Source organism: Ambystoma mexicanum, chromosome 12 (genome assembly GCF_040938575.1).
Source record: "Ambystoma mexicanum isolate Mex_15411 chromosome 12, UKY_AmexF1_1, whole genome shotgun sequence".
Taxonomy (NCBI): Eukaryota; Metazoa; Chordata; class Amphibia; order Caudata; family Ambystomatidae; genus Ambystoma; species Ambystoma mexicanum.
In genome coordinates, this window is record NC_090936.1 from 1,180,064,198 (window position 1) to 1,180,208,376 (window position 144,179).

Here is a 144,179-nt window from a genome sequence, read left to right on the forward strand (position 1 = left end):
CCACCCGCTTTGAGCCACCCGAGCCAACCCCCCTCTCCCTTATTCCCAACATCACAACCCGCAACGACAGATTAGGCTCCAGGCTCCCCACCACAAATTCTAAACCTAACTCCAGACCTTACACCAAAACGAATACAAAGCACATTGCACCAAGCAAGCCCACTCCTCCCACACTAAAAGGTGCCCTACTCAACGTTAGATCCCTGGCTGCCCACCCCACAGAAATTGCAGACATCATCCTTACCAATGACCTTGACTTCTTAGCCCTAACAGAAACTTGGCTTCATGAGGCGTCCGGACCCTATTTATCGCTAGCCATCCCAGACAAATACACTATCCACAGAGCGGACAGACCAAACGCCAGAGGTGGAGGCGTAGCAATCATCTCCAAATGCGCCCTAGGCCTTAGACCAACCGACACAGTCGCATGCACATCCTGCGAGTTACTCACAACCAAACTACAAACCTCCCCCACAACCACGATAACCATCCACCTCATATATAGACCCCCAGGTCCCCCTGGGACCTTCGAAGAAGACATCACATCCCTCATCACCAAAACTTCCAAACCAACAGCACAAATCATGATCCTTGGAGATTTCAACCTCGGCTACCAAGACCCAAACGATGCACCTGCTGCATCCCTAGCCAATATCCTAACCGATCATGGTCTCACTCAACTCATTGTACTCCCTACCCACCAAAAAGGCAGAACCCTTGACTGGGTAGCAACCCACAACTGCAACACAACCTGCAAAGACCCCCAACCTCTGGCATGGACCGATCACCACAGGATCCCCCTTGAGGTTAACACCAATCAGGTACTGCCCAATAAGCACCCCATGGCACCAGCATGCCCCACCAGGAACAAACGCAACATCACTGCTGAAGCCCTACTACCATTGGTCTTACCTACCCTCAATGCTCTCCCAGCTAACGCTGACTTAAACCTGCTGATTGACACCTTCAATGATTCCATGGCCAAAGCAATGGACACCGTTGCCCCCTTGAAAATACGCAAAGCCAAACCCAAAGCTCATCTGAACTCGTGGTACACCCCTGAGCTCAAACTACTTAGAAAAGAGAAAGCTAAGGCTCACCACACCTGGAAGACTAACCCCACGGCGGAAAACAAATCCAACCTCACTAACCTATCCTCACTTTATAAAAGCGAGATAATCCGGACCAAAAAAGATTCATACAACACCAGGATCACTCAGGCAGGATCCTCCACTAAAGAATTATTCAAAATTTTGAAGGAACTAGAAAACCCTATTTCGCCCCCGGAAACCTGCCTGAAAGACAAATCCTGGTGCACCAACATCCAGAACGCCCTTAACAATAAAATTTTAGGACTCCAAACTAAAATCGAAAACAAACGGCTACAACTCTTCAACAACAATGTCACCAATCTTAGCCTACCCACACCTAACGACACTAGCGCAGGCTTCTCGTTCAAAAAAGTCACCATCCCGGAAGTTCAAAAAATCATCACCTCCTTGAAACCCTCTAACTGTAAAGAAGACAGCTGCCCGGCTCAAATCATAAAAGATGCAGCCAGAGAGCTCTCCCCCTTCATCACCAAACTCATCAACCTATCCTTCCCCAATAGCTCCATCCCCAGCAACTTAAAACAATCATGGGTTCTCCCTCTCCTGAAAAAACAATCCCTCGATCCGGCCACACCCACAAACTACAGGCCCATCACCACAGTCCCCTTCCTACTGAAAATCCTGGACAGAGTCGCCTACATCCAAATTCAGGAATACCTAGAATCCAACCAACTGCTAGGAATACGTCAATCTGGCTTCAGACCTCAACATGGAACTGAAACCGCCCTTGTTGATCTCAAAAGCCAGATTGATGAAATAAAAGACAAAGGCAATGCCGCAATCCTACTCCTCCTAGACCTCTCAGCGGCCTTTGACCTGGTCAGCCATGAGGTCCTCTGTAATCACCTTGCCACCGCAGCCCACTTCTCCTCCCCTGCCATCACATGGATACAATCCTTCCTGGCAAACAGAACCATACGAGTCTTCTCCACCACAGATGCAGCAGACCCCATCCCCATCACATGCGGGGTCCCACAAGGTTCCTGTGTATCCCCCACTTTGTACAACATTTTTACAAAGCCTCTATTTGACCAACTGGACCATCTGGGTGTCACCTACACAAACTACGCAGATGACACCCAGATACTCCTCACTATCTCTGGTAATTACCAAGAAGACTCCGCCCGGATCAACAAAATATTCTCCATCATTCAGGCATGGATGGCCTTCCATGGCCTCTGCCTGAATGATGAGAACACAGAGCTCCTAATCGTCGGCTCCCCCAACACTCTAACTAAACTTGACCCTAGCTATAATAACATCACCATCGATGGTCACGCCATTCCCATAGCCAAAAGCGTAAAAACCCTTGGCTTCTATCTAGATTCCAACACCAACCTTAGCAAACATACCAATATGACCGCCTCAGCTGCTGCCTATACCGGCAAGCTCATTAGGGCCAGCAGACCCTTCCTATCACCCAACAGCTGCCTCACCCTTGCCAGGGCCCTAATACAATCCAAACTGGATTACTGCAACAGCCTGTTCCTTGGCGCTAATCAATCCATACTCAATAAATTGCAGGTAATACAAAACGCCTTGCGCGCAGCCCTCAACATTCCAAGACAAGAGCAGATCTCTGCCACTAGGAAAGCCTGCAAATGGCTCTCCATACGCCAAAAAATTGATCTAAAAATCATCTGCCTCACGTACAAAGCCCTCAACCACCTAGCACCACCCTATCTAACTAATAAACTCACCCTGAAACCTGCCACTAGACTCACCAGATCCTCCAACACTCTTTGCCTACTAGTGCCCAGGTTCCACCTAAAAAGAGCTGGAGGGGCAAGCTTCACAGTGCTTGCCCCCCAACTCTGGAACTCCCTACCCCTTAACATCAAAACTGTCGAATCCTTCCAGATCTTTAGGAAGCAGGTCATCAGCTGGCTGCTAAACAAAGAACAACACCACTAACTCTAGACTCGCGCGATTACTGGCTTAGACACTGTATTTATTCTGAAAATTGTATATTGTACGTACTACACATGTTCTATTTATCGACCTCTGTATATATATGTATATATTATAAACCTGTACGAAGTATGCAACACACAGATACTTCTCAACTATGTAACCAAATTCTTAAGCGCCCTTCTACCTCTGGGTTTGGAGCGCCATACAAATAAAACAAACAAACAAACAAAACAAACAAGGTAGCCTGTATTTTTATGCTGGTGGAGGCCTGATTTATCTGCCCGCTCTTGGCTGGAAGTAAATCAGTGTCCCCCACCAGCAAACATGTGGTTTTTCGGTACAGTAAAGTGCCAGTAATGAATTTACCGGCATTTTCACTGCACCACCAAACCTATAATGTCTTTCAATAGGTCTTCCTTACTTTGGTACCAACGCTTAACCTTAGCTTCACCAGGACCTCCAAGTGTTAGTGTGGCATAGCATCCCAGGCCTAACTCTTAAAATTTAAGCAGGGTTGTTAAACAGGTACAGTATACACTTCATAAAAATCAAAGAAAGCAAACTATTAAAAAAAAAATAAACTTAATATAAGAAAAGGCAAGAGATGAAATGCTAATTTAAACATTTAGTAAACATATTTTCAGTGAGTTATTGTGAAGAAAATGGGGCTTCGCAGAGCCCGCCATGGCTGTTTTCGGGCCACGGGATCCAGTAGACTTCAGTTCCCATGATGACATGGGGTTTGGAGTGCGTGCATGCGCACGTGGTGTTGCTCTATGTAAATTCCTCCCCGGCCCGTGCAGCTTGTTGGTGATTTTGGTGTTTGCCGGCATGGGCCGGAGGCGAGCAGGACGGCATACTGGAGGACCCGGGCACAGGCGGTGAACTGGGGTGAGCGGCAGAGCGGAAGGTGTGGAGGAGGAGTCGGTGCTCTCTCCCTCGTGGCAGGCACGACAGACATCACAGAGATTGCGGGTTCGCCGGCTCAACGCAGGAGCTTCATTGCCTGGGAAGGTGCCATCCGGCCGCCCCAGGCCTCAGTTAAGTACATACTGGGCTTGTCTGTCAAAGGGAGTTGAATGGGAAATAAGATCACAGTACTTGAGCGCTGTGTGTGTGAGGAACGCTACTTCTATACAATGAACGCTAATCAGTGAAAGCTGTGTGGGAAGCGTTGGATGTTTTCCAGGAAACCTCTGGGTTTGAACTTGAAAGGTCAGGGAACGCTATGTTTGTTTGTTGCTGCTTGCTCATGATGGCTCATGGAAAGGCCGGCAGACCTTCTGCTTAGTCTGTGTATAACAAACTGTGGAAGCAACCCTTTGTGGAAAGCATTTGGAGTCTAAGGAAAGGACGGGGGTATGTTGTCAATCTACGTTAACGGCTATTGTCATGACGTGTTTTTCCCTATCTCATGTTCTGTGCTGCTGCTTGTTCAGAAGTCTCCTGGACGCTATGTGCTTATGTTAGTTGCTCTTACCAGGGAATTAATGGTTTGAAGGTATAGGTACTATGAGGACATATTCCTAATCTAGAAGGCTGACGTTCTGTTGAGGAGGAGGGAGGTCAGGGGGCAAATAACCTAATGTTAAGAGGGTTACTATTGTTGCTCATGTTTCATGTTGTTCCCTTTTCAACCCCCGCACCCATCCATTTCACAAAACCTAACCCTCCCTCCGGTTCCCCTAAACACCCTCTTAACTATCCACAACTTCTCCCTAACCCTCTTCCCCCATTGGCTGTCTCGAGGTTTCCTCTTAGCAGGGGCGTTGCTAGGGGGGGGGGCTAAGAGGGCTTTAGCCCCTGATCTTTTGGTTGTAGCCCCAGATAAAATCTCAGGAGCTACAGCCAAAAGGCTAGCTAGCCCGGAGTCACAACAGTTCCAACATCAGCGTAGCCCCGGGTCTTTTCCAGACCTAGCAACTCCCCTGCCTCTTAGTACAAATCAGGAGCCCATGCCAACCAAGGTGGGAGGGTTCAACTACATTTGGCCTCCGTGGTTAGGAAGGAGTTGCGAAATACTTCAGGGGTGTGAAAGTTATTAAAAGCCAACTAGGTTTTTCTTAGGCTGGAATATGCAATTATAGGTGACTAAAACCTTTCTGGCTTAGTCAGGACAGGTTTCAGCCAGACCAAGTCGTGTTTGTGCAACCCTCTTAAAACAAAATTCCTATTTTTGGGGATTCTATGACCCCTCAACTTTTTGCATCCGCCCCTGCCTTATATTTTTGGGTCCTGATTATTTTTGGCCGGCAGCATGACGTTTCCTGAAGTCCTTCCTACCATGAACGTTTTGTGTCTTGCTTAAGGTGCTTGGTGTAGGGTTTCCCGTGAGGCTCATTGGGCCTCATCACGAGTTGGGTGGTAGCCCTTAAATCTGGCTGTAACGGAATTAGCGCCACCAATACTGTGCCGCTGGATCACGAGTCGGCGCAAATACCACCGGCGACAAAATTAACTGGCACTATTACAGACAGCACTATTACAGCTGGCGCTAATAGAGCTGAAAACACAAAGCGCAATTATAGCTGTAGCCCAAGTCCATGTACGGCGGTATTAGTGCTGGAAACCGGCGATTATGCACCTGAGATTTATTTGCAGCCGGAGGTACCAGAAAAGAAGCCACAGGTGCACACAGTGCACACCTGAGGGCTACATAAGGCACACCCCTTCCCCAAACACTGTTTCCATAACCATGCTGCCATTATTTGCTGTCAGGTGGAACAGGCATCTTGTCATGCTGCACCAGGATATTGAGATGCTGGAAAACCAGGCCAGGGCACAGGGAGCACGGAGGGAGTGTGGGGGTACATGGAGGAGCAAGAGGAGGAGACCTGGACAAGTAAGGCGAGCACCCATCTCCATGATCAGACCATCACCCTGGGCCCTCACCGACACCCAGTTGGTCACCCTGTACCAGATCAACAGGGAGACCATCACTGAGCTGCTGGCCACAATCCAGGAAGACATAGGGAGCAGGATAAACATCCGGACAGCTGTGCCCCCACTGGTCAACCTGGTGGAAGTTCTCCAGTTCCTGTGAACAGGCACCTCCCAGCACTCTGTGGCCATGATGCATGGAATGGCACAGCCCACATTCTGTGCAGTCCTGGCCTAGGTGCTGCTTGCCCTCCTGCAGCATATTACCCACCATATTGCACTGCCCACCACCCCGCCCCAGGTCAATGACATGAAGACAAGGTTCTATGCCACCACCCAACTGCCTAATGTCATTGCAGGCATTGACTGCACCCATGTGGCGTTGGTGGCACCCCAGGCCCATGAGGCCGTATACAGGAACTAGAAGCACTTCCACTGCCACAATGTGAAGGTGACCTGCAACCCTGCCCTCATCCTCACCCACTGCTGTGCCCGTTACCCAGGTTCCACCCACCACTTCATTGCCCTCTGCAGCAGCACACTGTCAGGATACATGGAGAGGCACAGAGTACAATGGAAGTGGTTAGTGGGTGAGTACAATTGCTGCCACATATGCACAGTGAAGCACCACACCAAAATGGGGGGGGCTTGTGTTAACACTCACATTCACTTGTCATGCCATGCTTCGTGCCAGTGTTAACACTGGCACGAAGCATGGCATGACAAGTGAATGAACTAAAAGCACCCAGCCAGCACCCGCTCCAATTTCAGGGGATATCCAAGGGAGCATGCACCTGTTGGACACACCTGGACACCCACGCTCACGTACACATACAGCACCAATTACAACAACACATGACCACAATGCATAAGGAATGAGGCACAGCGAAGAACCACACTGCAGCACCTAACAGCAGGCCAGCCAGTGTCACAGGCATGTGCCCACATGCAGCCACATGGGAATGTTGACCCACTGTCCCCAGGAGAGTAGGGTAGAACACCAGGCAACCCAGCATGCCCCATGCTCGAGCGCAGCACACAGCCGCTAGACAGCCACCAGGGACACACCACTGAACAACCGCCACAACACCACAGGGTGCATATGCAGGCAAAGGAATGCATGACACTATTGATAAAGGCTGTACAGATATCACACATACACATGTCATGGGTGGGGGGAACACATGCACGTACACCATTGCCACCAATTGCCATTGCCACCATCGATGACCAATACCCCTATATTGTGTGAGACCATCCCCAAGTATGACACAAGTGACTAATGTATCTGCATCACCCCATGCAGGTGACTCCAGATATCAACAGCTGGTGTGTCTGATGACCCCTGTGCGTGACCCACATACACTGCATGTGACCGTCTACAACCATGCCCACAGCCAGACCCGTGTGTGCATTGAGCGTACCTTCGGACTCCTCAAGGCACGATTCTGGTGTCTAGATCATACTAGCGGAGCACTAATGTATACCCCTGACAACTTTGCGAAAATCATTCTAGTGTGTGCAATACTACATATCCTTTGCTGTGGAGGAATGTGCCACTACCCCCAGACGCAGACATGCCACACCCAGAGGTGACGCAGATGAACTGCATGCCTCAGGAGCCAGAGCAGCCACGGTCACGGATAACATGCAGGATGGGAGACTGGGCCGGCAGGCACTAATAGACAATTATTCATAGTGCAGTACCCTGGCGCAAGCCACTTCCACCACTGTGAATAAACTGCACATGAAAACAATATCAGGAATGTCCTCGCATTGATGAAGTTCAACAGTTTTAATGAAATATTGTGCACTAACTACCCCCCTACAACCACCAACTCCCCAGCACTCTATCCCCCCCACATCTGCCACCAACTCCCCAGCACTATATCTCCCCTCCCACCACCAACTCCCCACCACTCTATCTGCCCTCCCACCTGCCACCACCAACTCCCCAGCACTCTATCCCCTCTCCCACCATCAACTCCACAGAACTCTATTTCCCTTCCCACCAACTCCCCAGCACTCTACCCCCCTCCCACCTCCAACTCCCCAGCACTCTATCCCCCCACCTCTGCTGCCAACTCCCCAGCACTCTATCCCCCTCCCACCACCAACTCCCCACCACTCTATCTGCCCTCCCACCTACCACCACCAACTCCCCAGCACTCTATCCCCTCTCCCACCATCAACTCCCCAGCACTCTTTCCCCCCTCCCACCACCAACTCCCCACAACTCTATCCCCCTCCCACCTCCCATCACCAACTCCACGGCATGGCCACTCTGGGCAATTGTTGTCACGTCATTGACTATGTCTGTGGCCTCTTCCCTCCACTCCCAGAACCCAGTGATCTGGAGCGCAGATGGCGCAGCCACTGACACCTTGGTGTGCTCTCCTGCAAGTCCCCTGTTGGTGTTGAGGAACTTAAAGGGATGGAGATAGGCCCCAGAAGCTGTTGGCGTACTAACTCATTGCTTTGGCGGATGGCCTCTGCAAGAGCAGAGACTCCTTCCGTCATCTCCCTGACTCTTCGGCCAAATGCCGTCAGTGCGGCCATACTGGCAGTTGTCAATCTCTGGGTTCTTGCATTGTCCCATGCAATCCTGCATGTGGCCCCTTGGATACTGTCACATATTGTCTGCAAGTGTCCTGAGTGGGTGTGTCCAATGGCCTCCATCTCTGATCCATGTCCCCCAGCCTCTGCAGCAGCATGCTGAGTGTTGCTGAAGGCTGCGGTGGAGAGGGGGTGTGCTCTCAGCGCGGGCTGTTGACAGGGGAGCCAAGTGATGGTGTGTCAGCGTCCGGGTCAGCTGTATGCATGCGCCAGCAGCAGGGTGGACTCCCAGGGGTCTGTGCAGGCTGTTGCCTGTGGGGTGGGCTCTCATGGGCCTGTCCATGCTGTTCCCAGCAGGATGGGCTCTCAGGAGTCAGTCCACGCTGTTTGCTGCGGGTGGGCTCTCAGGTGCAGCGGAGGGCTGCTGGCAGACTCTGCACCCAGGGGTTGGTGGCACTTCGACATCTGCTGTGTCAGGGCTGCTTTGTCCCTGTATTTCCATGTTCACTGCGGTAGGTGACGTGACATCTGTAGTGGAGCAAACAGCTGCGTGTGTGGGTGCTGCTAGCATTGCCCTGCTCTGGTGGGCTGTTGGGGGGGGGGGGGCAGGTCCTGCTGTGATGCGGTATGTCACAGCGTGACATCCGGCTTTGCGTGGCCTGTCTGCACCTTTGCAGAGTGGTGGTGGTACTGGCAGTTTCTGAGTGCTGGGACGTCCCACTCACAGATGGGCCTGCCACCTCGTCATCCTCGGATGCCTCTGGCGTTGCTTGTGTGCCTGTAGGGCACATGGGAGATGTTGTCAGGTTTCATTCCCCCATGTTTTTTGGCGTGCAAGACATTTATTACATGGTGCTGAGTTTGACCCTGGACATTTGGGTGATGGGCATGGTTGGTCAGGGGTGTTTGGAAGTGGTTTGTCAATGATGGGGACGGATGCGGATATGGCTGTGTGTCACATGGCCAATTGGTATTTGGCCTGTGTGTGGGGATTGCAAGGGGTTTGTGCTGGGCAGCTGTTGTCTAGCATGCATGCCTCTGGTCCCCATGCACCCACATCACCTCCACGGGTGACACTCTAATTGGAGGGTGGGTGGCATGCTACATGGCACTTGCAGGTCCCTTTGGGGCACTGCTGTGCTGGCAGCATGGGTTCGTAGTGCATGGCACTTGGATGGGTCCCTTGGCTCCCCTCCCCACTACTCTGACACAATGGGGTGGCCTTGGTTCACTGGCACATGGCTGCTTTGGTAGGTGGCTGATGTGGCACCCAATCACTGAACCCTGTCGCCATGCCCGGCTCCTGGGCCTGTTCACTGGGGCATCTTGTGCTAGGCTGCTATTGATGCATGCACATGTGCTGGGCAGGGGGGAAGCGGGATTCACTCACCGCCTGCCTCCTGGCACCCACCTCTGACCCTCCATCTCTCTCGATGCCCTTCATGCCCAACACCGTGCTGCACTTCTCCTCCCATGCAGTGAGGGCCAGTGGCTCCAAAGTTCCTTCTCTGGTAGCCACGCTCTCCTGCCGGTGTTGGAACAGCAGTCTACGCACCCTGACCCTCAGGTCGTTCCAGCACTTACAGCAGTTTTCCCCATCACAGGGTACACTAGCCACTGCTGTCACCTTCTGGCTGATGGAATGCCAGGTGGCTGTCGTGCGCTGGGCTGACGTTTTGCATTGCCTGGGCCCATGCAGTTCCTCATGATGTGCAACCACCTCACTAGCAAGTACCACCAGCTCCCACTCTCTGAATGTGGGTCTTCGTAGGCAATCTTGGGCACCCTTGCCTCTGACCCTCTTATGGGGCATTCTGTCTTGTTTGCAGGTCTGGATGGCTACAGGAAGCTGAGATATTTGATGGGTTGTGATTTTCAAAATGGCCACCGCAGTGCTTCCCGTTCCAGTGGTGACGCAATTTCTAATAGCGCTGGCCATGCGCAATAGCGCTATTTGCGCCAGGGTTTTCGGTGGTAGCCCTTGTTTCGACGCTATTTTCACTGGGTGCAAATAGCGGAATCGCCGGAGACTGGTGCATGTGCTCATAATGCGCCACAGGTTCCGGCGGTAACGCTATTTCCGTGGCGGAAATAGCACCCGCTTACCGCCAAACTCGTGATGAGGCCCATTGTCTTGTGTGCCTGAGGCACCACATTTTGATGTGTGGTGATTTTTGCCAGGTACATCGGTTTTAGGGACTGGGTTGGTGGCAGCAGCAAGTTTAGTTTTGGCTTTACAGGTTTAGACTACTCGAAGTACCTGAGTTCTCGCTCTCCCTTCCTGTTGCGGTTGTCCGGGGAGCATGGCCACCCAGTTGGCCAAACAGACTGGTTGGCTACCTGATTACTTCCTCCTTAGCCACCCCTCTTGCCCCCCTTAGTGAATAGTGAGCTGGCTTTGGCCGGCCCTTAAGGGCAGTGCTCTTAAAGTCCCCTCCCGCCCACTGCTCGCTTACTTGTCGCTGTCCTTCTGGAGCAGGTTCCTGCCATTCCTCCATTTGTAAGTCCTTATCTGGCTATACTAACAGGATATAGTGACTTGGGTGCATCCTGGTTGGGGGAAAAGGGCGGTTCTGCTCCTGGAAGAGGCCTTCCTGCGTCATCCTGACTCAGAATCAGGGTAGATTGTGTTGGGTAGCGCCTTCTGTGCTGGCATCATTGTTAGGTGGTTTTACTGCTGCTTCCTGCAGTTTTCCATCAGGGTCCCCACTGCTGTGGGTCGCTAGTTGTCTGGAAAGTGGTGGGATACTAAGCGCCCCCCATAATGTACACCCTGGGCTCCAACGGGTTGCCTCCATCTCTGTCCTCGTGATGAGCACAGTCTTTCCTCCTTCTGTCCAGTACAGGTGGGAAAATAGCTTCTTTGCTCTTCCTAGAGTCTTTCTCAATGGGATTCTCACTACTGGCTTCAGGGGCGGGCTCATGGGAAGGCTGCCTGCTCATTGGCTGAGTGTTCATGTCCCTGGCCACCAGTCCAATGTAAACCATCTACTTGCCTTGATTGTTTTGCTGTGCTGGAGTGGTTTTCGTCCAAACTACAGACATGAGTACTTACCTCTTGGCCCTGGCCTTAGTTGGGCAATTTGAGAGATTATCCCTGGGGGGTCCCGCTTGGTCTGGGTAGAATTTCTTTGGAAGCGAGTCTCTACAGCATTTCCACTGACTAACATTGGGGCTCTTCCTGCATCTTCTGGGGATTCTGGTTCTTCAACCAACCTCTGATCTTTGGTGGGGTCTCCTCTGGTCCTCCCGGGAGTTGGCATGAAATCCTCAACTTTGGGGTAAAACAGGCGTAACTTCATTTTCCCCATACAGACGGATGGTCTGCGGACTTCATCCAACTTACTTGGAACTAGCTTAAGGTGGCTTTGGGGCTGGTTACCTCCCCTGGACATGTCTCCTGTGCCTAAGAAATTGATTTTTTGTAATATCAGATTTTTAAATGTGTTTTTAAAGTTCTGCTCTCCTCTCTGTAAAAGTAAATACTTGTTGCACTGTCATTTTGCTAGCGGTGCAACCATTTTTCCTGAGCATGAATTGTACTAGTTATTTTTGCTAAAATGTATCCTGATTTCCAGAAGGCCTTTGGCTGTGTGTAAGAATTGTTTTCACCCTCGAGCACTGTTAATTATACTGCAGGCATTTATAGAATTCGAATGCTCGGCCCTACAGGGCCAGACTTAAGGTGGAGCATCAGTGTTGTCCTTCGGGCCTGACTGTTTTTCTCATGTGAATTGCTAGGCTCCCCTTTCTTCGCACCTTGTCTATGGACTGTGCTTTCAGCCAGGTATAGGGCGTGCAATGAATGAGCGTGTTGTGTCTTTCAGACACTGTACTACCTTGTGCTGGCAATAGGTGATTTGTACTGTTTTTATTCGGCAGTGATGGGGGGGGGCCGAAGGGGAGGGGGGAATTCAGTAATTCGGGGATGATGCACCCACATTAAGGTATTTGGGTCCAGGGTCTTCAAAGGCACTACTGTTTTATACACATACTGGGTATTTTTTAATACTGTGTATTATGTCTACTAAAAGAGATCTATTTCTTTTATGTTTTTATGTATTGGGTGTTTACAATGCACCTATGCACAAGTTCACGCTGTGTAGCATAAATGTGTATATTTTTCACTATGTGGTGTATGTTTCTGGAGATGGGTGTGCACTTATAGTACCTTCGTGGCACCCTGCTGGCCCTACCCGAGAGGAGAGCCTTGCCACTCTGTCCACGTTTACATACCTTTGAGTTTTGCTTTCCCTTTCTTGTCCGGTGTGTTCAATGCCCCCTTCCCTCCCTTAAGGACACTGGTTATACAAGGACTGCTTCAGGACTGCTTCAAGACAATGGAGAAGAAAGGGGGGGTTCTGGCTTCCTTAAGGCTCTCCACGGCTGGCTCAGGATGGTGGTGTGCAGGCCAGTGCTTCTGTTAGTCACACATTTGAACCTGGCTGCTGATAGCTGCCCCTCTTTTTAAATGTTTCATTTTCCCTGCACTAAGCGCAGTAATTTACCTGCAATAGCCGAGGTGGCTCTCCTGGACTACTCCACTCTTCCCCGAGGAACCCTTTTGGAAACCTATAATACTGATGTGTTATTTATATAACCCAAAGAACATATTTACATACAAAATCACCCAACCGAAATTGGTACTCATTTATCGACCACGGAAGGATGAAAGGCTGAGTTGGCCTTGCTGGGATTCGAACCTGCGACCTGCAGATCACGCTCAGATCGCAGCAGTGAGCGCTCAACCTGCTGAGCTATCTTACCAGCTAGGGCTGGACTTCAGAGGTTTTAGTATATGCTGCTGCGTGCCCTATAATCGTCAGGCTTAGTTCTTGATATGTGTTTAACATCTGTTCTCCCTACTTGCATTTATTGTTTGAATAACTGCTTGTGATTCCAAAGGAGTCTGTAACCCTGTGTTGTAGGAGTATTTTTTACTTACAATCCATCAATAAATGAATCAATCAAAAATAGCTTTATTACGGCATAGAGACTTGAATGCATTTCCATACAGTTCCATAAAACATCATAGGATAGATAAAACATACAGAATTATACAAACCATACATACGGTAAAACCATTTTAAATCATTTAAAGCATCACACAGCTGCCAATTATTAAAGTGCAGTGCTACACAGTGCAATCGTTCAGCTATTTTACTCTTCTTCCATTCTCTCTCGCCAAGCGCCATCCACGCTCTCCCTGCCTAAAGCCCTCCCTGAACTGACCCCTTGCCACCCTCCCCACCCAGGATTGAACAGACTAGGGTCACGGGACCCGAAAAAGGAAAACCAAATCGACAAGCACCAGGGCAGCCTTGCCCGGGCAGCCGGGTAAGGGTCTAGGCAAAGGGCACCCCCTGGGCACATCTTTCACCTGTTTGCCTGTTCGCCCTGAGTGCCCCAGTCACTGCCACACCTCAACCCTTGTCTGCTGCGACTTTCAGGTAAAGAACGACAATTATTGTACGTCCAGTACTGCTCTAGGGCCATACTTCAAATCTAGCTACTGTTTTATGCCACCTCCCTGCATCTTTTTCCACAGGGATGGTGAAGTAGCTCTCACTTGGGAGCCTATGATTGGGCCCCTGTCCCTTCTTTAGACATTCATCCAGGGCAGCCTCTGCCCAGGCAGCCACCAGCATAGTGCCACAAAGCAAAGGGCAGCACCCGAAGAAGCAGCTGCCCTCTGTGTTTTCCCATGTTCGCTTGGGAAGCCTGACTTTCTCAACCAGCAGTGACTGATAGGTAAGTGTGGCATGGGAAGGTAGTAGAGCCATTACTGTACTCCACTAAAAGCCCCACCACCCTTATTGTATTACCTACTACAATACAGCCCACGAGTGTTAAGCTGCCTACCTCACATTTACTAGTGCAGTGTTCTCCAATTCTAGGTGTTTCTCCCATTAGTAATGTGTTCCAATTCTAGGTGTTTCTGCCATTGGTACTGTGTTCCAATTATAGGTGTTTCTCCCATTACTACTGTGTTCGAATTGTAGGTGTGCCTCACATTAGTACTGTGTTCCAATTCTATGTGGTTTTCCAGCTAGTTATGTGTTCCAATTCTAGGCATTTCTCCCATTAGTAAATCTTCCAAATCAAGGTGTTATCTAACTTTAATGTGGAACAGGTGTTGGGGGAGGCAGGACTAGCTGACGGACCACAAACAAGAACCTTAGAAGGCACCACATTGAGTGGCAACCAGAGGCACACTCCAGAGGCACTCTCAAAATAACTGATCTACTAACCAACCCCCCCTCTGGTAATAACCTTCAAGGGAACATACCCATACACTTAGTCCATAAATCCATCGACATTATACAAAAGCACAACAACACAATTCAATCGAACACCTAACAGTTATCCGTGACTCTGGACCCCCTTTTGGATACAACTAACCAGTGCGCACAACCCCAACCCCACACTAACCTCACACGACCCAACAAATACACTAACAAAGATCTGAAGCACTGAGTCCTACCCTTATGGTTACAACATGTCCTAGGGCCTCATTACAACCCAGGCGTTAAGGGTTTAACGGCACCGTCAGCGCCGTTAACCCTTAACGCCTGATTACCATTTTAACGCCTGCTTTTAGCAGGCGTTAAAATGCAAGGCGCTAACCCGCCTTGGTGCTAATTACAGCACCGTAATTTACGGTGCCGTAATTAGCGCCTTCCCCACTCCCATTATGCCCTATGGGGCAAAAATGGGAATGGGGAAGGGTAAATGGGGAATGGGGATTTACCGCCCCACTCACCTTGGAATGGGGCGGTAAATCCGCCATCCACCATGGTGTACACAGAGTTTACACCATGGTGATAAAGTAGGGAACTTACCGCCTGGGTTGTAATGAGGCCCCTAGACATGTTCTTCCGTCTCAACCTTCATTTCCTATGTCTAACTGAAATCTGTATCCCCCCCCCAGAACACCTCTGTACCCGCTTCTCTAACCACCTCCTCATCTTCCTTCTCTCACATCCCTCGTGCTACTGGCCGTGGTGGAGGTATCGGCCTCCTCTACCACCCTAAATACCTTTCCACCTCCTCTTCACCATCTCTTCCTCCTTTTCCTTCCTTCGAATTTCTCTACAAATATTTCTCCTCTCCTCACCCCATTTCCTTTCTTATCATCTATCGACCTCCTGGTCCTCTTTCTTCCTTCTATGAAGACCCTGACCACCTCCTTTCGCTTATCTCTCCCTCCCCCTCTCCTCTAACTGTACTCAATGACTTCAACATTCACTAATCTTCTTCCCCTCATTCCTCACCCCTCTTCTCCATCCTTGACTCTTACCTCCTTTGCCCTCTTCCTTCTTCTCCTACTCACTCCTCTGGCTCCACTCTAGACCTCATTTTCAATTCTTCCTACCCTTCTTCTCCTGTCTCTACTCTTCCTATCTGCCTCTCTGAACATACCTTACTCTCCTTCTCCCTTACTCCCCTCCCACTCCCACCTGACACTAGGCCCTCTCCCCCCATCTTCGCACGGCGGGACCTCAGCAACTTTGATCCCTCCCTCTTCATTGACACCTGCTCTTCTTCTCTTCCCTCTCTCCACGATTTCTCTTTACTATCTGCCAATGATGATCTATCCTCTCTCTCCTCTTCTATTTCCTCTTCCCTTGATCAACTCTATCCCCTTTCTTTCTTCCGTCCAACCCGGAAACCCTCTCAACCATGGCTCACCCCTCAACTTCTCTCTATGCGACGTCTCCTCAGATGCCTTGAGAGACTCAGGGCCTCATTCCGAGGTTGGTGCTAGTCATGGCGCTATTAGCGCCATGACTAGCACCATTACCGGGACCGTGTCCACCCTGGTTCAATGGGGACTTACCGGTCTAGTCCGACCTTTGCGGGACTGGTAAGTCCCCATTGAAAATGTCAATCCCCATTCCCATTTGAGCCCCCATAGGGCTCAATAGGAATGGGGAGGGTGCTAATAACGGTACCGTAAATTACGGTACCGTTATTTGCTCTGTAGTCCCTTTGCGGGTCCCGTCCTTAACACCTGCTAAAACCAGGAGTTAAGGAAGGACCTGCAAAGGGACCTCGGAATAGGGCGCAAATGGATTACCGGCACCGGTGTCATTACCGGTGCTCGGTATCCCTATGCGCCTGGGTCGTAATGACCCTCTCTGGCTCAAATCCCCTTCACTTTCCAACAAAACCTCTTATTTTTCGTACCACTCTCTTTATGACTCTTGTCTGGCCTCAGCTAAACGATCCTACTATTCTAGCCTTCTTCACTCCCAAGCCTCTCACCCTCGCCGCATCTTTCAAACTCTCTCACAACTTCTCTCCCCTCCTACCCCTGATCCATCATCCTCCTCCACCCTTTCTCCTTCTGACTTTGCTAACTTCTTCTCCTCCAAGATTCTTGCCTTTCGGCAAAAAATCTGCTGTTCCTCTTTTCCCCCCTCCTCTCCTCTGCCTCTCCCATCCACCTTCATGTCTGTCTTCTCACCTGTTTCCCCCTCTGAAGTCTTGACCCTCCTCTCCAAAGCCCACCCTACATCCGCCCCTACTGACCCTCGTCCATCCCTCCTTATCCCCAAGATCTACCCTCTTCTCATCCCCTACCTTACTTACTTCTTCAACACCTGCCTCTCATCGGCCATCTTCCCCTCTGCTTTCAAACATGCCACTATCATCCCTATTTTGACGAAACCTTTGGCTGATCCCCTTCTTACCTCTAACTTCCGTCCTATTTCTCTTCTTCCATTCCTCTCTAAGCTGTTAGAGCGCATTGCCTACTCCCAGCTCTCAACCTTTGTCACCAATCTCTCCCTCCTACCCCATCCCAATCTGGCTTCCGTCCTAAACACTCTTCTGAAACTGCTCTTACCTATATCCTGAACTCCCTTCTCTCTGCTCGACACTCTAAGCAATCCTCAGTCCTCATTCTTCTTGACCTCTCTGCTGCGTTCGACACTGTCGATCACCCCCTCCTTCTTAACACTCTCTCCTCCTTTGGATTCACAGGCTCTGTCCTAAACTGGCTAGCCCCGTACCTCTCCTCCCGCTCTTTCACTGTCTCCTGTGTTGGCCGGTCCTGTCCATCCCAACCTCTTGAGTACGGCGTACCTCAGGGCTCTGTGCTTGGTCCTTTCCTTTTCTCACTCTATACCTCCCTCCTTGCCCCTGTTATCTCCTCGTTTGGCATTTCCCACCATTTCTATGCTGACGACACTCAACTCTTCCTTTCTTTCTCTGTCTTCTCATCCGACCTCCACCTGAAACTCTCTTCCTGCCTCACTACCATAAAAAACTGGATGTCTTCCCGCTTTCTCTCCCTCAACACTGACAAGACTGAAGTCGTCTTTTTCCCCTCCAACTCTCTTCCCCCTCCTTCACCTCCCCCTTTCATTCATTTCCCTCCCACTAATCTCCCTATCTCTCTCCACGCCCGTAACTTAGGCGTCCACTTTGACTCCTCTCTCTCTTTCTTGCACCATATCTCTCTCACTTCTCGTGCCTGTCGCTACCACCTCTTCAATATTCACAAAATCCGCTGTTCTCTCACCTTTCATGCAACTAAACTTCTAATCTCCTCTCTTATCCTCTCTCGCCTCTTCTACTGCTCCTCTTTACTCTTTAGCCTACCTACTTCTCATCTTGATCCTCTCAAGTCCATCTACCACTCTGCTGTCGTTACTCTCTGTCTCCTTACCTCCTGTGACTCTATCTCAGCTTCCCTCTCCTCCCTTGGATGGCTTCCATTTATCTCTCAACTTACATTTCACTTCCTCTGCCTTGTCTTCAAATCTCTCCATGAACTCGCTCCCCCCTACCTCTCCTCCCTCCTCTCTTTCTACACTCCCTCCCGCCCCCTTCGTTCAGTTGATCAGTTCCTTCTGACTGTTCCTACGTCCCCTTGAGCCCCCTCCCGTTCCCGCTCCTTCCAACTCCTAGCTCCCTTGCACTGGAACTCCCTACCTCTCTCAATTCGTTCTATTCCTACTTTCTCCTCATTTTGCACCTCCCTTAAATCTCTCCTTCTCCCCCCGCCTTGAAACTCCCTCCCCTTCCTGCTCCCCCTCATTTCTTTCTCCTTTCCCTTGATTCCCTCCTTCCACTCCCTACAACCCCTCTCTCACCCTCCCCCACTCTCCTCCTTCTCCTCACCTCCTCTCCCCCATATTCCCACTGCTTTCTCTCCCTATTCCCTCCAGTCTTATTGCTCTTCTTAATGGTTTGTTAATTTATTGATTCATATTGCAATCTGCTTCTACCGTTATGTTGTTATGTTATGTTCTTTGTATCAAGTTGTTGAATTGTGCAGCGCTTTGGCGTAAAACGCTATACAAATTAATAAATACAAATACAAATACAAACATGCAGGGCTCAACCAACTCCTACGTGCAAAACAAATGCTCACAGACGCCAGTTCCTCCTGGCTCTGAGCCTATCCTATCATCCTATCCTCACTAACACACCTCCCCCTCTTCTCTTGCAGAGCCACATGAGCGCCTGGAGGCTGCCCTGGGGTGGTAGCGCTGCACGGTATAAATCAACATAACATAACATTTCATAGTCAGCTGTAATTTGAAACTAGCTTCTGTTTGGTTTCACCACCCGGCATCATCGCTTATGCAGGAATTAGTCACTGCTACTCTCAACACTCATGACACAACCAATCCTGAACAACCTAGAAGAACTCCACCTGACTCAACTGGTATCAGGCCCACTCACTCCGCAGGCCCCACTCTAGACACAATCTTCAGTTCCCCTGAACTGATCTCCACCCCAACCACTAATCTGAACATACCACATTGCCATCTTCTTCAGGCTCTCAACAGCAGACCCCCCTCCTCCCAAGACTAGCCCAGGACAGGCCACACACCTCCCACTATGGAAGAAGTTCAAGGTAACAACAGACTTGACTGACTCCCTGCTTGCCTCTCTACCATTGATATGATATGATATGGCATTTGTAACGCGCCTATACACAAGTGTTTCAAGGCGCGACAAATCCATCGCTCACAATCCAGGCGGGTCACTGCTCCATCAGCCCTTCGAATAAAGGCTCTCCAATGCTCTCACACCTCTCACCGCCAACTGATCATCCTCCAACAGACCAGGCCCCTCCCCAATATGGTTCAATGAATCCCTCAAATCCCCCAGAACTGAGAACCATATCCTGGAATGCAAATGACAGACCGACCCTTCACCTCAGAATAGAACTGCCTGTGCCCAACAGATCAAATCTGCAGGGCAGAAGTTCAGAAGGCCAAACAATTCTTCTACTGGAACAGAATCTCAAACGCTCTAACACCAACAGGGAATTCCACAAGATCATCTCAGAATTCAAGTACCTGCATTGCACATCGACCATCCTACCCCACACCCAAGCACTCTAGAACACGCTCTCTGACCACTTCCACAACATAGCTTTGTAAAGTAACTGCTCCATCAGCTCTAAATTAGCAACACTCCCGTTCTGCTCCCTGGCACCCATGACCGGATTCCCAGACCCATCCTCCACCCGCCAACTTTTTCTACCTTCACTCCCATATCTCAGCTTGAACTCCTTAAGCTACTAGCCAGCACCCGCCCCCCAGGATCCCCTGGACATCCCTGCCCGCCTTTGCTGATAAAAGATATCCTTTCCTCAACATGTGTCGGCAGCCTTGCAAGATTTATCATTAACATATACCAGCAGTTTTCAAGATATCCCACGTCAAAACCGTGCTAAAAAAACCCTCCCATGAACCCCTTCTACCTGCCAACTACAGACCTATCTCTATCACCCGCTTCATATTCAAACTGATTGACCCAACAGCTTACTCCGAGCTATGCGTTTTCACTGAATCCAACCACGTCCTCGACCCAGCCCGCCAGCTTCAAGCCCCTATGAGGAACTGAATCATCCCAAGTCTCCATCTGGGATTGTCTCAAAAGAGCCTCTGACTCGGAAGATTGCGCTGCACGTATCCGTTTCGACGTCTCGGTTGCCTGCAACACCATTGATCACGGCATCCTCATGGACCAACTTCTCTCACTCTGCATCAGGGACGCATCATTGAAGTGGATATCCTTCTCCAACACATCCTAAATCACATACATGCCCCGCTTCTCTTCCACTACGCGCCCTGTCATCACAGAGTACCATCGGACATCTCTCTTTCACCCCTGCTCTTTAACCTATACCTGAGCCTCCAACACCGCTCTAATACACTCACACTGCCTGCCTTGCTACAACTACGCTGATGACACCCAAATCATTTTCAAGATGCCAAAGGATACCTCTCACCCCACCCCTGACCTCCCCTCATGCCTCACAGAAATCGACCACTGGGTTTTCTCAACTGCAGGAAAACTGAAATCATGATCTTCCCCCAACCCAACCCTTGGCTGACCTCCTTATGCCCTCCTCCCTACCTCCAACACAGTGAAGAACCTTGGTTGCGCCATGGATGCAGATCTGACACTATCACATCACATCAACTCAGGGCCAAAATCCTGCTATCTACACCCACGCATTCTCTGACGCATCTTCCTCTACTCCACCTACAGAGTTGCCGCAATCACAACCATCGTCCTCTCTCATCTAGACTATGCCAACTCCCTATACATGGGCACCCCTGGTCTCAACTCAGAAAACTCTGAGTCCAAAACACTGCAGCAAGGCTCCTCCTGGCCCTAGAGAGAACATCACACCCACTGTGTCCTGCACTGGCTCCCTATCTGGTGACGATCCACCTTCAAAGCTATGTGTATCACCCACCCCGCGCTGCACAATACAGGCCCTGATTTCGTACAACACAAGCTCACCCCTACAGACCCAACAGAAACTTGAGGTCAGGCGCCGCTCTCCTCTTTGTCATCCGTTCTGCTAAATCGACCAGAATAGGCAGGACATCCTTCTCGGTGCAGGTACGCACAATATGGAACTCTATCCCTCTTAGCATCCGCCGCATAGAGGACCACCACACCTTCTGGAAAGGCACTCAAGACCTGGCTCTTGCAACCTGCGTCTTGATTGACCTAAACTGCCTCCCCACATCCCAGGAAGATAGGCAGGGTATTGATGAGTCACACAAGGAGACTTGATGAAAGGGCTGAGCTCGCACAGAAAGGACTCTTATGGAAACCAACGACAGGACTGGAACTCCTTCAACGAAACAAGTAGTAGCCTTGACTCCCAGGTACGTTTCGCACTCCATCTCGATGGAAGATAGCTGCATCCCTCACAAGGAACGGCCACCCAACTGCAAACATCAGCGAGCATCCGCCACTCAATCTCATATCGCACATCACCTCTGCCGCTAGAGTACAGCTAAATCCCACAATAAAAATGTGGTCAAGCTGGACACATAATCAGTCTCCCTGACTCGCACACTCTCCCGATAGCCTCCACAGAACCCAGCCACAAGCCAATTCGATATGGGTGGCTAGCAGGGACTTGGCCACCTCTACCTTCCTTCGCAACAGCTAAAATGCACACACTCATTTCCTCGAACCAAATTCCCATAGCTCGGACTTTGGTCTTCCACAGGCATTCATCCAACAATGCTTTGAGGCTTTACATATGGCAATAGGCGCTTTACAAATGCCATATTACAATACATTACAAATAGGTTAACAAGTATGAACAATTGGAAAGAAAGGAACAAAGTCAATTGAAAAAACGTTGACAAAAGACTTTCTGATTTTCTGCACCCTCCTTATCCCTGTTTCCTTTTGTTTCTATCTCCCATGCACTGGACCCCCAAAATGTATTTTCTTTTTACTCCATTTGGTCTTCATATACTTGCTGTTCACCAGAGATCCAGTAGGCGCGCTAGTGAAAATGAAAGGCTGGTGGCTAGGCTGCATTGGGGGCCCTCTTGCAAGCCTATGCAGTATGTCATCACACACAAGCAGCACACTATCAGTGCTGGCCTACATGAGGATGGCCAAGGACTGCAGTTTATCGGGATCTAAAAACATATGACCATTCTAACTACTACGTGGTGCATTCTGGTATTCGTAGTTAGTCTTCTCACGCCTGTAGTATACTGGAAGTCCCATCCAAGTGAAAGCCAGAATCAGAGAATCAGGAATGGGAGCTATTCTCCAGTGTTAGGTCTCACAGTCACCTTACACCACTTGTGTCAGGGATGTCAGCATTGTTGTGGGCAAGCAAAGCGAGGGCCATTAACGTGGGCCCAGGGCCGTTAGTCTCCCCCCCCCCTGTGTTCCCTGTGGAACGGGTCCATAACACCATTAGCACCCCGGGTTGCCGCTTTGGTAACACAGAGTGCGAGAAAAAAATGGATTTTCCTTCGTTGCATGGGACGCTGCGGGCATCACGTACAACGAAGGAAAATCCTTTACAAAGATGGCTGCCATGGTAAGGGGGGAAGGCGGAGCTCTGTACGGAGCCCCTCTTCCCTTTCCATTGCTGCCGTGGGACGCTGATAGGAAAGTGCGGCTGAGGCGGTGAGGGCCGCCGTAGCCGGAATAAGGTAAATGTGGGGGGAAGTGGAGATGGAAGCAAAAAAATAAATAAATGGGACGGGGTGGGGGGAAGTTGGTGGTGGGGAAACCGGCCATCAGACGCCTTGGAACGGGGGCTTGTTCTGGCAGTTTAAGCCTGCGGTCCTAGCCACCTGATTGGCTGGCTCACCCCACCCGGGTGCTAGTGAACATTAAAGCAGTGTCCAAAGGCCAACACGTGGAAATTGGCTGTTGGAATGTATCGAGTCAGAAGAGGCTTGCCTGCTGTGCCAATGGGCACGCTTTGTGAAACGTGGGATTCCGCATGTTGTGTTTCCGCCCTGCGTCCCGCTACGCGGTGACGCAGGGCAAGTGAATAAATGCTCCGCCCCTTTTGTGAAGGAGGCAGTTCCGGGGCACAAAGCCATCTGCGTGTGTGCGTGTTTCTTGTCAGCTCCTGCTGGAGCGACGCCAGAGCGGCCTACACATATGGCCACTCACGTTCGGGCCCAAGCCTGCACTACGCGAGGCCCGAACGCAACATTGGCGACGAGGAACGGGATCCGAACACGTGTGCCACACATCGTCGGACGTACGCTTTGAAGCGACGCACATAATTTTTGAACACCCGGTGGGGGTGGGCCGCACGACAAACCCCCCCCCCGACCCAAAAAAAAAAAAAACATTTTTTTTTTCTTTCATATGCAGCCATCACGCGCGCACGCTGTGATTTGTCAAATGGTGATCAAGTCACCTCTGTAAACCTAGCAAACCCGGGACATTGATGGGCCAACACACAGGTACAAGGAAAGCAGTGAACAGGTCCACATAAACTGATGGTGTCAAGATCAGCTGGAAATTATCGCCCGCAGGAGGAGCCACAGTCGATGCTCTGAGGTGAGGAGAAATTCCCTGGTAGGGGAGAGGGAGGCCACGCCATGGCCACTGGAAAGTCCACCCCCAGGCCAAGCACACCATCTAGACTTGCAGCCAACCTATCTGTGTCAACGCCACAAACTCGATCACAGGGCAGCTCATCCATAATGATACAGCCATTTGACCCTTTCACAGATCCTTCATCGGTTGGCCCCCGATGGCAGTTATGGATTCAGAAATTTGAAATGGCTATGGATTGTAAAGATATTACTACTGCCAGGAAGATGAGATCACATTTGTTGTTAAATGTCGGGGATGAAGTACTGCGAATCTTCAACTCACTAACCATTGACGATGGCCAGGACATTTACCAACAGGCCAAGGATGCCCTAAAGGCCCATTTTCTCCCACAGCTCAACCCGGATTATGAGACTTTCATATTCTGTACAACAATTCAAGCAGAGGAGGAGACCCTTGATGCATACCACACCCGGCTCAGAAAATTAGCCATTTCATGTGAATTCACAGACACTGAGAAAGAAATCAGGAGACAAATAATTAATGGCCTCCAATCGGAGAAGTTGAGAAGATTGGTATTAAGTGAAAGAGGTATCACGCTAACACGCATTTTGGAATTGGGTCGCCAGAGAGAATTAGCACATGCCAGAGCAGCCCACATGGGCACAATGCTTCAAAAACTACAACCTGCCCTCACAACAACCATGGTGGCTCATGTCGCCAATCGTCACTCAACAAAAGAAGAGGTTGGGGGAAACACTATACATACCCGATGGCAACCGCGAATTCCAGGGCCAATGGAGTGTGGATGGTGTGGTGGTCCTCGACATGGACGGCAAAACTGCCCGGCACAAGGGACCACGTGTGGTGCCTGTGGTAGGTTGGACCACTATGCAAAAGTATGCCGGTCATCAGGAGCTCAACCATCAACAAGCAAACCACGCCACGTCAATGAGAAAAGTGGGGACAAGAAAAAGAAACAAGCTGGAGCCCGACAAATAGAGGCCACAAACTCATCCATTGACGATGAAGGAGATGACATGAATGCAGCACCTCAAGAGGCGATCAAGGAAAATTGGAGAAAAGGGAGAAAAGTATATATGGTCTCAGCCCTTAATCACCGACAAGCCACGTCAAGAAAAGGCCGCAGGAGACAAAAATGCCAAGTTATGATCCAGGACCAGCATGTGTGGATGACCATCGACACGGGGGCATCAGTCAATGTTATGCACATAAGCACTTTCCGGTTACTACAGCCTCAGCCAGACCTCAAAAACACGGACACGCTACTATTTGCATATGGATGTAAGAAACCCTTACCTGTGGTGGGCAGATTTCGCACCACTCTTAAGCACGGCGAAAACAGTTTAACATCCAAAATATATGTAGTAAATGCTGGCATCGAGTGCCTTTTGAGTGGTGACGCAGCAGAAGATCTGGGGTTGGTGAGATTCATTTGCAAAGTGAATGAAGCTCAAGAGGTTGAAAAACTCCTGGGAACGTACCCTAACCTGTTGAAAGGAATCGGGTGTTTAAAAGGAAAATCCATTAAATTCCACATAGATGAATCCGTACAACCAAAGGCTGTCAGACACCGAAGAACACCATTCCATATGCGTGAGCAAGTAGAAAAAGAACTAAGAACACTTGAGAAGGCCGGGATAATCGAAGAAGTAACAGGACCTACACCTTGGGTTTCTCCAATGGTTGTCACAAAAAAACCAAAACAGCCAGGGAAGGTCCGCATCTGCATAGACATAAGGTTACCCAACGCTGCAATCAAGAGGGAGCGACACATAACGCCAACACTGGATGAGATCGTGGCTGATCTCACGGGATCAAAAGTATTCTCCAAAATAGATTTGAAGGCTGGATATCACCAACTACGATTACATAAGGAATCCCGGTACATAACAACGTTTTCAACACATATTGGTCTGCGACGATACAAACGTTTAAGTTTTGGGATCTCCTCAGCAGCGGAGGTTTTTCAGCAGACTATTCAAGAGCTCATAAGGGACATACCGGGTGTGTTAAATGTGAGCGATGATATTTTAATCCATGCAGCTGACAGAGACGAACATTTGAAAAGACTGCATATGCTCCTCGGCAGATTGGAAAGTGTTGGACTAACAATCCAACGTGAAAAATGTGAATTTTTCAAAACAGAGTTGTCTTTTTTCGGCTATACATTCAGTAGTACGGGCATCTCGCCGGACCCACAGAAGGTTGCTGACATTCAAACAGCCAGTCCCCCTACATCGCCGACGGAAGTGCGCAGTTTCCTAGGGATGGCCACATACTGTGGAAGATTTATTAAGAATCTAGCTACACTGTCGGAACCATTGCGTGAGCTAACTAAAACCAACACAAAGTGGGAATGGGGGCTAGCGTGTCAAGACGCATTTGAAAACATTAAAGAATCCTTATCAACGGACACCAAAATGGCCTATTATGACACCACACTTCCTACAGAGCTGTATGTTGATGCCAGTCCCGTGGGTCTGGGAGCCATACTGACTCAGGTGACAAGAGAAGGGGTACAAAGGCCGATAGCTTATGCATCACGAGCTCTCACTATGACTGAACAACGATACTCTCATATTGAGAAGGAGGCCATTGCTGTTTTATGGGCATGTAGACATTTTCACATATATTTGTATGGCAGGAAATTCACAACATATACCGATCATAAGCCTTTATTACCCATATTCATGGGCACCTCCTCCCATCCTCCGGCCAGGATTGCAAAATGGCTTTTGCATCTGCAACAATATGACTTTGAACTAAAATATCAACCAGGAACTGGAAATCCAGCAGATTTTCTGTCAAGGCATCCCAGAGAAGCAACCACACAGGAGGTCCAAGTAGCAGCAGAAACAGAAGAACACATATGCCAAGTGGTGTGTGAAATGAGACCAAAAGCGGTCAGCAGCGAGGAAATTGCAGAGGAAACACGCAAAGACCAATGTTGTGACTTGGTGAAAAACACAATTTTATCAGGTGAATGGAATTCTTTCCTGAAGAACATTCATAACAAGACACAAGAAGCCAAAACATTTCTTGAAGGGATGTTCACAGTACGGCAAGACTTATCTATCACAGAACAAGGCCTGATCCTTAGAGGAGACCGCATTATCATCCCCATGAGTCTTCAAGAAAGAATAGTAGCGTTGGCACATGAAGGCCACCAAGGAATGGCACGAACAAAAGCTTGCATCAGATACCGAGTGTGGTTTCCACAAATCGATGCCATGGTTGAAAAACTCATCAACACTTGCTTACCTTAGCAAATCACTGGTGCCCCACCACACCCGACGCCGATTCAGTCACCAGTGCGAGGATGTGGAAGATGGGACGCTATCAGCCTTGATTTTTGCAAAATACAGGAAAACTTATATCTCCTAGTGGCTATTGATGACTATTCGCGCTACCCTGAAGTAGAGATAGTGAACTCAACAGCTGCGGAAGTGGTAATTCCAATGATTGAAAAAATGTTCGCGACACACGGTTTACCTACAAGAATAAAAAGTGACAATGGCCCTCCATTCCAAGGGGAAGAATTCAAACGTTACTTACAGGATCTAAACATACGATATCACCACATAATGCCAAGATGGCCCCAAGCCAATGGAGATGTGGAACGTTTTATGCGGACACTAAATAAAGTGCTGAGGATATCGAAGGAAAATGCCAGCTCTTGGAAACTCGATCTGTATCGGTTTCTACGAAACTATAGAGTGACTCCACACAGCACGACTGGAATTCCCCCAGCAGACTTAATGTTTGGTGTGTTGGTCAACTCTTCCATACCACACCTCCGTAACAGAAGTCCGGATAATTTTGACACTGAACGAACAGAAAGAAGAAGAACAGAAGCCAACGAGCACATGAGCACCATGAGAAGGGCCAAGCAGTCAAATCTTCAAGTGGGTGACCATGTGATAATGTTGCGTAATCCTACTAGATCCAAGTTGAACTCTCTGTATGAGCCATCCCCATGGATCATCAAGGAAAGAAAAGGCACCTTGCTTACAGCACAAAAAGGACACCAAAGTGTAACACGTAATGCCGCATGGTTTAAAGCTGTGCCCTGCAATCTGTGGACTGATGGTGAACAGCCCCAAGAAGCTGACACCTCTACGCCGGATGGCGGAGGGACAGTATATCCACATGAAGAGGAAAGAGCTGATGATGGAGCATGGGAGCTGTGGAGTGAGCCTGAGATGGGTGAGCAGGACGCTGAAGGTGAGGCACCCTGTGAGACAGTGGGACCCCGGTCACAAGGGGGGGCTATAGCCTGAGAGGAGCCACCCGGCCTCCAGCTCATTTAAAAGACTATGTATGTCCAGTGTGGGCCCCCAAGGACTAGAAATGTGGGAGGCATTTTTCTGCTGTAAATGTTATTCAGACATATCTAATGTTGATCCACTAATGCAATGTTGGGCTGTTATTTGAACAGATCTATGGTTGATGCATGTTTGTGTTTGGTTTTATTCATTTTGGAATAAAGGAGGAATGTTGTGTTTCCGCCCTGCGTCCCGCTACGCGGTGACGCAGGGCAAGTGAATAAATGCTCCGCCCCTTTTGTGAAGGAGGCAGTTCCGGGGCACAAAGCCATCTGCGTGTGTGCGTTTCTCTTGTCAGCTCCTGCTGGAGCGACGCCAGAGCGGCCTACACATACGGCCACTCACGTTCGGGCCCAAGCCTGCACTATGCGAGGCCCGAACGCAACACTGCACTCTTCAAAGGTCTGAGCCAAGGCTAATTCAATAGGATCAGAGGGAGGGAAGTACGTAGGAGTCACAACTAGTACATACTTGATGGAACAAGCCTTTGCACAGCTGTGGGCATCTCTGCGAGTCCAATGAGGCAGCTTGGCAAGATTACAGAGCGATACCAAAGACCCAGAGCTGCAAAATTCCAAACACACACGGTGTGCCCTCCGGTGGAATATGTTCTGCTTTGCAAAGGACATGCCAGGCGTCAGTAAAACACCCACGGCCATGTGCCAGCTGGTGCTTTGCCAACCCAGCCACCGCAGCTGTTTCCGAGTTGCGTTCAGTACTTTTCAAAGCCGGGCAAGTGGATTGTTATCCCAGCTTTGGCTCTTGATCTAAAGAATTATGTAATTATGGGCTTATCATTTAATTTACGTAGTCTTAAATTGAAAATGTTACCTTATATAAGTATGTGAACAACAACTGTGCAGTGTAAGGCACCAATCACGAGTTAATGCCGCCTGCACAACATCTCTTGGTCCCTTAATCGAGCTCCACTGGACCCTGCCACCCAGACAGTTCTTTGCTTCCCACCACCCTGCGTGAAAAGCTTCCATGACAAGACAAGTCTTCTGAGTTGCTGCTTATTGGAGACAAAACTGCTCTGTATTAAATATATGAAATAATATTGTGTTTGGTTAATGAATGCCAAGTAACAGTTCACTACATGTTTAATGTAGGGGCCAGATGCCGCTGGCGTACAGGTCGCTGGAGAGCAGAAGACGATGCAGAACAAATCCAAGAATTGCTTAGCAGGTGGGCCGGGTGATAGAAGGAGATTACATTTTAGTGAGAGTTTGCTCAAAAAGCAATGCATTTTTTTTTCTTTCAGAAGGGGGGCCATTAGGAGAGTGGTCCTTGGGGCTCAGGCGAATCATTCTACTTTTGGTAGGTGTGATGGGCGAGTGTATTTGCGACTGTGCATTTCTCTCCCAAAGCAACCCTCCAGAGGCATTGCTAACAGGGGCCTGGGGGCTGTAGCACCGGTTTTTTGGTTGTAGCCCCAGATAGAGGCTCAGGGACTATAACCAAAAGGCTAGCTCACCCGAGTCCCAACAATCCCGACATTAGCGTAGCCCCGGATCTTTACCAGATCTGGCAGCACCCCTCTGGACCCTCCTCAATGAATGAGACTTGACAAAGCGCAACCCAACTCAGACAGGCCGCTTTTGGGTCAGTCTCACCAGCACATGCCCTCCACCTGCACACAGGACCTCAGCCACTTCAGGAGGGCCTTGCCTCCTGCTACTGCCTCAAAACGAAACCAGGAAGGAGAACCACACAACTAAAAACCCCGCTCGCGGACTAACAACTGAGAGGAACTGTGGCGGTTCAGTCTAGACTCCACAACAGGAGTCCTCACTAACCCCCAACCCTCTGCTTTCCACCAATTTCCCCGACTCACTAGACCAACAACTGGTCTCAATCTGTTTTTATTATAGCGTTTTATAGTTTATTCAGTTTATGGTCTTTGCATTGAATATTTTCCATTGAGGGTCTTTTCCATCGAAAATTTTCCATCGAAAAAAATGCGCATCGAAAAAAATGTCATCGAACGCATTTTTTTTATGGGGTTCCCCCCAAAACCCCTCGTTTTTTACACTTTAACCCCCCCAAAAATGAACCCTTTATCCTTTAAAAACATGCATTCGATGCATATTTTTTAGATGCAAACCCCTCGATGGAATGTAATTTGATAGAAAGTCCATCAATGGATTCACCAGATACCGTTTAGTCAAACTTTTTACTTTGTTGAATTCCAAAAACAATCTAAAACATAGAATATTTTCAGTAGATTTCATCCAGACACATAATCCGCATTTGGAAGTTTACCAATATTGCAGTACCGTAGCTATTAAAGCGTTCTCATAGCCTTCCATCAAATGCTTCCCTGTTAAAATCCTAATTTCAAACTTGATGGCTGTTATTTTTGGCATTGTCATCCAAGAGATGATATCATGTTCCACATTAATCAATTCAACTGGCATCAATTGTGTCAATCCTAAAAGCTTCCTGTAGATTTTGGTGCATCGCCATATCTCTACAGACCCAAACCTCTGTTCTTTATAGGACCGTGGGAATCAATTTGGCATTGAACCATTTTTAGCAAAGGGAACAGAGAGTAAGCCTGCATTTCTTGTCCAAAATCCACATAACATTCAGTAATTTAAGTGCCTTAAGTCTAATTTCCTTCTGCTGAGGGTTTCGCTTCCTATTTCCAATTAGAGCCATTCCTAAATAGTAACTCCGAAACGATGTAGATATTCTTTGCATTTAGATTCCATTCAAATGTTGTCTTCCTGCTTTTATGCTGGAATCTTATGATTTTTGTGTTAGCCGTATTAATTTCTAATTGATTTTGAAGAGCAAAGAATTCCAGAGTTTACACAGATTTTCCTGTAGTACCCAGGAATATGAAGTAATCTGCGCAAGGTGGCCACTTAATCGGGAGTCCGACTTACGGAAGAAAGCTTCTGTCACAATTCAGGTTTGATAGAAAATTGGACAGCTAGAGATTGAACAAGGTCGGTCCAAGAGGCACCCGTTTCAATCCATGAAAAGCATCAAGCTCTTTAGATAAGGGGCCTCATTACGACTTTGGCGGTAGCCATGCCCTTAATAAGGTGGCTGCCACCAAAACCGGGTCCGGGTTATCTGAATGGGGAATTACCGGGCCATTCCGAGTTTGGAGGACCTGATAATTCCTCCCTCAGGGTACCCGGGCCCGGACCTTCCCCATTCCCATTTGAGCCCCCATAGGGCTCAATGGGAATGGGCGCGGGAGCTAACAACGGGCCGATTACGAACGGCCCGTTGTTAGCTCCCTGGTCCCTTCGCGGGACCCGGTAAGGACGTCTGGTAAAACCAGACATCCACATCGGGTCCCGTGAGGGGACCTCGTAATGAGGCGGAATGGGTTTAACGGGTCCGCATCCATTAGCGGCACCCGTTAACCCGTTCCGCCAATGTTATAATGAGGCCCTAGGTCCCGCTTTGACGCAGCCATATTTGCACCTCAGTGTTGTGGTGAAGTGCCCCAATAAGATGCAATAGTGATGGATACATGACCCATTTGGTAACTTTTCCCCAAATCTTGGATCATTAACACAATCTGATGCACTACTGAACTCCATAAAAGCAGCACACAACAGGCCATTGCTTCAAGTTTAGTGAATGTTGGCTGGTATTGTTAAGGCAATGCTATTTACATTGATAGACATTTCAGATTGGAAGCTCATTTAAGCAAGTGATAATATTTGAAAGGTCTCTATCCATGTGTTGTTTTGAGTGTTTCAAATTAATTATTTGGGACAATTGAACCGTCCGATAAGATAAATGCTATTAACTAACCATAAACAACTAATACAATTACAGAAAACAGAACAAAGAATTTGTCTTATATAATACGTTGCTCAAATAGTCCGGCCCAGATGCTCGAGAAGGCTGAACTTTCCTTAACATTTTTTAATTGTTTCAAATGAGAACAGAAAATTCAATGTTTAAATTGCCATACAATCTGCCAGCTATACCTTTCTAACCTTTCCCAAAGTCGGATAATATAAATGCAGGCCATTAAACCTCTGATATTGGGTTATTTTCAAAAAGGTAATGCTTGTGTCAACTTTGTTGACCAACCATCAAAATTGTTTACGGTCCTTCTGAGATAGCCATGTTGACATTATTCAACCAACCATTCGGTTGTTCTTTCTCCTGAATAGGGGTCAAGTGTTTTTAACATGTTTTAATTTCTTGACTATGGACATGAGTGCCTCAAGAGTGATGGGACATGGCAGATGTTGGTTCTCAAGACAAGAATGTTTATGATTAACCCCGATGTGTGCTCTGGATTGGTTTGTATTAAATATTAAACGCCGATTGGTCGTGTGCCTCGCAAGTCGCATGTGTGACTCAGTAGTGTGTTGGGGATCTTTCCTGTTGTTATCCTCTGCGGATCAATGGTATTGATCATTCTGTTTGCTGGATGCAGTGTTTTGCTTGTTCGCTTTATCTTGTTTTTCTCAGGATTAACCTGGACCTCAGAAAAGTGTCTCTTTTCTCCCTGAACCTCATGTTTGAAGATACAGCATCGTCTAGATCTTGACCCAAAAGTGTAGTCTGTGATTTATGCAGTGGTTTTAGTATTCCAGTTTAAGTAAGCAGGAATATCCCCCATTACTCATTATGTCATCAATAAAGATAAAAATAATGAGATACATGGAATTCCTCTTGGATTTCTGGATTTGTAGTGGAAGATGGGGTTATACATTTTCCAATGTGCACGCAACAAGCCATTATCGCCATACTCGCGATGCAAGCCCGAGGGACGTCTTGCATTCAGCTACCTCCTAATCAGTCTGTGGCTTTTTAGATGTGCAGCTCTACAGGTCACGGGAGGGTCACTGAATAGCTTCTGCAGCCCAGATGACTTTTGAAGACAAGGAGAGTTGCATCTATTCAGAATCAATCCATGTCTTGGAATTAGTTTGAATTCCAACCAGACCATTAATTGGGGGACAAGAGACATTCAAAAGAACAGTTACATTGATTCCTCTCTTGTTTCATGATATTAGTATTACATGTATTTCCTTCCTGGTAGGGCATCAAAACCAGATCAGGCTGAAGTGTGACCAGTAGCCAATCCCAAACCAACTTCTTTTTTTCATCTTCTACAATCAGTAGTCATAGCCTTTAGTGGGGACGGTTTTCAAAGCATAGTTACATTTTAGCTCCCTGTTTACCGAAGAAGTTGTGATGTCGATGCCTTTTCTGTGCAAACCATCACTATTCATCCTGACAAGGTCAAGTGTAGCACTGCAATAAAACATGACCTTAATGTTTGAGTATCCATGTCATTAATACATTCAATTAACTTTGAGGGTGCAGAAGTACGGCTCAGACACAATGGTGGCATGTTTCTGGGCAGAACCTTACATTATATGAAAAAGGGTTGGATAAATCCCTCCCTGTCCCTAAAACTATAGGGGTTTCCCTCCCTCTAGGAAAACTATAGATATTGTCAGAATGTCCAAAACTATAAAGTTCATCACTGTTATGTCTCAAAAATCCTAACTCTGTTCCTAACACTAATAACTTAAACCAACTGTGCAAGGATGAGCTTTTCCCAAAGTAAAGTGTTCTTTGTAGATCCAACCAACAGAAAAGTTCCCAGTCTCTCGGGCTATCAAAACTGGTGAAAATAAAGAAATGTTCACAAATGTAGGACTATACGGCTAGGGTTGTAGTCCTTTCCCCTAGATTCCTTCCTGTAGTGTTTCTCTCCTTCTGGGGCCTTCCAGGCCATTGTACTTTCTTATACAATGGTCAGTAGGCAGTTCACAAGAATATGCTCCTTGTATTTACACAGTTTGTCCCAGCAACTTGGCCACTCCTTTTACCAAGCGTAGGATTCGCTTTACTATGTATTCCTCACTTATTTTGGGTGCTGGTCCCAGACAAGCAATATTCTGCTTAGCTTTTTTTATTTTTTTATTTATTTCTTCTTGGTTTACAAGAAACCTTTACAAAAGTTGGTGTTTACAAAATTTTACATTAGCTTTACATTAAATTCTGCTTAGATTTTGATTCTGTTTTTCATATGGGTGCGGGTTCCTGACTTGCACTTGTTCCCAGGGACCCCTACCCTTTTGTCCCAACTTCCGGCTTTCCCCACTTACTTCCCCGATCCTCTGGGACCTCTTGGATAACCTGGATACCTGTTTGTTTTCTCATGGCAGGTACTCGCGTTTCCTGAGGAGCTGCTGCATCTCTGGAGGCTCTGGTAGCGTTCGGGGCTTCGTCACCATCTGCAGCAGCTCTGCAGGCATCTGGTTCCCCCTGGCTGTGCAGCCTCTCTCATGGACGCTTTGCCGGTGCTCTGGATACTCGGAGGTTTGGCACGGCAGTATCCTGAGCCGTCCTCGATTCCTGGACCTCGCTCAGGATCTCCTCCTCCATTCTTGGCTTCCTTCCTCCTGGCTCTCATCGCTTTCGCTACTGCATGGCTCGCCGGATTCCTCCTTGGAGAATAGCTCTCTTCGCGCATATCAGCTGTAGCATATTTAAACTCCTGCATTGGAAAAGGGAATGGCTTTAGGCCAATCACATTCGTTGAGAAGTTAAAGTGCTGACTCTGCTTTTCAAAAGTGATCCTTGGACTCTTGGTCATCTTCTTCTTCTCCGCATATAGAATAAAGTCAGATGTAACTTACTTTAAATTCTCTAATATTTCAGTCTTGTGAGATGAATTAAGTTTCCCAATACCTGAAGTAGAGCCATATGCTGCATGTTATATATCTTCTGATGTTTTATTGTTGTCAAGTATATTAGGTTGACTAACTTGACAATAGCAGAGATTGGTGCTATCAAATCGAGGGGAAGGAGGATTTAACATTGGGGAAGAGTTTAGGTGCACTAATGCTGGGGCATACCACGTTCTCTGAACATGGTCGTCCCTAATCCCATAAAGGGGGTTCCTCCCCCATGTAATCCTCCCTCGGTGCACCACCCCTAGTGGGACTATTGTACAGTGGATGTACTGCCCTGACCCCATGGGAAAGGTCTCCGCATAGGGGAGAAGGGACGACATCCTCAGATTCGACACAGAACTCAATATCTCTGCCCTCCAGTATTCTCAATGTAGACATTGGATATAGCAGTGAAATAATTGAGTGACTCAAAGGTTTTCTGCCTTCTTCAGTGAATATGTTTGTCATAATCACTGCCTTCTCTGTGGTGCCTTTAGCTGAGACCTCCAGTGGTTCAACATTGCAAATATGTATCACCTATGACCAGGTTTCTGGTCCAGACAAATCTTCCTCTATTGTCATTACGGTTAAGTTCCCTGTGGAGTCAGATGTATGTACATTTAATTTCCCTTAGTTACAGTTTCTTTGCGTTTATCACTGTTTGCTGGTTTTCACTATAGCTTCAATTTACTGCTAGTGTCCCCACATTTGTCATAGGTTTTGTGGGGGCCCTGTTTGCCTTCCTTATGGTGTGTGTTCTGACATTGAAGATTTAATTTTTTTAATAGTTATTGTATCAGATGGATCCTGGGCAGTCGTGATTAATTCTGATTCATCTCTAGACATGCTGGTTTTCAACTCCTTTCTTTTAACCCCTTTCTTAAACACCTTCCTATCTTCCTTGTAGAAATTGGCTGTTTAGGAGGATCCAACATCCAAAGCATTATGGGTGCCTCTCCCAGCTCATCCAACATATTTTTATTACAAGGTTCTATTAATTACCAAAATAATTCACATCTCCACTGTTAATTGCGCTTTAAACATCTGAACCAGCCAAACAAAACCTTATTGCCAAACGTGACTTTGATCTCCCTCTTATTTCGTTTAAATCCTCCCAACCCAGCAGCCTCCAAGAATCCTTCAACTCAATTCTCTCATCTCCAAAACCCTCCTCCTCTACTCTTTCTGCAAATGATACTGCTCTATACTTTGCTTCTACCATTTGCGGTACCCTCGCTAATAATCCTCTATCCCTTCCTCCTGCTTACTTTTCTCCACCACTCCTATCCTCCTATCCTGCTCCAATGTCTTCATTTGCGCCCACCAACCCTGATGAGATTCTTGCCTTACTCCTCAATGCTGACCTTTCCTGTGCCCCCACTGACCCACTGTCCCCACACATTATGAAGCATACAGCTCCCAGTATTGCTCCAGATCTTACTTATCTCTTCAAGTCCTCTCACGATGATGCTACTTTTTCTTCATCCTATAGGTCAGCTATTGTCATCCCACTTCTTAAGAAATCTGGTCTCGATCCTAACTGTCCTGCCAACATCGCCCTGTCGCTTTTCTACCACAGTATTTCAAAATCCTAGACCAAGTAGTATTCAATCGACTCACTGAGTTTCTTGATACTCACAACCTCCGGGACACTCTGCAATCTGACTTCCAACCCCTGCATTCTACCGGGGCAGCTCTCCTCAATGCCAGCAACTTCATCTATTCCCCATATCATCTTTCATTTATTCTTTTTCTTCTCCACCTGTCTGGCTGCCTTCAACACTTTCGTTCATTCGGACCTTCTCTCTACATTATCTCTCCTAGGCATCAGAAATAAGGCCCTTGCTTGGGTTGCTTCATACCTTGCCCCGAGACACTTTCAGGTATCTTGGAACAGCCGCATCACCCCACTCAGCACCCTTACTGTTGGAGTTCCCCAAGGGTCTGTCCTTAGTCCACTTCTCTTCACTCTATACTTCAGCTCTTGGCACCCTGATCCCCTCTTATGGCCTCTCCCATCAATTCTTCCCTGATGACACTCAGATCTTCTCCCTTCCCTCCTTATCCAATGAGCTGTTGTCTAAAATGTCAAACTGCCTCTATGCCATCAAATATTGGATGGTGTCTTACTCGCTCATGTTCAACTCCACTACAACTGAAGTTCTCTACTTCAAAGCCAAACACACTATCTCTTTCTCTACCACTCTTCTTCTGTTCCCTCCTGACTACCTTCCTTACTCTGCTTCCACTTGTTACCTTGCCACCATCTTTGACCCATCTCACAACTTCTTGCTCCAACCAGACTCAACCTCCTCAGTATCAGAATAATCTGCCATCTTCTTTATTTCAACACTGCTTCACAGCTAATCTCTCCGTTAGTCCTTTCTAGATCCAACTAATGTGCCGGTGTCCTCTATGGTTTTCCCAGCTGTGCTTTTTCACCTCTGAAAGTCCTCAGCTTCGCGGTCCACACACTTTTCAGTCTTTCTCTCATTGCTCTACTTCCTTTACCCCTCAGCAGATTGGCTGGCTATCTATGAAACGAAGAGCGAAGTATAAACTTCTCATCATCTTCAAAACTATCCATGGACTTGCCCTGCCCTACCTGTTATGGGTACTAGGTTAGGTCAAATAAGCCAGTCGATTTCATACCTAGCTCATGGTAACACAAGGAGGAATCAGGCGGGAGCAGTATGGGTAAGAGCTTGGAGGGCAAGGTCAGGTTAATATCCATGATTCCATTTAGAAACCGCTTACCCCCATAGAATAGTGAGGGACTTCCTGTTCATTTTACATGACTTCCTTTGTGCCAACCTGGATCGGATGCAACACTCTAGTCTTTGGGCGAGGCTTCCTATAAAAGGCCACGCCCAAAGAGCAGAACTTGCTTCGTGTGTTTCTCTGTAGCAGTGAGCTTGCGCTTACCTGCTCCAGTCTCCGGAGCCATTCTGTGGCTTCCTGCATTCCCGATCCTTGTCCGGACAACATCCTCGCGTCCGCGAGCTTCGCACCTGCAAGAAGGAAACAAAACAGAAAGCATTAGTAAGCTTTGTTTTTCTACTCACCTGTTCTTCGGCGGTCCGATCGTCTTTCCAGTTCGATCTTCATCACGCGGACCATATGGCTTCTGCAGTTCATCCGGATTTCCTTTCTGCAGAGGTACTTCTTGACAAACCTGTTGGGGAAAAGACAAAAGAAAAGCGGATTAGTCACTATAGACAATTCTGGTACAAGAACTCCAAGGACATACTTCTTTTCTCCTTACCTGCACCTAGTGAAGTAACTGGGCCTCATCCTTACCTGCGCCTAGTGAAGTAACTGGGCCTCATCCTTACCTGTGCCTAGTGAAGTAACTGGGTCTCACCTTTACCTGCGCCTAGTGAAGTAACTAGGCCTCGGCGGACACTTGGACATTGGACAGCCATTTAAGGGTCAGTGAATAAATTGCCCTTGGACTAATTCCCGGATCTCCGGAACAACAAAGACTCAAAGAGGCGGTCTTCCACCGCAACACTCACAAAACGGGGACAGCATCCTATACAGCACAACAGCCATCTGGCCCCGCACCATAGCCCCCCTGCTGAGCCAGGACGGAGAGCTCGCCTTACCACATTAGGAGGTGAGCCCCAAAACACTGCACTCACTCAGGGAGCTGGGAGGGGGTTGTTATCGGGTCCTGGTATAGTATTTAACCCGCTCTTTACCTACCCTTACAGAAAGAACCCCAGGCGAGAGAGAGAGAGAACAGAATTCAGATAGGAGAGCAGAGGCCAAAAGAATCCATCGCTCCTGCAGAGTTTTCAGGTGAGCGTGACACTACCCTACCTAGCTGATCATCTCACTCCCTACTATCGCCCTTGCTCCTTACGATCATCTTCGACTCATTTCCTTGCCATGACTCGAGCCCTCCTGCGTTCCCTCTCATTTCCGCTCTCTCCCTCGCCTCGCTCCCCTACTCTGGAATGCTCTTCCTCTCCCTTTCTGTACTACTACAAATCTACCAATATTTAAACCCAACCTCAAAACCACCCTCCTTTCTGAAAAACCTGTTTCCTAGCACTCTAGGTTACTCCATCACCCCTCTTCCCTCTCTCCCTTCTCTCACAGACAACCCTACAGAACTTTTCCATCACCCCTACATGCTTAATTTAGCACTTCCTCCACCATACCGTTCCTGTGTTATTCGGTCCTGTACCTCGCCTCTGGTTTGTTTCCACCTTCGCCTGCAACATCTGGTATTCAAGTCACATTCTCTCCCCCCCATTCTCAAGGACCCATGACCACCGCTCAGTAATCAATGTTTAATTTTTGACGCGTTTCTGTGCCAAAAATGCATTGGGGGTAATTACGACCTTGGCGGTAAGGGGTTAACAGTGCCTGTAATGGTGCCGGCGCCGTCAACCCCTTACTGCTCCATTACGAGACTGCTTGTGGGACCCGCCAAGGGCACCTGGTAAAACCAGGTTCCCTTAGCGGGTCCCGTTAGTAGACCAGGGAGCTAACAACGGGTTGTTAGCTACCTCCCCATTCCCATTGAGCCCTATGGGGGCTCGAATGGGAATGGGGATGTACCGGGTCTGGGTTCCTTGAATGAGGAATTACAGGGTCCTCCAAGGTTGGAATGGCCGGGTAATTCCTCATTCAAGGGACCCGGTACCCGGTAAGAGGGTAACCATGCCGCAAATTGCATCATGGTTACCTCCAAGGTCGCAATGACCCCCATTGTTTCCCTCTGATTACTGTAAATAAAATCATGAATAACTATTGTGTTAGAATTACACAGATGGGAGTTTTTCCTTAGTTCTATATCTCACCCGGGACTACCTTCCCAAGTGCTCAACAGAGAAGTCTTTAATATCACGCTCTTTCAAAATCTCTACAAGTCTGATCATTTCATCGAGTATAGTTTTGCATAATTTTGCAATAGTTGTCAGCACAGAGTTAAGGCCCTTCATGTCTTCCTCCTCCAAAACATCCCCTCTGAAAGCATCCCCCCCTTGTTTCCTCTTTCTCTAAATATGAACTTTAACCAAATTGTTTAATTGACTCGGTGGACAGCCTGAGTACTATTATTTCCTTGAAATGACTTGGCAGCTACTGCCGAAGTTAATCTTTCACCATCACTAGACACTGGCAGTGGGCCAGTACTTCTGTGTCCAGCCATCATTATTATCATTGATCCCTTACCCAAGTAAAGGGACGCTCATATTTATTAAGTGATGATGAGGGGGTGCCATAGATGTTAGAAACTTCTGTTCATATCCCACGTTTTCACCTTTCTCCTGATCGAGGCGGTAATTGTGGTCCATTACTTCATTGGGGCTGGGTCGAAGGGTTGTTAATTAGGCAATATGGCCCTCGGATGGGGGCCGTTGCTGGGCCAATGCCGGTCGGGTAATGCCCCTGGGGCCATAATCAGAAGCCTGACCGGTAAGGGCCTTCCCTCCAAGGGTGATATTGCTATTAGTACCCTTGCACGTCGTAATTTTTCGAGTCGAGAAATGGCAGTGCGACCGTTTCACGACTCGAGAAGAAAAAGCAAAACAATGGCCTCCATGATGGCCATTAAAATCAATGTGAAAAAAAAGTAAGCAAGAAAAAGGCCACAGTGGAAAGGGCGAAAGGACTACACGTTGTCCCTTCTCCCTTTGCATGGCAGTCAGCCGTGGAAAGATCTCCAGACTCTGTGCAGGACGGAGCCTTCTCTGGCAGGTAAGGCCTGGGCGGGGGCCAATGAGCTTGCCTTTTACAAGCTCATTGACCCTCACCAGGTACTAATTATCTTTCAAAAGTTGGGAGTAAAAAACTCAGTATTATTAACTTGTACGCACTCCTATTCTTCAATTCAGGTCCAGTTTTAATCAATTATTAATTGCTTAATCGAACCTTTCCCCCGAAACATTGCAAGTTTAGAATTGTGCTGTTTTTTCTTGGCATAGAAGAAGAGTGCTATAATGTTTCCTTTGACTACTGAGCTGGTCTAGTTGTTCGATCGTCACCCAGATGAGACTCCCTTATACCTATCTATGTTGTTTCTTTTTTGTCTTGTCCATCCTCATTATCCTAATCTCAGTATTCCTACAAAAATTGTGAGGAATATTATGTCATAAAGAGGGGTACATTAAGTTGTATAAGATCTGATAAGTGTTCAACTAAGTTAGTCAAATCTTTATAAATTGGGGACGTATTAGTATCTTCTACTGGCCTGGTTGACTTGTTCGGCTCCTAGAGCTCGCACCCTTTGCAGAATAGGCTTCTGAGGGAGATTAAGCAAATGACCATGGAAGGAATTTAGACGGGCATTGATGCTGTGTCACATTTGCTTGACTTGGGGTGCTGCTACAGTTTGTCTCTCCCCACCGCACTTTGTTTCTCTAATACGTTGAATGTGAAGTTCATCACTTATCCATGTTAAGTATGGGATACACTGACTGTTTATGATGATGTAGCAGGTGGAACGATCCGTTGACCTCCTCCTTGGCTCCTGGATCCTTTTACTTGTTGTGTTAGTACACAAGCGTTGGGCAACTTCAAACAACTTGAGCACCTTCTCTCACCTCCACCACTTTATCTGAGCTTCTTCTGTTTGTTATTACAAAGGAACAGTGTCCCTTTGTACTAGAGGGAGACTTGTTCCAACAGCCAGGCCCACTTGCCTCCATGATTGACATGGTGATACACTTCAGAGCCCCACATATTCTGCTGTCATGATGCAGACTGTGTCATGTGGAACTTCCTCTAAGGATGTTTTACTCAGAGCAGGGCTTGGATTCTAATTAAGATGTCTATGTTGATCTTCAAAGACATAAATGAATGCATGCAATCAACTCTTGCACATAATCTGGATCAATTTGGAAACGAGGCAGGGTGCTCATAGTCAGCCCTATTTAAATGTTTGGTCTATTAGATATAACCTATGCACCACCTATAGGCCAAACCTATTACACTGAGTACAATTAGGAGGGAAATGACATGTGAGGAGGGACACACAACGTGTGGGTGGTGTTTGGTTATTTGCCCACCTACTGACTGCCCTTGGCCATGTTATTCTCTATGGCCATCCCATCCACTTCTATCCCTTTCCCACCCAAAACACATTCTCCTGGTATCTTTTTGAGCTAGCTCTGTCATGCAGTAAGGACAAACTTTGGCCTTCCAATGGTATTTCTAAGTAGTCTGCTAAGAGTAATTAGTTAATTGCAGCTATAAAAGTTCTACTCATGTAAAACAAATGTCTTAACTAAGTATACCAGCAGCCACTTGATTTATATCTGTTTCTTTCAATAAAGTCCTATTAAAAACCAACATTGACACAGCCAACGGGTTTGGCTTTTTCACAGGTATTAGATAGACATTTTCCAGGCACTGCTATCATATGCTTAGGTAAACACCCCATTTTCCAGTTGTTGCTGTTTTATGGCTATCTAGGACTGTTATGGCAGTAGCAAGGGCTGGGTGATTTAGGCCAAAAGTCATAGCTCAATATTTTTGGGCTGAATGGCGATATACGATATACATTTCAATACTGTTTATGTGAGTTAAATGTTGAGTTGTAAGCTGCCAACCACATGTGAGATGTCACAATCGCCTTTATTTATAAGACAATGATCAAGATAAAGTGCACTTACAGGGTTGCTCTTCCCCTGTGAGAATACACACAGCAGTGTAAATATAAAAATGTAAATACAAAATTGTAGTATATGTGATAATGTATATATATGTGTACGATAATGTATATATATGTTAACGATATTGCCTCATCCCATATCGATTTAGAAAATATATTGATTTATTCCAAAACTTTATATATTGCCTGGCCCTACCTGACAAATGCCTATTTAACGCCTACTGTAAGGAACTCATGGTGACAACAGTAAAGATAAACTCAAGTGATCACTATTCAAGAGTGTTTATTAAACTGTAAATGCAGGGTGGAAAAACGCCTAACCTACACCTAAATTTAAGATGGGAGGAAGCGTCGACCATGAAATGAAAAATAAGGCTGTCCTGGTGGCGTTTTGTCAATGTAAAAAGTCTATACTAAAAAAAAATATTTACAATTCCTTACAACTAATAACAGAAAGAGTGTGGGATAGTATATTCAAAATAAAGAAGAAAAGTGTTCACAAATAATAAGTCTGGATGTGATTGCCTCAAGGTCTCCCTTCCCCATGTTTTTAGCACGGGACAAGGTGGTACTTTGGAGCACAGCACACGTTTGAGCCTTACCATAATGAGCCGACAGTTGCGCATCAGCTATCAGGTTCTTTGATGGTTAAGGCTCTTTGTAATGAAAAAGTCTCTTGGTTTTGAGGCCTGATACTCTCAACAAACAAACACAAAGTTCTGTTCTATGAACCCCTGGGTTCCCCTCTTCTAGACGCAGACCCCTCAGAAGTCGTATTCAACAAATTAACAAGACAGTTTCTTTCTTAGTGAACTTTGGGGTGATAACTTTCCACCCCTGGATCTCCCTCTGCTGGGCTTCGTCCCCAGATGACAAGGGGGACACTTCGCTTCCCCTTGACTTGCGATGCTTCTTGCTTTCGCAAATCTTACTGTTTTTTAAAACAAGTTTTCGGTCTTTTCCCTTGGTTGTCAGCTTCCCTCTGCCGGGTTCACTTGTGCTGATTTTTAGGTGTCGGCTTCACTCTGCAGGGGTTACTCTCGCCGACTATTGGAACAGAATATTCACTTGGTCGGGTTCACCTTGTTCTACACACAATTCTGGATTGTCGGCTTCCCTCTACCGGGCTCAATCATGCCAACCTTTACCAACAATTCCTCACAGACTTTCTTTTTAGACTTCACCCCTTTTCATTAGCATCCCTCTGCCGGGTTCACTCTTGCCAATCTACACAAAACACAGTTCATGTACTAATTTTCATCATGCAGGATTCACTTCCCTTAGCTTTCACAATTCTCTGTTGGACAAAGACTTTCGATGGTACAGAGGATTTTACAAGACCCCTGTATGACCACTTTGATCATTCTTCATCTCTTCCCAAGGCTTTCTGGTTATGGTAGTCTTTACCGTTGGGTAATCGGCAAGTTTCCTGCGTAGGCACCCACGTGGTGCAGGACTCCTCTGTATCTAGTTTTCCACCTCCTTCGTTAATAGTATCCTTTTGCTTTTCAAAGTTCCTCTTAGCCTTCGGCTACTTTTCATTCAACACAGTTCAGTTTCTTATCGACACCCCCCTCGACTCACCGGCTGGGATGAACTGCTTGGCTTCCTTTCACCTCGGAGTCAAGGTTGGTACCACAAAGACAAGCGTCTCTCCCCGGCTTGGTAATAAGCAGAGGAGGGTCTCATGTACCGTTGACATCTGGTGAAATACACACTGGCTATTGTTCACAGACTTATCATTCCCACTGCCAAGGTTTCCTGGGCCTTGGTCGGAAAGGGCAAGGTTGACTCTCTCTGTGTCACCCTCTCGGTCTGCGCCGTCTTTCTCCTGCTCCTGAACTGCTGTGCTGAGTTAGCTTTTACGTTGTGCGGTCTGCCTTGCTCATCCTGTGCTCTTGTGCTCCACCTTTTATCCCTGTGGGGAATGGAAAGGGTCGTCAGGTGTGTGATTCTGTTTAATTGCCTGACTTTGCCTGACCCTAGCATTGGGACCCGTCAGATAAATGGCTCTGGTATTAGCCTATCTTTTGTGTTGACCAAAGGTGTTCGTTTCGGCAAGGGGGGGGTTAGAGTGTTCGAGTATCCTACGGGGTATAGAGAGAAAGAGGTGGTGTATGGGATTATGGTTCTTGTCCTAGTCGTTTGGGAATATTCGGAATACTGAGATTAGTAAAGTTTCTGAAGAAAAAGGGAGTGATCGGGATTATTATCATGAGATAAACAAGGGGTTTTGTGGGAACGGTAGTGTTTTGTCTGAGCAGGTTGGGAATGCAGGAAATTATAATCAGAGGAATGGGAAAGAGAATAACTGGGAGTATTCGGGTAGGACGGGGAAAAGCAGGGCTTATGAGAGAGGTGGTTTTTGGATGTAACTGAGTTTGGGATTCCAGGGGATTGGTTATATTTGCACAGGAGAGGTTTGACTGTAGAAAGGGGGGTAGATGTATTACAGCCTACAAAGGCCTTAGGTATCTTGTCCTCCTCTCCTCCTTCGGTACAATACCACGTCTCACCTGGGGCATTTCCCTAAACATACCCCAGGTTTGCCTACCAAGGTGATCCTCCCTCGCTTGTCCACTCGCAGGGTTGGGATCTGAGAGCACCAGCCCTTCCTTGGCCACCTGAATAAGGGATTCTCGCGGTCTTCCTGGGAGAATACCTTAAGGTTTCTCACACTACACAAAAGCCAAAACTGTTGGCTTTGCAAATGCTTGTTATAAATGGACTATTCACTCAAATGATAAAATGACACTCTGGAATGAAAGGCCTTAAATTAGCACCTGGTGAAAGTTATGCCCCCATGTCACCCAATCAGGATGCTTGGAATGTGGCTTACAATTACTGATAAATACTGCATTGCAAGCATTCTGGTCCTGTGCCAGAACATGTCCGCTGCGTTTCCAAGCTGCCCGGGGACATAACAGCACAACTACGCACTGTGACGAATCCTATGATGTCGTCCCTTCTCCCTGAGTGGTAGACCCTTTCCATGAGGCCAGGGAGGTGAGGCCCCTACCCGATATTCCCCCTGAGGGTGGTACTCATCCGGTGGACCTCATGGGGAGGGATGCCCCCGCTGGGACGCAGGGAGGACATCAAGGGATAACACGGTATAATACACCCTCACCCATCTTTCTTCCCCACCTTCTTTTCCTTCCTCTGATCACATAGGTTCCCCCATGTATTTATTTTACAGCAATAGTACTACTAATAATGGGGTGAGGAAAATTAGGGCCGACTCCACTGAACAATGTCCTCAGTAAACTGAGACAAGGAAGATCAGGACTGACTTCACTGAACTATCCTCTCAATGTATTGAGACAAAGAAGAATTTCTGGACCAAAAGAACTCACATGACCATCTCTTTGAGCAGTCTAGCTTTTGTGTTCTGTGGAACTTAAAAATAGAAGAAGGACTAACAATATTGTCAGTCCCTCCCCGGAGGCACTGCGAGCAACGCAACCACAGCGCAGGCGGAAGAACTGATCCTTCAGCTACTGACCAGGACATGGCAGAAAGAGATGGTGCTTCCCTACCTGCTCTCCCGAGGACCAAAGACCGGAGGCCGGAAGAGGCTGAGGCTCCCAATGGAGAAGAGCGTTGAGGAAGCCGGTCCAGCAGGCACTTGCAGCCAGGCTCCCAGGAAGTGCTGGGGAGCCACGTACGGCAACGTGCAGACGGGAAACAAGGCAGAAGAACCATCGGAAGACACAAGGAGGCACCAGACCGAGGTGGGAGACCGGGAGCCCATACCGAAGGTACGGGGCAGCCCAGGGACCTCAAGGGCGCTTGAAAAGCCAATATAAAGGGGTCTGAGACCCAGGAAAGAGAAACACATTTACAGGGATCTGGGACCCGAGAAGTCAGTGTGAAGGGGTTGAGATCTGAGAAAGAGAAAAGCATATACAAGGGTCTGGAACCCAGGAAAAGGAAAACAATATGAAGGGGTCTGGAACCCGACCATAAGAAATTGTGACAACAGGGTCAAAGACCCTCTAGAGCAGAGACAGTATTCTTGTCGGGGGAGTATACCAGGGATACTGTAAAGAACCAGTCAAGTGCACACAGGGGTCGAGGACTCAACCGTACATGAGAACATGATCCTCCAACAGGCCTCTTTTCCATGGCAGTACTTGGGAAGGTTGAATACCAGGTCTGTCCAATTGAGTCACTGGAGGGGGACATAAGAGGCGTGAGAAATGCCAGTGGAAGGGAGACATTCCCCTTACTTTGTGGAACTGTAAGAATAAGCCCGAGAAAGGCCAGGGGAAGGGAGACATTCCCCCTACTTTGTCAAACTATAAAAACCAGCCTGTGAAATGCCAGCGGAAGGGAGACATTCCCCCCACTTTGTGGAACTATAAGAATAAGCCCGAGAAAGGCCAGGGGAAGGGAGACATTCCCCCTACTTTGTCGAACTATAAAAAACAGCCTGTGAAATGCCAGCGGAAGGGAGACATTCCCCCCACTTTGTGGAACTATAAAAACCAGCCTGAGAAAGGCCAGCAGAAAGTAGACATCCCCCTTACTTTGTGGAACTGTAAGAATAAGCCTGAGAAAGGCCAGGGAAAGGGAGACATTCCCCCTAATTTGTGGAACTGTAAGAATAAGCCAGAGAAATGCCAGGGAAAGGGAGACATTCCCCCTACTTTGTGGAACTGTAAGAATAAGCCTGAGAAAGGCCAGGGAAAGGGAGACATTCCCCCTACTTTGTGAAACTATAAAAACCAGCCTCAGAAATGCCAGCGGAAGGGAGACATTCCCCCTACTTTGTGGAACTGTAAGAATAAGCCTGAGAAAGGCCAAGGAAAGGGAGACATTCCCCCTACTTTGTGAAACTATAAAAACCAGCCTCAGAAATGCCAGCGGAAGGGAGACATTCCCCCTACTTTGTGAAACTGTGAAAACCAGTCTGAGAAAGGTCAGGGGAAGGGAGACATTCCCCCTCATTTGTGAAAGTGTGAAAACCAGCCTGAGAAAGGTCAGGGGCATTCCTCCTACATAATTGAACTGCCAATTATATGGAACTCAACATGCCCAGAGCAAGAGAGTCATTCTTCTAGACCAGGACAACAGTAACCCACTTTAGTTTGTTTTCAAGTGTGAGGGATAGAAGTAGGATTTTGACACTAGACGGTCGACTCTTTATTTCCGGACATTCTGGCATTTTCCTTAGTGTTTTAGTTGAGACAGGGAAACCCCTCAGAGTCAGGGAACGATTCTTCATTTCCTTGAAAGAATAAAAGTCTTTTCCCAAAACCCATGCCGCCTGTGTGCCGGCCTCCTCCTTCCACATATTTACACCACCCAAAATAAGAGGCACAGATAAACTGAGCCTCAACTTGCCAAAATCCGCTGTCAACTCCAAAATGAACAAACTTGTCGTTTCACTCCCCCACTCCTCCCTTCCACTGCTGTGTGGTCCTATATTATATCCAAAGATTGCACGCAAATGATGACAGGTAGCCTCTTCTTCATGCAGGGCTGTTTGTTCAAATACAGCAAACATCTAGTCACAGCATGTAGCAAGCAAGTTCAGTTAGCAAGATCAATAGACAGAACACTGGTCATCCATCTTCACTCAAGTCAGGCCTCTTTCAGCTGTTCATCGGGGAACTCTCCTGTGGCCAACAGAGCATGCAGCAAGGACAGTAGACGGAACACCGGTCCTCCATCTTGACTCAAGTCAGGCCTCTCTCAGCTGTTCATCATGGAACTCTCCTGTGGTCAGCACACCATGCAGCAATACCAATAGATGGGACACCGGTCCTCCATCTTGACTCAAGTCAGGCCTCTCTCAGCTGTTCATCGTGGAACTCTCCTGTGGTCAGCAGGTGAATGCTACATGATGTCAGAGGTTCTATGCTGCAATAGCCAGCTTGCCACCGAGAGGGAAGATCAGAATATAACATCCTAGTGCTGCGTCTCTGAAACATTTTAAAAGAGAGGTTACGGCTTGGGAACGTGGGTCATGTTTAATTTCAGGTTCATTTCACTTGGCCCAGTGAACAAACATCCAGGGGGGAGGAGCCCCAACCATTCAAAGGAGATTCGGGCTGGGGAGAAGTTTCTTGCTCAAGATGTTTTTTTAAGTATTGGGTTCAAATGATCCATTATAAAGCTGTGAAAAATTGGGTAAACATCCATACCTTTTACAATTGGTTTTTGTGTGGTAACCATGAAAACATTGAATCGATACCAGGTCACTGAAAGTGCGCAGGAGTTTTCAAGATCTTTTCATGATGTCTTTTTCTACAATATATGCCAGAATCCTGGTAGTGTAAAAAAATAAGTTCATACTGGCCACGCACCAACAAGTCCATCCTGGCTGCACCAAGGTAGGCCAGTATCCCCACATAAGAACTCAAGAACACTCATTACGGAAGCTACACCCATAATGCCAGTAAAATGGCATGTACTGTAAAAAAGAATAAAGAAAGGCCTTAAATTAGCACATGGGGACAGTTAATCCCCCATGTTACCCAATCAGGATGCTTGGAATGTGGCCTACAACTACTGATAAATACTGCATTGCAAGCATGACGGCTCAGTGCCAGAACATGCCCGCTGCATTTCCAAGTCGCGTAGGGGACATAACAGCGCAACTACACACCCACTATAAACCACACACAGTCTCAAGTTGCCAAAATCTGCTGCCAACTCACAAATGCCACCATCCGCGTTTCTGCAGATATTAATGTGTACCGAATGTTTTTGCTGTGCTGCGACAGGGGGTCATGGGTGACGCACTGTGAAAAGATGGACGTGTGCATATGACCCAGCTCGTCATTTCACCCGCCCCCCCATCCCCGCAACTGCGTCTTTGACAAGATTGTCCAAGAGAGGATGTGGCCTGGGAATGGGCATCAGGTTTAAGAAAGCGAGGCCTCCTCGAGCTGAAATGTGAACCCTTCTCAAGATCCATGCTAAAGGGGCTCAACCAACCAAAGGAGATTCGGGCAGGGAGTGGGGTTTCTTCCTCCAGAAATATTTTTTTAATATTGGTTTCAATTGGTCTATTGGACAGCAGGTCAGATAGCAAAGCGAGCAGGTTCGAATCCCGGCAGGGCCAAACTCAGCCTTTCATCCTTCTGAGGTCGATAAATGAGCCCCACACACCAGTGGGTAATAATAAGCAGCGTTCAGATACCTGAGGATTCGTAGTGCTATGTAAATGGTAAATTATTATTACTACAGCTGTGAAGAATTGCTAAATAGCCATACTATTTACAATTGGTTTTGCATGGTGACACATGAAAACATTCAATAAATGCCAGGTCGTTGAAAGCGCACAGGCGTTTTCATGATGTATTTTCCTACAATATAAGTCAGTGTTCTCAGTGTAAAACAAAATATGTTCATATTGGCTGTACCGAGGCAGATCAGTATCCTAATGTTAAGAACACTTATTATGCAGGCTTTGCCCATAATGGCAATAAAAGGGCATGCACTGTAAAGAAACATGTCCATACTAGCTGCACCAATTAAGGTCCTTATCCCCATGTAAGTAAATGCAGGCGGCACCAAGGTAGGCCAGTATCCCCACGTAACAACACTCATCATGTTGGCATTGCCTATTATGCCAGTAGAAATGCCACAGTGGTAACACTGATCTGAGTTTGGTGGCTGTTCTGGGGAAATACAATCTGGGGAAAAAAGGCCATTGGTTCAAAAATATATTTTCCCCTTAAATCTTTCTGTGCATTTGAGCTGTTTTGTAGCAGCAACACCACCATAATTCTGAGTTGCTACATCCATTTTCCATTATTTTGACAGCTGGGTACAGAAACTGTGTTTTACAAATGAAAAGATTGGATGTCTGGTCATCATTATTGGCTATGCAGGAAGCCCGGGTAAGTGAACCCACCCCCCTATGAGTCTGGAGGCGTACCTGTTCAGCAGATAGTGCACAGCAGGCTGCCCATCTGGCCCCCTGTGTCTGCCCGCTTCGCCTCTCCTGAGGGAGCCGGAAGGGGATGGCCACCGGGCCGGTTAGAACCAGCTCTGGGCCCGCGGGGTGATTTCAGGGCCAGATCTGCAAAGACTCTGCCTCTTTGCAACCGGAATGAACAGCAGCAGGAGATCAGCAGTGAGGTTTCAGCACTAACAAGTGGAGTTGGGGGAGTTTTGGCGCGGTAGGTGCCGACCATCACTGATCTGCCTGTGGGGCGACTGGCGCTTCCTCCACTAGGGTGCTTGCACCCAGGCGCCACGGCCGGCGACAGCTTTGATGGCCACAGTAACCACCACAGCAGCCCGTTGGCTCCGACTTTTGGGTTATTGCTTTGAAAGAGGTTTTGCCGCCCTTCTTGGGGAATAGGGTTGGGAAATTTGGAGGATGTTATGTTGCGTGGCGGTGACTTGGTCATGTCCATGTCATGTGTTATGAGCCTCCAGGGAGGTGTGGCTGCTGACACCCGCACAGCAGCATGAACAATCTTACTATCCCTCCCTTGACCAAGGAGCAGTGGAGGATAGCATTGTTCAAGGTGTGCAGCGGTGGCATTGTGGCAGTGGTGGTTGCGGCCCACCGTAGTATAGGTTGTGCTGTTTGCCTTGATGCGCATAGAAGGGGTGGTTTGAAGAGTGGGGTAGCAGGGCGTACATCTGACGAAATGGGCCGCAAGCGAGAGCTTGGGGAGTTGCTTCGGCAACACGATTTTGGGGGGTGTTGGAGCGTTATCGAACAGATCCGAGTGGGGATAGATTGGCAGAGTATAGCTTTAGTGGGGTAGGAGTGCAGTGTTTGGGGCCGCCACAGCTGTCAAAGTATTGGTGAAAAATTGTGGAGGGATACATGTTGCAGCCATGGATTACAACTTCCACTAATCGATAGGGCAGGTCAGCGGGTTACATGCTTGTTGCTGCAATCTGTGTTTGACAGAGAGATGGGCCTCATTACAAGCCTGGTGGTCTGGAAATAAGGGTGCTGGTAGTAGTGTACTTGCTCCCTTTCCTGACTTCCAGACTACAAGTATGCCGGCAGGGGCTGTTGCTCTCGTCAGGTCTGACCTGCCGGGGGCTCCGGCCCCTGCAAGCATGGTTTTCACAGAAACACTAGCACTGTTAGCAACGGTGCCGGTGCTTCTGTGTCCCCATTCCCGTGGAGTCCTATTGCACTCCACGGGAATGGGGACCTACACTTTCCACTGTCTGAAATTCTGGGCCGCCGGGACTTGCAATGTCCCGTTGGCACCGGGATATCAGGTGGCGGAACAGTGTTACAAGTTTGGCGGGTTACCGCCAAATTCGTAATGACTCTATTAGTATCCTTAGTATTTGTTCGGTGTATGGGGTTGTCGCTGTTGTGCGATTGCCTTCTTTCGAATTTGCTCGCTGTATGGGGTTGTCGCTGTCGTGCGATTGCCTTCTTTCGACCGAGTGGGGTAGTGCGATGCTCTCGTCTTGCGCATGGCTATAGTAGACAAGGGGATACAGTACATTTTTGGGGCTTCCAGTTTCAGGGGGAGATGCTGAAAGAATAATGGTTTTGTTTTTTAAATGGTGTACGCATGCAACAGGAGGGAGCTTGTTTTGGTAATTTTGCACAAAAAGCGATTTTCAGATCACAGTCGCAGTGCATGCTGCTCTGGTTGTTGGGATGTCTTGCGCGTTATTGTGGAATGAATAGGGCCGTACATGTTGCCTCAGCCCAACCCCCATTCCCCTTCCCTTTTTCTACAGGAGTACTAACTTCAGGCTGGGATGATTATTGTATGTAAATAGGTGCTATGTACAGCACTTTGGCAGAAGTGTTAAATAAGTAACAAACCCTTACCATTGCATATAGCATTATGCTCCTGTGCACTAAACGTGACATGCGTCTGTTAGATGTATGACACATTATTAACTTTAATTAAAGCATTATGCTCCTGTGCACTGAAAGGGACGTGCGGCTGTTGTATGTATTACAAATAATTTCGATTAATTAAAGGGGAAGTTCGCTCAGAAATGTTATTGTCCCAATCGATCGGGTATGTCTTTTGAAGCATACTGTAAACAATCTTAAACAAAATTCCCATGCATCTTACCTTAGTTTACCTCACATTTACACACGCGAAAAACAACGGGTTGGGCGCCGCCATCTTGTGCTAATCTTATCCGTTGATACATCACCTTAAGTTCAAGTGCCCTCGCGGCAAGAGTATAGATCTCCCACCCCTCAAACTGACATCACTTGTCCAAACCATATGCTCCACCTATTTTGCTGATGTTCGTGAGCAGCATAGCCGAACGTACCCTGTCATCACCCACGCCATAACCTTACCGAACCAGAACCAGGAAATTAAACACACACATGCTGTCACAGCACAAAACTTTTCTTTCTTTTCACAAATAGGAGAAAAAAAGATTTAATTTGAAGTTATAGCTAGCGACCATCACATGCTTTGAATGTTTTATATAAGTTCATCATGAAACACCGATTGCGTTCAGCAATCGATTTATCCCTGTGTTTCATTTCTTCTAGGTTACTTTTGTCCTTCGGTTCCATCGCCGATTTTTTTTCAAACGCACATGGTGTTCCATTAGTCAGAAGATAAGGAGTCATTTCACTTTCAAACGCAACACCTTCACTTCAGCTCGTTTTCACATCATAAACGTTGGAAGTTGCCCCTTATTGCTACGACCGCTAAAGGACATATTGGTCCCTGGCGATTGTCCCACAAAATGTTAATCGCAGAAGCGCTGTTGATTATTATCATCCAATGTTTATTGAAGAATCCATCAGACAGGAGCTGTAAACTATGGCATGAGCAGAACGGTAGAATATAGCTATTTAAATGCCGAATAAAAGACTATATTTCAGTCGCTGTTTTATAATAGAATATACACATTAAAATATGCTAGTTACCAAGTTATTTTATAATTCAGTACTGAGTGAAAACGAATGAGCAACACCCACACCACACGAAATGAACAAAGAGATGTCAAGACGGGTGCGTAGGTCACACCACAATGGGAAGTGCACTAAAGTAGTCAGACCATCGAATGGGAGGGAGACCCAGGTGCACCCGTTTCACACAGCAGCCGCTTCCTGAAACTAATGTCAGATATAGGAACATCTTGGGTTGAGCCAACGACAGAGGGCATTATAATTTAAGTGGAAAGAGAAGCGAGCGAAAAGATAACCCTCGGGCCCAGGGAGCCCAAGGGCAGAGGGAAAAGGTGCTGCCCCCCCACCTTCACATTGACCAAAGATGCTAGGATGGCTCCCCCCCACTGTGGGATATGCCACGCGACAAAGTGGTGCAGACATCATTAGCCTGAACAAAGGTTGGGGGTGCAGGTGTTGGAGGAGTCAACACCACAATATAGCCCACCTAACTACACACAACTATGCACAGAATATATGAGTGAGCAAGGCACAAAAAACTGCCAGTGCAACACTCAGGCGGTTATAGCGTGCAGTATAAATATCCTTCAATATAACATAACATACTATGTGCATTCTTTTAGTCCAAAAAGTAAATTCGTCCGTCGCAGAGTTAGTCATCAAGAGCACAGCACACATGTCATTTTCAATCACCCAAATATTAGGTAAAGTTATGCTTACATAATTTCAGGGTGTTCCATTCTCTCCATGTCACGCTAAACAACCGCTCTGAACAACAGATCCCAGAAATAGAACCTTTTGTACGCCCACTTTGCATATAGTCAATGCTACCAATTCTTTGTGGGTATTCAACACGTTGTGTCCTTAGAACTGTTAGTGTGTTTCATTCAAGGACACATAACAATGCAAGCCTGTATTCATTGATCTAAGCCAGGGGTAGGTCAAGTTTTGGAAAAAGAATGCCACAAAGAAAAGATAGACAGCGTACCTTGCTTCAGACCTGTGGTTTAGAAAGCTAAGGACAGTTCAAAACAGCGATTTACAGTGTGTGCTGCAACTGGAAAGCGATAACACCAGAAAAGTATGTATTGCTGTTACCTCTGGGGCTATCTCTGCGCTGTAAGAAAAGGAGATCCATACCCCCTTCTCGCTGCAACACTCTTTCATGGCCCAAAGCAGACCGCCTACTCTTAGTCTCCTACAAACCTATCGACCTTCATTACTAAGTCCCTGTTCCACCCTTGATTCATTTGTTTGCGACCTAAATTTCTGGCATATATTGTACGCCTCTTACTATATATAATTCCTGCATGTCCGGTTATGCTCACTTGTGCACCTGAAGCAGCCCTGTGTACAAACAGGCGAGACTGGGCGAGATTGCGTGCTCACACTACATATATCTCCTGTGTGTTTATTCTCATGTCAAGTAACCACACGCACCATGAGGTGAGGCTTTAGAACACTGTGTACTCATAACTATTGTGTCTCTAGCCTTTTGGTGCACTTGAAGTGACCCTTTCTGCCATCCGGGATTTCAAAGTGGTGTATTTATCTTTTTTATGCTATTTTATTGAGCATGTGTAAGGCACTTTATACAACAGAATTGTGTTTCAAAGCGCCATAAACTAAATGGGAATGGAACATGGGAAATAACAACAATAGCAAAAGATTAGTATACTGTTGTTGTCCTGCTAGGCCTTGTGGCATTCGACTGTGCAAGTGCATTGTGGAGAGGTGCTGGTGAATGGGATGGAAGGAGGAGTCGAGTGGTGGACAAGTGCTGGAGGAGTGCCCGGGAGGGAAGTGCTAAGGAGAGCCAAGGAAGAGAACGTCGGGCTCAGTGCTAGTACAGGTGGCTCTCAAGGGTGATATGTGGAGCCATCAAGCAGGGGACCGCAGAGCAGTGCTGTGGGGGGCAGGGGTTCTGGTATTGAGTGGGAGGATGGTCCTTGGATGCTGTGAGATTGATGTGGATCAGGCCACTGGTCACAGCAGCAGTGGGGTGAGTAGTGGTGAAGCGAAAGAGGTAGAGACTGTTCCAAAGGGAGGCACAAGCTGAGGAGAGAGACCTGTCCCCCACTCTCTGCTTGGAGAAGCATTTGACTGGCAGGGAGTTGGAATTAGAGGAGCATAGGGCTCTATTGGGGGAGTATTTAGGGAGTACACGTTGGACAAAGCGTGTTCCCAGGCACCAGATGGCCTTGTGGATGATGAAGAGTGTCTTGAATTTCATCCTTGCAGCCACCGAGAGGCAGTGCAGAGATTTTAGGGCTGGAGAGTTGCAGTACCAGGGCTTGAGGGCAAGGATAAGTCTTGCGGCCCTATTCTGGATTAGCTGGAGGAGCTGAAGGGAGGAAAGAGGGAGATTGAGCAAGTGGCTGTTGCAGTAGTCCAGCCTAGAGAGGACCAGAGCTCTGGAGACATTGAGCTTCTGGGGAAAGGTGAGAAAATTAAGAATGCCTGTGATGAGGTGGAGCTGGAAGTGGGACTTCTTGGTAAGGTCCATGATGTGAGGGGTGAGGGAGAGAGCAGAGTCTAAGATGAACCCATGTTTTTTGACCTCATAAAATGGTACGAGTAGAGGGCCCAAAGAGAGGGGCCAGAGGGAAGGAGGCTAAGAGGGCACAGTTGTCCCGATGAGGCAATTAGGTACATAGGCCTTTGTTTGACTACAATTGGAATGTGCGCATTTGGGATGCCATCCTTTTCACCCCTTTCCATGGCCCTTTCAGAAAAAGAAAACATTTAATCTAGGAGGAACGCACCTCCACTTCATACAGACTAAAAGAAAACTTAATCCCTCCGCATCACCATATCCAAGGATGACATCCCACGCAGTTACCTATGCTTCCAGGATTGGAAATATGCATCAAGGTTTAGAACAATGTGCCATATGTCTGTCCAATAATTGTCACTACCCCGAGTGTCCTTAGCTCAGTTGTTCATGCGCAGTCCCCATAGATCCAATTACCATCAAGGGCACAACCACAACTTCTACTTGTGTCTTTGGTAACATGAATGGTAAATAAATGTGATCTACCATGTACATGCGAACCAGGGCATTGGCGGCTAGTGAGATGCAAGCAAATGGTCAACCAGCTATGTGTGCTAATGCAGTTGGGCTACTATGTACAAATATTAGCGCCCCTATGACTTTTGCCCGGTAAAATTGCTTGATTAATATCAACCACACAACTAATAGTTATTGTTACGTCGATCCATCTTGTATTTTTTTTTTTGTGATGTTTGTAATATGCCTATAAAACTAATCATGTTTCAAGGTTCCATAAGACCGACCAAGGGTGTGAGAGGGAGGTTGTGACAAGGGAGAAAGATAACAATAGCGGTCCTACCTACTAGGCCATGTGGATCCTGCAAGTGCATTAACAAGAAGTGCGAGGAAGAAGGGTGGGTGTGAGTGACGGTTGGTGAAATGCAGAGTGCTAGTGTGGGAAGGGAAGTGCAGGGTAAATAAGAGCGAGTGCAGGTGGAAGGGGTGGGAGGGTGGAGCAGGGGGAAGCAGCAACAGGGGCTAGATGACTGATAAGGGAGGGCATGAGCGCAAGTGCCAGGGATTGCATGTGCTGCAGGGGTGAGGGTCAAGCAGAGGGGCCCATTCTGATAAACAAGAGTACTTCACATTTTGTGCCACCATTAATGGGCGACGAAGAGAAGGGGGAAGGACAGAGACCATGTGGGTAGTCCATATGTCCTGAGAGGGAGCGACAAAGAGGATGTCTGTGACAGTCTGACTGGAAGCAGCATTGACATTCGTGTCAGCGATGTGCAGGCCAGCAGGGATTGTTCTGTATTCACAATAAATTCGAACAATTTCAATATTGCATCTTGCTTCTGTTGTATTGTAAATATTCAAAGATGTGATTGAATTATTTAGAAATGATTTTTTTATTTTTCGTAATGAACATTTTACACAGACTTTGTACCAACATTTCAAGAATCGAAAAGCATATGTCTCAAGAATTGTAATCCCAAAAAACTTTTCCATGATTTTGAAACAAAGGCACATACTTCAAATAACCACATTGACATTTTAGGTTTTAAATCAATGTCAGAGGAAAAGCAATATAAAGAAAGGAAATGTAACATGAAACCATAAAAGCATATTTAACACGATTACATCGCCAAAAATATATAAATAAAAATACATTTTTGAACAATAACATTGCAAGTGTTATACCATTACATTATTGTTTTTATTGATACAGTGTCCAAACGTTGGGTAATATATTAAATATTGCTTGTGAAAAATGTGTGAAGACAGCTTCAAATCATTTAAATCTGGATGTCAACCTCTCAACAAGTTCAGGTTTTGGAGGACAAGCCTCTTTTGCAATGTTCTGTGGCATAGTCCGGCCCCTAGAAACAAAATCTGGAGCCATTCCATGCGCATGCATGGCCAGTACAGTCAATGTCAGATCTTTTGCAAATTCAAAATCCATTTCCTGGAATGTTGACTTGGCCACCCACTATTTGCTTTGTTTTGTAAACACCATTTTGTAAAAAAGCATCCCGAAAGTTCCTGCAGTTTTTGCTTGTTCCCTCCCAACGTTCTCATTGTAAGCAAGTAGAGCCAGTCTTGTTCTGGCCACCTTACCGTCTATGGCCTGTACTTTAGGCACATATTGTGGAACACCTCCAAATCTCCAGTGTGGCAGAATTCAGTGAGCCCCTTCAGGTTTCTTGAAAACTTTTTGTCATACACAATATTCTCGCGGGCTGCGTGAGGAGAACCTGACACCAACCACTTCTTCTTATGGTCCTGCTCCTTAGTCAAAGGTCCATTTCCACATTCATGGAAATGTTAGTTTTCTCTCCAAGAGTGTTTGTTGGAACAATGGTGCATCAATGAACGCCATTTTTCAAGTCGCATTTCTGCCGATCCATCACAAGTTCTTGAGCTCCATCAAAGATGGTTGCAGATAGACTGAGACCATTTTAAAATGTTTTCTGAACCCTTTTTTTTTACCAGTAGCTGTAATGTTTTTTTAGAAATTGATTTTGCAATGTGTCATAGATCAAATTGATGCCGTATGTGTTGTAACTGCTCTCGCATGGCCTTTGCTATTCCAACAAGCATGTCAGTGGCTATCAGGTCTATTTGCATTCCCCTTGATTCCAGAAGTTCTGTTTATTTATTTAAACCATGTTTCTCTATGGCAACAGATGGTGTACATTAAAAACACCTGCCCGATGACTAACTCACTATTTGTTTTACTTTCCATGTCTTGAAAGTGGTAAGTGCAGTAATTAGCGGACTCCTGGCCTGTCACACTGTCCGTTGCCAGCAAGCATGACCCTTTTGCCTGCGAGCGTACTGTCCATTGATATCTGTTCGAGATTCCAGGCCTGGCTAATAGCGGGGAACAATAATTCCTTCTGATATTTCTAGTACTGGGTTTAAGTAAGAAACTCAAGTCCCACAAATTGACAGAAACTTGAGATTTTACTGAACGTTCATCCACTGAACAGCAAAGCAGATGAACAAAGTACATTTCCACGAGGCACTTTACAAGCACAGGTTATGCTGAACATGACAATTGTTTTATGGTGGTGGACACAGCTGGCCTGGATTTTCAGGTTGGTGCCTTTGACTACACGAGAAAAAATCACCAATGACTCCCCACCTATGTAATTTATGATCACATTTAATAATTTGTATAATCTCGAGCAGGCAGCAGTCAAGTACAATATATCTTTGCAATCATTCTGCATTACTGTGGTTTGCGGTTCAATGGTGGTGGACAAGTACCCTAAAGTAGGAATACTGAAGTCGAGATCATGAGCAGATTCGTCAATCAATTGCAAAAATGCTGCAGTTATTTCAGGCTGTGTTATTTCCGCATGAATTGGAGAAACAGGGATAATTGAATGTTTCGTCAGTCGACATTTTTTAGAGGGTGCAGATTGTGTCAAAGGGTCTGCAAGCAATTCCAATATATCTTCTGTGTCTTCAGTTTCATCTGGGTGACGCTTGGCAATGTAGCAATGATCCGTGGTTACTTTCCATGGCTCGCTGGTGATATTCCATTCATATTTCGGCCACTGGATGTCTACATCACGACTCTGAATCTTGACTGGAACATTCTGTGCCTCAAAAAGTAATTGCTCCATCCGTTTGGCAAGCAACATCATCGGTTTCTGTTGTTGTCTGAGTCTTCCTGCTCCTCTTCCTTCTGGGCCTCTAACAGATTGAAATAAAAGCATGCTCAATTTATAGCACACATACAGAAGATACGATTTCCCAAATAAAAACATAATGTTACAAAATATCTGCTTAAAAACTTCTCCAAAACAAACTGCTTTGTTCTTTACCCTTGTTTTCTTTATTTGATTAGAAACAGTAGACTTCAATTTGCCGGCCACAAGACCAAGCCAAAAAAAAAGCATTTTTACAACGTATCAACCCAGCAAAATGTATATTCCACTCAAAGAAACAAATGTACATATCTTTGAATAGAACCTACTTTACGTACATACGTAAAAGATTGCAAACTATTACAAATTACATGCCAATCAGATGTGTTGATAAATAATATTTCGGATCATGTTATGTACACGTCTGGCCTATGTGTCTCTTCAATTTTGACAACTTCAGTGGTACATTCCTTGGACAGAAGATTCATTAAAAAAAAGTTAATTGTCAAGCACATGCAATTGTACAATCTTTGATCTCACAATGTACTTCTAGACAAAGTTGTCTCAAATAAATGACGACCTGAAACGATAAGGTTAGTCGTTGTAAAACAGTTTTAAAATTCTTAGCAAGATATAACGTCGAACACTTGGTACGTGTGATGTTTTCAACATGTATATTTTACATTTCAGCTGATAACCCTCTGAGATGTCACATGGAGTTGATGTGATATCAACCTGCAAAACATAGTGATGAAAATGTTGCCTCCAAAATTAGTTTGCGCTGTAATGTTTTCTTTTGAATGTATTCTGCATTGGGTAGGAAATTAAATGTTATTAACAAAAACAGAAAAGTTCCATACAATGAAAGGTTACATGCATTTCAGTTTCATGGTATGTTCTTGGGGAGGATTTACTTTCATTGTTGCATGTAAATGGGCAATAAATACAACAAGGTTTTTGATTGCATTTTTTACACTTTGCAAACAGTATTGTACATTTCTTGATAAATAGAACACTTAAGTTAATTTCAAACCAAATAAAGTGGATCCACAACTACAAATGTAACGCTAATTCTAACTACGCATACCTCATACTCTGGACTGGTTGCAAAGGAGGAAGAGACTGTCGTCGAAGTTGCAGCATCCCCCTATAACATAGTCATTGGGCCTCATTATAGCCCAAGCGCTGGACCATGGTGCTATTAGCACCATGGTCCATGCCGGTCTCCGGCATGGTGGATGGCGGAATTACCGCCCCCATCACAAGGGTGGCGGGGGCGGTAATTCCCCATTCACCATTTGCCCTTTCCCATTTTGCCCCATAGGGCATAATGGGGATGGGGAAGGCGCTAATTACGGCACTGTAAATTACGGTTGCCGTAATTAGCTCCAAGATCCCTTAGCGGGTTGGATTTTAACGCCTGCAAAAAGCAGGCATTAAAGCCTCCAACCCGCTAAGGGACCTTGTAATCAGGCGCTAATGGTTTAACGGCGCCGACGCTCTTTACGGCGCCGTTAAACCATTAGCACCAGGGTCGTAATGAGGCCCATTGTTTTAATAGGGAGGTAAAAGCAAAAATAGAAAGAAAACACCAGATGCAGATGATGGTCCATATTGAGAGACACTCCTACAGGCCGCTTTGTGGCATAATTAATATATATAATAATGTTCATTATTTTTTCAATGAGAAGTAGACCACAAGCATTTATTGTTCAGTCGCATATAAAGGATTAGTGTAAAATAATGGGCCTCATTACGGCCCTGGCGCTAATGGTTTAAGGGCGCCGTAAAGAGCGTCGGCGCCGTTAAACCATTAGCGCCTGATTACAAGGTCCCTTAGCGGGTTGGAGGCTTTAACGCCTGCTTTTTGCAGGCGTTAAAATCCAACCCGCTAAGGGACCTTGGAGCTAATTACGGCAACCGTAATTTACGGTGCCGTAATTAGCGCCTTCCCCATCCCCATTATGCCCTATGGGGCAAAATGGGAATGGGGAAGGGCAAATGGTGAATGGGGAATTACCGCCTCCGCCAACCTGGTGATGGGGGCGGTAATTCCGCCATCCACCATGCCGGAGACCGGCATGGACCATGGTGCTAATAGCACCATGGTCCAGCGCCTGGGTCGTAATGAGGCCCAATGACTTGATTGGTGAGTGAGGTTGCTATTGACCCCTAAATAGTGATCTATGATGAATCTTGCTCCTTCATTTCATGCATATATTCAGAAAAGGGCCCAATTAATAAAGATAAATTAGTAGTATAAATTTGACCACATCGAATGCTCGAAAACATTACTACGTGCATGTCACTTGGCCTCAGCATTGGGATAATCAACGTGTCTGTGGTTTCCTCATTGGTGAAGGTCTATACTTCCATCAGTGAGCTCTACGTGAAGAAAGACATGTTAACCAACACATTTAAAAAAAATTAAGCGAAAGTGACAATAGACAAAGTAGTCGAAAGTGAAACATTTTAAAAATACATTGTGTCGCGAGCGCAAATTGTGGAATATAACATCGATGGAAATGTTCCCCAAAAAGTCAAAAACAATCACCATGCTACCTTTTCCACAACCCTAATTCATTAGATCGAGAGATCATTTAGAAGACATATGTATAGAGACCACTCTTTTTATGCACAAACAAACATATCAAATTCATCGTCCACTACTCACCGGAGCCAGCGTGTGATAAAATTTAGTTGGAACTGCATTGGGAAGTAATTTTCAAAGGCATCTGGGGTGAAGCTTTTTAGTGTAGTGGGATGCTTCATGCATATCGTCTGTGAAGTTCATGCTGCAGATGCAAAATCGATTACCCCTGACGTCTTTCAAGACATCCTTGGCTCTGCTTTCAATCTCAGACAATGGAAATCCGCAATTTGAAAGCCATCTTCTTAGTAAATCTAAATCCATTGAGAACACATGCAGGACTGTGCCAAGAGTTTTGATATGGCTCACAGTAGGGCAATCAAAAACGATACATGAAGGCATTCTTGAAATGTCTGTAAGATCTGTTAAAGAAATATAAACAATTATTAATATTAGTAAAATATCACTGTGAGCAAAGCAACAATCATAGTTTTGTTGGTAAACTTTGTTTTACATTTTTTTAAAACCTCTGTAAACTTATCTAATTATCACAGCGATCACATAAATCAGAACTCAGTGTTATACCGCATATTGTAACGCATTACTAGTCCATTACATAAACTTTGAGCCACCAAAAGAAAACATGCGTTCAAAACACAGACTACAAAACATTACATTCTGATACAATGCTCTGCAATGAAAGGTGCTAATTCCAGAGATAAAATACATAAAACGTTTGATAATGGTGAACTCTTTGCAATAAATTAAAATGAGAAGTTTGTGCATGTCAACCATCATCATTCGAAACACGGCTCTTGTAAGGCAGGCGGCCCTGAAGTCATGCAGCTCGGTAGTGCATAGCGGTGGGGTGTCTTCTTCGGCTATGTAGACCAAACATTCAGAGTTTTCTCGGCAGCAGCAGTTCTCCACCTCGGTTGGCATAACCTTGCAACGATCGCAGGTACACCAGGTGGAAATGTCTTCCATGTAACTGGGTAAGATAGTGTAAGTGCCTGTTCGCAGGCCGTCTAACTAGGAATATAGCTAAACAGAGCAGAAACAAGTCACGGAGACTCGAAACAAAATACACTGACACAAAGGAAAAAGAAACTCCAATGTTGTGTGATCGAAAAGGGTTTGTTTATACTTGTCGAGGAAAGAGGCGTCTTGGCATTTCCATGGAGACACGTCAATAGCTTTCGCACAGAGGACGTTGACACGAGATGTGCATTGGCATGGTGAAAAGGGACGTAAGCATCTGGTGATGTCAATTTGAGGGGCAGGCAATCTATATTCTTGCCGCAAGGGTAGTTAAACTTAGGGTGATGTATCAACGGATAAAATTAGCACAAGATGGCAGCGTCCAACCAGTTGTTTTCGCATGTGTAAATGTGAGGAAAACTAAGGTAATATGCATAGGACATTTTTTAAGATCGATTACAATATGCTTAAAAATACATGCCGATCGATTGGGACAATAACATTTCTGAGTGAACTTCCCCTTTAAAGTATTATGCTCCTGGGATATGAAAGTGTCGTGCGTCTATTAGAGGTATTAGATGTTTGGCTCACAGAACAGTTTTGGAATGAAGATGGTACGAAGATGGTAGTGAAGATGGTACGATGGTACTGTCTTACCAGAATGGTGGGTAATGATCTTGCCTCCTTAGGGAGAGGACGGCTAATAGCCCAAATGCAGGAGGACATCAGAATGTTGTGTCAGATGCTAGCAGGTACAGAACGTATGTGGTCCGAGGTGCCCCAGAAGGTGTGGGGAGAGGTAGTTTCCGCTGCTGCCTTGTAAAAATCCAGAAAAGAGTGGATAAGAGTTTGGAGAAATGTATAAAATCAGAGGGAATGGGTTTTATCATGCACAGGATGTTGGGCAAGAAGGACCCCGTGCATTTTGCTAACAATGGGCTTCACCTATCAGACGAGGGGCACAACATTTTCCTCCTGGACGTATTCGCAGCTCTCAGGACGGCTGGCTGTGAGTGAGGTTCTATGGTGGGTATCAGGAGTGGGGGTGCTGGGGCTGGCTGTGAGTGAGGTTCTATGGTGAGTATCAAGAGTGGGGGTATTTGGGCTGGCTATGCGTGAGGTTCTATGGTGAGTATCAGGAGTGGGGGTGATGGGGCTGGCTGTGAGTGAGGTTCTATGGAGAGTATCAGGAGTGGGGGTATTGGGGCTGGCTGTGAGTGAGGTTCTATGGAGAGTATCAGGAGTGGGGGTATTGGGGCTGGCTGTGAGTGAGGTTCTATGGTGGGTATCAGGAGTGGGGACATTGGGGCTGGCTCTGAGTGAGGTTCTATGGTGGGTATCAGGAGTGGGGGTATTGGGGCTGGCTATGCGTGAGGTTCTATGGTGGGTATCAGGAGTGGGGGTATTGGGGCTGGCTGTGAGTGAGGTTCTATGGAGAGTATCAGGAGTGGGGGTATTGGGGCTGGCTGTGAGTGAGGTTCTATGGAGAGTATCAGGAGTGGGGGTATTTGGGCTGGCTATGCGTGAGGTTCTATGGTGGGTATCAGGAGTGGGGGTATTGGGGCTAGCTGTGAGTGAGGTTCTATGGTGAGTATCAGGAGTGGGGGTGTTGGGGCTGGCTGTGAGTGAGGTTCTATGGTGAGTATCAGGAGTGGGGGTGTTGGGGCTGGCTCTGAGTGAGGTTCTATGGTGGTTATCAGGAGTGGGGGTGCTGGGGCTGGCTGTGAGTGAGGTTCTATGGTGAGTATCAGGAGTGGGGGTGTTGGGGCTGGCTGTGAGTGAGGTTCTATGGTGAGTATCAGGAGTGGGGGTGCTGGGGCTGGCTGTGAGTAAGGTTTATGGAGAGTATCAGGAGTGGGGACATTGGGGCTGGCTGTGAGTGAGGTTCTATGGAGAGTATCAGGAGTGGGGGTGCTGGGGCTGGCTGTGAGTGAGGTTCTATGGAGAGTATCAGGAGTGGGGGTGCTGGGGCTGGCTGTGAGTGAGGTTCTATGGTGAGTATCAGGAGTGGGGGTGCTGGGGCCGGCTGTGAGTGAGGTTCTATGGTGAGTATCAGGAGCGGGGGTGTTGGGGCTGGCTCTGAGTGAGGTTCTATGGTGGGTATCAGGAGTGGGGGTGCTGGGGCTGGCTATGCGTGAGGTTCTATGGTGAGTATCAGGAGTGGGGGTGCTGGGGCTGGCTGTGAGTGAGGTTCTATGGTGAGTATCAGGAGTGGGGGTGCTGGGGCTGGCTGTGAGTGAGGTTCTATGGTGAGTATCAGGAGTGGGGGTATTGGGGCTGGCTGCGAGTGAGGTTCTATTGTGAGTATCAGGAGTGGGGGTGTTGGGGCTGGCTGTGAGTGAGGTTCTATGGTGAGTATCAGGAGTGGGGGTGTTGGGGCTGGCTATGCGTGAGGTTCTATGGTGAGTATCAGGAGTGGGGGTGCTGGGGCTGGCTGTGAGTGAGGTTCTATGATGAGTATCAGGAGTGGGGTTATTGGGGCTGGCTGTGAGTGAGGTTCTATGGTGAGTATCAGGAGTGGGGGTGTTGGGGCTGGCTGTGAGTGAGGTTCTATGGTGAGTATCAGGAGTGGGGGTGTTGGGGCTGGCTGTGAGTGAGGTTCTATGGTGAGTATCAGGAGGGGGGTGTTGGGGCTGGCTGTGAGTGAGGTTCTATGGTGAGTATCAGGAGTGGGGGTGTTGGGGCTGGCTGTGAGTGAGGTTCTATGGTGAGTATCAGGAGTGGGGGTGTTGGGGCTGGCTATGAGTGAGGTTCTATGGTGGGTATCAGGAGTGGGGGTGCTGGGGCTGGCTGTGAGTGAGGTTCTATGGTGAATATCAGGAGTGGGGGTATTTGGGCTGGCTATGCGTGAGGTTCTATGGTGAGTATCAGGAGTGGGGGTGCTGGGGCTGGCTGTGAGTGAGGTTCTATGGTGAGTATCAGGAGTGGGGGTGCTGGGGCTGGCTGTGAGTGAGGTTCTATGGTGAGTATCAGGAGTGGGGGTATTGGGGCTGGCTGTGAGTGAGGTTCTATGGTGAGTATCAGGAGTGGGGATATTGGGGCTGGCTGTGAGTGAGGTTCTATGGTGGGTATCAGGAGTGGGGGTGCTGGGGCTGGCTGTGAGTGAGGTTCTATGGTGAGTATCAGGAGTGGGGGTGCTGGGGCTGGCTGTGAGTGAGGGTCTATGGAGAGTATCAGGAGTGGGGGTGTTGGGGCTGGCTCTGAGTGAGGTTCTATGGTGGGTATCAGGAGTGGGGGTGCTGGGGCTGGCTGTGAGTGAGGTTCTATGGTGAGTATCAGGAGTGGGGGTGCTGGGGCGGCTGTGAGTGAGGTTCTATGGTGAGTATCAGGAGTGGGGTGTTGGGGCTGGCTGTGAGTGAGGTTCTATGGTGAGTATCAGGAGTGGGGGTATTGGGGCTGGCTGTGAGTGAGGTTCTATGGTGGGTATCAGGAGTGGCGACATAGGGGCTGGCTGTTTTTGAGGTTCTATGGAGAGTATCAGGAGTGGGGGTATTTGGGCTGGCTATGCGTGAGGTTCTATGGTGGGTATCAGGAATGGGGGTATTGGGGCTAGCTGTGAGTGAGGTTCTATGGTGAGTATCAGGAGTGGGGGTGCTGGGGCTGGCTGTGAGTGAGGTTCTATGGTGAGTATCAGGAGTGGGGGTGCTGGGGCTGGCTGTGAGTGAGGTTCTATGGTGGGTATCAGGAGTGGGGGTGCTGGGGCTGGCTGTGAGTGAGGTTCTATGGTGAGTATCAGGAGTGGGGGTGCTGGGGCTGGCTGTGAGTGAGGTTCTATGGTGAGTATCAGGAGTGGGGGTGCTGGGGCTGGCTGTGAGTGAGGTTCTATGGTGGGTATCAGGAGTGGGGGTGCTGGGGCTGGCTGTGAGTGAGGCTCTAGGGTGAGTATCAGGAGTGGGGGTATTGGGGCTGGCTGTGAGTGAGGTTCTATGGTGAGTATCATGAGTGGGGGTGTTGGGGCTGGCTGTGAGTGAGGTTCTATGGTGAGTATCAGGAGTGGGTGTGCTGGGGCTGGCTGTGAGTGAGGTTCTATGGTGAGTATCAGGAGTGGGGGTGCTGGGGCTGGCTGTGAGTGAGGTTCTATGGTGAGTATCAGGAGTGGGGGTGCTGGGGCTGGCTGTGAGTGAGGTTCTATGGTGAGTATCAGGAGTGGGGGTGTTGGGGCTGGCTCTGAGTGAGGTTCTATGGTGGGTATCATGAGTGGGGGTGCTGGGGCTGGCTGTGAGTGAGGTTCTATGGTGAGTATCAGGAGTGGGGGTGCTGGGGCTGGCTGTGAGTGAGGTTCTATGGTGAGTATCAGGAGTGGGGGTATTTGGGCTGGCTATGCGTGAGGTTCTATGGTGAGTATCAGGAGTGGGGGTGCTGGGGCTGGCTGTGAGTGAGGTTCTATGGTGAGTATCAGGAGTGGGGGTGCTGGGGCTGGCTGTGAGTGAGGTTCTATGGTGAGTATCAGGAATGGGGGTATTGGGGCTGGCTGTGAGTGAGGTTCTATGGTGAGTATCAGGAGTGGGGGTGTTGGGGCTGGCTGTGAGTGAGGTTCTATGGTGAGTATCAGGAGTGGGGGTGTTGGGGCTGGCTGTGAGTGAGGTTCTATGGTGAGTATCAGGAGTGGGGGTGTTGGGGCTGGCTGTGAGTGAGGTTCTATGGTGAGTATCAGGAGTGGGGGTGTTGGGGCTGGCTGTGAGTGAGGTTCTATGGTGAGTATCAGGAGTGGGGGTGTTGGGGCTGGCTATGAGTGAGGTTCTATGGTGAGTATCAGGAGTGGGGGTGCTGGGGCTGGCTGTGAGTGAGGTTCTATGGTGAGTATCAGGAGTGGGGGCATTGGGGCTGGCTGTGAGTGAGGTTCTATGATGAGTATCAGGAGTGGGGGTATTGGGGCTGGCTGTGAGTGAGGTTCTATGGTGAGTATCAGGAGTGGGGGTGTTGGGGCTGGCTCTGAGTGAGGTTCTATGGTTGGTATCAGGAGTGGGGGTGCTGGGGCTGGCTGTGAGTGAGGGTCTATGGAGAGTATCAGGAGTGGGGGTGTTGGGGCTGGCTCTGAGTGAGGTTCTATGGTGGGTATCAGGAGTGGGGGTGCTGGGGCTGGCTGTGAGTGAGGTTCTATGGTGAGTATCAGGAGTGGGGGTGCTGGGGCTGGCTGTGAGTGAGGTTCTATGGTGAGTATCAGGAGTGGGGGTGTTGGGGCTGGCTGTGAGTGAGGTTCTATGGTGAGTATCAGGAGTGGGGGTATTGGGGCTGGCTGTGAGTGAGGTTCTATGGTGGGTATCAGGAGTGGCGACATAGGGGCTGGCTGTTTTTGAGGTTCTATGGAGAGTATCAGGAGTGGGGGTATTTGGGCTGGCTATGCGTGAGGTTCTATGGTGGGTATCAGGAATGGGGGTATTGGGGTTAGCTGTGAGTGAGGTTCTATGGTGAGTATCAGGAGTGGGGGTGCTGGGGCTGGCTGTGAGTGAGGTTCTATGGTGAGTATCAGGAGTGGGGGTGCTGGGGCTGGCTGTGAGTGAGGTTCTATGGTGGGTATCAGGAGTGGGGGTGCTGGGGCTGGCTGTGAGTGAGGTTCTATGGTGAGTATCAGGAGTGGGGGTGCTGGGGCTGGCTGTGAGTGAGGTTCTATGGTGAGTATCAGGAGTGGGGGTGCTGGGGCTGGCTGTGAGTGAGGTTCTATGGTGAGTATCAGGAGTGGGGGTATTGGGGCTGGCTGTGAGTGAGGTTCTATGGAGAGTATCAGGAGTGGGGGTATTGGGGCTGGCTGTGAGTGAGGTTCTATGGTGGGTATCAGGAGTGGCGACATAGGGGCTGGCTGTTTTTGAGGTTCTATGGAGAGTATCAGGAGTGGGGGTATTTGCGCTGGCTATCCGTGAGGTTCTATGGTGAGTATCAGGAGTGGGGGTGCTGGGGCTGGCTGTGAGTGAGGTTCTATGGTGAGTATCAGGAGTGGGGGTGCTGGGGCTGGCTGTGAGTGAGGTTCTATGGTGAGTATCAGGAGTGGGGGTATTGGGGCTGGCTGTGAGTGAGGTTCTATGTGAGTATCAGGAGTGGGGGTATTGGGGCTGGCTGTGAGTGAGGTTCTATGGTGAGTATCAGGAGTGGGGTGTTGGGGCTGGCTCTGAGTAAGGTTCTATGGTGGGTATCAGGAGTGGGGGTGCTGGGGCTGGCTGTGAGTGAGGTTCTATGGTGAGTATCAGGAGTGGGGGTGCTGGGGCTGGCTGTGAGTGAGGTTCTATGGTGAGTATCAGGAGTGGGGGTATTTGGGCTAGCTATGCGTGAGGTTCTATGGTGAGTATCAGGAGTGGGGGTGCTGGGGCTGGCTGTGAGTGAGGTTCTATGGTGAGTATCAGGAGTGGGGGTGTTGGGGCTGGCTCTGAGTGAGGTTCTATGGTGGGTATCAGGAGTGGGGGTGCTGGGGCTGGCTGTGAGTGAGGTTCTATGGTGAGTATCAGGAGTGGGGGTGCTGGGGCTGGCTGTGAGTGAGGGTATATGGAGAGTATCCGGAGTGGGGGTGTTGGGGCTGGCTCTGAGTGAGGTTCTATGGTGGGTATCAGGAGTGGGGGTGCTGGGGCTGGCTGTGAGTGAGGTTCTATGGTGAGTATCAGGAGTGGGGGTGCTGGGGCTGGCTGTGAGTGATGTTCTAGGGTGAGTATCAGGAGTGGGGGTGTTGGGGCTGGCTGTGAGTGAGGTTCTATGGTGAGTATCAGGAGTGGGGGTATTGGGGCTGGCTGTGAGTGAGGTTCTATGGTGGGTATCAGGAGTGGCGACATAGGGGCTGGCTGTTTTTGAGGTTCTATGGAGAGTATCAGGAGTGGGGGTATTTGGGCTGGCTATGCGTGAGGTTCTATGGTGGGTATCAGGAGTGGGGGTGCTGGGGCTGGCTGTGAGTGAGGTTCTATGGTGAGTATCAGGAGTGGGGGTGCTGGGGCTGGCTGTGAGTGAGGTTCTATGGTGAGTATCAGGGGTGGGGGTGCTGGGGCTGGCTATGCGTGAGGTTCTATGGTGGGTATCAGGAGTGGGGGTGCTGGGGCTGGCTGTGAGTGAGGTTCTATGGTGAGTATCAGGAGTGGGGGGACTGGGGCTGGCTGTGAGTGAGGTTCTATGGTGAGTATCAGGGGTGGGGGTGCTGGGGCTGGCTGTGAGTGAGGTTCTATGGTGGGTATCAGGAGTGGGGGTGCTGGGGCTGGCTGTGAGTGAGGTTCTATGGTGAGTATCAGGAGTGGGGGTGCTGGGGCTTGCTGTGAGTGAGGTTCTATGGTGAGTATCAGGAGTGGGGGTGCTGGGGCTGGCTGTGAGTGAGGTTCTATGGTGGGTATCAGGAGTGGGGGTGCTGGGGCTGGCTGTGAGTGAGGTTCTATGGTGAGTATCAGGAGTGGGGGTATTGGGGCTGGCTGTGAGTGAGGTTCTATGGTGAGTATCAGGAGTGGGGGTGTTGGGGCTGGCTGTGAGTGAGGTTCTATGGAGAGTATCAGGAGTGGGGGTATTGGGGCTGGCTGTGAGTGAGGTTCTATGGTGGATATCAGGAGTGGCGACATAGGGGATGGCTGTTTTTGAGGTTCTATGGAGAGTATCAGGAGTGGGGGTATTTGAGCTGGCTATGCGTGAGGTTCTATGGTGGGTATCAGGAATGGGGGTATTGGGGCTAGCTGTGAGTGAGGTTCTATGGTGAGTATCAGGAGTGGGGGTGCTGGGGCTGGCTGTGAGTGAGGTTCTATGGTGAGTATCAGGAGTGAGGGTGCTGGGGCTGGCTGTGAGTGAGGTTCTATGGTGGGTATCAGGAGTGGGGGTGCTGGGGCTGGCTGTGAGTGAGGTTCTATGGTGAGTATCAGGAGTGGGGGTGCTGGGGCTGGCTGTGAGTGAGGTTCTATGGTGGGTATTAGGAGTGGGGGTGCTGGGGCTGGCTGTGAGTGAGGTTCTATGGTGGGTATCTGGAGTGAGGGTGCTGGGGCTGGCTGTGAGTGAGGTTCTATGGTGAGTATCAGGAGTGGGGGTATTGGGGCTGGCTGTGAGTGAGGTTCTATGGTGAGTATCAGGAATGGGGGTATTGGGGCTGGCTGTGAGTGAGGTTCTATGGTGAGTATCAGGAGTGGGGGTATTGGGGCTGGCTGTGAGTGAGGTTCTATGGTGAGTATCAGGAGTGGGGGTGCTGGGGCTGGCTGTGAGTGAGGTTCTATGGAGAGTATCAGGAGTGGGGACATTGGGGCTGGCTGTGAGTGAGGTTCTATGGAGAGTATCAGGAGTGGGGGTATTGGGGCTGGCTGTGAGTGAGGTTCTATGGTGGGTATCAGGAGTGGGGGTATTGGGGCTGGCTGTGTGTGAGGTTCTATGGTGAGTATCAGGAGTGGGGGTGTTGGGGCTGGCTATGAGTGAGGTTCTATGGTGGGTATCAGGAGTGGGGGTGCTGGGGCTGGCTGTGAGTGAGGTTCCATGGTGAGTATCAGGAGTGGGGGTATTGGGGCTGGCTGTGAGTGAGGTTCTATGGTGAGTATCAGGAGTGGGGGTATTGGGGCTGGCTGTGAGTGAGGTTCTATTGTGAGTATCAGGAGTGGGGGTGCTGGTGCTGGCTGTGAGTGAGGTTCTATGGAGAGTATCAGGAGTGGGGACATTGGGGCTGGCTGTGAGTGAGGTTCTATGGAGAGTATCAGGAGTGGGGGTATTGGGGCTGGCTATGCGTGAGGTTCTATGGTGGGTATCAGGAGTGGGGGTATTGGGGCTGGCTCTGAGTGAGGTTCTATGGTGAGTATCAGGAGTGGGGGTGTTGGGGCTGGCTATGAGTGAGGTTCTATGGTGGGTATCAGGAGTGGGGGTGCTGGGGCTGGCTGTGAGTGAGGTTCTATGGTGAGTATCAGGAGTGGGGGTATTGGGGCTGGCTGTGAGTGAGGTTCTATGGAGAGTATCAGGAGTGGGGGTGTTGGGGCTGGCTGTGAGTGAGGTTCTATGGTGAGTATCAGGAGTGGGGGTGTTGGGGCTGGCTATGCGTGAGGTTCTATGGTGAGTATCAGGAGTGGGGGTGCTGGGGCTGGCTGTGAGTGAGGTTCTATGATGAGTATCAGGAGTGGGGTTATTGGGGCTGGCTGTGAGTGAGGTTCTATGGTGAGTATCAGGAGTGGGGGTGTTGGGGCTGGCTGTGAGTGAGGTTCTATGGTGAGTATCAGGAGTGGGGGTGTTGGGGCTGGCTGTGAGTGAGGTTCTATGGTGGGTATCAGGAGTGGCGACATAGGGGCTGGCTGTTTTTGAGGTTCTATGGAGAGTATCAGGAGTGGGGGTATTTGCGCTGGCTATCCGTGAGGTTCTATGGTGAGTATCAGGAGTGGGGGTGCTGGGGCTGGCTGTGAGTGAGGTTCTATGGTGAGTATCAGGAGTGGGGGTGCTGGGGCTGGCTGTGAGTGAGGTTCTATGGTGAGTATCAGGAGTGGGGGTATTGGGGCTGGCTGTGAGTGAGGTTCTATGTGAGTATCAGGAGTGGGGGTATTGGGGCTGGCTGTGAGTGAGGTTCTATGGTGAGTATCAGGAGTGGGGTGTTGGGGCTGGCTCTGAGTAAGGTTCTATGGTGGGTATCAGGAGTGGGGGTGCTGGGGCTGGCTGTGAGTGAGGTTCTATGGTGAGTATCAGGAGTGGGGGTGCTGGGGCTGGCTGTGAGTGAGGTTCTATGGTGAGTATCAGGAGTGGGGGTATTTGGGCTAGCTATGCGTGAGGTTCTATGGTGAGTATCAGGAGTGGGGGTGCTGGGGCTGGCTGTGAGTGAGGTTCTATGGTGAGTATCAGGAGTGGGGGTGTTGGGGCTGGCTCTGAGTGAGGTTCTATGGTGGGTATCAGGAGTGGGGGTGCTGGGGCTGGCTGTGAGTGAGGTTCTATGGTGAGTATCAGGAGTGGGGGTGCTGGGGCTGGCTGTGAGTGAGGGTATATGGAGAGTATCCGGAGTGGGGGTGTTGGGGCTGGCTCTGAGTGAGGTTCTATGGTGGGTATCAGGAGTGGGGGTGCTGGGGCTGGCTGTGAGTGAGGTTCTATGGTGAGTATCAGGAGTGGGGGTGCTGGGGCTGGCTGTGAGTGATGTTCTAGGGTGAGTATCAGGAGTGGGGGTGTTGGGGCTGGCTGTGAGTGAGGTTCTATGGTGAGTATCAGGAGTGGGGGTATTGGGGCTGGCTGTGAGTGAGGTTCTATGGTGGGTATCAGGAGTGGCGACATAGGGGCTGGCTGTTTTTGAGGTTCTATGGAGAGTATCAGGAGTGGGGGTATTTGGGCTGGCTATGCGTGAGGTTCTATGGTGGGTATCAGGAGTGGGGGTGCTGGGGCTGGCTGTGAGTGAGGTTCTATGGTGAGTATCAGGAGTGGGGGTGCTGGGGCTGGCTGTGAGTGAGGTTCTATGGTGAGTATCAGGGGTGGGGGTGCTGGGGCTGGCTATGCGTGAGGTTCTATGGTGGGTATCAGGAGTGGGGGTGCTGGGGCTGGCTGTGAGTGAGGTTCTATGGTGAGTATCAGGAGTGGGGGGACTGGGGCTGGCTGTGAGTGAGGTTCTATGGTGAGTATCAGGGGTGGGGGTGCTGGGGCTGGCTGTGAGTGAGGTTCTATGGTGGGTATCAGGAGTGGGGGTGCTGGGGCTGGCTGTGAGTGAGGTTCTATGGTGAGTATCAGGAGTGGGGGTGCTGGGGCTTGCTGTGAGTGAGGTTCTATGGTGAGTATCAGGAGTGGGGGTGCTGGGGCTGGCTGTGAGTGAGGTTCTATGGTGGGTATCAGGAGTGGGGGTGCTGGGGCTGGCTGTGAGTGAGGTTCTATGGTGAGTATCAGGAGTGGGGGTATTGGGGCTGGCTGTGAGTGAGGTTCTATGGTGAGTATCAGGAGTGGGGGTGTTGGGGCTGGCTGTGAGTGAGGTTCTATGGAGAGTATCAGGAGTGGGGGTATTGGGGCTGGCTGTGAGTGAGGTTCTATGGTGGATATCAGGAGTGGCGACATAGGGGATGGCTGTTTTTGAGGTTCTATGGAGAGTATCAGGAGTGGGGGTATTTGAGCTGGCTATGCGTGAGGTTCTATGGTGGGTATCAGGAATGGGGGTATTGGGGCTAGCTGTGAGTGAGGTTCTATGGTGAGTATCAGGAGTGGGGGTGCTGGGGCTGGCTGTGAGTGAGGTTCTATGGTGAGTATCAGGAGTGAGGGTGCTGGGGCTGGCTGTGAGTGAGGTTCTATGGTGGGTATCAGGAGTGGGGGTGCTGGGGCTGGCTGTGAGTGAGGTTCTATGGTGAGTATCAGGAGTGGGGGTGCTGGGGCTGGCTGTGAGTGAGGTTCTATGGTGGGTATTAGGAGTGGGGGTGCTGGGGCTGGCTGTGAGTGAGGTTCTATGGTGGGTATCTGGAGTGAGGGTGCTGGGGCTGGCTGTGAGTGAGGTTCTATGGTGAGTATCAGGAGTGGGGGTATTGGGGCTGGCTGTGAGTGAGGTTCTATGGTGAGTATCAGGAATGGGGGTATTGGGGCTGGCTGTGAGTGAGGTTCTATGGTGAGTATCAGGAGTGGGGGTATTGGGGCTGGCTGTGAGTGAGGTTCTATGGTGAGTATCAGGAGTGGGGGTGCTGGGGCTGGCTGTGAGTGAGGTTCTATGGAGAGTATCAGGAGTGGGGACATTGGGGCTGGCTGTGAGTGAGGTTCTATGGAGAGTATCAGGAGTGGGGGTATTGGGGCTGGCTGTGAGTGAGGTTCTATGGTGGGTATCAGGAGTGGGGGTATTGGGGCTGGCTGTGTGTGAGGTTCTATGGTGAGTATCAGGAGTGGGGGTGTTGGGGCTGGCTATGAGTGAGGTTCTATGGTGGGTATCAGGAGTGGGGGTGCTGGGGCTGGCTGTGAGTGAGGTTCCATGGTGAGTATCAGGAGTGGGGGTATTGGGGCTGGCTGTGAGTGAGGTTCTATGGTGAGTATCAGGAGTGGGGGTATTGGGGCTGGCTGTGAGTGAGGTTCTATTGTGAGTATCAGGAGTGGGGGTGCTGGTGCTGGCTGTGAGTGAGGTTCTATGGAGAGTATCAGGAGTGGGGACATTGGGGCTGGCTGTGAGTGAGGTTCTATGGAGAGTATCAGGAGTGGGGGTATTGGGGCTGGCTATGCGTGAGGTTCTATGGTGGGTATCAGGAGTGGGGGTATTGGGGCTGGCTCTGAGTGAGGTTCTATGGTGAGTATCAGGAGTGGGGGTGTTGGGGCTGGCTATGAGTGAGGTTCTATGGTGGGTATCAGGAGTGGGGGTGCTGGGGCTGGCTGTGAGTGAGGTTCTATGGTGAGTATCAGGAGTGGGGGTATTGGGGCTGGCTGTGAGTGAGGTTCTATGGAGAGTATCAGGAGTGGGGGTGTTGGGGCTGGCTGTGAGTGAGGTTCTATGGTGAGTATCAGGAGTGGGGGTGTTGGGGCTGGCTATGCGTGAGGTTCTATGGTGAGTATCAGGAGTGGGGGTGCTGGGGCTGGCTGTGAGTGAGGTTCTATGATGAGTATCAGGAGTGGGGTTATTGGGGCTGGCTGTGAGTGAGGTTCTATGGTGAGTATCAGGAGTGGGGGTGTTGGGGCTGGCTGTGAGTGAGGTTCTATGGTGAGTATCAGGAGTGGGGGTGTTGGGGCTGGCTGTGAGTGAGGTTCTATGGTGAGTATCAGGAGGGGGGTGTTGGGGCTGGCTGTGAGTGAGGTTCTATGGTGAGTATCAGGAGTGGGGGTGTTGGGGCTGGCTGTGAGTGAGGTTCTATGGTGAGTATCAGGAGTGGGGGTGTTGGGGCTGGCTATGAGTGAGGTTCTATGGTGGGTATCAGGAGTGGGGGTGCTGGGGCTGGCTGTGAGTGAGGTTCTATGGTGAATATCAGGAGTGGGGGTATTTGGGCTGGCTATGCGTGAGGTTCTATGGTGAGTATCAGGAGTGGGGGTGCTGGGGCTGGCTGTGAGTGAGGTTCTATGGTGAGTATCAGGAGTGGGGGTGCTGGGGCTGGCTGTGAGTGAGGTTCTATGGTGAGTATCAGGAGTGGGGGTATTGGGGCTGGCTGTGAGTGAGGTTCTATGGTGAGTATCAGGAGTGGGGATATTGGGGCTGGCTGTGAGTGAGGTTCTATGGTGGGTATCAGGAGTGGGGGTGCTGGGGCTGGCTGTGAGTGAGGTTCTATGGTGAGTATCAGGAGTGGGGGTGCTGGGGCTGGCTGTGAGTGAGGGTCTATGGAGAGTATCAGGAGTGGGGGTGTTGGGGCTGGCTCTGAGTGAGGTTCTATGGTGGGTATCAGGAGTGGGGGTGCTGGGGCTGGCTGTGAGTGAGGTTCTATGGTGAGTATCAGGAGTGGGGGTGCTGGGGCGGCTGTGAGTGAGGTTCTATGGTGAGTATCAGGAGTGGGGTGTTGGGGCTGGCTGTGAGTGAGGTTCTATGGTGAGTATCAGGAGTGGGGGTATTGGGGCTGGCTGTGAGTGAGGTTCTATGGTGGGTATCAGGAGTGGCGACATAGGGGCTGGCTGTTTTTGAGGTTCTATGGAGAGTATCAGGAGTGGGGGTATTTGGGCTGGCTATGCGTGAGGTTCTATGGTGGGTATCAGGAATGGGGGTATTGGGGCTAGCTGTGAGTGAGGTTCTATGGTGAGTATCAGGAGTGGGGGTGCTGGGGCTGGCTGTGAGTGAGGTTCTATGGTGAGTATCAGGAGTGGGGGTGCTGGGGCTGGCTGTGAGTGAGGTTCTATGGTGGGTATCAGGAGTGGGGGTGCTGGGGCTGGCTGTGAGTGAGGTTCTATGGTGAGTATCAGGAGTGGGGGTGCTGGGGCTGGCTGTGAGTGAGGTTCTATGGTGAGTATCAGGAGTGGGGGTGCTGGGGCTGGCTGTGAGTGAGGTTCTATGGTGGGTATCAGGAGTGGGGGTGCTGGGGCTGGCTGTGAGTGAGGCTCTAGGGTGAGTATCAGGAGTGGGGGTATTGGGGCTGGCTGTGAGTGAGGTTCTATGGTGAGTATCATGAGTGGGGGTGTTGGGGCTGGCTGTGAGTGAGGTTCTATGGTGAGTATCAGGAGTGGGTGTGCTGGGGCTGGCTGTGAGTGAGGTTCTATGGTGAGTATCAGGAGTGGGGGTGCTGGGGCTGGCTGTGAGTGAGGTTCTATGGTGAGTATCAGGAGTGGGGGTGCTGGGGCTGGCTGTGAGTGAGGTTCTATGGTGAGTATCAGGAGTGGGGGTGTTGGGGCTGGCTCTGAGTGAGGTTCTATGGTGGGTATCATGAGTGGGGGTGCTGGGGCTGGCTGTGAGTGAGGTTCTATGGTGAGTATCAGGAGTGGGGGTGCTGGGGCTGGCTGTGAGTGAGGTTCTATGGTGAGTATCAGGAGTGGGGGTATTTGGGCTGGCTATGCGTGAGGTTCTATGGTGAGTATCAGGAGTGGGGGTGCTGGGGCTGGCTGTGAGTGAGGTTCTATGGTGAGTATCAGGAGTGGGGGTGCTGGGGCTGGCTGTGAGTGAGGTTCTATGGTGAGTATCAGGAATGGGGGTATTGGGGCTGGCTGTGAGTGAGGTTCTATGGTGAGTATCAGGAGTGGGGGTGTTGGGGCTGGCTGTGAGTGAGGTTCTATGGTGAGTATCAGGAGTGGGGGTGTTGGGGCTGGCTGTGAGTGAGGTTCTATGGTGAGTATCAGGAGTGGGGGTGTTGGGGCTGGCTGTGAGTGAGGTTCTATGGTGAGTATCAGGAGTGGGGGTGTTGGGGCTGGCTGTGAGTGAGGTTCTATGGTGAGTATCAGGAGTGGGGGTGTTGGGGCTGGCTATGAGTGAGGTTCTATGGTGGGTATCAGGAGTGGGGGTGCTGGGGCTGGCTGTGAGTGAGGTTCTATGGTGAGTATCAGGAGTGGGGGTATTTGGGCTGGCTATGCGTGAGGTTCTATGGTGAGTATCAGGAGTGGGGGTGCTGGGGCTGGCTGTGAGTGAGGTTCTATGGTGAGTATCAGGAGTGGGGGTGCTGGGGCTGGCTGTGAGTGAGGTTCTATGGTGAGTATCAGGAGTGGGGGCATTGGGGCTGGCTGTGAGTGAGGTTCTATGATGAGTATCAGGAGTGGGGGTATTGGGGCTGGCTGTGAGTGAGGTTCTATGGTGAGTATCAGGAGTGGGGGTGTTGGGGCTGGCTCTGAGTGAGGTTCTATGGTTGGTATCAGGAGTGGGGGTGCTGGGGCTGGCTGTGAGTGAGGGTCTATGGAGAGTATCAGGAGTGGGGGTGTTGGGGCTGGCTCTGAGTGAGGTTCTATGGTGGGTATCAGGAGTGGGGGTGCTGGGGCTGGCTGTGAGTGAGGTTCTATGGTGAGTATCAGGAGTGGGGGTGCTGGGGCTGGCTGTGAGTGAGGTTCTATGGTGAGTATCAGGAGTGGGGGTGTTGGGGCTGGCTGTGAGTGAGGTTCTATGGTGAGTATCAGGAGTGGGGGTATTGGGGCTGGCTGTGAGTGAGGTTCTATGGTGGGTATCAGGAGTGGCGACATAGGGGCTGGCTGTTTTTGAGGTTCTATGGAGAGTATCAGGAGTGGGGGTATTTGGGCTGGCTATGCGTGAGGTTCTATGGTGGGTATCAGGAATGGGGGTATTGGGGCTAGCTGTGAGTGAGGTTCTATGGTGAGTATCAGGAGTGGGGGTGCTGGGGCTGGCTGTGAGTGAGGTTCTATGGTGAGTATCAGGAGTGGGGGTGCTGGGGCTGGCTGTGAGTGAGGTTCTATGGTGGGTATCAGGAGTGGGGGTGCTGGGGCTGGCTGTGAGTGAGGTTCTATGGTGAGTATCAGGAGTGGGGGTGCTGGGGCTGGCTGTGAGTGAGGTTCTATGGTGAGTATCAGGAGTGGGGGTGCTGGGGCTGGCTGTGAGTGAGGTTCTATGGTGAGTATCAGGAGTGGGGGTATTGGGGCTGGCTGTGAGTGAGGTTCTATGGAGAGTATCAGGAGTGGGGGTATTGGGGCTGGCTGTGAGTGAGGTTCTATGGTGGGTATCAGGAGTGGCGACATAGGGGCTGGCTGTTTTTGAGGTTCTATGGAGAGTATCAGGAGTGGGGGTATTTGCGCTGGCTATCCGTGAGGTTCTATGGTGAGTATCAGGAGTGGGGGTGCTGGGGCTGGCTGTGAGTGAGGTTCTATGGTGAGTATCAGGAGTGGGGGTGCTGGGGCTGGCTGTGAGTGAGGTTCTATGGTGAGTATCAGGAGTGGGGGTATTGGGGCTGGCTGTGAGTGAGGTTCTATGTGAGTATCAGGAGTGGGGGTATTGGGGCTGGCTGTGAGTGAGGTTCTATGGTGAGTATCAGGAGTGGGGTGTTGGGGCTGGCTCTGAGTAAGGTTCTATGGTGGGTATCAGGAGTGGGGGTGCTGGGGCTGGCTGTGAGTGAGGTTCTATGGTGAGTATCAGGAGTGGGGGTGCTGGGGCTGGCTGTGAGTGAGGTTCTATGGTGAGTATCAGGAGTGGGGGTATTTGGGCTAGCTATGCGTGAGGTTCTATGGTGAGTATCAGGAGTGGGGGTGCTGGGGCTGGCTGTGAGTGAGGTTCTATGGTGAGTATCAGGAGTGGGGGTGTTGGGGCTGGCTCTGAGTGAGGTTCTATGGTGGGTATCAGGAGTGGGGGTGCTGGGGCTGGCTGTGAGTGAGGTTCTATGGTGAGTATCAGGAGTGGGGGTGCTGGGGCTGGCTGTGAGTGAGGGTATATGGAGAGTATCCGGAGTGGGGGTGTTGGGGCTGGCTCTGAGTGAGGTTCTATGGTGGGTATCAGGAGTGGGGGTGCTGGGGCTGGCTGTGAGTGAGGTTCTATGGTGAGTATCAGGAGTGGGGGTGCTGGGGCTGGCTGTGAGTGATGTTCTAGGGTGAGTATCAGGAGTGGGGGTGTTGGGGCTGGCTGTGAGTGAGGTTCTATGGTGAGTATCAGGAGTGGGGGTATTGGGGCTGGCTGTGAGTGAGGTTCTATGGTGGGTATCAGGAGTGGCGACATAGGGGCTGGCTGTTTTTGAGGTTCTATGGAGAGTATCAGGAGTGGGGGTATTTGGGCTGGCTATGCGTGAGGTTCTATGGTGGGTATCAGGAGTGGGGGTGCTGGGGCTGGCTGTGAGTGAGGTTCTATGGTGAGTATCAGGAGTGGGGGTGCTGGGGCTGGCTGTGAGTGAGGTTCTATGGTGAGTATCAGGGGTGGGGGTGCTGGGGCTGGCTATGCGTGAGGTTCTATGGTGGGTATCAGGAGTGGGGGTGCTGGGGCTGGCTGTGAGTGAGGTTCTATGGTGAGTATCAGGAGTGGGGGGACTGGGGCTGGCTGTGAGTGAGGTTCTATGGTGAGTATCAGGGGTGGGGGTGCTGGGGCTGGCTGTGAGTGAGGTTCTATGGTGGGTATCAGGAGTGGGGGTGCTGGGGCTGGCTGTGAGTGAGGTTCTATGGTGAGTATCAGGAGTGGGGGTGCTGGGGCTTGCTGTCAGTGAGGTTCTATGGTGAGTATCAGGAGTGGGGGTGCTGGGGCTGGCTGTGAGTGAGGTTCTATGGTGGGTATCAGGAGTGGGGGTGCTGGGGCTGGCTGTGAGTGAGGTTCTATGGTGAGTATCAGGAGTGGGGGTATTGGGGCTGGCTGTGAGTGAGGTTCTATGGTGAGTATCAGGAGTGGGGGTGTTGGGGCTGGCTGTGAGTGAGGTTCTATGGAGAGTATCAGGAGTGGGGGTATTGGGGCTGGCTGTGAGTGAGGTTCTATGGTGGATATCAGGAGTGGCGACATAGGGGATGGCTGTTTTTGAGGTTCTATGGAGAGTATCAGGAGTGGGGGTATTTGAGCTGGCTATGCGTGAGGTTCTATGGTGGGTATCAGGAATGGGGGTATTGGGGCTAGCTGTGAGTGAGGTTCTATGGTGAGTATCAGGAGTGGGGGTGCTGGGGCTGGCTGTGAGTGAGGTTCTATGGTGAGTATCAGGAGTGAGGGTGCTGGGGCTGGCTGTGAGTGAGGTTCTATGGTGGGTATCAGGAGTGGGGGTGCTGGGGCTGGCTGTGAGTGAGGTTCTATGGTGAGTATCAGGAGTGGGGGTGCTGGGGCTGGCTGTGAGTGAGGTTCTATGGTGGGTATTAGGAGTGGGGGTGCTGGGGCTGGCTGTGAGTGAGGTTCTATGGTGGGTATCTGGAGTGAGGGTGCTGGGGCTGGCTGTGAGTGAGGTTCTATGGTGAGTATCAGGAGTGGGGGTATTGGGGCTGGCTGTGAGTGAGGTTCTATGGTGAGTATCAGGAATGGGGGTATTGGGGCTGGCTGTGAGTGAGGTTCTATGGTGAGTATCAGGAGTGGGGGTATTGGGGCTGGCTGTGAGTGAGGTTCTATGGTGAGTATCAGGAGTGGGGGTGCTGGGGCTGGCTGTGAGTGAGGTTCTATGGAGAGTATCAGGAGTGGGGACATTGGGGCTGGCTGTGAGTGAGGTTCTATGGAGAGTATCAGGAGTGGGGGTATTGGGGCTGGCTGTGAGTGAGGTTCTATGGTGGGTATCAGGAGTGGGGGTATTGGGGCTGGCTGTGTGTGAGGTTCTATGGTGAGTATCAGGAGTGGGGGTGTTGGGGCTGGCTATGAGTGAGGTTCTATGGTGGGTATCAGGAGTGGGGGTGCTGGGGCTGGCTGTGAGTGAGGTTCCATGGTGAGTATCAGGAGTGGGGGTATTGGGGCTGGCTGTGAGTGAGGTTCTATGGTGAGTATCAGGAGTGGGGGTATTGGGGCTGGCTGTGAGTGAGGTTCTATTGTGAGTATCAGGAGTGGGGGTGCTGGTGCTGGCTGTGAGTGAGGTTCTATGGAGAGTATCAGGAGTGGGGACATTGGGGCTGGCTGTGAGTGAGGTTCTATGGAGAGTATCAGGAGTGGGGGTATTGGGGCTGGCTATGCGTGAGGTTCTATGGTGGGTATCAGGAGTGGGGGTATTGGGGCTGGCTCTGAGTGAGGTTCTATGGTGAGTATCAGGAGTGGGGGTGTTGGGGCTGGCTATGAGTGAGGTTCTATGGTGGGTATCAGGAGTGGGGGTGCTGGGGCTGGCTGTGAGTGAGGTTCTATGGTGAGTATCAGGAGTGGGGGTATTGGGGCTGGCTGTGAGTGAGGTTCTATGGAGAGTATCAGGAGTGGGGGTATTTGGGCTGGCTGTGGGGGAGGTTCTATGGTGAGTATCAGGAGTGGGGGTATTGGGGCTGGCTGTGAGTGAGGTTCTATGGTGAGTATCAGGAGTGGGGGTGCTGGGGCTGGCTGTGAGTGAGGTTCTATGGAGAGTATCAGGAGTGGGGGTATTTGGGCTGGCTGTGGGGGATGTTCTCTGGTGGGTATCAGGAGTGGGGACATTGGGGCTGGCTGTGAGTGAGGTTCTATGGTGATTATCAGGAGTGGGGTTGTTGGGGCTGGCTCTGAGTGAGGGTCTATGGAGAGTATCAGGAGTGGGGACATTGGGGCTGGCTCTGAGTGAGGTTCTATGGTGGGTATCAGGAGTGGGGGTATTGGGGCTGGCTGTGAGTGAGGTTCTATGGTGAGTATCAGGAGTGGGGGTATTGGGGCTGGCTGTGAGTGAGGTTCTATGGTGAGTATCAGGAGTGGGGGAATTGGGGCTGGCTGTGAGTGAGGTTCTATGGTGGAGTATCAGGAGTGGGGGTGCTGGGGCTGGCTGTGAGTGAGGTTCTATGGAGAGTATCAGGAGTGGGGAAATTGGGGCTGGCTGTGAGTGAGGTTCTATGGAGAGTATCAGGAGTGGGGTATTGGGGCTGGCTATGCGTGAGGTTCTATGGTGGGTATCAGGAGTGGGGGTATTGGGGCTGGCTGTGAGTGAAGTTCTATGGTGAGTATCAGGAGTGGGGGTGTTGGGGCTGGCTATGAGTGAGGTTCTATGGTGGGTATCAGGAGTGGGGGTGCTGGGGCTGGCTGTGAGTGAGGTTCTATGGTGAGTATCAGGAGTGGGGGTATTGGGGCTGGCTGTGAGTGAGGTTCTATGGAGAGTGTCAGGAGTGGGGGTATTTGGGCTGGCTGTGGGGGAGGTTCTATGGTGAGTATCAGGAGTGGGGGTATTGGGGCTGGCTGTGAGTGAGGTTCTATGGTGAGTATCAGGAGTGGGGGTGCTGGGGCTGACTGTGAGTGAGGGTCTATGGAGAGTATCAGGAGTGGGGACTTTGAGGCTGGCTCTGAGTGAGGTTCTATGGTGAGTATCAGGAGTGGGGGTGCTGGGGCTGGCTGTGAGTGAGGGTCTATGGAGAGTATCAGGAGTGGGGGTATTGGGGCTGGCTGTGAGTGAGGTTCTATGGTGGGTATCAGGAGTGGCGACATAGGGGCTGGCTGTTTTTGAGGTTCTATGGTGAGTATCAGGAGTGGGGGTGCTGGGGCTGGCTGTGAGTGAGGTTCTATGGAGAGTATCAGGAGTGGGGGTATTTGGGCTGGCTGTGGGGGAGGTTCTATGGTGGGTATCAGGAGTGGGGACATTGGGGCTGGCAGTGAGTGAGGTTCTATGGTGATTATCAGGAGTGGGGTTGTTGGGGCTGGCTGTGAGTGAGGGTCTATGGTGGGTATCAGGAGTGGGGGTATTGGGGCTGGCTATGCGTGAGGTTCTATGGTGGGTATCAGGAGTGGGGGTATTGGGGCTAGCTGTGAGTGAGGTTCTATGGTGAGTATCAGGAGTGGGGGTGTTGGGGCTGCCTGTGAGTAAGGTTCTATGGAGAGTATCAGGAGTGGGGACATTGGGGCTGGCTGTGAGTGAGGTTCTATGGAGAGTATCAGGAGTGGGGGTATTGGGGCTGGCTATGAGTGAGGTTCTATGGTGGGTATCAGGAGTGGGGGTATTGGGGCTGGCTGTGAGTGAGGTTCTATGGTGGGTATCAGGAGTGGGGGTATTGGGGCTGGCTATGCGTGAGGTTCTATGGTGGGTATCAGGAGTGGGGGTATTGGGGCTAGCTGTGAGTGAGGTTCTATGGTGAGTATCAGGAGTGGGGGTGTTGGGGCTGCCTGTGAGTAAGGTTCTATGGAGAGTATCAGGAGTGGGGACATTGGGGCTGGCTGTGAGTGAGGTTCTATGGAGAGTATCAGGAGTGGGGGTATTGGGGCTGGCTATGAGTGAGGTTCTATGGTGGGTATCAGGAGTGGGGGTATTGGGGCTGGCTGTGAGTGAGGTTATATGGTGGGTATCAGGAGTGGCGACATAGGGGCTGGCTGTTTTTGAGGTTCTATGGAGAGTATCAGGAGTGGGGGTATTTGGGCTGGCTGTGGGGGAGGTTCTATGGTGAGTATCAGGAGTGGGGGTATTGGGGCTGGCTGTGAGTGAGGTTCTATGGTGAGTATCAGGAGTGGGGGTACTGGGGCTGGCTGTGAGTGAGGTTCGATGGTGAGTATCAGGAGTGGGGGCGCTGGGGCTGGCTGTAAGTGAGGTTCTATGGTGAGTATCAGGAGTGGGGGTGCTGGGGCTGGCTCTGAGTGAGGTTCTATGGTGAGTATCAGGAGTGGGGGTGCTGGGGCTGGCTGTGAGTGAGGTTCTATGGTGAGTATCAGGAGTGGGGGTGCTGGGGCTGGCTGTGAGTGAGGTTCTATGGTGGGTATCAGGAGTGGGGGTGCTGGGGCTGGCTGTGAGTGAGGTTCTATGGTGAGTATCAGGAGTGGGGGTGTTGGGGCTGGCTGTGAGTGAGGTTCTATGGTGGGTATCAGGAGTGGGGGTGCTGGTGCTGGCTGTGAGTGAGGTCCTATGGGGGTATCATGAGTGGGGGTGCTGGGGCTGGCTGTGAATGAGGTTCTATGGAGAGTATCAGGAGTGGGGGTATTGGGGCTGGCTGTGAGTGAGGTTCTATGGTGAGTATCAGGAGTGGGGGTGTTGGGGCTGGCTGTGAGTGAGGTTCTATGGTGGGTATCAGGAGTGGGGGTGCTGGGGCTGGCTATGAGTGAGGTTCTATGGTGGGTATCAGGAGTGGGGGTATTGGGGCTGGCTGTGAGTGAGGTTCTATGGTGGGTATCAGGAGTGGCGACATAGGGGCTGGCTGTTTTTGAGGTTCTATGGAGAGTATCAGGAGTGGGGGTATTTGGGCTGGCTGTGGGGGAGGTTCTATGGTGAGTATCAGGAGTGGGGTTGTTGGGGCTGGCTGTGAGTGAGGGTCTATGGAGAGTATCAGGAGTGGGGACATTGGGGCTGGCTCTGAGTGAGGTTCTATGGTGGGTATCAGGAGTGGGGGTATTGGGGCTGGCTGTGAGTGAGGTTCTATGGTGAGTATCAGGAGTGGGGGTATTGGGGCTGGCTGTGAGTGAGGTTCTATGGTGAGTATCAGGAGTGGGGGAATTGGGGCTGGCTGTGAGTGAGGTTCTATGGTGGAGTATCAGGAGTGGGGGTGCTGGGGCTGGCTGTGAGTGAGGTTCTATGGAGAGTATCAGGAGTGGGGAAATTGGGGCTGGCTGTGAGTGAGGTTCTATGGAGAGTATCAGGAGTGGGGTATTGGGGCTGGCTATGCGTGAGGTTCTATGGTGGGTATCAGGAGTGGGGGTATTGGGGCTGGCTGTGAGTGAAGTTCTATGGTGAGTATCAGGAGTGGGGGTGTTGGGGCTGGCTATGAGTGAGGTTCTATGGTGGGTATCAGGAGTGGGGGTGCTGGGGCTGGCTGTGAGTGAGGTTCTATGGTGAGTATCAGGAGTGGGGGTATTGGGGCTGGCTGTGAGTGAGGTTCTATGGAGAGTGTCAGGAGTGGGGGTATTTGGGCTGGCTGTGGGGGAGGTTCTATGGTGAGTATCAGGAGTGGGGGTATTGGGGCTGGCTGTGAGTGAGGTTCTATGGTGAGTATCAGGAGTGGGGGTGCTGGGGCTGGCTGTGAGTGAGGGTCTATGGAGAGTATCAGGAGTGGGGACTTTGGGGCTGGCTCTGAGTGAGGTTCTATGGTGAGTATCAGGAGTGGGGGTGCTGGGGCTGGCTGTGAGTGAGGGTCTATGGAGAGTATCAGGAGTGGGGGTATTGGGGCTGGCTGTGAGTGAGGTTCTATGGTGGGTATCAGGAGTGGCGACATAGGGGCTGGCTGTTTTTGAGGTTCTATGGTGAGTATCAGGAGTGGGGGTGCTGGGGCTGGCTGTGAGTGAGGTTCTATGGAGAGTATCAGGAGTGGGGGTATTTGGGCTGGCTGTGGGGGAGGTTCTATGGTGGGTATCAGGAGTGGGGACATTGGGGCTGGCAGTGAGTGAGGTTCTATGGTGATTATCAGGAGTGGGGTTGTTGGGGCTGGCTGTGAGTGAGGGTCTATGGTGGGTATCAGGAGTGGGGGTATTGGGGCTGGCTATGCGTGAGGTTCTATGGTGGGTATCAGGAGTGGGGGTATTGGGGCTAGCTGTGAGTGAGGTTCTATGGTGAGTATCAGGAGTGGGGACATTGGGGCTGGCTGTGAGTGAGGTTCTATGGAGAGTATCAGGAGTGGGGGTATTGGGGCTGGCTATGAGTGAGGTTCTATGGTGGGTATCAGGAGTGGGGGTATTGGGGCTGGCTGTGAGTGAGGTTCTATGGTGGGTATCAGGAGTGGGGGTATTGGGGCTGGCTATGCGTGAGGTTCTATGGTGGGTATCAGGAGTGGGGGCATTGGGGCTAGCTGTGAGTGAGGTTCTATGGTGAGTATCAGGAGTGGGGGTGTTGGGGCTGCCTGTGAGTAAGGTTCTATGGAGAGTATCAGGAGTGGGGACATTGGGGCTGGCTGTGAGTGAGGTTCTATGGAGAGTATCAGGAGTGGGGGTATTGGGGCTGGCTATGAGTGAGGTTCTATGGTGGGTATCAGGAGTGGGGGTATTGGGGCTGGCTGTGAGTGAGGTTCTATGGTGGGTATCAGGAGTGGCGACATAGGGGCTGGCTGTTTTTGAGGTTCTATGGAGAGTATCAGGAGTGGGGGTATTTGGGCTGGCTGTGGGGGAGGTTCTATGGTGAGTATCAGGAGTGGGGGTATTGGGGCTGGCTGTGAGTGAGGTTCTATGGCGAGTATCAGGAGTGGGGGTACTGGGGCTGGCTGTGAGTGAGGTTCGATGGTGAGTATCAGGAGTGGGGGCGCTGGGGCTGGCTGTAAGTGAGGTTCTATGGTGAGTATCAGGAGTGGGGGTGCTGGGGCTGGCTCTGAGTGAGGTTCTATGGTGAGTATCAGGAGTGGGGGTGCTGGGGCTGGCTGTGAGTGAGGTTCTATGGTGAGTATCAGGAGTGGGGGTGCTGGGGCTGGCTGTGAGTGAGGTTCTATGGTGGGTATCAGGAGTGGGGGTGCTGGGGCTGGCTGTGAGTGAGGTTCTATGGTGAGTATCAGGAGTGGGGGTGTTGGGGCTGGCTGTGAGTGAGGTTCTATGGTGGGTATCAGGAGTGGGGGTGCTGGTGCTGGCTGTGAGTGAGGTCCTATGGGGGTATCATGAGTGGGGGTGCTGGGGCTGGCTGTGAATGAGGTTCTATGGAGAGTATCAGGAGTGGGGGTATTGGGGCTGGCTGTGAGTGAGGTTCTATGGTGAGTATCAGGAGTGGGGGTGTTGGGGCTGGCTGTGAGTGAGGTTCTATGGTGGGTATCAGGAGTGGGGGTGCTGGGGCTGGCTATGAGTGAGGTTCTATGGTGGGTATCAGGAGTGGGGGTATTGGGGCTGGCTGTGAGTGAGGTTCTATGGTGGGTATCAGGAGTGGCGACATAGGGGCTGGCTGTTTTTGAGGTTCTATGGAGAGTATCAGGAGTGGGGGTATTTGGGCTGGCTGTGGGGGAGGTTCTATGGTGAGTATCAGGAGTGGGGGTATTGGGGCTGGCTGTGAGTGAGGTTCTATGGTGAGTATCAGGAGTGGGGGTGCTGGGGCTGGCTGTGAGTGAGGTTCTATGGTGAGTATCAGGAGTGGGGGCGCTGGGGCTGGCTGTAAGTGAGGTTCTATGGTGAGTATCAGGAGTGGGGGTGCTGGGGCTGGCTCTGAGTGAGGTTCTATGGTGAGTATCAGGAGTGAGGGTGCTGGGGCTGGCTGTGAGTGAGGTTCTATGGTGAGTATCAGGAGTGGGGGTGCTGGGGCTGGCTGTGAGTGAGGTTCTATGGTGGGTATCAGGAGTGGGGGTGCTGGGGCTGGCTGTGAGTATCAGGAGTGGGGTATTGGGGCTGGCTGTGAGTGAGGTTCTATGATGGAGTATCAGGAGTGGGGGTGCTGGGGCTGGCTGTGAGTGAGGTTCTATGGTGGGTATCAGGAGTGTGGGTGCTGGGGCTGGCTGTGAATGAGGTTCTATGGTGGGTATCAGGAGTGGGGGTATTGGGGCTGGCTGTGAGTGAGGTTCTATGGTGAGTATCAGGAGTGGGGGTATTGGGGCTGGCTGTGAGTGAGGTTCTATGGTGGAGTATCAGGAGTGGGGGTGCTGGGGCTGGCTGTGAGTGAGGTTCTATGGAGAGTATCAGGAGTGGGGACATTGGGGCTGGCTGTGAGTGAGGTTCTATGGTGGGTATCAGGAGTGGGGGTGCTGGGGCTGGCTGTGAGTGAGGTTCTATGGAGAGTATCAGGAGTGGGGACATTGGGGCTGGCTGTGAGTGAGGTTCTATGGAGAGTATCAGGAGTGGGGTATTGGGGCTAGCTATGCGTGAGGTTCTATGGTGGGTATCAGGAGTGGGGGTGCTGGGGCTGGCTGTGAGTGAGGTTCTATGGTGAGTATCAGGAGTGGGGGTATTGGGGCTGGCTGTGAGTGAGGTTCTATGGTGATTATCAGGAGTGGGGGTGCTGGGGCTGGCTGTGAGTGAGGTTCTATGGTGAGTATCAGGAGTGGGGGTGTTGGGGCTGGCTATGAGTGAGGTTCTATGGTGGGTATCAGGAGTGGGGGTGCTGGGGCTGGCTGTGAGTGAGGTTCTATGGTGAGTATCAGGAGTGGGGGTATTGGGGCTGGCTGTGAGTGAGGTTCTATGGAGAGTATCAGGAGTGGGGGTATTTGGGCTGGCTGTGGGGGAGGTTCTATGGTGAGTATCAGGAGTGGGGGTATTGGGGCTGGCTGTGAGTGAGGTTCTATGGTGAGTATCAGGAGTGGGGGTGCTGGGGCTGGCTGTGAGTGAGGTTCTATGGAGAGTATCAGGAGTGGGGGTATTTGGGCTGGCTGTGGGGGAGGTTCTATGGTGGGTATCAGGAGTGGGGACATTGGGGCTGGGTGTGAGTGAGGTTCTATGGTGATTATCAGGAGTGGGGTTGTTGGGGCTGGCTGTGAGTGAGGGTCTATGGAGAGTATCAGGAGTGGGGACATTGGGGCTGGCTCTGAGTGAGGTTCTATGGTGGGTATCAGGAGTGGGGGTATTGGGGTTGGCTGTGAGTGAGGTTCTATGGTGGGTATCAGGAGTGGGGGTGCTGGGGCTGGCTGTGAGTGAGGTTCTATGGTGAGTATCAGGAGTGGGGGTGCTGGGGCTGGCTGTGAGTGAGGTTCTATGGTGAGTATCAGGAGTGGGGGTGCTGGGGCTGGCTGTGAGTGAGGTTCTATGGTGGGTATCAGGAGTGGGGGTGCTGGGGCTGGCTGTGAGTGAGGTTCTATGGTGAGTATCAGGAGTGGGGGTATTGGGGCTGGCTGTGAGTGAGGTTCTATGGTGAGTATCAGGAGTGGGGGTGTTGGGGCTGGCTGTGAGTGAGGTTCTATGGTGAGTATCAGGAGTGGGGGTGTTGGGGCTGGCTGTGAGTGAGGTTCTATGGAGAGTATCAGGAGTGGGGGTATTGGGGCTGGCTGTGAGTGAGGTTCTATGGTGGATATCAGGAGTGGCGACATAGGGGATGGCTGTTTTTGAGGTTCTATGGAGAGTATCAGGAGTGGGGGTATTTGAGCTGGCTATGCGTGAGGTTCTATGGTGGGTATCAGGAATGGGGGTATTGGGGCTAGCTGTGAGTGAGGTTCTATGGTGAGTATCAGGAGTGGGGGTGCTGGGGCTGGCTGTGAGTGAGGTTCTATGGTGAGTATCAGGAGTGAGGGTGCTGGGGCTGGCTGTGAGTGAGGTTCTATGGTGGGTATCAGGAGTGGGGGTGCTGGGGCTGGCTGTGAGTGAGGTTCTATGGTGAGTATCAGGAGTGGGGGTGCTGGGGCTGGCTGTGAGTGAGGTTCTATGGTGGGTATTAGGAGTGGGGGTGCTGGGGCTGGCTGTGAGTGAGGTTCTATGGTGGGTATCTGGAGTGAGGGTGCTGGGGCTGGCTGTGAGTGAGGTTCTATGGTGAGTATCAGGAGTGGGGGTATTGGGGCTGGCTGTGAGTGAGGTTCTATGGTGAGTATCAGGAGTGGGGGTATTGGGGCTGGCTGTGAGTGAGGTTCTATGGTGAGTATCAGGAGTGGGGGTATTGGGGCTGGCTGTGAGTGAGGTTCTATGGTGAGTATCAGGAGTGGGGGTGCTGGGGCTGGCTGTGAGTGAGGTTCTATGGAGAGTATCAGGAGTGGGGACATTGGGGCTGGCTGTGAGTGAGGTTCTATGGAGAGTATCAGGAGTGGGGGTATTGGGGCTGGCTGTGAGTGAGGTTCTATGGTGGGTATCAGGAGTGGGGGTATTGGGGCTGGCTGTGTGTGAGGTTCTATGGTGAGTATCAGGAGTGGGGGTGTTGGGGCTGGCTATGAGTGAGGTTCTATGGTGGGTATCAGGAGTGGGGGTGCTGGGGCTGGCTGTGAGTGAGGTTCCATGGTGAGTATCAGGAGTGGGGGTATTGGGGCTGGCTGTGAGTGAGGTTCTATGGTGAGTATCAGGAGTGGGGGTATTGGGGCTGGCTGTGAGTGAGGTTCTATTGTGAGTATCAGGAGTGGGGGTGCTGGTGCTGGCTGTGAGTGAGGTTCTATGGAGAGTATCAGGAGTGGGGACATTGGGGCTGGCTGTGAGTGGGGTTCTATGGAGAGTATCAGGAGTGGGGGTATTGGGGCTGGCTATGCGTGAGGTTCTATGGTGGGTATCAGGAGTGGGGGTATTGGGGCTGGCTCTGAGTGAGGTTCTATGGTGAGTATCAGGAGTGGGGGTGTTGGGGCTGGCTATGAGTGAGGTTCTATGGTGGGTATCAGGAGTGGGGGTGCTGGGGCTGGCTGTGAGTGAGGTTCTATGGTGAGTATCAGGAGTGGGGGTATTGGGGCTGGCTGTGAGTGAGGTTCTATGGAGAGTATCAGGAGTGGGGGTATTTGGGCTGGCTGTGGGGGAGGTTCTATGGTGAGTATCAGGAGTGGGGGTATTGGGGCTGGCTGTGAGTGAGGTTCTATGGTGAGTATCAGGAGTGGGGGTGCTGGGGCTGGCTGTGAGTGAGGTTCTATGGAGAGTATCAGGAGTGGGGGTATTTGGGCTGGCTGTGGGGGATGTTCTCTGGTGGGTATCAGGAGTGGGGACATTGGGGCTGGCTGTGAGTGAGGTTCTATGGTGATTATCAGGAGTGGGGTTGTTGGGGCTGGCTGTGAGTGAGGGTCTATGGAGAGTATCAGGAGTGGGGACATTGGGGCTGGCTCTGAGTGAGGTTCTATGGTGGGTATCAGGAGTGGGGGTATTGGGGCTGGCTGTGAGTGAGGTTCTATGGTGAGTATCAGGAGTGGGGGTATTGGGGCTGGCTGTGAGTGAGGTTCTATGGTGAGTATCAGGAGTGGGGGAATTGGGGCTGGCTGTGAGTGAGGTTCTATGGTGGAGTATCAGGAGTGGGGGTGCTGGGGCTGGCTGTGAGTGAGGTTCTATGGAGAGTATCAGGAGTGGGGAAATTGGGGCTGGCTGTGAGTGAGGTTCTATGGAGAGTATCAGGAGTGGGGTATTGGGGCTGGCTATGCGTGAGGTTCTATGGTGGGTATCAGGAGTGGGGGTATTGGGGCTGGCTGTGAGTGAAGTTCTATGGTGAGTATCAGGAGTGGGGGTGTTGGGGCTGGCTATGAGTGAGGTTCTATGGTGGGTATCAGGAGTGGGGGTGCTGGGGCTGGCTGTGAGTGAGGTTCTATGGTGAGTATCAGGAGTGGGGGTATTGGGGCTGGCTGTGAGTGAGGTTCTATGGAGAGTGTCAGGAGTGGGGGTATTTGGGCTGGCTGTGGGGGAGGTTCTATGGTGAGTATCAGGAGTGGGGGTATTGGGGCTGGCTGTGAGTGAGGTTCTATGGTGAGTATCAGGAGTGGGGGTGCTGGGGCTGGCTGTGAGTGAGGGTCTATGGAGAGTATCAGGAGTGGGGACTTTGGGGCTGGCTCTGAGTGAGGTTCTATGGTGAGTATCAGGAGTGGGGGTGCTGGGGCTGGCTGTGAGTGAGGGTCTATGGAGAGTATCAGGAGTGGGGGTATTGGGGCTGGCTGTGAGTGAGGTTCTATGGTGGGTATCAGGAGTGGCGACATAGGGGCTGGCTGTTTTTGAGGTTCTATGGTGAGTATCAGGAGTGGGGGTGCTGGGGCTGGCTGTGAGTGAGGTTCTATGGAGAGTATCAGGAGTGGGGGTATTTGGGCTGGCTGTGGGGGAGGTTCTATGGTGGGTATCAGGAGTGGGGACATTGGGGCTGGCAGTGAGTGAGGTTCTATGGTGATTATCAGGAGTGGGGTTGTTGGGGCTGGCTGTGAGTGAGGGTCTATGGTGGGTATCAGGAGTGGGGGTATTGGGGCTGGCTATGCGTGAGGTTCTATGGTGGGTATCAGGAGTGGGGGTATTGGGGCTAGCTGTGAGTGAGGTTCTATGGTGAGTATCAGGAGTGGGGGTGTTGGGGCTGCCTGTGAGTAAGGTTCTATGGAGAGTATCAGGAGTGGGGACATTGGGGCTGGCTGTGAGTGAGGTTCTATGGAGAGTATCAGGAGTGGGGGTATTGGGGCTGGCTATGAGTGAGGTTCTATGGTGGGTATCAGGAGTGGGGGTATTGGGGCTGGCTGTGAGTGAGGTTCTATGGTGGGTATCAGGAGTGGGGGTATTGGGGCTGGCTATGCGTGAGGTTCTATGGTGGGTATCAGGAGTGGGGGTATTGGGGCTAGCTGTGAGTGAGGTTCTATGGTGAGTATCAGGAGTGGGGGTGTTGGGGCTGCCTGTGAGTAAGGTTCTATGGAGAGTATCAGGAGTGGGGACATTGGGGCTGGCTGTGAGTGAGGTTCTATGGAGAGTATCAGGAGTGGGGGTATTGGGGCTGGCTATGAGTGAGGTTCTATGGTGGGTATCAGGAGTGGGGGTATTGGGGCTGGCTGTGAGTGAGGTTATATGGTGGGTATCAGGAGTGGCGACATAGGGGCTGGCTGTTTTTGAGGTTCTATGGAGAGTATCAGGAGTGGGGGTATTTGGGCTGGCTGTGGGGGAGGTTCTATGGTGAGTATCAGGAGTGGGGGTATTGGGGCTGGCTGTGAGTGAGGTTCTATGGTGAGTATCAGGAGTGGGGGTACTGGGGCTGGCTGTGAGTGAGGTTCGATGGTGAGTATCAGGAGTGGGGGCGCTGGGGCTGGCTGTAAGTGAGGTTCTATGGTGAGTATCAGGAGTGGGGGTGCTGGGGCTGGCTCTGAGTGAGGTTCTATGGTGAGTATCAGGAGTGGGGGTGCTGGGGCTGGCTGTGAGTGAGGTTCTATGGTGAGTATCAGGAGTGGGGGTGCTGGGGCTGGCTGTGAGTGAGGTTCTATGGTGGGTATCAGGAGTGGGGGTGCTGGGGCTGGCTGTGAGTGAGGTTCTATGGTGAGTATCAGGAGTGGGGGTGTTGGGGCTGGCTGTGAGTGAGGTTCTATGGTGGGTATCAGGAGTGGGGGTGCTGGTGCTGGCTGTGAGTGAGGTCCTATGGGGGTATCATGAGTGGGGGTGCTGGGGCTGGCTGTGAATGAGGTTCTATGGAGAGTATCAGGAGTGGGGGTATTGGGGCTGGCTGTGAGTGAGGTTCTATGGTGAGTATCAGGAGTGGGGGTGTTGGGGCTGGCTGTGAGTGAGGTTCTATGGTGGGTATCAGGAGTGGGGGTGCTGGGGCTGGCTATGAGTGAGGTTCTATGGTGGGTATCAGGAGTGGGGGTATTGGGGCTGGCTGTGAGTGAGGTTCTATGGTGGGTATCAGGAGTGGCGACATAGGGGCTGGCTGTTTTTGAGGTTCTATGGAGAGTATCAGGAGTGGGGGTATTTGGGCTGGCTGTGGGGGAGGTTCTATGGTGAGTATCAGGAGTGGGGTTGTTGGGGCTGGCTGTGAGTGAGGGTCTATGGAGAGTATCAGGAGTGGGGACATTGGGGCTGGCTCTGAGTGAGGTTCTATGGTGGGTATCAGGAGTGGGGGTATTGGGGCTGGCTGTGAGTGAGGTTCTATGGTGAGTATCAGGAGTGGGGGTATTGGGGCTGGCTGTGAGTGAGGTTCTATGGTGAGTATCAGGAGTGGGGGAATTGGGGCTGGCTGTGAGTGAGGTTCTATGGTGGAGTATCAGGAGTGGGGGTGCTGGGGCTGGCTGTGAGTGAGGTTCTATGGAGAGTATCAGGAGTGGGGAAATTGGGGCTGGCTGTGAGTGAGGTTCTATGGAGAGTATCAGGAGTGGGGTATTGGGGCTGGCTATGCGTGAGGTTCTATGGTGGGTATCAGGAGTGGGGGTATTGGGGCTGGCTGTGAGTGAAGTTCTATGGTGAGTATCAGGAGTGGGGGTGTTGGGGCTGGCTATGAGTGAGGTTCTATGGTGGGTATCAGGAGTGGGGGTGCTGGGGCTGGCTGTGAGTGAGGTTCTATGGTGAGTATCAGGAGTGGGGGTATTGGGGCTGGCTGTGAGTGAGGTTCTATGGAGAGTGTCAGGAGTGGGGGTATTTGGGCTGGCTGTGGGGGAGGTTCTATGGTGAGTATCAGGAGTGGGGGTATTGGGGCTGGCTGTGAGTGAGGTTCTATGGTGAGTATCAGGAGTGGGGGTGCTGGGGCTGGCTGTGAGTGAGGGTCTATGGAGAGTATCAGGAGTGGGGACTTTGGGGCTGGCTCTGAGTGAGGTTCTATGGTGAGTATCAGGAGTGGGGGTGCTGGGGCTGGCTGTGAGTGAGGGTCTATGGAGAGTATCAGGAGTGGGGGTATTGGGGCTGGCTGTGAGTGAGGTTCTATGGTGGGTATCAGGAGTGGCGACATAGGGGCTGGCTGTTTTTGAGGTTCTATGGTGAGTATCAGGAGTGGGGGTGCTGGGGCTGGCTGTGAGTGAGGTTCTATGGAGAGTATCAGGAGTGGGGGTATTTGGGCTGGCTGTGGGGGAGGTTCTATGGTGGGTATCAGGAGTGGGGACATTGGGGCTGGCAGTGAGTGAGGTTCTATGGTGATTATCAGGAGTGGGGTTGTTGGGGCTGGCTGTGAGTGAGGGTCTATGGTGGGTATCAGGAGTGGGGGTATTGGGGCTGGCTATGCGTGAGGTTCTATGGTGGGTATCAGGAGTGGGGGTATTGGGGCTAGCTGTGAGTGAGGTTCTATGGTGAGTATCAGGAGTGGGGACATTGGGGCTGGCTGTGAGTGAGGTTCTATGGAGAGTATCAGGAGTGGGGGTATTGGGGCTGGCTATGAGTGAGGTTCTATGGTGGGTATCAGGAGTGGGGGTATTGGGGCTGGCTGTGAGTGAGGTTCTATGGTGGGTATCAGGAGTGGGGGTATTGGGGCTGGCTATGCGTGAGGTTCTATGGTGGGTATCAGGAGTGGGGGCATTGGGGCTAGCTGTGAGTGAGGTTCTATGGTGAGTATCAGGAGTGGGGGTGTTGGGGCTGCCTGTGAGTAAGGTTCTATGGAGAGTATCAGGAGTGGGGACATTGGGGCTGGCTGTGAGTGAGGTTCTATGGAGAGTATCAGGAGTGGGGGTATTGGGGCTGGCTATGAGTGAGGTTCTATGGTGGGTATCAGGAGTGGGGGTATTGGGGCTGGCTGTGAGTGAGGTTCTATGGTGGGTATCAGGAGTGGCGACATAGGGGCTGGCTGTTTTTGAGGTTCTATGGAGAGTATCAGGAGTGGGGGTATTTGGGCTGGCTGTGGGGGAGGTTCTATGGTGAGTATCAGGAGTGGGGGTATTGGGGCTGGCTGTGAGTGAGGTTCTATGGTGAGTATCAGGAGTGGGGGTACTGGGGCTGGCTGTGAGTGAGGTTCGATGGTGAGTATCAGGAGTGGGGGCGCTGGGGCTGGCTGTAAGTGAGGTTCTATGGTGAGTATCAGGAGTGGGGGTGCTGGGGCTGGCTCTGAGTGAGGTTCTATGGTGAGTATCAGGAGTGGGGGTGCTGGGGCTGGCTGTGAGTGAGGTTCTATGGTGAGTATCAGGAGTGGGGGTGCTGGGGCTGGCTGTGAGTGAGGTTCTATGGTGGGTATCAGGAGTGGGGGTGCTGGGGCTGGCTGTGAGTGAGGTTCTATGGTGAGTATCAGGAGTGGGGGTGTTGGGGCTGGCTGTGAGTGAGGTTCTATGGTGGGTATCAGGAGTGGGGGTGCTGGTGCTGGCTGTGAGTGAGGTCCTATGGGGGTATCATGAGTGGGGGTGCTGGGGCTGGCTGTGAATGAGGTTCTATGGAGAGTATCAGGAGTGGGGGTATTGGGGCTGGCTGTGAGTGAGGTTCTATGGTGAGTATCAGGAGTGGGGGTGTTGGGGCTGGCTGTGAGTGAGGTTCTATGGTGGGTATCAGGAGTGGGGGTGCTGGGGCTGGCTATGAGTGAGGTTCTATGGTGGGTATCAGGAGTGGGGGTATTGGGGCTGGCTGTGAGTGAGGTTCTATGGTGGGTATCAGGAGTGGCGACATAGGGGCTGGCTGTTTTTGAGGTTCTATGGAGAGTATCAGGAGTGGGGGTATTTGGGCTGGCTGTGGGGGAGGTTCTATGGTGAGTATCAGGAGTGGGGGTATTGGGGCTGGCTGTGAGTGAGGTTCTATGGTGAGTATCAGGAGTGGGGGTGCTGGGGCTGGCTGTGAGTGAGGTTCTATGGTGAGTATCAGGAGTGGGGGCGCTGGGGCTGGCTGTAAGTGAGGTTCTATGGTGAGTATCAGGAGTGGGGGTGCTGGGGCTGGCTCTGAGTGAGGTTCTATGGTGAGTATCAGGAGTGAGGGTGCTGGGGCTGGCTGTGAGTGAGGTTCTATGGTGAGTATCAGGAGTGGGGGTGCTGGGGCTGGCTGTGAGTGAGGTTCTATGGTGGGTATCAGGAGTGGGGGTGCTGGGGCTGGCTGTGAGTATCAGGAGTGGGGTATTGGGGCTGGCTGTGAGTGAGGTTCTATGATGGAGTATCAGGAGTGGGGGTGCTGGGGCTGGCTGTGAGTGAGGTTCTATGGTGGGTATCAGGAGTGTGGGTGCTGGGGCTGGCTGTGAATGAGGTTCTATGGTGGGTATCAGGAGTGGGGGTATTGGGGCTGGCTGTGAGTGAGGTTCTATGGTGAGTATCAGGAGTGGGGGTATTGGGGCTGGCTGTGAGTGAGGTTCTATGGTGGAGTATCAGGAGTGGGGGTGCTGGGGCTGGCTGTGAGTGAGGTTCTATGGAGAGTATCAGGAGTGGGGACATTGGGGCTGGCTGTGAGTGAGGTTCTATGGTGGGTATCAGGAGTGGGGGTGCTGGGGCTGGCTGTGAGTGAGGTTCTATGGAGAGTATCAGGAGTGGGGACATTGGGGCTGGCTGTGAGTGAGGTTCTATGGAGAGTATCAGGAGTGGGGTATTGGGGCTAGCTATGCGTGAGGTTCTATGGTGGGTATCAGGAGTGGGGGTGCTGGGGCTGGCTGTGAGTGAGGTTCTATGGTGAGTATCAGGAGTGGGGGTATTGGGGCTGGCTGTGAGTGAGGTTCTATGGTGATTATCAGGAGTGGGGGTGCTGGGGCTGGCTGTGAGTGAGGTTCTATGGTGAGTATCAGGAGTGGGGGTGTTGGGGCTGGCTATGAGTGAGGTTCTATGGTGGGTATCAGGAGTGGGGGTGCTGGGGCTGGCTGTGAGTGAGGTTCTATGGTGAGTATCAGGAGTGGGGGTATTGGGGCTGGCTGTGAGTGAGGTTCTATGGAGAGTATCAGGAGTGGGGGTATTTGGGCTGGCTGTGGGGGAGGTTCTATGGTGAGTATCAGGAGTGGGGGTATTGGGGCTGGCTGTGAGTGAGGTTCTATGGTGAGTATCAGGAGTGGGGGTGCTGGGGCTGGCTGTGAGTGAGGTTCTATGGAGAGTATCAGGAGTGGGGGTATTTGGGCTGGCTGTGGGGGAGGTTCTATGGTGGGTATCAGGAGTGGGGACATTGGGGCTGGGTGTGAGTGAGGTTCTATGGTGATTATCAGGAGTGGGGTTGTTGGGGCTGGCTGTGAGTGAGGGTCTATGGAGAGTATCAGGAGTGGGGACATTGGGGCTGGCTCTGAGTGAGGTTCTATGGTGGGTATCAGGAGTGGGGGTATTGGGGTTGGCTGTGAGTGAGGTTCTATGGTGGGTATCAGGAGTGGGGGTATTGGGGCTAGCTGTGAGTGAGGTTCTATGGTGAGTATCAGGAGTGGGGGTGTTGGGGCTGGCTGTGAGTAAGGTTCTATGGAGAGTATCAGGAGTGGGGACATTGGGGCTGGCTGTGAGTGAGGTTCTATGGAGAGTATCAGGAGTGGGGGTGCTGGGGCTGGCTGTGAGTGAGGTTCTATGGTGAGTATCAGGAGTGGGGGTGTTGGGGATGGCTGTGAGTGAGGTTCTATGGAGAGTATCAGGAGTGGGGGTATTGGGGCTGGCTGTGAGTGAGGTTCTATGGTGGGTATCAGGAGTGGCGACATAGGGGCTGGCTGTTTTTGAGGTTCTATGGAGAGTATCAGGAGTGGGGGTATTTGGGCTGGCTATGCGTGAGGTTCTATGGTGGGTATCAGGAATGGGGGTATTGGGGCTAGCTGTGAGTGAGGTTCTATGGTGAGTATCAGGAGTGGGGGTGCTGGGGCTGGCTGTGAGTGAGGTTCTATGGTGAGTATCGGGAGTGGGGGTGCTGGGGCTGGCTGTGAGTGAGGTTCTATGGTGGGTATCAGGAGTGGGGTGCTGGGGCTGGCTGTGAGTGAGGTTCTATGGTGAGTATCAGGAGTGGGGGTGTTGGGGCTGGCTGTGAGTGAGGTTCTATGGTGGGTATCAGGAGTGGGGGTGCTGGGGCTGGCTGTGAGTGAGGTTCTATGGTGGGTATCAGGAGTGGGGGTGCTGGGGCTGGCTGTGAGTGAGGTTCTATGGAGAGTATCAGGAGTGGGGGTATTGGGGCTGGCTGTGAGTGAGGTTCTATGGTGAGTATCAGGAGTGGGGGTGTTGGGGCTGGCTGTGAGTGAGGTTCTATGGTGAGTATCAGGAGTGGGGGTATTGGGGCTGGCTGTGAGTGAGGTTCTATGGTGAGTATCAGGAGTGGGGGTGTTGGGGCTGGCTGTGAGTGAGGTTCTATGGAGAGTATCAGGAGTGGGGGTATTGGGGCTGGCTGTGAGTGAGGTTCTATGGTGGGTATCAGGAGTGGCGACATAGGGGCTGGCTGTTTTTGAGGTTCTATGGAGAGTATCAGGAGTGGGGGTATTTGGGCTGGCTATGCGTGAGGTTCTATGGTGGGTATCAGGAATGGGGGTATTGGGGCTAGCTGTGAGTGAGGTTCTATGGTGAGTATCAGGAGTGGGGGTGATGGGGCTGGCTGTGAGTGAGGTTCTATGGTGAGTATCAGGAGTGGGGGTGTTGGGGCTGGCTGTGGGTGAGGTTCTATGGAGAGTATCAGGAGTGGGGGTATTGGGGCTGGCTGTGAGTGAGGTTCTATGGTGGGTATCAGGAGTGGCGACATAGGGGCTGGCTGTTTTTGAGGTTCTATGGTGAGTATCAGGAGTGGGGGTGCTGGGGCTGGCTGTGAGTGAGGTTCTATGGAGAGTATCAGGAGTGGGGGTATTTGGGCTGGCTGTGGGGGAGGTTCTATGATGGGTATCAGGAGTGGGGACATTGGGGCTGGCTGTGAGTGAGGTTCTATGGTGATTATCAGGAGTGGGGGTGCTGGGGCTGGCTGTGAGTGAGGGTCTATGGAGAGTATCAGGAGTGGGGACATTGGGGCTGGCTCTGAGTGAGGTTCTATGGTGGGTATCAGGAGTGGGGGTATTGGGGCTGGCTATGCGTGAGGTTCTATAGTGGGTATCAGGAGTGGGGGTATTGGGGCTAGCTGTGAGTGAGGTTCTATGGTGAGTATCAGGAGTGGGGGTATTGGGGCTGGCTGTGAGTGAGGTTCTATGGTGAGTATCAGGAGTGGGGGTGTTGGGGCTGGCTGTGAGTGAGGTTCTATGGAGAGTATCTGGAGTGGGGGTATTGGGGCTGGCTGTGAGTGAGGTTCTATGGTGGGTATCAGGAGTGGGGGTATTGGGGCTGGCTATGCGTGAGGTTCTATGGTGGGTATCAGGAGTGGGGGTATTGGGGCTAGCTGTGAGTGAGGTTCTATGGTGAGTATCAGGAGTGGGGGTGTTGGGGCTGGCTGTGAGTAAGGTTCTAGGGAGAGTATCAGGAGTGGGGACATTGGGGCTGGCTGTGAGTGAGGTTCTATGGAGAGTATCAGGAGTGGGGGTATTGGGGCTGGCTATGAGTGAGGTTCTATGGTGGGTATCAGGAGTGGGGGTATTGGGGCTAGCTGTGAGTGAGGTTCAATGGTGAGTATCAGGAGTGGGGACACTGGGGGCGGCTCCCCCAAAGCATGGCAGTTACTGCGTGGTCCTAGCCGGGGAGGAGCCACATTGTGGATGCTGCTGCGAGCATTACCCATTGGCCTCACAAGCCAGGTTGGTGTAAAACAGGCACTAACACCCTTAAGGATAGTTGGGACTCCTTGACAACTCAATGCAGTGGACCCGGGTTATTTTCTCAATGCCAGGATGTGGAAGACTTACCGGCCTGGCAGTAAGAACAACCAGAGGCGGTCGTCTGCTAGGAAATGAACCGGAAGTGACAGGGTTACACTAGAATAATTAAGTCTAAAGTGATGGTTAAAGTCCGGAAATGGCGAAGGGCCCAGGAATAGCAAAGGGCCACCGTAAAGGCATTTTAGGCCAGTTATACTGAAGGCGGCTTGGACCGCCCAATTTTTTGTTGACACCAATAAATGTGATCTGTTTTTTTCCAATGAAAATTGTCGCTGTGGTAATTTATAAGGGACGTTTGGTATTATGTGTTGGGATTGTGGCCACAGTAGGGGTTAGCCCAGCTATGTAGCAGTAATGAAACCGTAATTCTGAGTTGCTAAATGCATTTTCCATTATGTTACTAGCTAGTTAAAGAAACCCTTAGTGGTCCACATGAAAAGCTTGGGTTTCAGGCTATGAAGGAAGGCTGGATAGGGGACCCGCAGTCACATTGGGGACGGGTCTTGTGATATTCGGCAGCTGGTGAGCGGTCTGCTTCGTTCCCTTAGCATCGTTGGCTCTTTCATTCGCTGTCTGCCCTCATTGCCGTCTCTTGCGGTAATACGGGTCCCTGGACAGACAGAGTCTGTACCCAAGCGCTCGAGGTGTGTCTTGCTGCTTAGTCGTTGATATCGGCCAGCTGACCTCTGGATCCACCTCAGGGACATCATTTCACCAAAATGCCAGGGGTAGCGGAAGTGACATCACATGGCCCTTGACCCCTAATGACATCACAAGAAGTGATGTCATTTGACAGCACCCCGAAGTGATATCGCAGGAAGCGATGGAACACGACCTTCCACCCGTTGACAAAACAGGAAGTGGCATCACATAGCATTGGACTCTACAAAAAATATGGCTACTATATCACTATAATGTGATGTACATTTCATTCAAGAATGGATCGCCATATGTATTGTTAAGATCAGTGTGTATAGGCCCATATTACCAAATTACTGTGAATGCAAGCAGACGTCCAAGGCCAAATGACAATGATGTGTTATTATATAGCACTTACGCTTAAGCGCTTTATATAGAGAAAATATACACCTAATATCACCTGACCTGTGTTGGTACTCATTTATCGACCTCAGAAGGATGAAAGGCTGAGTTGAGGCGTTTAAGAACAGACTAAATCAGTGACTCACCCCCTGAAGTGTGCCTGAAATAAACCTTTAATGAGACTAGCAATTATTTTAAAGATTTCCAGAAAGACACATTATTTGGTATTCCTGTTCTTTCTTATTTAGGGTCAGTGCTGAAAGTGTTAGACTTGTAGCATTCCTGTTCTTATTTTTCTTCTTTTTTTAAAGGGGCCTGAACAAGAAAGCCGGCCACTCCAGAAGTAAAGAGCCACATGGGGCTGGCCGCAGCGCAGGAGCTTGCATTACAAAAAAAAAAAGCGTTTTTTTGTAAAGTTTTTTTTTTTTAGATGTCGCAAGGGAGACCACAGAGGTCGCAAGGGAGACCTCAGAGGTCACAGTTGCGACCTCTGGCGACCCCTAAAAGACGTCCCTGATCCACCCAAAGACTTGAAAGTCACGGGGCAAGGGGTCGTACACCACTCACCTGGACCCCAGAGGGTACCAATCTGCTGATGGTCACTGGCCGTGCCCTGTGGCAGCCTGTGGCCTGCATAGCTTGGGTGACCGGATTTTTCAAGATGAATAATGGGGTGGCCAACAACACAAAAGAAGGACCACCCCCTCACCCATCCCTCCAAGCCCCTGCCTCCCTCATCAACAAACCTCCACCCCCCAGCCCTTACTATTTCCAGCACTGCCCCTCTATATAAATATCATGTAATGTAAATTGTGCAGTTTATGCGTGAATATTAGCAGGTTAATTAAAAAGAAGCTTTTCCTGTGCATTATTTTACAGGCCTTGCTAATCCCTCATTTCCAAGCTTGTCTCAGTGGTACAGTCAGTTAATGGGTGTGGCTGGTACCTTTTATGGTTGGGGGTTCGAGGCCATTAAGTGATGGCAGATAGTGTTGTGATGGTAGTTTATATTTGTTACTCATGAAAATGTCAAAAACCTGGACTGTCTTAAAACCCGGAAAGGGTTTTTAAAATAAAAAACCTGTCGGGATATTAATGTTAAAGGACATTTGTACCATGCACTATCACCACCGAAGTGGTCCCCTGGCGCTCTCGCGGCTCTGAAAAAGGGGAGGAGAGTGGTGGGTTAGTGGGAATAAGCTGGAAAAGTGCAAGAGAGCAGTGATGTGCTGTTGGCAGCCTCAGCCCGGTGGGTCAGTTGGCTGGGCTTGGGGTGTTTTATGGTCCGTAGTCGTCGTGTGCTGTTTGCAAGTCTATGTGTGGTTTGTTTTGTTGTTGCATTGTTGTGAAGTTTGTGCGGATTGCTGCATTTTAGGCATGTGGTTGTGTTTGGTTATAGTTTGAGAGGTGTATGCAGAGGGATGGAATTGTTGGTTGGTTAGTTGGCATTGCTGTCCTTGTAATTGTGGGATTCCATCTGGGTGAGGTACATGCTAACAGTCATATTTCTATCTAGATGCCGCGCCAGCTAATGTTCAGAATTCCATACTCGTGTGGCACATGCTAACAGTCACATTTCTGTCTAGATGCGACGCAAGCTAGGGTTCAGAATCCTGAGTGTGGTGCATGCTAACAGTCACATTTCTATCTAGATTCGTCGCAGGCTAGGTTCATAATTCTAAGTGTAGTGCATGCTAAGAATCATATTTCTATCTTGGTGCGACGCAAGCTTAAGTTCAGATTTCCATACTAGTGTGGCACAAGCTAACGGTAACCTTTCTATCTAGATGCAACGCAAGCTAGGTTCAGAATTCTAAGTGTGGTGCCTGCTAATTCTCGCTAGATGCGACGCGGGCTAAGCTTGAGAATTCCATCTCGGTGTGGCATATGGTAACAATCACATTTCTGTCTAGATTTGGTGCAGACTAAATGCGAGATTCCATCTAAGTGTGGCACATGCTAACAGTCACATTTCTGTCTAGATGCGACGCATACTAGACTTGAGAGTTCCATCTAAGTGTGGCATATGTTAATAGTCACATTTTGTCGAGATTTGGCGCAGACTAAACGTGAGAAATTCCATCTAAGTGTGGCATATGCTAACAATCACATTTCTGAAATTCCATCTAAGTGTGGCATATGCTAGCAATCCCATTTCTGTCTAGATTTGGCGCAGACTGGGCTTGAGAAATTCTATCTAAGTGTGGCATATGCCAACAATCACATTTCTGAAATTCCATCTAAGTGTGGCATATGCTAGCAATCACATTTCTGAAATTCCATCTAAGTGTGGCATATGCCAACAATCACATTTCTGAAATTCCATCTAAGTGTGGCATATGCTAGCAATCACATTTCTGAAATTCCATCTAAGTGTGGCATATGCCAACAATCACAATTCTGAAATTCCATCTAAGTGTGGCATATGCTAGCAATCACATTTCTGAAATTCCATCTAAGTGTGGCATATGCCAACAATCACATTTCTGAGATTCCATCTAAGTGTGGCATATGCCAACAATCACATTTCTGTCTAGATTTGGCGCAGACTAAACTTGAGAAATTCCATCTAAGTGTGGCATATGCCAGCAATCACATTTCTGTCTAGATTTGGCGCAGACTAAACATGAGAAATTCCATCTGAGTGTGGCATATGCCAACAATCACATTTCTGAAATTCCATCTAAGTGTGGCATATGCCAGCAATCACATTTCTGAAATTCCATCTAAGTGTGGCATATGCTAGCAATCACATTTCTGAAATTCCATCTAAGTGTGGCATATGCCAACAATCACATTTCTGAGATTCCATCTAAGTGTGGCATATGCTTGCAATCACATTTCTGAAATTCCATCTAAGTGTGGCATATGCCAACAATCACATTTCTGAGATTCCATCTAAGTGTGGCATATGCTAGCAATCACATTTCTGAAATTCCATCTAAGTGTGGCATATGCTAGCAATCACATTTCTGAAATTCCATCTAAGTGTGGCATATGCTTGCAATCACATTTCTGAAATTCCATCTAAGTGTGGCATATGCCAACAATCACATTTCTGAGATTCCATCTAAGTGTGGCATATGCTAGCAATCACATTTCTGAAATTCCATCTAAGTGTGGCATATGCCAACAATCACATTTCTGAGATTCCATCTAAGTGTGGCATATGCCAACAATCACAATTCTGAAATTCCATCTAAGTGTGGCATATGCTAACAATCACATTTCTGAAATTCCATCTAAGTGTGGCATATGCCAACAATCACAATTCTGAAATTCCATCTAAGTGTGGCATATGCCAGCAATCACATTTCTGAGATTCCATCTAAGTGTGGCATATGCCAACAATCACATTTCTGAGATTCCATCTAAGTGTGGCATATGCTAACAATCACATTTCTGTCTAGATCCGACGCAAGCTAGGGTTCAAAGTCCCGAGTGAGGTGCATGCTAACATTCACAGTTCCATTTCGATGCGACGCGAGCTACAGTTCAGATTTAAGTGCTAGTGTGGCACAAGCTAACAGTCACATTTCTATCTAGTTGCGACACAGGCTAGGTTCGGAATTCTATGTGCGGTGTATGCTAAGAATCATATTTGCTAACAATCACATTCTGTCTAGATTTGGCGCAGACTCAACTTGAGAAATTCCATCTAGGTGTGGCATATGCTAACAATCACATTTCTGTCGAGATTTGGCGCAGACTAAACGTGAGAAATTCCATCTAAGTGTGGCATATGCCAACAATCACATTTCTGAGATTCCATCTAAGTGTGGCATATGCTAGCAATCCCATTTCTGTCTAGATTTGGCGCAGACTAAACTTGAGAAATTCCATCTAAGTGTGGCATATGCCAACAATCACATTTCTGAGATTCCATCTAAGTGTGGCATATGCTAGCAATTACATTTCTGAAATTCCATCTAAGTGTGGCATATGCCAGCAATCACATTTCTGAAATTCCATCTAAGTGTGGCATATGCCAACAATCACATTTCTGAAATTCCATCTAAGTGTGGCATATGCTAACAATCACAATTCTGAAATTCCATCTAAGTGTGGCATATGCCAACAATCACATTTCTGAAATTCCATCTAAGTGTGGCATATGCCAGCAATCACATTTCTGTCTAGATTTGGCACAGACTAAACTTGAGAAATTCCATCTAAGTGTGGCATATGCCAACAATCACATTTCTGTCTAGATTTGGCGCAGACTAAACGTGAGAAATTCCATCTAAGTGTGGCATATGCCAGCAATCACATTTCTGAGATTCCATCTAAGTGTGGCATATGCCAGCAATCACATTTCTGTCTAGATTTGGCGCAGACTAAACGTGAGAAATTCCATCTAAGTGTGGCATATGCCAGCAATCACATTTCTGAGATTCCATCTAAGTGTGGCATATGCCAGCAATCACATTTCTGTCTAGATTTGGCACAGACTAAACGTGAGAAATTCCATCTAAGTGTGGCATATGCCAACAATCACATTTCTGTCTAGATTTGGCGCAGACTAAACTTGAGAAATTCCATCTAAGTGTGGCATATGCTAGCAATCACATTTCTGTCTAGATTTGGCACAGACTAAACTTGAGAAATTCCATCTAAGTGTGGCATATGCCAACAATCACATTTCTGAAATTCCATCTAAGTGTGGCATATGCCAACAATCACATTTCTGTCTAGATTTGGCACAGACTAAACTTGAGAAATTCCATCTAAGTGTGGCATATGCCAACAATCACATTTCTGAAATTCCATCTAAGTGTGGCATATGCCAGCAATCACATTTCTGTCTAGATTTGGCGCAGACTAAACTTGAGAAATTCCATCTAAGTGTGGCATATGCCAACAATCACAATTCTGAAATTCCATCTAAGTGTGGCATATGCCAACAATCACATTTCTGTCTAGATTTGGCACAGACTAAACTTGAGAAATTCCATCTAAGTGTGGCATATGCCAACAATCACATTTCTGAAATTCCATCTAAGTGTGGCATATGCCAACAATCACATTTCTGTCTAGATTTGGCACAGACTAAACTTGAGAAATTCCATCTAAGTGTGGCATATGCCAACAATCACATTTCTGTCTAGATTTGGCGCAGACTAAACGTGAGAAATTCCATCTAAGTGTGGCATATGCCAACAATCACATTTCTGAGATTCCATCTAAGTGTGGCATATGCCAGCAATCACATTTCTGAGATTCCATCTAAGTGTGGCATATGCCAGCAATCACATTTCTGTCTAGATTTGGCACAGACTAAACTTGAGAAATTCCATCTAAGTGTGGCATATGCCAACAATCACATTTCTGAAATTCCATCTAAGTGTGGCATATGCCAGCAATCACATTTCTGTCTAGATTTGGCACAGACTAAACTTGAGAAATTCCATCTAAGTGTGGCATATGCCAACAATCACATTTCTGAGATTCCATCTAAGTGTGGCATATGCCAGCAATCACATTTCTGTCTAGATTTGGCACAGACTAAACTTGAGAAATTCCATCTAAGTGTGGCATATGCCAGCAATCGCATTTCTGAGATTCCATCTAAGTGTGGCATATGCCAACAATCACATTTCTGTCTAGATTTGGCACAGACTAAACGTGAGAAATTCCATCTAAGTGTGGCATATGCCAACAATCACATTTCTGTCTAGATTTGGCGCAGACTAAACTTGAGAAATTCCATCTAAGTGTGGCATATGCCAACAATCACAATTCTGAAATTCCATCTAAGTGTGGCATATGCCAACAATCACAATACTGAAATTCCATCTAAGTGTGGCATATGCTAACAATCACAATTCTGAAATTCCATCTAAGTGTGGCATATGCCAACAATCACATTTCTGAAATTCCATCTAAGTGTGGCATATGCCAACAATCACATTTCTGAAATTCCATCTAAGTGTGGCATATGCTAGCAATCACATTTCTGTCTAGATTTGGCGCAGACTAAACGTGAGAAATTCCATCTAAGTGTGGCATATGCCAACAATCACATTTCTGTCTAGATTTGGCGCAGACTAAACGTGAGAAATTCCATCTAAGTGTGGCATATGCCAACAATCACATTTCTGTCTAGATTTGGCGCAGACTAAACGTGAGAAATTCCATCTAAGTGTGGCATATGCCAGCAATCACATTTCTGAGATTCCATCTAAGTGTGGCATATGCCAGCAATCACATTTCTGTCTAGATTTGGCACAGACTAAACGTGAGAAATTCCATCTAAGTGTGGCATATGCCAACAATCACATTTCTGTCTAGATTTGGCACAGACTAAACGTGAGAAATTCCATCTAAGTGTGGCATATGCCAGCAATCACATTTCTGAGATTCCATCTAAGTGTGGCATATGCTAGCAATCCCATTTCTGTCTAGATTTGGCGCAGACTAAACATGAGAAATTCCATCTAAGTGTGGCATATGCCAACGATCACATTTCTGAAATTCTATCTAAGTGTGGCATATGCCAGCAATCACATTTCTGAGATTCCATCTAAGTGTGGCATATGCCAGCAATCACATTTCTGTCTAGATTTGGCGCAGACTAAACTTGAGAAATTCCATCTAAGTGTGGTGACAGGGAGCCCAATTCCAGGACAGTCCTAGCAAAACTGCAACATCTGATCACCCTACGCATAGCCCCCTGGATCTGTGGCTGTCTCAGCCTGCGATGCACTGGCAAGGGGAGGAGGCGCGGAGGCTGCAGGTGAGGATGGGCTGCCTACCCCAGGGTTCAAGAAGTGGGGTGATGCCCCCTGAGCTCCCCTGGAGGAGCTGTGCAGAGGTGGGGTTTATGTACTTTATTGTCGCAATGACATTATTTTACTGAGCTGAGTCCATCGTGTTTCTAGTCTGTCACCTCTTCATTTGAAAAAGTGCATTCTGGTATTTGTTGTCCCCCTTTTATGAAAACATTTTTTATACAAAATTATGTTGACCCAAATTACCAGCGTAGGACCAGAAATTACAACGCAATGGAAATAATGTGTTCACTTTAAAGAGGGGTGTGTGTGTTACAGCTGTGAAGTCCATTTTGTTCCCATCTCAGATCTCAGAGGTCTGCGTCTATAAACACCTATAGTACTTTGATCTCCTCAGCTTTGCGGGCCGGAAGTGTTTCTTCTGGCTGTCTCCTAAAAGAAACACACGTGATCTAAGTGGAGTGATGTTCACACAAGTTATTGGTGGGGCCAAGTTAAAAATAAAGCTCATTTTTCAAAATAATGAAAATAAGCATGCACTGAGAACCAGATACACAATTCTTTACAATGTGGCTAGTTGCAAGTCCAGACAACTGAGTTTGCTCCCTTACTACAGATGTTAATTAATGGTGTTTCAAGAATAGTGAAGGGAAGATCTCAAAACAGCTCTGCCAAAGATCACAAAGCACTGCAGTACAATCCCACAACTTCCTAACAATGATTAAAGGGTAACTCAAAAGTTCAATGCAGTGTACACTTCTATTGAGTGATGCACATAATATGAACTGCCCTCTTGTCAAACCACGTACGGTGTCAGGGCCTTTCAACTTTTTCAATTTAAATGGCCCTATAGGGCTCTGGGGGACCACCGAGGCAGGCTCGGCTGAGTGCACATTTTAACATGATGGTTGGGGACACTGTGCTTAGAGCACAAAGAGTCTGAGGCACCCAGGGGGTGTATACATTACAATGGCTACAAAGATAAGGTTAATAGCCACCGATTATCATGAGACGACCAGCCACCAGGGAGCTTAAACACTAAATGCCCACTGAAGAACTCTTTTACCCTCCTTTGTCAGCAAGTTGCTGATGTGGAGGAACCAGTGTTAGAAAAGAAATGAGATGATAACACTTCTCTATGTACCGTGGCAAGAGAAAATGCAGTTTATGATAATATAATTTAATGCAAGCGCTGAAAAGTGCACATTTTAAGCCACAGAACGAAAATAGAGAAATTAATATTTTGCTGTGTTACAAGACTGCTGACCGGCAACATGGGGGTAGTTGCTCAGGGTTTCCTGATGCACAAAGTCCCTTTTATTTGAAGGAGTCACCTGCCTCTCGGAGAATATAGCAACGTTTTTTTCATCCTCTTGCCTTTTTACTCGGGACTCACTGTCAGTGGGCGCCATGCTGTCAAACAGCATGTTTTCAGCGGCCATGTGGTATTTGTTTGTTTGTTTATTTCAGCTCCCTGCTGCCAGCCTGTCCCACGATAAGTTGCTGCGATTAGCCACCTCGCTGCTTCCTTTTGATGGGCTGTTTTTGGCTCCTTTTAGGCAAGGAGGAGAGGAGACCCAAACAGCCCTGAAAGATTTTCAGCCGGCGCTGCATGTGTACTATGCGGGCCTGGTTGATCCTGGATATTGGCTGGGGGGAACCCAAACAGACCTTTGAATTGGGCCGTGTGTCAAACCAAATTTGTAAACTATTGGTGGGCATGAGAGAACTGCAACTGCGCGGCAAAGCAACGGGTGCATGCTTTGTGCGCTGTCTGTCTTCTTCTTGCTGATAGATTGTATCCATCAGCTGTGATTTTTGGATACCGAGGCTTGAGCCTCATTACTCCATCTTCTCGGGTTGAGTGTGTAGTCGTGGGTTTGTATTCTTCTTGGTCTGTGTGGTCTTGTCACAGTAGAGCTGGTTTCACAGGGTCTTCCCTGTGATGGGCCGCGGGTAGCGGTCGAAGGGGTTTGCAGTGGTGGCAGTGAGTCTTCTGATCAGAGGGTTCGGGTTCTGATCCAGTCCTGGGCAGAAGTTCTTAGCTTCAGGGACATCATTTAAGGGTTGCCAGGGGTCGCATTTGCGACCCCTGACGTCTCCCTTGCTACCCCTGTAGTCTCCCATGCTACCCCTAAAAACAAAAGTTTTTAAAAAAGTGCCTTTTTTTCTTTTTTTTTTAGTGCAAGCTCCTGCTCTGTGGCCTGCGCCATGTGGATCTTTGCTTATGGAGTGGCCGGCTTTCTTGTTCAGGCCTCTTAAAAAATAAAAAAGAACAGTGCACAAGTCTAACACTTTCAGCAGTGACCCTAAATAAGAAATAATAGGAATACCAAATAATGTGTCTTTCTGGAATTCTATACAATAATTGCTAGGCTCATTAAAGGTTTATTTCAGGCACACTTCAGGGGGTGAGTCACTGATTTAGTCCGTTCTTAAACACCTCAGCTCAGCCTTTCATCCTTCTGAGGCCAATAAAGGAGTACCAACACAGGTTGGGTGATATTGTATGTATATATTTCTATATAAAGCACTTAATCGTAAGTGCTATATAATAACACATCATTATCGTTTGGCCATGAACGTTTGCTTGCATTCACAGTATTTTGCTATTATGGGCCTATACACAGTGATCTTAACGATACATATGGTGATCCATTCTGGTATGTAATGTATTTCACATTATAGTGATATCGTAACCACACTTTTCGTAGTGTATGTAGGAACAATGCTATGTGATGCCACTTTGTGTTTTGTCAAGGTGTGAAAGGTCGTGTTCCATTGCTTCCCACAATATCACTTTGGGTTGGGGTCAAATTACATCACTTCCTGTGATCTCATCAGAGGTCAAGGGTCATGTTATGTCACTTTCACTACCCCAGGCATTTGGGTGAAATGACGTCCCTGCTCAGCTTTGCTAGATGTTCGTCTAGCATCTCAATGTCCAGTTCTCTGTGAAGGTAAACTATCCTTGTGAAGATTGGAGCTCCAGAAGATATCCACAGGGCCTTGTTCTGCACTATCTGAAGACTATCTGAGTGGGGTTTAAATAGCGGCGTTCTAAATCTCGCGAGACCCCCAGTCTCGTTTGAAGTAAGCAGTGGTCGAAGTGTACGAAAACAAGTAGTGGAACTGTGTTCCGATTGGCCTGCCCACACGCCCTCTCCCACACAAAATCCAAACCCCCAAACACATGCCCCTGCTGTTTAAGGGAATGCTCAGTACAGTGCACTGAAATGCAAGTTTCAACTTCTTTCTACACTTTTATTTTAAAACAAAACCATTCCGAAACGGTTTCTTTTTAAAATAACAGTATAGGAACAGTAAAACTTAATTAAAAAAAGTAGAGGAACACCGCTCCCGACCGCTAGCGCTCACTTCGACCACTGTAAGTAAGCCGTTCCCGAAGCTATCTACGAGTGTCCTACTGTTCTGTCATGTTTTAACAAGTGCCGTTGACTACGCCTTAAGGTATAGCCATTTTCTCCTTTCCTCTAATGGGGTTCTTTGGATAATGTCTTCTTGGTGGGTCACCAGTGTGATGTTGTAATGTGACACCACTGTAGCGTGATGATGAGAAGCGCCATAAACCATGTAACACAAAGGGAATAGATAGAGGCAGAACGCCTGGGAACCTAGAGAGGGACTTCCAGAAAGCTAGCATTGTGTGTGTCTCCATTCTTTCCAATGAACACGACCAGCGGGGCCCCGCTAGGCGGGCATCACACTGGTGACGAGGTGTGGCAAGAACACACTCCAACCTCCACTGGGCCGTGGTGAGCACATCAGTGAGCACGGTTGATACCAGAGCAAGGGGAGCAGCAACATCAAAGCCCCCACCGTGGCCTATGAAGCCGTGAGAAGGACGGGCATGCAGGGGTGTTGCTAAGTCTGGAAAAGATCTGGGGCTACATTAACGTCAGGACCGGCGACACTGTGTGAACCAAGCTGGCCTTCAGCTCTGCTCACACCGTGTGACGGCGGGGGGGGGGGGCAGGATCAGTCCGCTGCACCACTTCACCAGACAAGTCAAGCCAGACACTAGAAACGGTGCCCTGGTGACAGTGTGTACACTGAGTGTGAGGCGAACAAGCCTGGGTCACAACAACTAGGGGCACCATCCTGGTGTGGTGAGACCATACAACCCTGACACAGGGAGAAGGTAGCCTGAAATCCCACCATTCAGCCCAAGGAAGTCCCGCCTATAGCAGTGCCCCGCAACACGCCCCATTTCGAGGGTACATAGCACACATGCGCATTTAAGAGAGATGGCAATATGATGCGACTTCCCTGATGATGAATTTACGGTGCGCCGAACAAGTAATTCATGGACTATCATCGGGCCATTTTATCTGAGCGAAATCTGGAGCTAGAGCCCATATTGGCCAAGGGACGCTAACGGGAAAGGACAAATGCCCAAGTTGCGCCTATGGAGACAGTGATGAGCAAACTTCTGTTAAACTTTGAGAAGTCAGAATGCGGCATTCCCGCAGTGAGCGCCCGGAATAAAGGCAACAAAAGGGTCTTCCCCACGCCTAAATGGCAAGAATCCTCTAGATGGTAGGGAGGTGACTGGCACAAACACGAACCATGCCCAGCATTAGGAGTCATCTGGCAGAAGAATGGTAAACTGAACCACTACTCATCAGTCTGCCTCAGTTCGACCCTGCCTAGGTACCCGGAGAAAAGATATCAGGGGCAATGTGCTCACCTTGGAAGCAAGACCACGCAGAGCAATGCAGGTTCGATCCCTGGGTCCGCGCTTAGAAACCTCTGGGTATGAAGCGTGTTATAAATAACCTAACATATACTCATATACTCACCAAGAGGGCAGAAACGTTAACAACTACCGAGACAACAAAGACCGTAGCATGTACCCCCGCAAGAACCCTACAAAGGCACTAGCTGTGGCAACAGGAAGCAGATCGGATGAGAGTGAGAGTGAAGACAACGAGTGGTCAGAAGACGATTCATCCCCGGGACAGAATCGTCGGAAAACAGGAAGCGAAAGAGTCCACCTAATTTTGGCCATCAAAGGCCGACACAGAAAGAAAGGCGGGGAAACAATCACAACCGATGTGCATCAATCTAGCAGACGGCGCCCCAACAAAACGTGATGCAGGTAACCCCGTTTGAGCGACTATCCCCTTGCCCACAGCTGCAGCAGAGGACGGTACAACTATTCGCGTATGGATGCAAGAGGGCACAACCCGGGAACGGCACGTTCAAATCTGAGCTAAGTTACAACAGGGAGAAAGTGCAACACCCAAATCTACATGGTAGATGCAGGCATTGAAATACTGCGCATCTGCAAAACAGCTGAGCGTCTAAAAGGAACCCATTTCGCATTCAGCATCCGAAGCCAAGAAATAGAGCACCTGATGAAGAAACAGTCCACTATTCAAAGACATTGTTTACCTGAAAAACCCAAACACATTGACCCCCCCTGCGGAACCCGGAGCAGTGAGGCACAGGAGAGTCACGTTGCACATGAGAGCAGCTGTGGAGGCGGAACTAAAGAAACTGGAGGACCTTTGCATTCACGAAAAAACAACTGGCCCCACCCCATGGGTATTGCCCATGGTAGTGACCGCCAAACCCAAACAACCACACGCCGTTCGGATATGCATCGACATGCGCCTGCCCAATGTGCCAATTGTCAGAGAACGACATATCACCCCCACAATTGACAAACTCATTGTTGACCTGACGGGGGCTAAAATCTTCAGCAAGCTATATCTGCGATGCAGTTACCACCAGATCAAGCTTGCAAAAGACTCAAGATACCTTTTCCACGTAACTAGGTCTGCAGAGGTATCTGCGGCTCAGCTTTGGAATATCGTTGCCTGCTGAAGTGTTCCAAAATGAAATTAGGAATGTACTCGAGGATCTACCAGGTGCAGCGAATGTCAGTGATGACATCCTTGTCTCCTGGAAAACCGAAGATGAACACAGTGCACCACTTTCGGCAACATTGCAGCGCCTAGAGGACTCCGGGCTCATGCTCCATGCTCAGAAATGTGAGTTCGGCAAGAAGGAACTAGCGTTCTTAGGGTATGTGTTTAACAATAATGGGGTGTCACTGGGCTGCACAAAAGTCACTGATGTCATAATGCGAAATCACCCACCACCGTGACGGAAGTACGCAGCTTTCTAAGGATGGTCACATATTTCAGAAGGTTATGCCTGACCGAGCGACGGTTGCTGCCCCGCTCAGGGAACTGACCAAGAAAAACACCACCTGGGAATGGAGATCTCAACAAGAAACAGCCATCCAGCAGAAAAATAACTCCCTACTGGGGAGCGTCACAATGTTTGTTTTTTTGACACCACCAAGAACATAGAACTACTCGTGCACACTAGTCCGGTGAGACTTGTCGCAGAACTATCCCAGACTGATCCCGATGGAACGGTCCATCCGATTGAATTTTCCAGCAGGGCAGTAACACCAACAGAACAAAACTATGCCCACATTGAGAAAGAGGCACTAGCCATCCTGCGGGGTGCCAACACTTCCACGTGCACATCATAGGGCATCCCATCAAAATCTTCACTGATCGCAAGCCACTCACACCAATTTTCAAAGGGTCAGAAACCCATCCCCCAGCACGGATTGAGTGGTGGATGCTGCAATTACAGCCCTTGAATGTGGAGGTCGCCTACAGGGGTGGAGCCGGCAACCCGGCTGACTTCCTGTCCTGACACTCCCGACCAGCGACACCAGGAGAATGCAAAGCAGCACAAGAAACGAATGAACATGTCTGCCACACCGTTGCATGTGCCCAGCCCAAAACAATGAAACTGCAGGACTTAAGAAGGACACATGCCTGCAGATCGCCAAGGAAGCTAACCTAATGGCCAATTGGAGAACTTTTCTGACATCAATATCGCATCGCATGATGCCCACTCAAGAAATACTACAGATATTGTTTGGCATCCGCCACAAACTATCCCTCTCCCAGAGGGTTTGGCGCTGAAAGGACACCTAATCGTAATCCTGGCGAGCTTGGAGGATAGGGCTCTACAACTGGCACACAAAGAGCATCAAGGGGTTGGGTAAAATGCAAGCATTCCTAAAGTCCTGCGTCTAGATGCCCCAAATTCAAAGGAAAGTGCTTGTTCTAGTAGGAGCATGCCAGGCGTACCTAGAGTCCGAGCGCCTGGGCCCGTCTGAACCTATTGGCAGCCCACCCTGCAGTCAGCAATGGTGGGACACTACTAGCATTGACATTTGTGCAATAGCCAATGAGGCGTATCTGTTGGTGGCTGTAGTACTGTCTCAGTAATCACAGCACTAGACATTTTTTTTTTGCGGTGCATTGGATACCGAGCAACATCAAACATGACAATGGATCCCCTTTCAAAGGTTGTGAGCTGCAAGGGTTCCTTGATAACTCTATTATCGGTCATCATCGAATATTCCTGTACTGACCGCAGGCCAATGGAGACGCCGAGAGATTTATGACATTGATCCATTTAGTCATCAGGATAGCCAAGGATCAACAAAGACCATGGATACCCGAAGTGTACCAGTTCCTCCGTCGTACTGGCAGACCACCCCACTTGTCAACCCAAGTGAGCCCAGCCACCCTAATATTTGGGGCCCCCATACAAGTTGAGCTCGCCCTTCATCAAACCTGGACACCCCAACAGTGAACAATGATGGAGTAGAACAAGCCTGAAAAGCCGACAACGAACGAGAGAGTCAGATGCGACAAGCCACCCCAAGCAAGCTCCAAGTTGGTGACACAGCTTTGGTCAAGAATATGTCACCTCCGAAGAAAATGGCCCTGTCTTATGAGTCTCAGCCCTGAACAATTGTGGGTAAAGATCTTGGCATGGTAACTGCATCCCGAGGAAAGGAGACATTGATCTGAAACGCCTCACACTTCAGGAAAGTGTTGCCGCTAATGTGGAAAGAGACCCAAGAGGTAACCCCTGAAACCTGTGAAGGCACCCGGGAGAGACCGAGCCACTACAAGAGAGTGAAGTAACCCCATACAGGGAAGAAGACACCTGTCTGAGAAAACCCCTAGACATAAACCAAGGACCAGCAGTGAAGACAGTGACTCCGTGCCGCCACGGTCAACCTCGCTACAGCCTCCGATGCAAGCCGCACCCGACCACCCAGCTCTGAGGGTTTATTCTGCATGGAGTCTATCATCGCTCTGTAAAAAAGAGTAACTTTTGAACTCTGTCAACATGTTTGCTCTTATCTAATTTGGGGAGGGATGTGATGTTGTCATGTGACACCATGGTAGTGTGATGACGAGAAGCGTCATAACGCATGAAACACAAAGGGAATAAATAGAGGTAGAAAGCCCGGGAAGCGAGAGAGTGGCTCCCAGAAAGCTAAGAGTGTGTGTGTGTGTGTGTCTCCATTCTTTCTAATTAACACGCTCAGCAGATCCTCGTTGAGCGAGCCTCACAACCAGTACACACGATTTCCACTGTCCACTGACTGGCTTTCGCTCCTCCACTGCCATTGCTGCCACCTCCCAACCCCACTCCACAATTAGGAGCACATTTTTCACAGGTGGTACTTAATTTTATTTTGTTTTTAGTTTGACAAGTGCACTATCGTCAGAAGTGGCCTCTTGAGATTGATGCCATCTGTTGGGCAGATTTGCAGTTTTATATAAGAACTAGCAGTACTACCCGGCATTGCCCGGGGCTGTAGCTGACATGTACGTGAAGGTATGCTATAGCCTGGTGTATGTTCTATTGTGGCATAACTTCCTATTTTTGAAAAAAGGCAAAATCGGCAAACACCCAAAATCGCCTATACTAATAGCAGAGGGCTGGACCCCGCCCCATCCTTGTGCAGGGCGAATGGGTGGGGTTGGTCAAATTTCACCATCGCCAGTACACCCCAAACTGGTCTGCCGACCTTCTGTCCTAACGTCCTATTTTTCGAAAAATTGCAAAATTGGCAATCTCTCAAAATCGCCTATACTGATAACACAGCGCTGGACCACACCCTGTGCAGGGCGAGAGGGTGCGGTTGGTCAGATTTCACTATCGCCAGTACACCAGAGACTGGTATGCCAACCATGGGCCAAAATGTCAGCCCACCAGTTGTAAATGGGGCTGGAGCCAACGCCAAACATACAAACACATTTTCACAAATATATATAGTTGCATGTGACAACATTCCAGTGCTAAAAGAGGAGATACAGCAATGTGTCTTTAGTGTTTTTAAACCATGGGAACCTGGTTTGATGACTATAGTGTGTGATGCAAGGAGTGAAATATATTTGATGCAATTGTTTTTGGTGTTTCATACAGCGCCACATGAAGGAGTACCCACTTCAGAGTGCTAGTGAATGAGTGATTGGTAGAGGGGGCCACGGGGTATTTGTCCAATGGACAGAGATGGCAGGCAGCCAGAAGTAAGTGTACCATTCAGAGCAGAGACCCTTGCGATTGCATTCCCGAGTCCATGGTGGCATCACAGGGGTGCGAGCTAGAGGGGTCAGGCCATGAGCAGTAGAGACCCTAAATGTGTGTTGTCAGTGCATGGTGAAGTCCTTTGTGTTGCTGTCTTCCCTTGAGTTTGTGGGGTGCCCATGCCTTTGGGGGCAGTTTAGTTTATACTTTTTTTCAGGATGTTCCTGATCTGGAGGCAGTTCTTCTGGAGTCTAATCTTCTCAAGGAGTGCCTCCCCCGACTTTGGTTCAATGGACGAGAGCATTTCGCCACCCCTGTGACATTTATTATGCATATATAAAAAGAACTATTTTTACATTCACCGAAAACTTTTTTATCCAACACAAATGTACTGATTATAACAAGTCAAATGTATTATAAGATTACTGAGTCCAAAAAGGCACTCAGATTTCGCACAGTTCTGGGGCAATTGTGGTCCATTGGCATCTCGCTATGCTTCGCAGAGTTGAACCATTATTCCCCCCAGTGTTAGACTCTCTGGGGGCTATTCCATGATCTTGTTAGGTGGGGGGTGTATGAAATGGTTCACCCTGGCTATTTAATGAACTTGATTCCATAGAAGATGTCTGATAAACTAACACACTGAGGTGCGTTGGAGGGACTGACAATGATTTCTATTGCTGGCACTTATTTTCTCTACTTAAGGGTATTTGATGAACTGCTGAAGTCAGAACTTTTTTATTAAATTGAGCCCCTGCGAAAGAGTAATGCCCCCTGAAAAATGGGAGGCAGGGTGAGTTCAAGGATCTCAATGGGAACGGAATGAGGAATTACAAGTTGATGACCACTTCCTGAGGGCCTGTCCAGCAAGAAGATAATTGAATAGAAACCCTTCACTGCAGAGGGAGACAGAAATGTAGAGTGAGAGAGTACAGAGAGAGATAGAGAGAGTGCAGAGAGAGAGAGATAGAGAGAGATTGAGATTAGATTGAGAGCTAGGTTGGCGTAACAAATGCCAGGTACAGCTATACAGATGACATCCTCCCAGGATCCATCCTCAAGACCCTCTCCGCAGAAGCTCTCCTTCCCTACCTGGAGATCATCAACAGCTCCATAACTCAAGCACCTTCCCATCTATCCTAAAAACAGGACAAATCCTCCCTCTACTAAAGAAACAAACTCGCGATCCTGACAACCTAGGTAACTATCGCTCCAGAGCCCATCTTCCCTTCCTAGGTAAGATCATTGAGTAAGCGATAGCCGCACAACTGCAGCAACACATCGATACCAACCACCTCCTCCAAACCTAGCAATCCAAATTCAGACCCAGATGCAGCACAGAGACAGCAACCGTACAGGTGGTCAATGACACCCTCAGCATCCTTGATGACGGCCATCCCTGCCTGCTGGCTCTAACCAACCTCTCTGCCGCTTTCTACACAGTAGACGACCAGGTGAAATGGACACTCTACATCAGTACATGGGGATCAGCAACCTTGTCCTATGCTGGTCCAAGTCCTACCTCACCAACCACCAGCATTTTGTTCAGATGCACTCCTCTAGATCGCTGATGCTACCCGTCACCTGTGGAGTCCCACAGGGTTCCATCCTCTCCTCAGTGATCTTCAATCTATACATGGATCAATTGGGAGCCCTCCTAGCCACACACAACATCCATATCCACTAATACGCCAAAGAAACACAGCTATACCTCAAGATCGACTCCATCAAGGACATCCATAGGCTCAAAACCTGCCTCTTGCTGATCCAGTCTTGGATGTCCAGTGCATACTTGAAGCTCAACCACTCCAAGATCGAATTCATACGCTTCACCAACAACGAACACCCAGTCATACCGACTTGGCTATCAACCATGAACTCTGAGGGCTTCACACCTGAGCTCACCTCCTGCGCTAAGTCCCTCGGGTTTCACATCGCCAAACACCACTCCTTCAAGATGCACATAGCAAGATGTCTGAGTTGTCTTAGCTATCAGCTATCCCTCCTGCAGAAAGTCAAGCCCTTTGTAGTATTGAAGCTTTAGCGCGTGGTGTGTCTGCTGCGCGTGAGCTGGTGCGTGTGGGGACTGTGTGACGTGAGCGTGTGTGAGGATTCCGAGAGAGACGGTTGAGAGCGGAGAACTGCCGGGTGGGATGCCAGTGTCACCTATACAAAGACTATGCTTGCTGTGTGACTCGTGTACATTTAATGAATAAACACACGTGAACAACCTACGTGGGTATCGGACTATACTTACCCTACCAGATTTCTACACTGGCGACGAGGATGGTTAGTCGAGGAGGGGACGAGAAGCTCTGAGGTGAGGACACTGCCCTCCATTTTCCATCCATCCCACCCGGCGGGGTCAGCATCGGTCAGGATCCGACGCTGAAATCCTGGGGTTTGCTGGTCGGCATAATCTCAGATGCTGTTGTCATTTGCAGAGTTGGCCTTCATCCGGTCAGCTTTCGATATACCATTCAACCACTGGTCCTATTCCACCTGGATGGGGGCAACGCACTCCTCAAAGGCCTTCTTTCGTCCTCCCTTGTGCCCTTGAGAAATGTCCTGCATGCGGCTGCATGCCTTATGAAGGCTCTACGAAGATATGACCACATAACCCTGGGACTCATCGACCTTAACTGGCTCCCACTGCATGCGCAAATCACCTTCAAGTCTTGCTGCATCATCTGTAAAGCAGTACCCTGAGGTCACCCAGCTACCTCGCAGAGAAACTCAGCTTCTCCGGCGGACAGCACACCACCAGAAGCCAGGCCACGTGCAGACTTGAAATCCGCTGCTGCGAAAAAGGAAAGGAGCAGAAAACTAGCCTTCTCTGCCTATGTCCCAAGACTACGGAACCTTCTCCCCGTCAGCATCAGACTCCCCGCCACGCTCCTACAATTCAGAAGAGAACTCAAGACCCACCTCTTCAAGGAATCTCTCCTCCAAGCTACCTGACTGACTCAACGCCACCCGCCCCTTTCCTCCCAGCCATCCGCTACAGCTGTACCGCTCCTCTGCACCCCCTGTTTCCTACCCCCGCTGAATATCTGTTCTCTTGTTACCTCTGAGAAGTGCTCTGTTATGTATCTGTATTGTTCTATACCTCTCTAAAGCGCCCCGTTGCTTCTCAAAGCTAAATCCGCCCTCAATATCAATAAATACCATAACAATAATAGTTTATTAAGAGATAACTAGTTGTAAATGGTTGAGATGGAGGAGCTGATCACCACTCCAGACACCATGAAATAAACACAGGGGTTTCTACCCATAGATCTGAGTGCAGAGAGCTTAACTTTGCAAACATATGAATGAAATACTGCATTGGATGTACTGTGCCCATCTAAAGTTGCCCAAACGCAAGCTCTGCACTAAACAAGTAAGTGCTTCATTCCGGGATTGGTGGTAATTCTGCCGAATTACCTCTAAAATCAAGTTACCATAACCGTCACTTGATACCGTAGGTTTACCACAGGATTACAAGTGGTGGTGAGGCAGTGTTAGTCCTATTCATTACTGGAGACCATAGGACTCCATGGGGCATTTGGCAGGATTACTGCAAGCGGTAATTCTGCTATTTGTTTTTTTTTTTTTACTTAACGCCAGCATGAGCTCCCTGCCCCTTGCAAACTTGAGCCGGACCACCTGAGGTTTCCGAAAGCATCTCTAGACCTTCCTTTTCCCCTCTGCTTTCTCTCTCTCTTTCTCTCCCCTGCTGACCTACCTGTCTCCTGCGCCGACTGGTTGCTTGGCTACCCACAGAGTCTACTGGGTACCAGGTTCCTCCATCCATGATCAGTCTCCCCTGCACTGCCTCCGGGCTTACTGCGCACCTAGGGGCTGTAACTGTAACCCTACAGTCCCTTGTTCTCCTTGCACTTACCCAGAGCGCTGGCTGCACTTACTCAGAACAATGCTGCCCGGGTTTGCACTTCCCCTCTTCCTTTTCCCTGGCACTCACCCTCCTCCCTTCCCCCTGCACGTTACGTCGCAGCACTTGCACAATATGAATGACACAAGGCCTAGTAAGATCGTTGTCTTGTCACACCTCTGTCTTCCCTCCCTTGCCTTGTCGCGCCTAGAAACACTTGTGTACAGGTGCGTTATAAATAACATATCATATCATGATGCCGACGGTAAATCCTCAACTTTAATGCCTAACTCGGGATTTGGCGGAAGAGGTAAAAAAATGGGTACTTCCATTACAGCCCAAAAAATTACCACCACTTTTTTACCGCTTTTTTTTTTTTACTGTTCCGCCAATCTCGGAATGAGGCCCTAAATCTTAATGCCAGCACACGTATTTTGCTCCGGACTGTGGTTGCGTGCATTTGCCAGCGTGTGCCTGCTGCATGAGAGAAATTGCTTTTTGGCTTAAGCAGTACACTAAAGAATGACAGAACCCTCCAGTGATACCAAGCCTCTAAAGAAATAAGGCCCAATTCCAACAACAGAGCGGCCGGTGAGACACACGTTGGTAACCCCAAGGTCTTCCGCCAAATTACTCCTTGAATAGCCCCCCAAATGAGTTCACGAGACAGGTAGGAAATCTCCTGCCCATGAAGGAGGGACGGCACAAGTATTAGCTTACAGTCATTTACCTGTGCAAGGTAAAGGCAGCCTGAGATTCTGGGAGCCTGCCCTTCGCATGCCAAGAAAGGGCAAATGGGCCACTCAGACAGAAGGAAAGGAGTGAGAGAGTGAACACGGGAGCAGCCTGCTATGGTCAGTGGGAGGGAGAGGAAGAGTGTATCTGGCCTTAGTTTAGCAACACCATCAGAGACATTGTGACATATCTACTGTTTACCACATGTCTCTAAAGCAGATACCTATGGTCATAGAAGGCTTCGTAGACTGACCACAATGAGCCAAGAGACACTCTATCCTCCCATTGCGGCAAAGTGCTCAATGGGTCACGTGACAGCATAGATGCGCTTTCTACTTTTATTCTCAACATATGTATAGAAAGAGACAATTGGTGTCCCCGTCTAGGGGTGGCCCCTGTTCCTCAACCTTGAAGGGACCTCCAGCTCCCCAGCCCAGGCTCCCTTTTCAAAAATGGCTTTGTGAAGCAAGGGGACACTTACTGTCTAATCTCCCCTTGATCTTGGGAACCCCTGAGGCCAAAGCCTTATCCATCTGACTCCCTCATGGACTTCTTTGGTGACCTAAACATGGTAGTTCGATCGCCCTGGAGTGCTTTGCATCTGAATAATCTTCTTTCAACCTTTAACCTCACTCTCCTCTCGCGCCACCTATTGCTACACTTCTATTCTCCCCAAGCTTTCTCTCCCTCTCTGCCTGGGAGGAAGGAAATACCTCATTGTGATAAGATTGAATTGAGAGCAAAGTGCCACGTTTTTATGCTTTTTCTTGAGGTTTGATGATTGCCTGGAAGTCAGAGGTGAACTGGAGTTGAGTTCCAGAGTTTAGGCTCTAGGTTTATTCTGGGTATCATGAGAAGTCTAAGATTTGAGGATCTTAATTCATCAGACAAGGAGGATCTGGTGATCTTCCTTTGGTTTATAAACAGAAAATCTATATGGTTGAAGGGCCGATAAACAATGTGAAGGACCTTAACTTGGACCCAGCTTGCCACTGGCAAGCACACTGGCAAGCTTCGGCAATGATTAGGTATGTGTTCATTGTTCCCTATAGCAAAAATGCAACATCAGCTCTCTTGTTAGGAAAGATTTATCTTTTGGCAACTTTCGCTCTATAGTTCCCATGGACCCTCAAGTTTTCTCATTTTTTGCTCTGCTTTTGAACCTGTTCTAACTTTATTGAAAGGACGTAAGTGATGTATGCGAGACTCGAAGGTAAGTTAACTTTCTTTATTTACTGTTACTTAAAGAACCGGCGCCCCGCACTCCGTCTCACTTCATCCACTCAACATCTCCAACTAACGGTCCTCTTTCGAACACTCACTCCACACCAGCATTCTCACTGTCACAAACATTCTAACTCACGCGCAGGCGGGGAGCCCAGATAACTTACATATGAAACATTAACATTATCAGAATATATGAGAATACTACATCATCCCCCCCTTTCACAATATTGAGCAGTAGAAATGATATACATTTAAAATTTTACACATAAATACAATTTCATGAAATCAAGAACTTCAAAGATAACACATTTGTGCAACGTGTACCATTCCTAAACAATCTTGAAATCCTTTAATCAAACCTTCTGCTGTAAGCACCAAACCTTCTGCTGTAAGCACCTAAAGGCGTTGGAGGTCTCCTGGGATCCGCCCTCCCCCTTCCCCTATCTTCCTCCCCCTCCCTCCTTTTGAGTTAATTGTTCTACATACTGTCCCACTGATTTGTTTCAAGTTTGTAAATATGCTTAATTCATTATGTACCTGTTGTTATTCGGTAAAGCACTTTGGAGTAAAGCGCTATATAAACTCAATAAACGTAAACATAAACATCTCATGTTTGGTCCACTATAACCTCAGCAGTGGACCCACGATCCTATGAGTGATCACTTTTTGCGTGCCTGCAGATTTCGGGGTCCACAACCATTTCCCTAGTGTCACACAGGCCATCTCAACCCATTGTTTGTCCTTGTCCTTGTCCTCAGGTGTGGAACCAAAGCCCTGAGCTGCGCTTCCCGGAAATAATTATACATGTCTGGGGGGCTCACCTCTTTGGCACGAATTAGGGTGGAGTAGGCCACCCTTTGTTTCTTACCCGCCATGGGAACCGATTGATTCTGCGCTTCAGCTCGATGAAATGTTCGCTCTGCATGGCTATTGGCAGCATCTGGTAGAAGTACAGGACCTTGGGGAGCAACGTCATTTTGACCACATTGAGGCGTCACATGGTCAGTCCCCTTTGCGGACCTGACCCCCTGTCCAGGTCCGTAAAGAAGTTTTTTAGGAGAGGGGGGAAGTTCACTTCGTAGAGATTGTTAGTGTCCTTTGTAATTGGTATACCCAGGTATTTAACCCCTTTGATTGGAATCCTCAGCTCCTGTAGACCCACCCCTAGGTTCCCCTCCGGTCTGCAATGTGGGAAAAGGATTAATTTATCTGTGTTGACCTTGAGCCCCGCCCACTTTCCATACTGTTGGATCACCCGAATAGCCCCTGGAATGGATGGGGCTGGACTGGTCAGGTAGAGGAGTATATAATCGGCGTACATTTCTAATTTGTGCTCCCGCCCTCCAATTTCGATTCCCTCTATTTCACCTTCTTTCCTAATCAAGTTCCTGGGCAGTTAAATAGAAAACACGTAGAGGGGCGAGAGTGGTCAGCCCTGCCTGATTCCTCTTCCAAGGTCGAACCCTCTGGAGGTTTTCCTATTGACTGACACCTTTGTTGTGGCGGCTCTGTATATAGCCTGTGCCCCTCTCAGGAATGCCTCCCTAAATCCGTATTTTCTGAGCACTGCGAAAAGAAATTCCCACTCAACTCGATCAAATGCCTTCTATGAGTCAAGGCTGAGCAGCATGTGGTCCCCACCCTCCATTCTGGAGTGCTCCATAATATCCAGGGTTTTGCGCACCATATCCCCTCCCTGTCTGCCCAGGACAAAGCCAACCTGATCGGGGTGTATCATTTGGGGTACAATTCCTTCCAGGCGTGTTTGCAGGGCTCTGGTGTACACTTTTTCATCTGTGTTTAGGATGGAGATGGGCCGATATGGTTTACAACTCACCAGATCTCTGCCAGCCTACGGGATCACTGTAATCAGTGCTCCATCCAATGAGGCTGGGGCTATCCCTCACTCCCGTATATGATTGAAAGGTTTGACCAGATGTGGGACCAGAACCCCTGCAAACCTTTTGTAGAACCCCATAGTGTAGCCATCCTCCCCGGGGGCTCCATCTGCGGGCAGTCTAGTGATAGCACTTCTTCAGATGTGAAAGAGGATTCCAGTAGAGCCCTTTCATCTGGGTGCAATTGCGTTATCTCTGCCCGCTCCAGGTATTGTTTCCTCCCTGCCTGGTCCCTGTCCCTTTCGCTACTAAACAGTACTTCACAGTAACGCACAAAGCACTCCACTGTCCCCTGCAGGGATGTGACCCAGCGATCTGCCTCTCCCTGAACCTGCTCTACCCACCTGTCTGCTCTCTGTGCCCTCAGCCTAGCTGCCAGCAAAGCATCGGCTTTGTCCCCCTTTTCGTATAGCATCTGCTATAGAAATTTCAGTTTCCTGACAGTGTCCCCCATTCCCAACGATTTTTGTTCCATCCTCTGCCTGAAGTCCTCTATGTCTTCCTCTTCATAGTTCCCTTCCTTGTGCAACCTGCCCTCCGGGTTCCATAATTTCCTTGCAGAGTTCGTCTTTCCTCAACCTACGCTCATGCTTCCTCCAGCCCCTTCACTGATCAGTAACCCCTGCCAGCTTCCCATAGTGTGTTCTCCCCCACTTCCCCGTTGTCATTCACTTGGAAGTATTGCTATAGTTAGCTGCTGGGCAAAGACTGGGTCCCGCCATAGATTGTCATTACATCTCCACTTCGAGTCTCCTCTATTCATCCCCGCTATATCAAATCCTGTGGTGACCATGCCATGGTTGGACCAACCCACCAGGCAGATTTCACAAATTCGGATACATGCTACGTGCTCTCTTTCTAGCGACAGGTGATCTATCCTTGTAAAGGATGTGTGCACTCCCGAGAAGAATGTATAGCGCTTTTGGCCTTGGTGCGTAACTCGCCACACATCCGCTAAGCCCCTTGCTTCAAGGCTTCTTCTAAATTTGTCTCCTCCTGCTTGCTCTATTTTGGTCTGTCCCGTTCCCTTAGATAGCCTGCCCAGGTGTGCATCGGCCCAAGAATTAAAGTCCCCCCAATTATAACCAATCCCCGTCGCCTGGCCACTATGGTATTTAACGCTTCCTCATTGAAAGATTTATGGCCCTGGTTGCGGGTATATACTGAGGCAAACATCACCCACAACCATTCCAACCTTCCCTGAACCAGCAATAATCTCCGCCCCATCAGGGATATTTCTTCGGAATCCGCTAGTCGGAGGCGCCTGTGCAACACTATGCCCACCCCTCCATTTTTCAGCGTGCTGAAAGCCCAATAGGCCCGTATGGGTCTCTCTTCCCCAGCTCCCAGCCATGTCTCCTGCAAAAATAACACGTCCATGGCGGCTTTCGTGAATTTGCGCACCACCTGGGACCTTTTGGTCAGGGAGTTGAGCCTTTAACATTCAGCATGCCTATGCCTGACGTATCAAGCTTCCCCCGCCAATGATCTAGCCAGCCACATCATTTTAAGACCAGAGGGACCTTGTCACACTCCCCCCCTCCTCTCCTTTTCATCTTGCATATGTCCACACAAGCCTTCCCACCACACTTCAACTGTGTCCCATCTGCCACCCCCCTATTTCAAACTGAAACCCGAGCCCCCAACTTTGAGTGAACCAAACACCATTCACCGTCAGAGGTGCCCCCTTGCAAGTAAGGGCCACAAGGGGGACACTCCCTCCCGCTGGAGGATCCCCAACTTCACATCTGCCCACCCACTCCTCGATGCGAGCCATCAACTGTGAGCCCCACGTTCCCTAGGTTCCAGTCACAACTGCTTTAACAGTGAGGGGCCACTCAGCTTCACATATTTTCAGCCTACTTTGCCTCTTTTGCGTCTTGGAAGACTTTCATGGGATACAGTCTCTCTTGAGGCGTGTGGGCCGGACGGACCTCCAACATACCTGTGACCCTGTCCTCTGTTAGATGTCGCAGAACCTGCTCCACCTCCCTGGCCGTGGTGACTCTGTACTCTTCGCCTTCTTTCTCAAAGAGCAATGCGAAGGAGTAGGCCCACTAGTATCGGATGCCTTTATCAGTGAGCCACCTGGCCAAAGGCTGACAATCCCTTTTCGCCCCAGCGTAAAGCCTGACAGATCTTGGAACAGCTTCTGTTTAGATTCCTGGTACTCAACTTCCTGTACTTGCTTTGCTCTCAGCAGGACTTCTGCTTTCTCTTTGTAAAAGAGGAATTTGACCACAATGGAGAATGGGTCTTCAATGAGTGCTCTCCCCTTCTGTGAGTTCGCTCAATCTGCACTGTCTTGTCTCCTTCTGACTGTTAGAGAAGGTACACTATATCCTGCACTTTCTTCACTACCTGGGCTGGTGTTTTCCCATCTTTCTCGGCCAGGCCCATTATCTGTAAGTTGTTTCTGTGCTCCCTGTTTTCCAGGTCGTCAAGTTTTAGGGCCACTTCTTCTTCTCTGAGTTCAAGGTCCGTTATTCTGGTATCCAGCTTCATCTCAACCAGGTCCGCATTCAGTTGGTTGTGCTCTAGGCCTTCCACCTTCCCCTCAATCTTTTCCACCTTCCCTCGAAGTTCAGAGATGGAGGTCTGAATATCATTTCGGAGGGCCCTTATTTCTGCCATGATCCCTGCGGTTTCCTCCTTGATTGTCCTGTGGAATCAGAAAAAAATACAATATTATGGCTGTTACACCGAGCAAAGGAAAATACACTGACACGGGCTTACAAAGATTCCCAGAATCTTTATTACAAAACTGAACAGTATTGAACAAAGTACACAAATAGATATTTGGCCGTCAATACATCACAGAGACCACCAGCAGGGTACAATATGAGCAGTGAGGGAATTTCCTAGCTGGACATCGGTGCTTTTATACAATTTGTAAAATGATGTCCAGCCCTCTTACAGGTTAATCATGCACTGGGCTAGGGTCGCGCCAGGTTCACTTTCCTAATTTACATATCTCGTGCATGCGGTTTACTTTTCAATAAATTTACTAACACACTCCATTATTCTTCAATTTAACATTTACACTCTTTATATATTGCTTTAATACAGACCAAACAATGTTTCACATGTTATATTTGGATAGCATTACTGTTCTTGTATACTTGTAGTTTAATATTGGCATTTCAAGTAATCCCCTGCTCCGAGGTCAACAAAGGACAAGGCGGCTTACATCTATTTCTAAGGTCAAGACCTTGCCGCAGAGTTATTCGCGTACAATTTTCAAGCAACTTGGCGTAGGCCAATGTACATACAAATCGTTTGTAATAAAAGGCATAATTTAATATCGGGTTTGACAAACCCTCCTTTTGGCCTATGCCAAGTGCTCATACTATTTCTGATTTGATTGCAAGTAAGTCCATGCGTCATCGTCCAGACACCCCGAATCATTGTCAGACATATCTATTGACATTAGGTCTGATACCAGAGTTTCCTTCAACACATACTCTTTAGAGGGCTCCTTTGGGGCGTATACTTTATTCCCTAATACACTTGTTGCCTGCGCGCAACATCCCACTAATACTGAGCATATACCAGGAAGACACTGTATACAACAACAAAGAAACAGAAAACCTCCCAAGATAATCAGTAGGGCCGAGAACAACTTCCATCCCCATGACCGTAGGAGGTCCCAAAACCATGTACCAAGTTCCCAATTTCCCTCAGGAACATGTACTTCTGAACTAAGGACATGTAGATTTTGGATCGCCCTAAAGATCGTTGGAGAGGAGTCTGGAACATAAACGCAGCAAGCGGACCCCACTAATTTACATACTCCTCCTCGCTCTGCCTGGATGACATCTAATGCCATCCGGTTCTGAAGAGCCACTAATCTTATCGCTCTCTGCTCTAGCGTCATATTATAGAGTATGTCAGTGGTCCGATTGATGGTTCTCTTCAATACTCTCGCTAGTCCCCTAATATCTTCTGAATTCATAATTTGCCGAAAAAATGGCACAAAAGATTTCATAATATCTCCTAAAGTTTGTGCTGGAGTATCCCCTTTTACACCTCGTCGTGGATGAGTCTTTGAAATTTCTGTAGTACTGGCAATAAATACCCCAGGCAATAGATCCCTAAATAACAGGTTCCTTGCCAATCCCTGGGCAACCATGGAAATGCCACATTACCGCAAACAAAATAGACAGGTTCGCCTACGTACAGAGGTCTGTTTTCACTAGTCAAATTCGCAACGTTGGCGCACTTTCTAAAATTACCCATTGACCGTGTTCCATTCATCTGTATGCAGAAGGATACTGAATCGGGGCTGTGATTAACAGAATAAAATGGAGGCGTGGCATCCTTATTGCCTATAGGAGCCATTTTGAAAGAGATTAAAGACTGAAAAGGACGAGACAATCTATCAGAGGGCTTAACAGAAGCAATGTTTGGCTTGCTTCTATTTGCAAAAAGCGAGCATCCCAGGGGCATCAAAACATTCTTTTCAAAACTATTTAAATTTGTACCATCAAAGTTCCCTGAAATGCTGTCATTCCATCGACCAAAAAAATAGTGCTCTAAGGGAAGCGTAACAGGCAGTTGTCAGAGGCAGAGGGTAAATATACAAACCTAGCCTTTTATCCCCATGTTGCGGTAAATGTGTACAGATCCAGCAATTGGTCTTATTAAAAATTGCATGAGTGGCATTCATGATTAATAAAAGGGTATTATTCTGATAATTCCGTCTATGCAAAGAATCTCTAGGCGACAAAGTATGCAATTGCACAGAAGGAGTGGGAATCACAGATACATTTTCAATAGGTAAAAAGTCCTCTAACGGATATGCTTCTTCCAGATACCATAACCAAAACCCAAAAGTCAATACAAATCCAGTAATTAGTACGAGAAGGCAACAATACACTTTGGGGGTCCCCTTACATACTTGATCATTGTCTCTGCTAGTCATATTTTCATCTAAAAGTTCAGTACGAGCGGTAGCGGGTGCAGGCATCGTAGTCTTCAATCGAAAAACACCAATTGTTCGTTTGCTGGCGACTCTAGTCGCGTGTCTTCTTAATGTCTTTCCCACAACCCTTAGCCAACAGAATCTTCCCGTACAATCGGCCCAAAAAGACAAGCCCTCAAATGATTTTTTTTCAGTCGCACAGTCAGACCATGCTGTACATTTATTTCCTTGGCCGCAAATTATATTTTGCCGTTTCTGGTGAGAACAAAGTGTCGTCACTTCCTCCTGGAAGTGGTGAACGGACGGAAATGGGATCAAGAAAGGATTGATCCGGAAGTTCCACTGTTGGGGATTGCGGAGACAAGATGGCCGTTTTGTCCGGCCATGCGGATTCTGAAGCGGTCTCCGATTCTCCCTTGTTGGTTGTTGCTGTTTCAGGCACGCGAGTTACAGCAGTGGGAAGAGATTCTGTGTCTTCTGTTTCGTATGGCACGGGCTGTGGGATCGGTTTGGTGTGCGTCGCATGGATCCAGTATTTTCGACCCGCTACCCGCACGGCAGTCTGTGTGACTTGCTAGGGACCCCTCCAGCGAGGTGCAAGGCAAGATGACCTCTCCAAAAACTTCGTGAGGATCCAGTCCCCCGGTCGTAGACTGTGACCAGGGGCCCTCGTAGTGTACAGGTAATGCCTCTCGCACCTGGTGATAAATTGAAAACAGATTTTTAGTCAACTGGTTACAGTAGTCTGAAAGAAGCACATTTTCTATATCCCGTAGTGAGCGACTTTTTGGCATACCCCAAATATTAGCAGGTCTCCCCATTACCACCTCAAAGGGAGAGAGACCAGTCTTAGTTTGAGGGGTCGTTCTCATCGATAGTAACACGATCGGTAAGGCGTCTGGCCATTTTAGCTTAGTGCCAGCACACGTCTTAGCGAGTTTGTTCTTTATAATGCCATTGTGCCTTTCCACTAATCCGGCACTCTGGGCATATGTAGCTGAATGGAACCGTTTGTCAATCTGTAGTCCTTTGCAAATTTGCAGGACTACAGTGGCAATAAAGTGTGGCCCATTATCAGACCAGATGACTTTCGGCAGCCCGAACCTAGGAAAAAACTCTTTCAACAGAGTTTTTGACGTGGTTATGGCTGTTGCATCTTTAACCGGGTAGGCCTCAACCCACTTACTAAAGGCACAAATAACAACCAATACATATTTAAGATTGTTACACCGTTCCATTTCAGTAAAATCAAAATGAATACCCTCAAACGGGACAGAAGGTGGAGCGAAACTTCCTCTAGGAGTCGAGGTACCTTTCCCTACATTGTGCTGCAAGCAAACCATGCAGTTCTGGACAAAACGCTCCGCAATTTTGAAAATCTTATCATTGGCCCATACACTGTGTAGCATTTTTGTTAGTTTCCTCGCACACACATGTGTCGGACCATGAGCCATAATAACCATCATTGTAATGTAGCCGTCAGGGAGTAACCATTTCCCTTCAACATTCTCTACCCAACACCCATCATCATCCAATCTTCCTGCACCCTCGATCCATCTCTTAGTTTCCTCTATAGTAGCATCTGCTTGAATATATTTTACAACATCGATACTTTCTCCCAAAGTGCAAACATTTACAACTTCTTTTACAGCGTACATTTCTGAACTGAAATCAGTGGCAGTCTGTTTAGCTATCTTATCGGCAAAGGCATTCCCTTTTCCTACAGCATCTGTAACTTTTTGATGTGCTGAACATTTTATGATAGCTAACCGAACAGGGAGTGCAAGTGCTGAAAGTAATCGCACTATTAAAGTGCCATGCTGGATTTTTGTTCCGTGCGAGGTCAAGAAACCTCATTCTTTCCAAAGTCTACCGGAATTGTGAGCCACCCCAAAGGCATACTGGCTGTCAGTATATATATTCACTGTACGCCCTTCAGAAAGCTCAAAAGCCAGAGTTAACGCTATAATTTCTGCGGCCTGCGCAGAGTTATGCATAATTCTTTTGGTTTCCACAACCGTGCTTAAAGTAGTGACAGCATAGGCAGCCGTGGATGTGCCGTCTGGAAGTTTAAAACAAGAGCAATCACAAAATAGCTCTCCTTGAGGGCTATTCAAAGGCGTGTCCTTCAAATCGATTCTGCCTTTAGTCTCTTGTTCTGTCATATAAAGGCAATCGTGTGACGTATCGTCATTATCAACAATATTTTGTGAGACAGGTAAAAGTTCAGCCGGATTTAATACGCAACACCTCTGAATTTGAATGTGGGGAGCAAACAAGATCAGTTCATATCTTGTCAATCGTGCAGAAGTGAGGTGTTGCGTTTGAGTTCTATTCAATAGAATATCTACAGAGTGAGGTACCATTAGGGTTAACGTATGACCCAGGACCATTCCCTCACTCTGTTTTACGGACGCAGCAGCAGCAGCAACAGCGCGCAAACATCTTGGCAAAGCACATGCTACAGGATCAAGGGCGGAGGAATAGTAGCCGCACGGCCTATTCTTCCCTCCATGTTCCTGCGTTAACACAGCCAAAGCACATCCATCACGTTCATGCACAAACAATACAAAGGCCTTATCATAATTCGGAGTTCCTAAAACCGGCGCCGAACACAGCACGGATTTGAGCAAATCGAATGCTGTTTGGTGTTCCAAGGTCCATGGCAATGGCAAAGAAATGCCCTTCTGTGTCAAAGCCAACATTGGTTTAACCTTTAACGAAAAATCTGGGATCCACAATCTACAATAAGAAGCCATACCTATCAAGGCTGTAACTTCCTTTTGCGTATTTGGGACAGGCATACCAGAAATGGTCTTTATTCGTTCAGGTGTCAACCGTCTTCCCTCCTTTGACAGGAGATAGCCTAAATAGGCGACCTCCTGGCAACAATATTGGAATTTCTTGAGTGAAGCTTTGTGGCCATGTTTTGCTAGATGACAAAGCAGCAACACGGTGCCTTCTTTACAGGCACTCTCAGAATCAGCGGCCAAGAGGAGGTCATCTACGTACTGTAGTAACGTGCAAGTAGTAGGCAACTTGAGGGTATCAAGCTGCTCTTTCAATGCCCTACTATAAATACTTGGACTCTCAGTGTACCCTTGTGGTGCACGAGTGAATGTAAACGAGCGTCCACCTCGGGTAAACGCAAACAAATACCTACTATCCTTGTGTATAGGAATACTGAAAAACGTGTTTTTAAGATCAACAACGCTAAAGTGAGTGGCAGAAACCGGAATCATGGTTAATATCATTGTAACATCAGGTACAATAGGAAATTGAGGAGCCACAATTTTGTTAATAGCGCGTAAATCAATTATAAAACGAAAGGGAATCGCATTATCACCTTTTTTGTATACTGGCAAAATGGGGCTGTTACATATGCTACCCGTAATCTCCACGATGTACAAAATCACAAACTATACATTTCAAAGCCTCTTCGCCTTCAACTGAGATCTTGTATTGCGGGATGCGAGGCAATTTTACTCCATGTTTCAAAATAATTTTAACAGGTTCAATTTGGAGAATGCCCACATCATTATCATCGATTGCCCATAAGCATTCTGGAACATTACTAAATTCTGGCGGTAAAGGTCGAGTCAAAAACTGAGAGCCGAGTGATTGCTTGGGTGAAATTGTTAGCCAAATCCCATCCGGAGAACAATGAATTACTGCGTGTAATGCCTTCAACAAATTTAGCCCCAGCAAGTTCTCCCCACAGTTTGTGGTAAGTAAAAATGGACACTGTTCCGTGAAGGGACCCAGTGATATCGGTACCGGCAAAGAGACCGGACAAACTACAGGTGTGCCTGAAAACCCCACGGAAACGTTGGATTGCCCTGACAGGGGAATATTTGGAACCCGTGAATGGTCAATGGAAAATTTCTGTGCTCCCGTATCTACTAAAAATAGATGCTTCCTATTTCCCACCGCCATCTCAACGTAGGGGCCTTTCTGATGAACGGGAATAGGTGTAGGTTCCAAATCCTGCTTTGGGCAATCCTAGCGGAACAAAATATTATCAAAAGGAAGTTCGTCAGAGAGGTACGCGGCAGAAGGGTGATCAAAAATGTTTCTATTATCCACATTCGAAACTTGCTTATCTTGTGAAGGAGATTGCTGTGATTCTGGTGCAAACTGACCTCTGCCAGGGCCCCCTGCACCTGGGCGACCTCTGGATCGTCTACCCATGTTCCCAAATGACCTTTGCTGTAAGGTCGGACATTGTGCGCGCCAGTGGCCTTCCTGCCGGCAATAGGCACACTGGTTAATGGTTACCGGAGCCAAGGGCGCACTTCCCTGTGGAATGTACTGACCCCTAAATTGATTGTCCCCTCTAGGGTTTCTAACGATCTGCTGCAATAAAACTTTAGTTTTCAAGTCACCCTTTTTTTCTCAAGCTTCTCTTTTTCAGTGTTTACACAATTTTCATAATACTGAGCCATATGTAATACTTCTGATTGGGACTTCGCCTGCCATGCGCTTTCAGAGGACATAATCTGTAACTGGATGTCAGGCAGCAATCCACGTACAAATTTGTCGACAAACAACCTTTTCCCTGACTCTTTGCCCAAATCTTGTCCACTGAAATCCGAGAATACCTGCTCGAACCGATTGAAAAAATCGGTAGCACCCTCAGACTTTCCTTGGACACAGGCCGTAAACTTGTCCCATATGATTCTTTTCTCTGGAACCATAGTCTTCAATTTTACAATAATTCTATCACGCAAGGTTAATATTACTTGAGGTGGTTGTTCGCCAGCTGGTCTTTCTCTGTCCAGCCTAGTCATGTTATCCCATGTATCTCTCAACCCAGGTATGTCATCTATAGTCCTAATCTGCTTCCACAAATCAACTGGCAGGAGTACGGGAAATAATAGGTCAATATCACTTAGAGTGAATACCGACGACTGTAAGACCGACTCTATTTCTTTATAGAACCCGGTCAGATTTTTTCGTATATCAGGAATAGATTGCTTTATGGTGTTCACTTCCTGTCTTGAAAACGGGATGTGAACAAACTGTGAAACGTAATGTGCAGGGATTTCTCCGGCTACTATACCTCGTGCAGCATTAGCCGCAATCTCAACTTTTGGGACAAATTTCGGAGGGACCTCTCTCATAGGCAACTGAGAATTAGGCAGCTCCGAACGCTTACTAAGCAACAGAGACAAGTCAAGCGCTAAGGCAGTCGAAGAAGTATCAATCGAAAAAGCTCTCTTATAAACACTCAACAATTCTGCGGGACAACAAATCTTTCTTCTTACACATTCATTCTGCAGGTGCTCTACCATCACCTGCATCACTTTCTTTTGCATTTCTAACATATATTGACTGTATGTGTCATATACTTCATCTGGAGTTATCGACATATCCGAAATCCATCTTATCGCATCCTTTGTACAAATTCGTACTTCCTCACCTTTTAATTCTCGACGAGGAGAAAACCGTTTCTGTAAGTACATAATACCTAAACTATCACCATCTACTTCCTCGTTCTGTAACTCTTCCAACTCCTTCCTATACTCAAAAATCCTCTCAACATGCTCATATACCTTCTCCGCAGTATCTCTGGACAACGATAAAGCGTTCAAATCCCGTAACCCTTGTGGGAAATCTACATCATTTAGTCTATTCCACATTATACTTAAATGAGTCCCTAATCCTTCGATAAAAACATTTTTCTCAGGAATCTCTTTTAAATTTTCGAGTGTGGAAAAAACATCAGCTTGTTCACCCTTCTCCATACAATGTTTAGCCCAAGCAGTCAATTCATTCCTCTTGTCTGGCGACACAGTATTACGAGTCACAACCCTTGGTCTTGCTCCCTGGTCTACTACAAGCGATGCAGGATCACTTGGAAGAGGAAGAGTAGGCACATTCTGAATAACAGGTGAAGGCAAGGGGCAGGGCCAGGGGCGACGGCTGAAAGAACAACAAGAAGAACAACAGGGTGGACTGGAGGAACTATGGGAGGGGGAACTACAACAGGAAGGGGCAAAGCGCCAGGAGGAGGGACATATGGAGGTGGCGCGGAGGCATCGGGCCTTCGTTCATGCAAAAGTTTACTGATCAATTCGTCTGACGTATGACAATCTTTTGAAGGGTAGATTTTCTGAATGCCTAATTGAAATGCCCTGTCCGTGTTCCTAACTGACTCCAATTGCTTATTTTGATCATATAACCGTGCCTTTTTGACACTCGTCATATGTCGACGCATATGTTTCTCTCTACTCTTTTGCTTCTATTTTCCAACTGTGCAACGCGTCAAATGCTGTAGGCCTAGCCTTCTTCTTTATTAATATAGACTCTAAATATTCTATACGAGGGATTTCAAAACTACCATTGGTTGGCCACCCAAGATTAGAATTATGTCTGGTTTGTCTGTGCCAAATGTCATTAAATGCTATGCTACCAAAGCCTTTCTTACAGTACATAGTACATGCCGGCGACCCCTCCTGTGGTGCGGGACGGCTATCTTCCAAAGATTGTCTGTCACTGTGGAAAAATGCCCTAAAGCAGGCAGACAATTTCCCAGGCATATCAAAGTTCTGATGTTACCTGGTTAAATAATTGTGCTCGCGACATGATTCACCTGACCAAAGGACTCAGAGGCCAGATTAGGTTACTAAGGACAATGCAAAGGACCCACGTGTCTGGTGATTTTCGGCAAATTTACCCACCTCAAATGTATGGACCCTTGTCAAGGCCTCGTCTCGGGCTGTAGCTCACCGTCCAGGGATCGGATTGTGCAGTTTCGTCAAGGAATTCGCTTCTCGTCTTAGAGTGGCCGGTTCTATTGACACCGTCCGATCCCGGTCCGATAGCCGAGCCAACCTTCAACGATACAAAGTCAAACTTGAGGGTCCCTATTCGGGCACCATCTGTGGAATCAGAAAAAATACAATATTACGGCTGTTACACCAAGCAAAGGAAAATACACCGACACGGGCTTATAAAGATTCCCAGAATCTTTATTACAAAACTGAACAGTATTGAACAAAGTACACAAATAGCTATTTGGCCGTCAATACATCACAGAGACCGCCAGCAGGGTACAATATGAGCAGTGAGGGAATTTCCTAGCTGGATATTGGTGCTTTTATACAATTTGTAAAATGATGTCCAGCCCCCTTACAGGTTGATCATGCACTGGGCTAGGGTCGTGCCAGGTTCACTTTCCTAATTTACATATCTGGCGCATGCGGTTTACTTTTCAATACATTTACTAACACACTCCATTATTCTTCAATTTAACATGTACACTCTTTATATATTGCTTTAATACAGAACAAACAATGTTTCGCATGTTATATTTGGATAGCATTACTGTTCTTGTATACTTGTAGTTTAATATTGGCATTTCAAGTAATCCCCTGCTCCGAGGTCAACAAAGGACAAGGTCTACATGACCCTAACATGTAGCCTGAAGGAAGGTTGGACATTAACTTCCTTACAGAGGTTGGAGAGGTTAAGGCAAGAACAAGGACACATGAGACGGCCATTTTAGATTACAGGGTGACTTTGTACAAAACCCCAAAATGGTGGTTTCTAACCAAAAATGGAGGCTTGATTCAAGATGGCGTCTTAGATCAATTTCTAAGGTCAAGACCTTGCCGCAGAGAGTTATTTGCGTACAATTTTCAAGCAACTTGGCGTAGGCCAATATACATACAAATCATTTGTAATAAGAGGCATAATTTAATATCCGGTTTGACAGTCCCGCCTTCATTGATGTGCTCAGCAGCAGGCTCCCTGGCACCTACACTCTCCTCTCTTCTCCTAAATGTCTGCAGGGACGCAATACCTCCCTCCGGTGATCTCTGGGAAGTCGGCTCACACCCTGCTCCGGCCATTACGAACGGGGAGCTGTGGGCCGATGGCGCAGGCTCCGGGTCTGGGCTGCCACCAACCCATGCACGGTGGGTGGCCAGATCTTCTCTCCCCCTACTTCCTCTACCTGCGTGCTAAGGGCACCGCGCTTTCTCTGAGGTGTTCCTCTCCTGCCCCACAACCCCATCTTTCCTCCTCTGGGGTGGCTGTGACTTTTCACCATGTAGGAGCCCAAAAGCAATCTCCACTATCTGGTCCAGGGGGCCTCTGCTGCCGCTGCTGCCCCATGATACAATCTATGGAGTTCTCCTCAGCCCTGCACCTTTGCTGGCGTTTCACTGCTCCCTGGGGTGCCCCAGCAGGCGGTCATTGTTTTCCCCTGGAGAGCAACCCCAGGGTATGGGCGACACCCTATTCTGCTTCCAAGGGCTGTCTGTTTCATTCCTCCTGGTGGGGCCGAATGCAAAAATAAAGAGGTGATGGCTGGAAGGTTTAGAATGAATCTTAACCACTGGCATTGCTCTGGGCAACCCTCCAGACCATCGTTCTTCACCTGCCCTACTGTCACACGGCTCCGCTTCTGGGCCTTCACAAGCCGTGCGGCAGCTCCTCCTCCTGGGCTGCTTCAATGTGGGCTTCCCCTGCCTCATGCTCTACTCACTTTTCCCTGGGTTTGCCACTTCCTAGCCCGTTTCTTTGCCTACGGGCTGTGCTGTCTCACTCAGCGAGCTACGCACACATTCTCCGTTTTGAGACCCAGACACGATGGGAGGACTCCTACGGCTGGGCCATCTGCTCTCCCTCCGCGTAGCTGCACTTGCAGCCCTTCTCTGCAGCGGCCCGCTGCAGCTTTCGCCTTCACTCTAGTGTTAAGACGGATTTCTGAACTCTGTCCTGGTGGCGCAGAAGTTCAGAAGGCCAACCTAATTACTTGGAACAGGGTAACCTCTGGACGAGCCAGACCAATCAAGGTAGCGATCGCGGCGGTCAAGACTAGGTCTCAAGAGGGGTGAGGGTGACTGAAAGCCCTCAATGAGCACACGGAGCTTGTACTTTACTGGGAAGAGGCTGTATCCTCCCTACTTCATGTCCAAGGTAAACCACTGAGCTTTGTCCAATCTGGCATTTACTAGCCTTTATGGTCAGCTGTGCTTTCTGAAGAGCCTGGAGCACAATCCCGAGGTGTTTCACATGGTCTTCCCAGGTGGCACTGAAAACTGCTATATCGTCCAGATATGCAAGACAGAATTCGTCCAACCCATTCAACACATGATTCACAAGCCTCTGGAAAGTGGCAGGTGCATTCTTCAACCAGAACGGCATTACCCGGAATTGGTAAAGGCCGCCTGGAGTAGAAAATGCTGTCTTCTCCTTGGCATGTTCTGCTAAAGCTATTTGCAATAACCAGCAGTGAGGTCAAACGTGCTGAGGTACTTGGAGGCACCCAAAATATCCACCAGCTCATCTGTTCGAGGCAAGGGATGTGCATCTGTCTTGGTGACAGCATTCAGAGCCCTGTAATCCACACAGAACCTCAATTCAGAAGTGCCTGCCTTTGGAACCAAAACCACAGGGCTGGACCAAGGACTACTAGAGGGTTCAATCACCCCAAGGTCTAACATCTTGTTGACCTCGGTCTTAATATAAGATCGTACTTTGTCTGACATCCTGTATCCCCTACTTTTGGTAGGTACACTGTCTCCTGTGTCAATGTTATGTTTGCACCAAGGTGTCAAACCAGGCGACTGTGAAAACAGGGGGGAAAACTGCCTAAGCAAACTTTTCACCTCAGCCTGCTGATCAGAAGTCAGGGGGGGGCCACTCGGACACCCTCAAAGGAGCTATCTGAAGGACCGCTTTGGAACAGGTCGGGGAGAGGTTCAGACTTCTCTTCCTCAATGTCTGAAGCCAGTAGCAATGCTGCGATTTTAACTCTTGGGACGAAAGCCTTCAGCCTATTCACGTGAAACACTTTTGGAGCCTGTCCAGGCCTTCCAAGGTCCACTAAATAGTTAACCTCACCCAGGGGCTCCACCACTGTGTAAGGGCCTGACCATTTGTCCTGTAAAGCTCGAGGCCTTATGGGATTCATGATCAGGACTTGCTGACCAGGTGTAAAGTTGATGAGGGAAGCTTTCTGGTCGTACCAATGTTTCACCAGCGCTTGTCCTGCCTTCAATTTATCACTAGCCAAGCCCATCAGAAGTACCATCCGTTTTCTGAGCCCTAGCACATAATCAACTATGTTGGTAGTAACAGGGGGAGTGGGCATCTCCCATCCCTCTTTGACGATGGCTAAGGGTCCCCGTACGGGATGACCGAACAGAAGTTCGAAGGGGCTGAAGCCAACACCCTCCTGTGGTACGTCTCGGTAGGCAAACAGTAAGCATGGTAAAAGAAGATCCCATTTTCTTCTCTGAGGTTCCTCCAGAGCCCCAATCATGCTCTTTAACGTTCTGCATACCACCCCCAGACCATTGGTCTGGGGGTGGTATGCAGAAGAGAACTTGTAGGTGACCCCACATTCTTTCCACATAGCCTGCATATACTTCGACATAAAGTTGCTGCCACGATCCGACACAACTTCTTTAGGGAAGCCAACCCTAGTAAATATGCCAAGTAAAGCTTTTGCAACTGACTTGGCAGTTACAGTTTTCAATGGGATGGCCTCAGGATATCTGGTTGCATGGTCGACCAGCACCAGGATAAACCTATTGCCCGAGGATGTTTGCGGGTCAAGGGGACCAACGATGTCGATCCCTACCCTTTCAAATGGTACCCCCACAACTGGGAGTGGTACCAACGGAGCTTGGATTGTCGCGCCAACCTTACCAGACAACTGGCAGGAGGCACAACTCCTGCAGTGACTTTCTACTTGCACCCCCATCTTGGGCCAGTAGAAGTGCATGGATAACCTTTGCTTGGTCCTCTTCATACCAAAGTGACCAGCAAGGGGAACTTCATGCGCCAACTGCAGGAGGAAGGGCCTAACAGCAAGGGGAACCACCAACCTCCTATGGTCTCCTTCTGTAGACTCTGTGGGCTCACTATACAGGAGTCCACCTTCCCAATAAATCCTATGCGTCCCAGGAGGTTCACCCTCAAGCAGGGAGCAGGCCTGTCTCCTTAGGCCTTCCAGAGATGGGCACTCACGTTGGCCTTTACTGAATTCGTCCCTATCAGGACCTCCTTCAACTAACAAGTCTTTTAGTTCAGGATGATCGTTGGGGTCAAATACTTCAGGCATCGCCACCTCCTCGTCAGGCCCGGGCGATTGACCAACTTCCTCCACCGCAGTGGTAGGCGAGCTCGGGGGAATCTTCTCTTTCCCTCGTCTTGACTTGTCGACTCCTTTCGCCTTGGGTTTCCCCTTCGGCTGGGGCGGCGTATTGGTCTTGGCCAATGCTGCCCGTGCTTGAGACCGTGTGTAGGGTCTTTCGGCAGTGTCTCCTACGAGCCCTAAAGCTCTGAGATCATTACCTAACAAGACCTTTCCCGGGACGTGTCTCTGAATGCTCACTGGAATACTGACTGCTGTACCATTTAAAGTAAGATTTACAGGTATTACTGGGAACATACGGAGTGGGCCGTCAGCCAACTTAGTGGGCATCAGAGTAGCTCTGGCAACTTCCTCTGAGTCTGCCAAGGTAGAATCCACTACAGTGCGACTGCACCCACTATCCCTAAGAGCTGGAGTATCTTCTCCATTGATCAGCACACTGTCTTTAAAGTAGTGCTTGGTATTATCTGGAATCCTGGCATAAGCCTCTGCGACTTTAGGCTCCCAGGAACCCAGGGACACTAAAACTACCTCAGCCTCTATCCCGCTGGGAAATGAGTCTGAGGAGAAGGATGCTCCTGTAATCTCTTCTTCCTCGTAGGAGGAGAAGGCCAGATTAGCGGAGTGGACCCCCAAAGGTCTAACCTTACACCGGGGATCCCCCTTCACGTGGTCAGTTGCTCCACAAGCAAAACAAGATCCATTGGGTCTGTTTACATAGGGAGGCTTATTGTAACCAGAGTTCTGTTTCGGAGGCTGACCTCCACTACCCTGTGAGTTCTCTTGTGCCTTACCATTATTTTTCTTTTTGTGGCCCTTATGAGAAGAAGATTTATCAGATTCTCCACCCTCCTTATCTTTGGACTGCTTACCAGGATGAGTTTTGTCCTTATGGGACACTCGATGTGACACCCATAAGTCGGCTGCAATGGCCAGCTTCTTAGGATCTATCTCCTTCGAATCGGCCAAATGCTGCTTAAGCTCCGGGGAAGAAGATGCAAAAATGTGTTCCAGCATGACAAGATTTATCATGCCTTCGAAGGTAGAAACCTTATAACCTTCGACCCAGCCAGTTAAGTTTTTCAAGGACTCAGTGACAAAAGATACCCAAGTACCACCTTCCTTTTTCTTATACTCTCTGAAACGTTTCAAATATTGGGCCGGAGTCTTCCCAACCTTTAAAATGAGAGTTTGCTTTAACATTGCGAAATCAGCTCGCTCAGCCTTCGACATTTCCATAATAGCACTACAGCCAGAATGGGGCAGTCTGCTGAGTAACCAGGCAATCTTATCAGCATTGTCAACTTGTTGAACTTCGCATGCATACTCAAACGCATTCAGCCAGTCCATAATGTCATTCCTTTCCTCATACACACTGAGCAGATCTTTCGGAAACCGTGGATGAGAGGAGGCCCCAGACCCATGTCCAGGACCCTTGGACCCATTTGCAACCTGAAGCTTGGCCAGTTCCAACTGGTGATCCCTGTCTTTTTGTTTTTCTGCCTGTTCGATTTTTAGTTTGGCTATGCTGAATTCAAGCTCCTGCTGCCTAAATCGCAGCTCTTGCTTCTTGAATTCAAGCATAGCCTCCCCATCAGCACTGGCAGAGGAAACATTAGACATCTCGTCCTCCCTGTCCTCGTGGTCGCGATGGTTCAGTGCAGCGGCAGAACCGTCGGTTCTACCAGTGAGAGCAGCCCCACCTCCTTCCGCACTGTCCTCAGAAGTTATAGCGTCAAGCTGCGCTTCTTGCCACGCCACGATTCTTTGGATCATTTCCAATTTCGTGCCTTGAGAGGAAACACCTCTCTCCGCACACATCTTTTTCCAATGTTTCTGATTTGGAAGCATTTAAAGTTAACAAGGTATTTGTTTCCATACTGTTAGATAGGACTATGGCCTTTTTAAAGTTATACTACAACAATTCACTATGTGTCCTGGTTGGAATAACCTGAAATGCCTTAGTTTGTGCGCAACACTGGATACCTTCAGTCGTATCCCACCGCTGTACACCAATTTGTTAAGACGGATTTCTGAACTCTGTCCTGGTGGCGCAGAAGTTCAGAAGGCCAACCTAATTACTTGGAACAGGGTAACCTCTGGACGAGCCAGACCAATCAAGGTAGTGATCGCAGCGGTCAAGACTAGGTCTCAAGAGGGGTGAGGGTGACTGAAAGCCCGCAATGAGCACACAAAGCAAGAACACTTACAAACTACTCCAAACAGTTGTTATATTAAAAATATGTACACATTTATTCCAAGGCCTTTAAAACAATGACCGTAGCGAGAAAATCACAATATAACGATAGTAAACCAACACATACCATATCAACACAATATATATACAAATACGACAGTCTCAAGCGTTAGAAGCACGAAATGGGTAGTCCACCTAAAAGGGAAGGAAGACAGGCAGTGAGAAATAATGTTTAGACCCAGTTTGCCTTCAGAGGCACCTAACTAGATGGAAGTCCGAGCCCTGCGAATAGTGGAGCCTTGTGCTCAAAAGTACCTGCACGCGCTGGTGCCAACGGGCAAAAGGAGAAGCTCTTCGAGGGAAATCAGGCAGTTCAGTTTAGTGCACAAAAGAAGAAGAACAAGTTCCGTGACTCAAGCGCAGCCTCCACAGTGGGCAGAAGCAGAGCGCGAGTACGGAAAAGGGTGCTGTTTGACACAGCGGGGAAAAGCAATGGGCTCCT